The sequence below is a fragment of the Polypterus senegalus genome, chromosome 15 (assembly GCF_016835505.1).
Source record: "Polypterus senegalus isolate Bchr_013 chromosome 15, ASM1683550v1, whole genome shotgun sequence".
In the NCBI taxonomy this organism is placed as follows: Eukaryota; Metazoa; Chordata; class Cladistia; order Polypteriformes; family Polypteridae; genus Polypterus; species Polypterus senegalus.
The window spans coordinates 116,791,464-116,896,817 of NC_053168.1; the positions used below are offsets into that span (position 1 = coordinate 116,791,464).

The 105,354-nt window shown below is 42.7% G+C and overlaps 1 protein-coding gene across 1 annotated transcript; it reads left to right on the forward strand.

The window, feature by feature from the left end:
* The first annotated feature begins 26,538 nt into the window (after positions 1–26,538).
* Positions 26,539–79,869, forward strand: LOC120515897 (androgen-dependent TFPI-regulating protein-like). The gene is made up of 6 exons (XM_039737257.1): positions 26,539–26,976; positions 43,591–43,725; positions 52,867–52,968; positions 61,895–62,010; positions 66,092–66,243; positions 78,987–79,869. The coding sequence occupies exons 1-6, from the start codon at positions 26,821–26,823 to the stop codon at positions 79,016–79,018; spliced, it is 693 nt and encodes a 230-aa protein (XP_039593191.1). The 5' UTR covers positions 26,539–26,820; the 3' UTR covers positions 79,019–79,869.
* The last annotated feature ends 25,485 nt before the right edge of the window (positions 79,870–105,354 follow it).

Genomic DNA, 105,354 nt, shown 5'->3' on the forward strand with positions numbered 1-105,354 from the left:
CAGAGTACCTGACATCTCTACATTTCATTTTTTTTCTGACAATTTCAATATATTTTAGGACCCCAGACTTCATTGAGGCAGAGGCTTATGCAGCCAGTAGGATATAAAAGACTCCACACAGCCAGCTACTGGATGACACTCTGTTTATGTCTCCCACCAGGGACATCATCTTTGAGACTGCTGAGAGTGTCTAGTATAGGAGGAACAATACTTGAGATGAGGCAATCTAAAGGCGGCCTGGTTCTTTCTGCTCAGATTATCCCATTATGGAAGCAGAGGAACAAAGGAATGAAAACAACAAGAGGAGGGGCTTTAGCAGTTGTCCACCTATGCTGAAGACATAGCGCTGAAGAGTGAGCGCAGCTAATTTTATCTTTCATTAATTGTAACAATTACTTAGCAAAGTGCCATTTGAATAGCTGTCACTCGACACGTGTTGGTAAATAATGGAGTTATTATTAATAGCATGAGCTTGTGTCAAGCAGCACTACAGCATCATTCAGAGAACACTCTATTTATATCGCATGTCCACAAACGCTCAGAAGGAAGCTGAGCTACATAATGAATCAAGCGGAAGTGACCTTCACAGTCTGAGCACCGCCACAGCCATAACAGGCACTTTGCTAAACATGCTGAAAGGGGCTTGTTGGGGAATCACAGTGTGGCAGACGGCTAGGGATCTTGCCCCACAAGGACTCCTGGAACACGGAAGGACCGGGAGAGGGGCAATACCTCTCCCCTGGACTCCATCAGGGCCATGGAGCTGGGTCCATGTGTGGGTCCACGGCCTCAGCTAGGGGGCGCCTGGACGATTCTAGAGTCCTGGAGGACAGCACTTCTGCCTCACCCGGACTTGATCAAGGAGCACCTGGAGCACTCCCAGATGCGGTATAAAAGATGCCACCTCACTCCACTCGGGAGGCCGGAGTCAGGTGGAAGAGGTCGGAGCTTGCGAGAGAGGAGTGAAGGCGGCTGAAGAGAAAAGAGGACAGAACTGAGCCTTGTGATTTGTGGTGGTATAGTGTGTGTGCAACTGTTCTAATAAACAGTGTGTGTTTTTAGGACATCTGGAGTCTGTATCTGTCTGTTGCTGGGAGGATCTTTCACAACAGGTAGGCCAGGAATTCATTGAGGGGGATTGGAACAGTCATAAAGTATGCAGTATTTCAGGGGGCTCTTGCCCAAAATCCTTCCCTCAGCTATACCCAAGTCGTGGAGAATATCACAACATAGACAGAGTGGTGAGAAATCTTAATTCATCACAGAAGTTCATGAAATTTGTTATTTTGGTGAAATGTTCATCTGATCGGAACCTTGTTTAATATTATGGCTAAAGAAAATGTTTGGATGGGAGACCATTGAGGTTAATTGCCATTAATTGCAGCATTTCTTCCATCCATCCATCCATTATCCAACCCGCTATAGCTGCATTTCTTTTCACTTAAAAATCCATTTTAATAATCTATACTTTTTCATATGGTCTTGTATTAACTATTGAATATCCAAGTGTTAAACATTTTCTTGCAGGATCTCTTTCTTGATAGTATTAATGTATGTCCATCAAGGTCAGCCTTATCTGTGAAGGGGAAACTATTGCCAATATAGCGCCTCACATTATTTCATTTCTCAAGTCACTAGTGGGGATGATGGGAGAGCACAAAAATATTCAAAAATCGCATGAAACCTGACAGGTCTCAATGTGCTCCCACTTTGATTGTATGGGTTTCACCTGACCTCAAGCTACGTTAAGGATTAAAATTCTGTGTACCCTCAATTCAGGGTCATGGAATGGCTGTGCCTATCGCAGGGACACTCACCCAAGCTCAACTGTCTTTGGGACCCCATACCCAAAGCCATTACTAATCACCTAGGAGAGTCAGTCCAACACAACGGAATAAAGTCAGTTGTGTAGAGTTCTAAATCAAAATTACGAGAACCATAGCTGCCATACCAGAAGATCGCGTAACCTGAGTCTGCACTTTCAGTGTTTTGTGACGTCTCAATAATTGTTCTTTGCAGCTTCTGGTTTCATGATTGGTAGATATTTATCATTTTTGTTCCTCCTTTGCTTTGGGTTCTTGTGTGTATTTTTTTTCTTTTAAAAGTGTCTAATGGTGTGGGAGTCTGTTTAGAACTTAGTAGCTGTTTTTAGAAATGTTTACTCACATATTTTTTGACCCCAATTTTTTGGGTCTGTGGTCACTGCGTTTTTGTGTACTGTAGTCTTAGCATAGATAGACAGTTCTCCAGCATTGCAAGGCATTAAAGGAATATTCCACCCAAATAATTATATTTTTTATTGTGTAAAGCAGGGGTGTCCAACTCCGGTCCTGGTGGGCTGCCGTGGCTGCAGGTTTTCATTCTAACCCTTTTCCTAATCAGTGACCAGTTTTCACTGCTAATTAACTCATCTTCCCTTTGTTTTAATATCCCTGTTTTTAAGGATTCAGTCCTCTGAATTGATTAGTTTCTTCATTAAATGGCAGCCAAACAGAAATGAGATGTGAAACCAGCCAACAGATGACCAGCTAAATTGGAACGTCAAACTCCAGCCAGTTTCACTCCAACCAGTTTCTTAATGAGTCTAATTCTTGCTGTTAATTAAAGCCGTTATTGGATATCATGACTTGTTGCTGCTCTCATTCTCATTCATTGGTTTTCTGTTTTTTCTAAGACCACCGTCAAGATGTTTTGATGACCTGAGCAGACCAACATGAGCAAGCAATATTTACCCTGTCCTGGAAGGAATAAGGACTTGTGGACTGTTGGGCAGGAACACCTCTGGGTCAGGGAGCATAAAGGACTGTGGGAGCTCCTAGACGGCGAGCTGAGATGGGTGGTAGGAGGGCAACGCATCTGGGAGTGGAGGATTGTGATTTATTATTGTAGTTATTGGTTTATTTATGAGTAGTGTGGAGTGGAGGGTACTTAGTGCACGTAATTCTTATAATAAAAAGAATAATTGTAGCACTTTTACCTGGTGTTTGGCGTGGTACCTGAGGATTCAAGGGTGCGATAGCGCCCCCTACTGCTACAATCTGTAACCTCAGGCAATTAGACAGAGTAAAAGAACACGCAGGAGTTAAGCATTTAATTATGTATTACTGAAAAATTGCCCAAAAACATTAAGCAAGGAGACCAATTGGTAAACCATTACCTTTGCAGTCTAATTAGAAGGGCATCCTGCATCCATAGGTGGCTCTCAGCTTTTGTTCAGTCTTACATTCTTTGGTACCACATGGCCATTGAATGGAGCTTTAAAACACACCACATGCCTGTCTCAGTATGGCTGTCGAGATAAAATTGTCTTCATCATAGTCTTCTCTTCATGGCCAGATGGTGAGAGTGAGAGGTAAAGGCAAGATGGCCAACATCAAAGCATTCTTACCACAAAACACAAACCAATGGGGCATCAAAGTGCAGAATGGTCTCCAATTCAAAACCCATTATAAACAGCCATGCTTTAGTCCGATAGAATTCATTTTCCAGTCCCTTCCTGACCAGTTACCAATTAAAGTGCTCAGGTACAACTCATCCACTTGCTGCATGGTTTAGTCAGTTTATGGCCTTCCTGTGAGAAATGGCTTATAGGCTCTAAGTCCAAACATAGTTACCCTTGCCAAACTGGTCTGACACTTCATCCTCCTCACCATAAATTCATCATCCTCAGGATGTTCTAAAGACTGGGAGATGATTAGGAGGTAAACATCAAAGCACCGCTGCTCTCATCAACGTAAGTAAGACATGCCTCCAGAAACATGCTGATATTACATTTGCTTTATCTAGCTTACAAATAAAGACACACAAAATGTTTATCATATTTACATACTGCAAACCACACTTACTACCACACCTCACATTCACCACACTTACCCTATGCAGTTTGTAGCGATGGCCAAGAAAATGTTTTCTCATGTTTTCATGCAGAACGGAGATAACTAATTTTCTGATATAATAAAAGTCTGTGCTGACCAGTGTTAGACAACAGCAAAGAATCTGAAAACATATATGGTGTCACACACATATGCTTAGGAGACAGCCAACAAGCCCTAAGGTGAATGATATACCATGAAATGAACGGTTGATTTTGGTTACTGATGCCTCTCTCTCTCTTCCAACACAGCGAAAGAAGAAAAATAATGATCTCATATACTTGTCTCCAATACTTCCGGTTTCACAAAATGGCTACTCAACAACTATCCCACTTCCGTTACCCAAGGATGACATCACATTTCTGGTTCCATCGTGATGACGTCACATCCGGCTCTGCCATGATAACGGCAATTCCGGCTCCCATGGATGACGTCACCTCCAGTCACACCATGATGATGTCTCTTCCGGTTTCCTACTGATGACCTCACTTCCGGTTCCACCATAATGACATCACTTCTGTCTCCCTGTATTGATGTCTATTCCTGCCAACTCATTTCCTGTAGCCATTTTGTATGTAAACCCTCATGTCAACTCTGTATTTTGTCAAATGCTTTGGTTTTTTGATTATTTTTCATTCAAATCTTCACAACGTCTGACGGAAATTATACAGGGCAATTCCCCAACTCTTTGTGAGTTTTTTCGAGTGAATGTATTTCATTACAATGGAAAAAGTCCCGTAATCTAATACGCTAATATTCTCACAAACACACGAACATATGTATTTTTAATAAAATATTGTTAAATAAGCCACCTCCAGAAAGAATTCTCATGAATGAAAATGGAATGCAACCAAACACAGCCAAGCGACTGAATTGTAGACTCACTTCCTGTTGTTACGTTTATAATCATTCCCACCACTGGAGTACCTCGGAGTTATTTAGCAGCAGGCTGTGAAACTGCTCGGGTGAAGTGACCTTCTGCTTGTTGGAGCATCTCAGATATGCACAAGTCGGAGGGGTATTCTCCACCTCATAATGTTTTCACTTGCTTCTCTTTAAGTATTAACCTTTAGTTGAACTTTGTACTGTTGATCTCATGTGGAATGCAATGGTAGCCAATGAATAAGCTATTATTGGACTGGAAACGTGACAGTGAATGGAGGTTTTGTGGGGAGCTGTGTCTTCAGTTCAAATCCTTGGTGTTAATGAGGTGTTGAATAATTAGACTCAACTTGTGACCTCACTGATTCTTTAGATGAAGTTCTTTACGGCAAGTGCAGTTACCACAGTTTGGTCAGTACGAACAGTCAGAAAAAGGAGATGTCCAAATAATGATTTATTAAAATACAAATCCATGTACCTCATATCTTCAAAAGTTGTTTACACCAGGGTTAGATAAAGCTGATTATATAAATGATATGAATGTGTTTGTGTGTGGTTTCCGTGTCTACCAGCGAAGAGGCCTGGTGCCTTGTGAGTCTGTTGTTCTCAATCACCTCGTCTTCCTCCCTGTCATTCAGGACTTTTAGGTCCAGCATGTCATCCACAATGTCTTTAATCAAAGAGACATTGGCACCTTCTATGAATTGTACTCGTATGTCCATCTTCTTCTGAGCTGCCATTTGTCCCCCTCTGGACACTTAACTGGAAACAAATTGCTGACCTCAGGCTAGTGACTCTTTAACAAAACAGAGAGAAAAAACCCAAAATGTTCAATCAAAACTACAATAATATATGTAAATAATAGCTAAGAACTTGACTGAACTAAATAATGTATGATAATAATGTGTAGAACAAACTGCAATGAACACTGTGATACTGTCAGTTCAGGTCGGGTTGGGGAGCATACACTGGTACATCGCGCTGCCGCTCCCACCCCACAACAAAACAGCTTAGGATCCTGGTTGGCATGCGGTCCACTCCCACACCCTGGAAATTACCCTCTATCTGCCACAGCCAAATGTTACATGGGCATCCCCTTGGTCTGGTCCAGCCACTCGAGTCCTCAACTAAGAGGATCCTGCGAGCCAGATCACCCTCTCTCGGGGATTAGTGCCACATGGCCGTAGTGCCGTAACTGATGCTCCCTCACAATGCAGGTAAAGTGCCTCATTCGAGACTTTGTGAGCAACATCATTCGACACAAAGTCAAACCAGCAGTACCCAAGAATTGTCTGAAGAGACACAGTACCATTGGAATCCAGTCTTCATCTCAGGTCACTGGATAGTGTCCATATTTCTCAAACCATATAGCAAAACAGTGAGCGCCAGGACTCTAAAGACTTTGACCTTTGTCATTTTGCAAATATATTGGGAGCACCTCAAACCTTTTTCCAACGACTTCATGACACCCCAGGGTTCTCATGGAGCACAACTGCAAATATCAGCAGAGTTTCTTTGTAGTCTTTGTCGATTTTTGTAAAGCGTTAGACTCAGTTGATTGAGCTGCCCTGGATATCATAGCTGGCCTGTACACTGGTACTGTGAGGGCTGTGCAGAGTGGAGGCAGAATCTTTGTGTTTTTCCCAGTTGATTTTGGGGTTCGTCAGGGGTGTGTTCTTGCTCCTACTTTATTTAGTGCTTGCATGAGCTGAGTGTTGGGCAGGGTCATGGGGATCCAGCAGCTGTAAAGCATCTGTTGATAAAGAAATATTCAGTGATCTTGACTTTGCCAACGATGCTGTGATCTTTGTGGAGTCAATGGAGCTTCTGATTGGGGGGACTATCAAGAGACTGAGCGAGGAGTTTGAGTTTCTGGGCTTACGAATGTCCTGGATAAAATCCAAAACCCAGACCTTTGACCTCTTGGACACGATCATCAGCAGTGTGTCTGTCTGTGGAGAAAGTGTTGACCTCGTGAGGTTTACTTACCTTGGCAGTGATGTTCTGGTGATTCTTCCTACAGTATGAAGTCTGCATGATACTGTAAAGGATGATGAGTAAAATACTATTTGGTACTTAAAACATTATGCACGGGGCGCTCTCATTAAACGAGCTTGAAAGCATTGATGCAGTTTTGACAACCTTTAAAACTATATAACTAGCAAAATACTGGCGCTTTGCATCGGAGAAGTAGTGTGTTAAAGAAGTTATGAAAAAGAAAAGGAAACATTTTAAAAATAACGTAACATGATTGTCAATGTAATTGTCGTAGGCTTATTTTAGTATTGAGAGTGAATTTGATGATTGTAAAAAGTTGAATTTATGATTGTAAATGTTGTGTATGAGAAATGCACATTTTTAGGATGTAAGGATCTCTTTGTAAATGACGTTTGCAGTTCTGCCCTCGGGCTGTAAAATGACCAAGCTGTCTGCTGAGCTTACTCTTGAGCATGCAACCTACAGTTGGCCATGTGAGAAGCAATCTTGTGTCAAGTCAATGGCGACCTTTTTTAGAGTCTGGCTCTGTGACTTATTTAGTGTCACAGCGAAGCAGGCTGTTACTTGAAATTGGAGGCATTTGAATTAAAATCAGTATGGGTGAGGTTTAGAGGTAGCCTGAAAGTAGAATGAGCAGTCCTTCCAGCCTTGAAGTCTTAGAGTGAAGAAGAAGGGAGCAGTGAGCCTGACGAACAACTGAGGAAAGTAAGGAAGCAAGTGAAGAGGCACATGAGCGCAGGATTTCATTAATGTATATAGTCAGGGAGCCAACCATGTGGTACGTGTGTGGAGAGCAGCCATGCAGAAAAAGGAAGGGGACCGGGGGTGGCCCTTGTGTGTCTCTGCTATGAAATAAATCCTTTGTTAACAGAAATAAGGAATGAAACTGCCAAAAGGAGAGGTCAGTTTCGAAAGTTCCTTATAGCATAATGGTGAAAACCACCAAAAATGAAGAAGTTATTTTCAAAAGTTCGTTACGGGGCACAGCGCGAAATGAAACATACAGTACTTAACATTCATAAGTACAGTGTAAAGGATGAGCATGGGAAATTTGGGCTTCTTACATATATTGGAAGCCGCAGAAATAGTGAGGAGGGGTCTCCCCTATCTATATATACAGTTTAGAAGTACAATCGTTTCCCCCCTTGGGTGTTGCAATAGGACATGAAACATACCTAACTTTTGTTAGTTCACTGCATAGAATGAGCATGCGAAATTTCAGCTTCCCACCTATATGGAAAGTGGGAGAATTAGTGATGAGTCAGTGAGGGCTTTGCCTTTTATATGTATAGATAAATGAATACGAAATAACATTCAGCTAAATTTCATAATATTTACAATATAAATACACAAATGTTACTTTTACATGATATTGAAGGTATATTATATGGACATAATACCTGTTTCTTATGGACACACACTGATTAAGTTTCGGAGATGTTTTTGGAGTGGAATACATATGATGTGATGAATCCTGCTGCAGTTGAGAATTTGTGTGAGAAGTCTCTCGTAATTATTAACTGGAGACAACAGGAGATGCTACAAGTTGGGCATTTCTCATGATATTCTATATGGTGTTCCACAAGGTTCTATCCTGGGTCCGCTGCTCTTCTCAATCTACATGCTTCCATTAGGTCAGATTATCTCAGGCTACAACGTAAGCTACCACAGCTATGCTGATGACACACAGCTGTACTTATCAATAGCACCTGATGACCCCGATTCTCTTGATTCACTAGCACAATGTCTGACTTGTATCTCAGATTGGATGAATAGTAACTTTCTCAAGTTAAATAAAGAGAAAACTGAAATCTTAGTGATTGGCAAAAATGGATACAATGAGGTTATTAGAAATAAACTTGATACATTAGGATTAAAAGTCAAGACGGAGGTAAAAAGCTTAGGGGTAACTGTTGACTGTAATCTGAATTTTAAATCTCATATTAATCAGATCACTAGGACAGCATTTTTTCACTTAAGAAACATAAGTAAAGTTAGACCTCTTATATCACTGAAAGATGCTGAGAAATTAGTTCACGCTTTTGTTTTCAGTCGACTAGATTACTGTAACGCACTCCTCTCAGGACTATCCAAAAAAGACATAAATCGTTTGCAACGAGTGCAGAATGCAGCTGCTAGAATCCTAACTAGGAAAAGAAAATCCGAACACATCTCTCCAGTTTTGATGTCACTACACTGGTTACCTGTGTCATTCAGGATTGACTTTAAAATACTGCTTATGGTTTATAAAGCCTTAAATAATCTCGCCCCATCTTATATATCAGAATGTCTGACACCTTATATTCCAAATCGTAACCTCAGATCCTCAAATGAGTGTCTCCTTAGAATTCCAAGAACTAAACTTAAAAGAAGTGGTGAGGCGGCCTTCTGCTGCTATGCACCTAAAATCTGGAATAGCCTGCCAAGTAGGAATTCGCCAGGCTAATACAGTAGAGCAGTTTAAAACACTGCTGAAAACACATTACTTTAACATGGCCTTCTCATAACTTCACTTTAACTTAATCCTGATACTCTGTATGTTCAATTCTTCATAATAACTATTCATGGTGGCTCTAAAATCGGTACTGACTCCTACTCTCTCTTCTGTTTCTTTTTCCGGCCTGCGCCACCACCACCTACTCAAAGCACCATGATGCTCCAACAATGATGGATGGATTAAAAGCCAGAAGTCTACGTGACCATCATCATCAAGTCCTTCCGTGAGAACCCTAAATCCAAAGAGGACTGTTTCATTTATGTTAGGTAGAATGCCCAGAGGGGACTGGGCAGTCTAATGGTCTGGAATCCCTACAGATTTTATTTTTTTCTCCAGCCGTCTGGAGTTTTTTTGTTTTTTCTGTCCACCCTGGCCATCGGACCTTACTCTTATTCTATGTTAATTAATGTTAACTTATTTTATTTTCTTACTGTGTCTTTTATTTTTCTATTCTTCATTATGTAAAGCACTTTGAGCTACTGTTTGTATGAAAATGTGCTATATAAATAAATGTTGTTGTTGTTGTTCTCAGGAGTTGGCTAATGCAATAACTCTGGGGCGGATATAAATTCCAGGGCAGGGCACAAAGTGCTGGGCCAATCTCTTCAGGACTTTAAGAACTGACATACTATGCTAAAAGATTATTGCCTGTGCAGTGAATAGCAACCTGTAGTGGACATTCAGGGTTAAAAACAATAAACAACCGCAGGTGAATAGCGAATGTTTTGTACGCTTGGGCGCGTCGGAGCTCTGTTCTGTTCTAGTTCACAAGAATGTTTTATGGAAATAATTTATTTCATAAATTAGTAAATACCGTATACAGATGTGGACAAATGTGTCTTTCCCCTTACAGCTCATTGAAAGAGTGCTGTATGAATCCTGAAATGTGGTTACATGAAAAGCAATTGTCCAATGTAAACCAGAATGGCTTTCATATGTCATCAAGTAAAGCAAAGCAAGTGTGAAAAGAGATCAGGTACTGCTTACTCAGTGGATGAAATGGGGGAGACTGGTTCTCAGTGACAGTTTATCCCCCAGGCTGAAAGGTGGCAGTGCTGCTCTAGAATGATCCCAGTTTGGATTCCCACAGGGCTCCATGGGACCTGTACCCCGAGTGCCAACAGAGGGCACTGCTAAGAAAAGGTCTGCCTATTTTAGGGAGCTTCTACATGAACCAGAAGAAGCTTCCTCCACGCTATGTTGTGACATTGGAAGTACTCCTGGGTCCAACATGAAAGAAGCCATTTTGCCTCACTCAAGGAGACAGAAAGGTGTTTGAATTACTGGATTATACAATGTGGACGGACCTAAAAGCCTGTCAAGGTATCATCATACAATGAGATAACATTGTTTTAACTTGGGACTGTGTCTATGGTAGTTGTGTCGGATGTTCTGGGCTCACTGGCACCCTCTAAAGCCCATAGCATATAAAGCACAATCTCTGTTTGATTGATCTTCATGCACAGCTTTGTTTGTAAGCCACTGGTCTGAAATTTGCCACATAGCTCCTTCTCATCATAAGTCAGGTTTTTGACATATCATTTCAACGTTCTCCCTGGCTCAGGGTCAGAATAAGTGGCACAACACATGATGTGATGGCGGTATGATAGTTAGAACTCTTGCCTTTCAAGCAATAAATCTGGGTTTGAGTTTCACTTTTATTAAAGTTTTTCTTTAATCAAGCACTTCACTCATTATTGTGTCATAGAACCAAGGTGCTGAACATGGGACGGTACCGGTATTGCACTTATCTTTTGCAATTTGGGGTTACAAGTAGAATCTCTCACCATTAATTCACACTTGCAGCCTGTCCCACATTTGAAGCTGTTCTCTACTAACCAGTACACTCCTAAAAATAAAGGCACCAGAGTGGTTTTTCAGAGTGATATCATACAGCAGGGGTCCCAAACCCCCGGTCCGCAGGCCGAGAGAACTGCTGGCAACGGAGACTCGCTCAGTGAAGGGCTACAGCAAAAAGGCTGCCACCTTCACTGAGGATACTTTTCAGAACGCTAGGCGGGCAGGGCTTTGCAGCGGCGCAGAGAGGGGAAGAGAGGCCGAGGTGAGAGAGTATTACAACGAAGTATTTTTATGTTTCTGACAGTTTCCCCATATAACACGAGTCTGTAGAAATCTCGTTACTACGAAGTACATTCACCATTCACCAGCAGATACTTCCATTACAACAAAGTGACCTTGAAATGCTTGAATGAATCATCCATAGAGCAGTTAGTTCTGTGGTCGCAGCTCAGTTGTGCACATTTGCACAACAATCCCCAAATAGAAACATTGTAAATTTGTTTTTCTTTCTTGAAACTTTCCTCGTACTGTTTTTTTTTTTTTGTTTTTTTTGTTTTTTTGTTTCCTATGGTTTTCACTGATGCCTTTTGCTTATTGCTCCTCAACATTTGAAAAACATCCATTGGAATTTAACTCATTGTCACCATTCTATAGAAACGGCAGACACGAAAAAACGATAACAGTGTTAATGTTTGTGATGTGCAATCTGTTGGAATAACAAATGCAATGCATATGTCTTTGTTATATGCAAAAAAGAAGAAAAATCTTGGGTTGCAAACGTATGCGAACTGCTTCATTTGAAGACACCGAAAAAGCTGTTTTTATGTGGTTCAGTGATGCTCGTTCAAGAAACATTGCTATTAATGCGGCACTCATTCAAGAAAATTTGAGTTTTTTAAACTCTCTTAGGACCTCTGTCAACGGGACAACACATTGTGAGCCTGCTGTTTCCCTGCCCCGGTAATGGACAAACAATCTTCCACAGATGCTGCAATTGCGCTTCAGCTTGTCGTTCCCGTTGGGTGGGCGGGGGTGGGATCCCAAAAGAGTTCAGAGACCTCACAATATGAAGAAGAAGAAAAGGATTATTTGACTTCTGATTGATAATTATGCTGCCAACAACATGCCTCCGCATTTAGATAATGTTCGTGTTGAATTCCTCCCAACCAATTGCACGGCAATGCTTCAGCCATTGGATTTGGGCATCATTCGCACCCTGAAAGTGTATTATCACAAGGAAATGCTGAGCAAAATTCTCGTCAGCATAACGTGTAGACAGGAGAAGATTAAAATAACGCGAAAGAAGCTATTGAAGCTGCTTCCATTTCCAACATCCTATCTTTGTGAGGCAGCGTTTTTTGCAGGGACAGTAACCAAAACGAGATTATGGAGTAGACTGAACATAAGCAACACACTTCGCGTGTCAGTCTTCCATCATTCCCAGATGGGATCGTCTGGTTGCAATAAAACAAGCTCAGGGCTCTCACAGATTCTGTATTATGACAAGCTGCATAATTTCCATTACTAAATTATAACTTAATAATAATAGAAATGTAATGTAAATTGTGTATAAAACTGCCCTACGAACCCATCCATAATCACCCCACAAACCCCAACCCTCCAATAACCCCAAACCACCACCGGTCCCTGAAAAAAATTGCTTCTAGTAAAGCGGTCCATAGTGTCAAAAATGTTGGAGACCACTGCCATACACAAACCATTTTTGGTCTGCAAAATGCCCATCCACATGAAGGTTCTAGAAAGAGCTTTTATTTATTGTGATTCATAACAGGGTCCGCGCAGTAAATAACCATAAATAGATTTGTGAAATACCAATAAGTTATGATTTGAAAAGGACTCTTGCTTACAATCTCACAGGCCAGGTCCAGGTTTACTTAATTTATTAGTGTCTTGCTACGTAGCATACTATACATTAAAGATTTCACTTTTTCCTGCATAAAAGAATTTTTTTCAAAGCACAAAGAGCCAACTTCATATGCAGAGAACTCTTCCCAGAATGAAATGGAGCCACACAACCCAGTAAAGGGCCATAACATGCCATTAAGCGAGTGTAGGTGTAACCCCACAGCTGATTCAAATCTCAGAATGAACTCGAATTAAGTTAAAGCATACTTTTTCCACACTTACATTTCTAGCAGACTTTTGAAATTATACCCATGTAAAGAGGAGAAACAGAATTATTTTCTACTGAAATGAAAATATACGGCAAGTCAGCCATAAGTATGTACGAGGGTAAATCAAAAAGTAATGGCAATTTGAAAATTTCGTAGTAACTGCAATGGATAAAAACTGACACAATATAACACATTTGCAATGGCTTATGGGTAGTTTGAACTGACACTGTGTAGCATTAGAGCAGTTGAAGGGAAGGTCAGATGAACATGGACGCTCCTCTGTGGGATTGCAACATTGTTGAGCAACGTGTTGTGGTCAAATTTCTTTGGGAAGAGGAAGTGAAACCTGCTGAAATTCGCCTCTCGCATCCCCAGTACATGTTAGTCAAGGCTCTGGGCGAGGAGCACTCAAGCCGCTTGTGCAAAGATGAACACATGCTGAAAAAGTCAACTATCTGGAAATAGATGAAAAAGGAAAGAGATTCTGCAAGGCCACTCAATAAGCATACACTGTTGTTTTGTATTGGTTGAGTCCAATGTGACTCTACTTTCCCATTTTGTACTCTATATTGTGTAGACCTTTATCAAAATGCCTCAAGTCCCCTAGATTTGTCCCTGTTTATCAGGTACTGCACTTTTGCACTTCTCCCCACCTTTCCTTCTACGTCTGTAAACTCAGGCAATTATCTAGAGTAATAAGACAAGCTGGAGTTAAATTACACATTTCAATAATGTATTACTGATAATATTCATAAAATAATCACAATAAGCAAAGTACATGTGAATATTGGCAGCCATACAACCTGATAAATACTAGATGTGCAGTTTCAGGCGGCACACACAGACCTGCAGTTATTAAAATGTCTCTGGTCAAATCACCTTTTCTAGTCAACTTTATTCAGGACAGGACACATGCCTGTCTCAATATGGCTGCCGAGCTCTGTTTTCTTCATGGCCGTGGTGTGTGTGTGAGAGAGAGAGAGAGAGAGAGAGAGAGAGAGAGAAAGATGAGGGGTGAAGTGACCCACTTTATACATTTCTGTCCAAATCTTTAGACCAATAGGGTGTTGTGGTACAGAATGGCCTCTGATTTAAAACCAATCCCAAACAGCCACACTTCAGGCCAATGGGTGCCTTTTCACACCTGTGGATACCATTTGTTTAGCTAAAGCTTGCCAGCTACTTTAACTAGTTTTATGGCTTTCCTGGAGGGATGTCTGATAGGCTCTAAGTACAAACACAGTCACCATTGCCAAGCTGGTCTGATGCAACCCCCCAACACTGCAATAAATTTCACATACTGAGTGAGTCCTAAAGATTAATGAGTTGGTTAGTTAGACATCAAGGCATTGCTGTTCTCATCAATGAAATACAACATTCCTCCTGAAACACTAATGTTACATTTACTTTGTCTGACTTACAAATAAAGACATACAAAATATTTATCAACTTATATACAAAATATCACTCCACAACAACTAAGCTAACGGCACGGCTGCATTATCTGCACATTAATGTTGCAAAAGTGTGTAGGTTATCATATGTTTTTTTTTCTCAATATACTTTATTAATCCCCTTTTCACTCGAGCTCAGACGTCATAGCGCAGGGTCAGCCATTGTACAGCGTCCCTGGAGTAATTTTCATGTTAAGGGCATTGCTCAAGGGCCCAACGGAGTAGGATCCCTTCTGGCATTTGAACTAATTAATCAGACATGATAAGTGATGTAAAGTGATATATAAGTGATATAGAGACAACATGGAGTTAGAAAGGCAGCTGACGTTTATGTACCCTCTTGAAAATCTTGGTTCTTTAATTGCCCTTTGTGGTTCTTGGCTGGGTTGAGTGGTTCCTCGTAGCAACATTGCTTGACCAGCCACCATTTCATTCTGGGATTGTTTCTTTGCATCTAACTTTGCATCTGTTTTTTTGTGCTTTTATTGGTATATAATGTATGGTAGGCTACCTAACAGAACAGAATAAGAAAACCTGGACTTAGCCTATGTTACTGTATGTATTAAACGAGAGTCCATTTAAAATTAGGACCCATTGGTATTTCACAAATCTAATGTGCTATATAAATAAATGTTGTTGTTATTTACTGTATAGAGCCTGTTACGGACCTAAATTAATAAAGGGTCTTTCCACAACTTTCACATGGATGGAGCTTTCAGGAACCAAAAATAGTTCCTCTATGGCATCACTCTGAAGAACAACTCTGGCACCTTTATTGTTAAGAGTGTATGGGCAGAAGATCTGAGCTGTGTGGCATATAACAAGCACCACAGACTCTTTAACAGTTTCTACGGTGCATGAAGAGGCTGAGTGCCGCAAATAGCAATGAGCGGAGAAGACCTCCAGCTTGTGCTGTGCTTAAACAGTCGCTTAGCGGTATAACATTTCACAGAAAGTTAGGATTACGGCCTGAAAAGCCACTTCTCCTGTGTATTTTAAGACTGAACTTAAAATCTTTAAGATGAGTGTCACCATTGGTACTTGCATTACAGTTCCTTTCTAAGTTCTTTGTTATTTAGATAGTTGTAATAAATGACTGCATTTTAACTAATATTAATAGCTACAATGGAAAGTCATTTCAGGTGCTTTTCTTCTTTCCTGGAGTACTATTGATTGCAAGTTTATGCTAGCATTGTTCATTTTCATTTTAAAGTTAGTTTTCTTTTGGTAGTTTCCCTTTATTGCTGGTACAGTATTGTTTGTCATTTAGTAATTAACTGAGTGGTGTTGTATTATTACTAAAGCTGAGAAAGAGAAGATGTCTTTTTAAGATCCCTTTGCATTTAAATTAGTCACAGATCTTCCTCACCAATTAATAACACAAAAATCAACGTCATTTTCACATCATTTCACTTGGAATCTTCTATGTAATAAGCTACTGAGCTACCATAAGCCTAAGCTCCGTTTCCAACTACATGACATTGTTAGGTTTAAGGCATATATTTAATGTAATTTTTATTAGCATTGTTATTTTTGAAACGTGACTAATTGTTACACAAATGCCACATATGGGGTTTTCAGGTTTGTATAGTATGTCCTGTTTGGTGATTGTTTAATGTTAGTAACAGCACTAGTAGTTCAGATAGCTGGTTTGTAATTATGGGGTCTGTGTCTTTAAACAGGTTGGCATAGATGCAAAGGGGCTTGTGGGAGTTGTAGTTTGTAGTTGTGGGCACTGTACACATAAAAGTGATGGATGTGACGGGACTGTTTAACTTTTCCATTTTCCACCAGCTTCACCATTGAAAAACCCTTTATGAACTGGGTGTTCTGCGGCATTAGAGCATTTCGCATGGCCATCGAATACAGGGATGGCGGTGGGTACTTTTTCTTTCCCAATTCTGTCTGTAGTTGCTTTTTGTGCAAGAGGCAACTACAGACAGAATTGGAGAAGAGAAAGTACCCACCGCCATCAGAGGATTGTTCACCTTCTGGTCTCTGGTGGTAGGACCGTGCTCAAGTTTTATTCACTAAATTCTTCTTTCTGTTAAGCATTGTTTGCACTTCAGGATCCTCATCCATTACTTACATTAAAGACTTTTTCGGAATAAGTATCGTCGGGGTGGGGAGTTGTTTGTGCTGTTCGTTTTGTATCATTGTCATTACCTTTCTTTGTTGTGTTTGTAAACAGTTTATATTTGTTGCTTAATATATTTATTTGGACATTTTTTGATGTGTGTTGTTAATATCTGGGTTTTGGGGTAAGGTGTGGGCCTGCTCCCATCCGTACCTCATTTTACAAGCGTAGAGGCTTCACCACTACACAAATCTGTTGGCAACCTTGGCACCCTCCCAGAAGTCGGGGTTCACTTCAACTTAATAAGCAGCAATGTGATAACTGGCTCTTTGATGAAGTAACTCAAACAAAATTTATTGGCTAACTAAAAAGACTACAATATACAAGCTTTCAAGGCAGCTCAGGCCCATTCTTCAGGCAAGATGTATTACAAAGCAGCATAAACATGAATAACTTAATTACCATGTCAAGCTGCCATAACACTTCGATTCAGCCCTTTTCTTCCTAGACCTTAAATAAGACTTTACTAAATATTAGAGCATTAACCAGAAATACATTTTACCTTAATGAATTCATCAGTGATAGGAAAATCGACTTCTCTCATTAAGTGAAACATGGCTCAGCTCTGATGGTGCGGCAGTGTTAACTGAAGCAGCATCTCCAAATTACAGCTTGTTCATTTAGTTCGCCAAGGCAAAAAGGCTTCAGGTTGGCCGAGTATTTACACGAGCCATTTAAACTATAAATAATGGCACTTTTGGTCCTTTTGTGTCTTTCGAGTATCTTGCCTTGGTTATTTAAGGAATCTCACAGACTCTCGTATTGACAATTTATAGACTTCTTTTATTGATGAATTCTCAGACTTAGTATCAATAATAATAACTAACTATGACAGGTTCCTAATTGTAGGCAACTTTAATTTTCATGTGGACAACCAATGTGACCGGAAAGCAAGATAATTCATGAACTTACTGCACTCTTTTGATCTTATCCAGCACATCATCCAGTCCAGACATAAGTGAAGACACACTCTAGATTTACTTATTTCAAAAGGATTAAAAGTTGTTGTGAGACAGGCCATGGATATCGGTATATCTGACCAATTTTTGCTTACTATTTAATGTAGAAATACTGATAACTACAAATAACACTATTTTTTTTTATATCTGCAGCTTCGATGTTTGCTAATATTCTAAACACTCAGTCTGGTTGTAGTGCTTACCTCAATAAAGCTAATAGTGTAAACCGTAAGGTGGAAAATTTTAATGCTAAGGTGATCGCTGCAGCTGGCAATAGTGGCCCTGAAAAGACAGTTAAGAAATCTAATACGACTGCAACCTGGAACACCCAAAGAGTGTCTGGTTTAAAGAGAAAATGCCAGAGAGCTGAGCATAAATGGAGAAAAACTAAATTGATTATCCACTTTGAAATACTGAAGGCAAAAATAACTGAATATAACAATGCATTCCACCTTGAGAGGCAGTCCTATTTCCTTAAAATTATAATGCTGGTAATCCAGGAGTTTTATTCTCAACTATTGATTGTCTTCTAAACCCACTGACTCAATTGAATGCCTCCTACTAGTGAAACTTCTGAGGCTTTTGCTATATTTTTTAAGCCCTAAATATTAGATATAATATTTTAGATCTCTCTAAAGTTAATCCTATCAAACCCCAGCACACCCTTTTAACCAAATTCTGTTTCTTCACTGAACTAGATCTACCTGAACTACACTAGCTGAAACCCTCCACCTGCATCCTTGACCCAGTTACCAACAGGCTTTCTAAAGAAGTCTCCGAAGTGCTAATTGATAATGTACTGTACTTCCCAGACTGTCTAAAGACTGCAGTTGTTAAACCCCTGCTCAAGAAAGATAATCGCAACTCCTCTGTCTTTGACAACTTTAGACCAATTTCTAACCTACCTTTCTTAAGTAAAAGTCTAAACAAGTCTGTTTTTAAGCAGCTAAATGATTACTTGAATAAGCATGCTATTCTCGACAAGTTTCAGTCAAGTTTTAGAACAAACCAAAATACAGAAACTGACCTGCTTAAAGTAGTAAATGATTTGAGGATTAATGTAGACAGAGGCCATATATCTGTTCATATTCTGTAAGACTTCAGCGTCTAATACCATAGACCACGGTATTCTTATAAATCACCTTAGACAATGGGTGGGCCTCTCCTAAATTGATTTCAGGTTTACTTAGGTAGGAAATTCTTTGTTAGCTGTGGTGATTGTACTTCGGAGATCCATGGTATTGTATGTGGTGTACCACAAAGATCTATTCTGGGTCTGCTGCTTTTTCTCAATCTATTTGCTTCCATTAGGTCAGATCATCTCATAACACAAGGTGAGCTACAGCAGCTTTATTTAATCAGTAGCACCTGATGACCCTAATGCTGTTCTCTCCCTGATCCAATGTCTTGGCAGTATGTCTGAATGGATCAGTAGTAACTTTCTCAAAGTAAATAAGGAAAAAAAACAGAAATCTTAATCTTGGCAAATATGAAATTAGTAAGGGAATTAGAAATCACTTAGGTTCAAAAATCAAGGCAGAGGTGAAGAATTTAGGGGTAGTCACAGACTTTGACCAGTTCTTTAAATCACATATTAACCAGATTACTAGGACTGCATTTTTTCACTTAAAGAATATAGCAAAAGTTAGACCTCTTATAACTTTACAAGACATTAAAAAAATAGTTCACAATTTTGTTTTTAGTTGACTAGATTATCAAAATGCACTCCTAAGTCCTAAATGGACTACCTAAGAAAGACATCAATCACTTGCAATTAGTACAGAATGGAACGATCAGTATCTTAACTCAAAAAAGTTATGAATGTCCCTGACTCTATAAATAAAATCTGATAGACAAACTCACCTCATTACTTTTCAATGTAATCCTGCTTAACTTGAACACACTTGGTCCATTTTTTGGTCCAGTGATTTAATCCCTTCAGAACAGAAGCATTTGTTTTGGTCCTCCAGCCAACACACAGTGAATACTCCACACAGATAGTGATGGAATTTAAATTCACTCTTCAGGAACAGTGAAGTGCAGCACTAATCCGTGTGCCAACAAGGAATCCACGTTTGAATCAATATACTGTATTTGAATTTAGCCTAGTGCCTTTTATAGAGGGGGTGGCACAGTGGAGCTGATTACTCGTAGCAAGAAGACCAATGTTCTTGTCCTGAGTCCTCCCTGTGTGGAGTTTGCATGTTCTTCTTGTGTCCACCAGGGTTCCCCCCGAGTGCTCCAGTTCCTTCCTACCATCCAAAGCCACGCAAGTTAGGTGGATTGGCAATGGCTTTAGTGTGTGTGTGTGTGTGCGGGTGTGCGTGTGTGTGTGTGTCTGTGTCTGTTGCTGAATATGCCCTATGCTTGCTAAGACAGACTCCAGTTCTCACACAACCCTCTTCAGGATGAAGTGGTCTTGAAGATGACATGACCTTTTGTAGATGTACACTAACAAAAAGGGCTTTGCAGAATACACAAGAATGCAACTCAAACTAAAAAAAGATTGAAAGGGAAATGCATCATCTTCCAAATACATTAGAACAATGTGGATGAGAACAAGCCATTCAGCCCAACAAAGCTTGCCAGTCCGTTCAACTTAATTCCTCCAAAATAACATCAAGTCCAGTTTTGAAAGTCCACAAAGTCCTATTGTCTACTACACTACTTGGTAGCTTATTCCATATGTCTTTGGTTCTCCAAACCTCCCAAGGATTATGGGGAATTTACTCTTAACTTTCAAACTGTGTCCTTGTGTTCTTGATGAATTAATTTTAAAGTAACAGTATTGATCCAGTCTACTAATCCCCTTCATAATTTTAAACACTTCACTCGTGTCTCCTCTTAATCTCCTTTTGCTTAAGGGATAAGGTTGGTATTTTTCAAGTTATTACTTCACATTTGCATTAAAACTGTGTTCTATATTTTATCACTTTCTAAAAAAATATATATACAGTGTATATATATATATATATATATATATAGGGCGGCACGGTGGCGCAGTGGGTAGCGCTGCTGCCTCACAATAAGGAGACCTGGGTTTGCTTCCTGGGTCGTCCCTGCGTGGAGTTTGCATGTTCTCCTCATGTCTGCGTGGGTTTCCTCCGGGTACTCCAGTTTCCTCCCACAGTCCAAAGACATGCAGGTTAGGTGCATTGGCGATTCTAAATTGTGCTTGGTGTGTGTGTGTGTGCCCTGCGGTGGGCTGGCAACCTGCCTGGGGTTTGTTTCTTGTGTTGGCTGGGATTGGCACCAGATCCCGTGATCCTGTAGTTAGTATATAGTGGGTTGGATAATGGATGGATATATATATATATATATATATATATATATATATATATATATATATATATATATATATATATATATATAATCCTAAGCCTAAAAGTGCAATGATTTTAAGTCACGTTTTTTCTTATGCTTTAAATCAAGCTTACTTTAAAACCTACATATATATGTTTGGTATCATTCTTTTCAGACTTTATTGAACTTTAATGTGATGTTGTTAGATTGTAAGATTCTTATTCCATTTTTAAATTATAAACTAGAAAATTTCAAGAATTCACATCCCGTGAGATGAGATTTTGTGTCAAGAGGCTTAACCATGCCCGGGGACAGAAATAAAAGACAAAGAGTAGATGACAAAGACAGCTGCTGTACAGGCTTTTAAATGTTGAAAGCACTGCGCTTGATGCAGATCACGTGGCACGGCAGCAGCAGCAAGCCAGCAGCTGATCAAGCAAAGAGAAGGTAAAAAAGACCTGTATTTTTTTCCCATTTATCACCGTTTAAGAGGGGGTTTCGAAGGAGCGACCGCGTCTTCTTTACAATGCGAGCAGCAAAGATACAAAGTGACTGACGCATAGCGCAGGCTGGGTGGGTTGACGAGTGAAGCGAGCAGGGGGAGAAACCCTAGCATATATATATATATATATATATATATATATATATATATGTATATGTATATGTATATATATATATTGTGAACGGTACCCGGGCACAGACAGGCGGACATGTTGTTTTGACACCACCACACGTTTATTTACAATAATATTTACAAGAATAGGTCACCAAGACCCCAAACAATGGTCACAAAGACCTAGTCACGTGCACAAACCCCCAAATACCCAATGTCCTGGCCACAATGCCTTTCTTCGGGCCGCCTCCACTCTTCACAGCTTCGTCCTACCTCCACCCGACTCCAGCTCTGAATGACGGGAGCGGCCCCCTTTTATGAAGGACCCGGATGAGCCCCAGGTGCTCCCGGCAATCTTCTGGCCACGCCCCAGCATGGCGGAAGTGTCGGCTGTCCTCCCGGCTGCTCCCCGGGCACCGTCCAAAGTCTTCCCCCCAGCACTTCCTGGTGTGGCAGGAGTGCTGGGGAAACAAATCCCAAGGCATTGGGCGCCTCCTGGCGGTGGCCACGGGCCCCTACAGGGAAGAGCTTCCAAGCCCTTGACCCGTGGCTCCCAAAACAACCCGGAAGGCGCACCCCACGTGATCCAGGCGGGCTCTGACCCTCTTCCGGTCCCTCCTGGCGTCCCGGCGGGTCATAGCCCCTGGCATCCCTGACAGTGCCCCACAGCCAGCGAAGACCACTCGTGGGTAAGAGCGACCCGTCCCGAGGGCAGCAGAGCTCAAGCGGGTCCCACTCGAGGATAGCCGGGGTCCGGCCCCGCACTCCTAGCAGGGACAGGGGCGGAGACACAATCCCGACACCAACCCATGGTGCATCCCTGTGCCTCGCACAGGTTGTGCTCCCCCCTTTTACCGGCACCCCGGGGCCTCCTCGGTAGGCACCCCCTCCGGGACCTCCACGCCCCTTTGTTCTGAGCCACTCGTTCCCCCGTTGGCTCCTCCAGCTGCGAGCGCACCTGCGCACCGACAGAGAGATCCTTCAGCAGACGGCCCGACACCAGAGGGCTGCTCCGCCACGAAGGGGTTCCTTCAACTCGCCGGGGTCCGTCCCTACAAAGAGAACACAGGGCAGAACCGCTGCCAAAGCACCAAGCTCGTGCCCGCACACGGGCAGCGTTCCCCTCCAACCGGCACCCGGCACTTGCCTGATCGGCACCCTCTCGCGGCTTCCGTGTCCTCTCGGCGATGGAGTCGTCGGCACCGCCCGCTCTCTCTCCGCCCGGCCTCAGGGATTCCCTCTGCTCTCCCAGAGGGCAGCCAGCCACAGCGTGCACCCAGCAGCAGCGTCTCACCTTATCGGAGGAATCGGCACCCAGCCCTTTATTCCTCCCTTCGCTCTGGGGCGCCCTGGCGGTTTGAGACTCCTTATGGAATAAAAGGCGCCTCTGTCCCGTCTGCGTCCCTATAGTCGGCGCAAGACCGCAGCCAACTTCGGGGCGGAGGGCGCTAGGCCCGGGGGCACTTAGCAGCCCGTGCCCCTTCAGCGTCCTCACGGACTCCCCCCTCGCCGCGCATGCAGTCCGCGGCGCCGCACCTCCTGTCGGAGGGCTGCTTACTCGGAACTGATCATTGTCTTCACAGCCTTTTCAGCAGCCCCTCCCATATGCTTTACGGAGTCGGCTGTACTCACCGTCTCCGCTGTACCTCTCCGGCTGGAGATTCCAGCGTCGCGCCGTCCCGTTGTCGAAAAGCGTTCTCAGCGCCCGGCGCCTTCCTCTCCAGTACCAGCACCTCAGCCCGGAGGCACATAGCACCTGTAATACACGCTGCCCGGCGGGCTGAAGGGGCGCCTCCAGCTCCGCCAAAGCAGCCGGCAAAGACAGGAAGTTAACCGACGCGAGCCTACCTGACTGTCGGCCTCCGAGGCCGGCCACTTCCTGTGGGCCTTCTCCTCCGGCCCAATCGGGTCTCCCCCCTGCCCGTGATGGACATTCCCTGGTCCCGCCTCCCTACAGTCATCGGCGGGCACGCAAGACACACCGTCCAATCGCGTGCCTGTCAGGGGGAGGGACTTCCGTCCGGCCATCTTGGCTCCCTTTCTGCGGCGGCGGCGTGCTTGCCGGCAGCCTTGCTGTTGCCAGCGCCTCGAGCTGCAGCGTCTCCTCCTTCGCAGCCCTCGCGGCTGCGCTGTGCTGCCGGAGCCCGCAAACCAGCATCGCCCGCCACTGGCGCGGATCCTGGAGGTCCCTGCCTGGAAAACAAAACACACGCCCGGCCCCAAGGGCGGCTGCGATAGGCAGGGAACTCACCTCCCAGGTCCCGTCATACCGAGGAAAGCGTCCTGGCGTGGCCTCTCCGGACGCCATGCCGTCCCGGGCGCCTCCAGCAACGGCGCGCTCGTTGGAGACCGCTGCACTCTTCCAATGCACGCCGCCCGCCCGCTTCAGGGAATAACGGCCCTCCTGCGGACCCCTGGCGGTCCGTGGGGTTCCTTTACCCCGCGGGGCTGTGTGCACGCAGCCCCCGCTGCGTGGGTGGGGTCCCCTGCTGCAGGGCCGTCCACAACAATATTTTTTTGTACAGGTCTCCGCCTTGTAACAGGCGGAGCATCCTGCCGACTCGCCAGATGTGAGCGGTACCGGGCACAGACAGGCGGACATGTTGTTTTGACACCACCACACGTTTATTTACAATAATATTTACAAGAATAGGTCACCAAGACCCCAAACAATGGTCACAAAGACCTAGTCACGTGCACAAACCCCCAAATACCCAATGTCCTGGCCACAATGCCTTTCTTCGGGCCGCCTCCACTCTTCACAGCCGTCCTACCTCCACCCGACTCCAGCTCTGAATGGCGGAGGCGGCCCCTTTATGAAGGACCGGATGAGCCCCAGGTGCTCCCGGCAATCTTCTGGCCACGCCCCAGCGTGGCGGAAGTGTCGGCTGTCCTCCCGGCTGCTCCCGGGCACCGCCAAGTCTTCCCCAGCACTTCCTGGTGTGGCAGGAGTGCTGGGGAAACAAATCCCAAGGCATTGGGCGCCTCCTGGCGGTGGCCACGGGCCCCTACAGGGAAGAGCTTCCAAGCCCTTGACCCGTGGCTCCCAAAACAACCCGGGCGCACCCCACGTGATCAGGCGGGCTCTGACCCTCTTCCGGTCCCTCCTGGCGCCCCGGCGGGTCATAGCCCCTGGCATCCCTGACAATATATATGTATATACCTATGTATATATATATATATATATATATTGCCTGCACTGCTGCTTTGCAATCTATGAGGCACAGAAGAAAAGCTTACATAATATGTCCACTTGTCAAGCCAAGCCAGTTGCAGATTATTGATCCATATCTTGCAATTGCACACACATTGTAAAATAGCTTATAATAAATTAAAAAACACAAATATTATGAGATTTGCCCATTGTAAAAGACCAACACTTAGTCTTCCGAAGCAACAGTCTTTCAAGGTCTCTTGCCAACATACCAAATCACAGTAAACTTTTCGTGCTAAGTGGTTGGTTTTGTGTTGATTCACTTCTTTATTTATCTGAGAATTTGCACAAGTGAACAGAAAACATAGCCTTACCATGAGAAAAATAGTACCAGAAATATGCTGTAAAATGAGTATTCCAAGATCCCTTTTGTTGTCACAAACATGCATCAGACGCATGACTTGAAAAATGGACGTATTTGCTTATTTTTTAAAGCTTTTCCTCCATGGCTCATCTCTTCCATTGTAAAGCACCAGTTTGGGCATTGCATCTTTTTTTTTTATTGTTTTTAAAAGATGGATAGAAAGCACTTAACCATAAAAGTTAATTTTGTGTGGCAAATCCGTATGTACCAAGTTTAGGAAGAAATAATTTAGACTTCAAAAATATTGAACTGCAAAGGTTCAGCTCTTTTAATCTTTCCTCATAACTCATCCCCTGTAGCCCTGGAATCCACCCAGCACTGCTATTGTTATGGGGTGTGGTGGGGTGGTACTTGGTACATTGTATTAATCCTTGAGGGGGAATCGTCTTTTTGTATGAACTTTGAGTGTCAGAGTGCCAGGTCAGCCATGGTACAGCATTCCTGGAGCAATTTTCAGGTTAAAGGTCTTGCTCAAGGGCCCAACGAAGTAGGATCCCTTCTGGCATTTGGATTAATTAATCAGACAGGAATGTGTTATATAAAGACAGCCTAGGGTTAGAGAGGGGGCTGCAGTTTATGTACCCTCCTGAAAATCCTGGTTCTTTAATGGTACTTTTTGGTTCTCGGCTGGGTTGTGTGGTTCCTCGTAGCACCATTGCTTGACCAGTCACCATTTCATTCTGGGATTGTTTCTTTGCGTTTGACATAGTTTTTTTGTGCTGTGAAAAACTTTCTAATTTGTAAAAAAACTGAAATCTTTAATGTATGGTAGTCTACTTCGTAGAACGCTAACAGATTAAGTAAACCAACAGAGATCTTTCGCCTCAGAGCCTCCACGCTGCCTTAAATGCTATGTCCTTTGTGTAGCCTGGAGACCAAAACTGCACCCAGCACTTAGATGAGGCCTCACCAGTGTGTTATAAAGCTGGAGCACAACCTCCTTGGTCTTGTACTCCACACATCATTCTGTTGGCCTTATTGATGGTGTCAGAACACTCTCTGAAACGTATGAAATTCTGATCTCTATAAGTTTTAGAGAGGAAAACTGCAGTCAGCATTCCAGGTGGTGCATTGCCACTGAAGCCCATCAGGGAAACCTACAACAATCCTTGCAGGGTCCTATTTTTGGCACACCGTTCATTCAGTCCCTGCAGGAGTAAAATCTACTACGATTTGTCAGCTTTGGGGAGAGAGTGTTGTTTTTAAGTGCATTCGCTCTGCTGTCCTCTTCCCTAGTTGGGAGGAGACCATCATCATCAGCAGCAGCAGCAGCCCTCCCTCCGTCTGGGTCAGGTTCCGGTCTCTTCGGAGCTCTCTGGGCACAGACTCAAGCTGAATTCTTTTTTTTTTTCTTCTCTCTCTCTCTCTCTCGTGCTTCACGTGGCCGCCTGCACAAATCCTCTGCTAAACTCCTTAGGCATTTCTTCCTCTAATTAGCCTGCCTGATCTGCTTTTCTCAAACAATGCAGCCCTTTCTTTCCTGGTGGTGCCTCTCAGCAGGCGCTCCTTGTATGTCACAGAGACAGTTCTGGATGGGCTCACCTTTGTGCTTTGGGCTTTAGTCAGGCACTAGGAATCTGTCAGCAAGCAACATGGGTGCCAAGATGGGAAGCATGGCTTATCACTTCCTTCTGTTTGCCTGGTATACATTTCTAGTGGTGCTAATGCTGCTAATCGACACTGATAAAGTACCCATGGGGATTTTTGCGTACGCTGGACTCTGGAAATATCTGACTTTCCTCAATTTGGTAAGTTACGCTTTGTCTTACTTTAGTTTCTACTCTTCTGCTGCTTGGCTGGTGACTGCAGACTACCATGGCAGTGTATTGTAGCATTTGTGTATCTCATCACAGGGCACTGACTATCATCCATTTTTTTGTCTCGCTTGTCCAGTTGTCACCACTTTTATGTACAGATTTATGGGGATGTTATTGTCACATGTACTGTACATTCTTACTTGATAATCAACATGAGTCACATCATGATCTGTGAGCATACTAGCCTCACCTCAAAACATCCGTCTTCTCTACCTGAAAAGTCTCAGAACATTTTTTGCTGTTACAAATACAAGACAGAAAAACGTGAGCTGTTAGCAGGTTGCATGGGCACAAACTGCATCAGCGGGTGATTAGATGTCACTCTTGCTTTCAACGGGACCCTTCCAAGACACCCGTGTAAAGCTGAATATTTTGAAATGGGCCACCTTCTGATGGATGCTCACTACATCAGCAGGCCAGCTAGGGTGTATGCATATCCACCTATAGATTTCTAGGTGGGCAAGAGTGCTTAAAATGAAAAAATGGAATGTATAGAGAAGAGAAGAGAGACATACGTTATGGTAGAAATACGCTGGCAGACATGAGAGAGAAGTTCAGATGACAGCAGGAAGCCGATGCTAATGAAGAAGAGGGCTGGCAAGCAGAAGCTTCAAAACTTGGTACCACGCAGAAGAGTCCAGGCATGAGTGACATTGAGAAGTAGATGAGGCGGGCACGATGTGTTCAATGGGGGAGCCCAAGTTCATTTAAAGCCATCTGACTCAGGGTCGCCTTAACGCATGGGCATGCCGGGCAGTTGATTGGGGGCCACACAAACATGCTAATCTATGTAATCTTATCAGAACTGGCCGATGTTAAGAGTGGTGTTCCACAGGGGTCAGTGCTAGGGCCGCTGCTATTTTTAATATATATAAATGATTTAGGAAGGAATATCAGTAACAAGCGGGTTAAGTTTGCAGATGATACCAAGATAGGTGGATTAGCAGATAATTTGGAATCCGTTATATCATCACAGAAGGACTTGGATAGCATACAGGCTTGGGCAGATGAAATTTAATGTCAGTAAATGTAAAGTATTACACATAGGAAGTAAAAATGTTAGGTTTGAATACACAATGGGTGGTCAGAAAAAGAGAGTACACCTTATGAGAAGGAATTAGGAGTCATAGTGGACTCTAAGCTATAGACTTCCCAACAGTGTTCAGAAGCCATTAAGAAGGCTCACAGAATGTTAGGTTACTGTATATAGCACAATCTGTGGAGTACAAGTCACAGGAGGTTCTGCTCAACCTTTATAATGTACTGGTGAGGCCTCATCTTGAGTACTGGTTTGCAGTTTTAGTCTCCAGGCTACAAAAGGACACAGCAGTGCTAGAAAAGGTCCAGAGAAGAGCGACTAGGCTGATTCCAGGGCTACAGGGGTTGAATTATGAGGAAAGATTAAAAGAGCTGAGCCTTTACAGTTTAAGCAAAAGATGATTAAGAGGTGAACTGATTGAAGTGTTTAAAATTATAAAAGGAATTAGTACAATGGATTGAGACTTGTATTTTAAAATGAGTTCATCAAGAACACATGGACACAGTTGGAAACTTGTTAACGGTAAATTTCACACAAACATTAGGGAGTTTTTCTTTACACAAAGAATGATAGACACTTAGAATAAATTATCAAGTAGTGTGGTAGACAGTAAGACTTTCAAAACTCGACTTGATGTTTTCTTGGAGGAAACAAGTGGATAGGACTGGCGAGCTTTGTTGGGCTGAATGGCCTGTTCTCGTCCAGAGTGTTCTAATGTTCTAATGTATGTTGTGACTTGTTGATTCATCTTTGCTGTATAGAATGTTTTTTTAATGTTTAAACACTGATTTTGTTGGAAGTACCAATACAATAAATTTATGTTTAATTTTATCAACCATTTTTATTCCTGTGAGTGGTCGTGTAAGTAGTGGCCCCCAGTGCACTGCTTTGCCCGGGGGGCCTATATTGCTGTTAAGATGGCCCAGATCTGTCTGGCTGTACTTCCTCACAGTCTATCCTTGAAAAGCCCAATAAAGTAATATCCAGTGCTTGGTTGGGCATCCCTTTTGTTGCGGGGAAAATGATGGAAGGAGTAGCTGCACACTTGAGTACAAGAAACGGTGGGATTTGAAATTTACTTTATAATAATATGGCATCATACCGGGCATTGTAACAAACTTTGCTCAAGGAGGAATGCATTGAATTTCAGTAATGGCGTTCAAAAAGTTATGTGCTAGAATATATAAATACGTAGAATATAACACACAGCTAGCAAATAAAATACAAGAAACTCGCCTGTGTGTGCCCCTTTAGACCACTCGTGTCTTTTATGCATTTATTTGTGCACAGCAACTTCAAAAGTTCTCTTACAGTATAATGATTATTAATTAGATTTATATAAATCTTTTGTAAATACTCAAAGTGCTTCACATATTCAGTGGTGAGTTACTTTAACCACAACCAATGTGTATCATCCACCTGGATGAAGTGATGGCAGCCATTCTTGTGCCAATGCGCTCACTATACATTAGCGATTAGGAGGCGAATGGCCGAACAATAGCTAGCCAATAAGTGACAGGGGAAAATTATTGGGCTGGAATGGACAAGGACATCAAGGTATGCCCTCCTCTTATCGAAAGATACCCAGGGATCTTTAATGACTTCAGAGTCAGGACTTTGGTTTAGGTCTTATCAAATGATGGCACCAATTTTTACAGCACTGGGATCTGCAATACATACAGACCACCGGGTAGGCACCCCCTGCTGACCTCACCAACACTTCAAGCTTTTTCTTGGGTGGCCTCTCATCCAAATACTTGCTGGCCACAAAAATGCTTAATTGGAGGGGATTGGGGTTAGTGGTGGCTGTCAAAAAGCAGAACCTTGTTAAAGCCATTTGAGCCATTCCTTGTGTGATTTCTGGGCTTACAAGAAAGACATTGTTGCTGGATTACCGGGTTCTGAAGTGCAGATGGTATGGCTGCTCTGTCTAGCAATCTACCCATTTTAGAACCTTCAGTCTGTCCTGGAGCCAACTCTGAGCCGGTGGCAGAGCACCACAGGATGCATCCGTACAGACACCCACATTCAATTTAGAATTACCATTTAACTTAATATAGCAACTCTATAACAAGAGTGTCCAGAAAAACAAACCAACAGCCAATCTTGAAATCTCCAGCGCCCAGGACTACAAAGCTGTGAAGCAGTACTGCTGAACCACTGTACGACTCAAAAGCGGCTTCCTTTATGTTTAATTCCTGCAATGTCAGGGACAAAATCCATTCATTATCCAACCCGCTATATCCTAACTACAGGGTCACGGGGGTCTGCTAGAGCCAATCCCAGCCAACACAGGGCGCAAGGCAGGAAACCAACCCCGGGCAGGGCACCAGCCCACCGCAGGACACACACCCACACACCAAACACACATTAGGGACAATTTAGAATCGCCAATGCACCTAACCTGCATGTCTTTGGACTGTGGGAGGAAACCGGAGTACCCGGAGGAAACCCACACGGACACGGGGAGAACATGCAAACTCCACACAGGGAGAACCGGGAAGTGGACCCGGGTCTTCTAACTGCGAGGTGGCAGTTCTACCCACTGTGCCACCGTGCCGCCGTCAGGGACAAAATGTTTTCCATTTCTCAGTTTTCTGTCCAAAGATCATCTTTATCTGATTTTTCTAGTTGTCAAAAAGCAAAACCCAGAGCTGTTGGATTTACTACATTGGCAGCTTTACCTACTGGATCCATTCTGAGCTGTCTACAGCTTGAATAAATCCGCCCTCATTTTGGGAAGTCCCCCTCAGCACTGACTGGTGGATCTGTTCACTTTCTGGCCTTCAAGCTCATGCTGGTGGCTGCTGCTTTTCATTTTAACTAATGTCATAACAGGAGCCCAGTTCCGTTCCTTTAGTTGGCCATTCCACATTCTTGTTCTTTGCCAACAGCGCCATGTTTGGCACAGCTAATTGACAACGACGACGTCCATGGGAAAAGGCACGGAATGGCCAGCTGTCTGAGATCAGAGTAGTGGCTGTCTGTTTATTCTCTTGGAAATAAAATCTGTTTTAACTCTGAGGTCATTGCACTGGAGTACATTTTTTCTGTTTAGTCACATATACAGTATATGCAGCACTGTGCAAATGTCTTAGGCACTTCTGAAGAAAATGCTCAAAAGAGCGAACGCTTTCAAAATTAAAGCCATGAATAGTTTTCATTCATCAATAGACTTCCTAGAAAGTGTAGTAAGCAGAAAAAAACACATAAATGAAATCAATCTTTGGCATGAGCAGCCCAGCACTTCTCTTAGGTACACTGGCATGCACTTTCTGAAGATGTTCACACGCTCACTTGTTCCACAGCTACAAGCTCGCTCATGCTGACATCAGGGCTCTGTGAGGCCACACCATCACTTCCAGGAATTCCCTGTTCTTTTTTTCGCTGCTGATTGTTTTTTTGATGTTGGCCGCATGTTTGGGGTCATTGTCATGCTGCACAATGAAGATGGGACCCATGAGACGCCTCCCACCCACATGTACAGTGGACTCAGATTTTCTGCATACTTTATTGTGTTGTCCTGTAGATTTCATTTTGAATGGTGTGAGATATGCCCAGACATTCGTCCCGGCCAATACCCCCAGGCCTCCAGATGGAGCCCTTCTTGCAGCATAGAGGTGCCCCGAATGCCAGCAGGGAATTATGGACAGTGAAATTATAATGTACAGCCCTGCTGGATACCAAGGGGGCCGCCAGGAGTCACTGCAGGGAGGCCTAGGGATTTGTATTTCCTGTATAGCCCGGAAGTATTTCCAAGTCACGGGAATGGAAGAAATGATATACTTCTGGGCTGAAGAAAAAGAGAAGTTTTTACCTGACCCGGAAGTGTTGGATGATAACATGGACTGAGGGCTCAAACACTTCCGGGTCGAGGACTATAAAGGACTGTGGGAGATCCCAGACAGATGAGCTGAGTTGGGAGGCAGGGTGGCTAAGCGTCTGGGAGATTGGAGGATTGTTTATTGGATTATTATATTGTTATTGAGTATAGTGGAGTTGAGGGTGCTTTGTGCACATTATTATTATAATAAATAATGATTATTGGATTTTTACCTGGTGTCTGATGAATGGTCTGAGGGTTCAAGGGAGCGAGAGAGCCCTTAATCTATCACAATAGATACATTTGCTTACCAATCTACAGTACACTCAATTAACCCATAATGACAAAGGAAAACGTTTTTGGAAAATGAAAATGTATTAAAAATCAACAATGGAAATCTCTCCTGTCTATAAGTGTTCAGACCCTTTGCTGTGGCTCTCCAGGTTGTGCTCAGGTGTGTCCTGTTTGCTTTAACTTTCTTTGAGATGTGTGGAGAACGTGATTGGAGTCCACCTGTGGTAAACTGAACTGACTGGACACCATTTAGAAAGGTGGTCCCACAATTCAAACAGCATGTTGGGACAAGAAGCAAGCCATGAAGTCTAAGGAACTCCCTGTGGACCTCCATGGTAAAACTGTGGTGAGGCTGAGATCAGGACAAGGGGATAAAACCATCTCTAAAGATCTGAGTATCCCTAGAAGCACAGTGCCCTCAATAACTGTGAAATGGGAGAAGGTTGGAGCCACTAGGACCTATCCTAGAGTTGGTCATCCAGACAACACTTAATAACCGAGTCAAGAGGTCCTTGGTGAGGGAGGTGGCCAAAAACTTAATGGTCACTCTAACTGAGCTTCAGAAGTCATCTATGATAATGGCCACCCAATGCTTGCTTTCTGACTGACACAGGCAATGCCAGGCCTCTCTTTATCACCATCCCTTACAGTATACTGGTCTCTTTTCCAGGTAAGGGAACACCATGCTGGCCGGGATACCAGTCTATCCTTGAAAATATACACGGGTGGGCAAAAGTAGGTTTACAGTTGTGAGTATGCGGGGCCGACACATTTCAGCACTTACGAGGGTACCCAAGTGCACTGTGCCATTGGGAGATTCTTTTGAGTTAATAAAGTTAATAAAGCTATTATAATAGTCATAACCTGTATGTCTTTTTCCATATGAACAACTCTAACCCTTCTTTTGCCCACCCCTGTATATGTATGTATAAATACTGGTCTACACGGATTTATTTTATTGCCCGTTTTTTGGTCTTTACAATGGTCTTTACTGTGCTGTGGAGATCTTTTTAGCACCTTAGAAATGTTCTAATCCTTTTTCCCCTAATCAGTGCTTCTCAATAACGTAATCCGGGATTTGCTTTGAATGTTCCTTTGTCTTCATGGTAGAGTTTTTCTTTTTAGATTCTGAACTTCCCGTTTAAAGAACGTCACAGAGGCAGCCATTCAGTACACACTGTGAGGTGTTTTTTTAATTTTCTAAGATATGCGCACATAATCAGGATTTGATCTTCATTTAAACGGTATCTTTTGTTATAGAAGAAATAACAGAAAAAATGAAAAACAATGATCATTTTATTTAGCAATAATTTATTCAATGAAAAATCAATAGATATTCCAGCTTTGGAGAAAGTAAGCCGTTAACTAGAGCCATCCAGCACTCTCTGACATTGACTGGAAGAAAGAATTTCCCACTCCTCCATGTGGAATCTGTTCAGCTGTGCTGACATTTGAGGGGTGTCTTAAATACAAAACCCGTGACATCGTTTACTCCTGATTCCAATGTAAGTACTCGCGCTAGTCTATGCAAATCACGAAATATCGCCATCCAATCAATGCACAGCATCCGTTTTTTAAGCTCTGGGGAACTTCTCTAGCATGGCAGGGACCAACGTGAAGGGTATAATCATGAAGTCGCAGCAGAGGTTGATATTTGTGGAATTCTTTTCTTTTTAATTTTATTGATTTTATTGTAATCATTCCATACAAATAGATCAATTTTTACATAAAATAGGATTGAAAACAAATCAACCCCCACCCCTGAGAAAGAGAGGATGGCCAACGGAGTAAAACTTAAAGCTAGTAAAAATAAATAAATTGATGAGTTTAATAAGCGGATAAAGATAAATGGAGAAGAAAAATAAATGGGAAGAGAATCTGCTTCCTCAGTGCTTTAAAAGCTTATTCTAAAAAATTATTGATTAGATCCTGCCAGGGTTTGAAAAAGTTCTGCACAGATCCTCTAAGTGAGAATTTAATTTTTTCCAATTTCAAATAATATAAAATATCAGTTACCCACTGACTTACAAGGGGAGAGTTAGGGTTCTTCCAGTTTATCAAAATAAGTCTGCGTGCCAATAGTGTAGTAAAGGCAATGACAGTTTGTTTGTCCTTCTCCACTTTAAGCCCCCTCAGTGAGCCCACCACACACAGCTGTTAATGGGTTAGGAGGGATTGTGACACCAAGGCTGTCTGAAAGGCATTTAAACATTTTGGTCCAGAATGATGTTAATTTAGTGCAGGCCCAAAACATGTGACCTGTGAGGCTGGGACTTGACTGCAGTGTTCGCAGGTTGGATCTTTCCCTGGAAACATTTTGGAGAGTTTTAGGCGAGACAGATGTGCTCGATGATATAATTTTGAGTTGAATAATTGTATGCTTTGTGCATATGGAGCTCGAGTGAAGTCTCTACATTGCTATTTTCCACTCCTTTTTCTGATATATTGACTAAGAGATCTTTTTCCCATTGTCCTCTTGAAAGGGAGGGACTGTAAAATAATTTTATATATTGCAGAGATGGTGTCTGAATCCTCGAAACTGAGCAATATTTTTTCCAGCATAGAGGAAGGTGGGAGATGAGGAAAATCGGGCAGGTTCTGTTTAACAAAGTTTCTAATTTGAAGATAGAGAAAGAAATGTGTTGCTGGAAAGTTCAATTTGGAATGTAATTGTTCATAGGATGCAAAGATGTTGTCTATATAAAGATCCCTAAGCAATGTAATCCCAAATATTTTCCAGATATTAAAAACTGCATATGTTTGTGAGGGTTGAAAGAGGTGGTTCTCATGCAGAGGTGCCATACATAAAAGATTCTTCATCTTAAAATGCTTCCTACATTGGGTTCATATTCTGAGTGAGTGAAGTACAATTGGGTTATTAGTATATTGGCGATAACTTGCATTTATTGGGGCAAAAAGCAGGGAATATAAAGAACTAGTGCAGGATTTTATTTCTTTTGCACACCAAGCCTGTGTATGTTCATCTATTTGTGTCCAGGTTTTTATAGTTTGTATGTTTGCTGCCCAGTAATAAAACTGAAAGTTAGGTAGAGCCATGCCACCATCTGCCTTAGGTCTTGTAGGGTCGCTCTTTGGATACGTGGATTTTTTAAGTTCCAAATAAATGAGGTTATGGTTGAATCTAGTTGCTTAAAAAATGATTTGTTGATAATATTTATAAATAAATGTTGATTGATTGATTGATTGATTGATGTACAGTGCATCCGGAAAGTACTCACAGCGCATCACTTTTTCCACATTTTGTTAAGTTACAGCCTTATTCCAAAATGGATTAAATTCACAACACCCCATAATGACAATGTGAAAAAAGTTTACTTGAGGTTTTTGCAAATTTATTAAAAATAAAAAAATTGAGAAATCACCTGTACATAAGTATTCACAGCCTTTGCTCAATACTTTGTTGATGCACCTTTTGCAGCAATTACAGCCTCAAGTCTTTTTGAATATGATGCCACAAGCTTGGCACACCTATCCTTGGCCAGTTTCGCCCATTCCTCTTTGCAGCACCTCTCAAGCTCCATCAGGTTGGATTGGAAGCGTCGGTGCACAGCCATTTTAAGATCTCTCCAGAGATGTTCAATCACATTCAAGTCTGGGCTCTGGCTGAGCCATTCAAGCACATTCACAGAGTTGTCCTGAAGCCACTCCTTTGATATCTTGGCTGTGTGCTTATGGTCGTTGTCCTGCTGAAAGATGAACCATCGCCCCAGTCTGAGGTCAAGAGCGCTCTGGAGCAGGTTTTCATCCAGGATGTCTCTGTACATTGCTGCAGTCATCTTTCTCTTTATCCTGACTAGTCTCCCAGTTCCTGCCACTGCAAACCATCCCCACAGCATGAGGCTGCCACCACCATGTTTCACTGTAGGGATGGTATTGGCCTGGTGATGAGCGGTGCCTGGTTTCCTCCAAACGTGACGCCTGGCATTCACACCAAAGAGTTCAATCTTTGTCTCATCAGACCAGAGAATTTTGTTTCTCATGGTCTGAGAGTCCTTCAGGTGCCTTTTGGCAAACTCCAGGCGGGCTGCCATGTGCCTTTTACTAAGGAGTGGCTTTCGTCTGGCCACTCTACCATACAGGCCTGATTGGTGGATTGCTGCAGAGATGGTTGTCCTTCTGGAAGGTTCTCCTCTCTCCACAGAAGACCTCTGGAGCTCTGACAGAGTGACCATCAGGTTCTTGGTCACCTCCTTAAATAAGGCCCTTCTCCTACGATCACTCAGTTTAGATGGCCGGCCAGCTCTAGGAAGAGTCCTGGTGGTTTCGAACCTCTTCCACTTATGGATGATGGAGGCCACTGTGCTCATTGGGACCTTCAAAGCAGCAGAACATTTTCTGTAACCTTCCCCAGATTTGTGCCTCGAGACAATCCTGTCTCGGAGGTCTACAGACAATTCCTTTGACTTCATGCTTGGTTTGTGCTCTGACATGAACTGTCAACTGTGGGACCTTCTATAGACAGGTGTGTGCCTTTCCAAATCATGTCCAATCAACTGAATTTACCACAGGTGGACTCCAATTAAGCTGCAGAAACATCTCAAGGATGATCAGGGGAAACAGGATGCACCTGAGCTCAATTTTGAGCTTCATGTCAAAGGCTGTGAATACTTATGTACATGTGCTTTCTCAGTTTTTTTATTTTTACTAAATTTGCAAAAACCTCAAGTAAACTTTTTTCACATTGTCATTATGGGGTGTTGTGTATAGAATTCTGAGGAAAAAAATGAATTCAATCCATTTTGGAATAAGGCTGTAACATAACAAAATGTGGAAAAAGTGATGCGCTGTGAATACTTTCTGGATGCATTGTATATTGGGATGTTTTAAAATAAAAAGAGAAGCTTAGGGAGGATATTCATCTTAACAATGTTAATTCTTTCAGCTAGAGTGAGAAGAAGGGTTGACCATCTATGCAAGTCTTGCTTCATTTTTTCCATACAGACGGCGAAATTTTGTTGATAAAGAGCTTTATGTTTACTTGTGATATTTACTCCTAGGTATTTAAAATGATCTGTAATAATAAAAGGGAAGGTGTCCAATCTAATATTGTATGCTTGAGAATTCACTGGAAAGAGCACACTTTTATTCAAATTAATTCTGAGACCAGAAATCTTTTGAAATTACGTAAGTGCTTTTAGGACTGCAAGCACAGCATTTTGTGGGTCTGATGTATACAGTACCATATCATCTGCATGTACTGTAGATACATTTTTTGTTCAAGTCCTTCTCTAATCCCCTTTATCTGATAAGCAATTCGACATTGAACTGCCAGTGGTTCAATGGCGATTGCAAAAAGTAGTGGTAACAGGGAGCATCTTTGTTTGGTACCACATTCTAGTTTAAAGTAGTCTGAACAAATGTTGTTAATACAAACTGAAGCTTCTGGATTGGTATACAGTAGTTTTTCTCTAATGCAGTGAAAATTTATTTCCATTCAATCATGTCAAATGCTTTTTCTGCATCCAACAATAATAATATCTCCGGGATGTTTGACTTTGCAGGTGAATATATTACATTAAACAGGTGTTGAAGATTGGAAGCTAAGTGTCGGCCTTTAATAAATCCAGTTTGATCTTGTGATATTACCGAAAGCAGCAATTTCTTCATCCTTCTAGCTAGAACTTTGGAGAGTATTTTAACATCATTATTCAGAAGTGAAATTGGTCTGTATGATGTACATTGTAATAAGTCCTTATTTTGTTTAGGAAAGACAGTGATTAATGTTTAAATGGTAGAATTCGATTGTCTCTAGCTTCTGTAAATGTTGCTAATAAGAGGGGAGCTAGCCGAGTGCAGAATTTTTTTCTAAAATTCGACAGAGTAGCCATCAGGGCCTGCTGCTTTCCCACTCTGAAGTGACTTTATAGCATCAAGTAATTCTGATAGCGCCAGAGGTTTATCCAATTCCTCTGCACTAAGAGTATCTATTTGTGGTATCTGTAATGTATCCAGAAATGCATCAGATTGTGTCTTGTCTTCTTTAAACTCAGTAGAATATAAGGATTTATAGTAGTCTCTATATATGTGTGCATTTTATTTTTATGGTCATTGATTTTATCTCCGTTCGAGTTGGTGATTGCTGGGATTGCATTGCAAACGTCTTGCTTGTGGATTTGTTGAGCTAAGAGCTTATTAGCTTTCTCTCCGTGTTCATAATAGTGATGTCTGGATTTATAAATGAGTTGTTCACTTTCTTTGATTGCTAAGAGGTTGAGCTCTGAATGCAGAGCCTGCCGTTTCCTATGAAGAGCCTCACTTGGACACCTGGCATGTTCTAGTAATTTCGCTGGTTAGCTCTGATATCTTATTGGTTTCTAATTTATTTCTGATTTGTTATAAATTCTGTACAGTTCTCATCTGCTAATAGAAGTGGATTAAGACACCATCTGAGAGATGAGTATGTGGGGCATAATGATTTTAGCTCCAATGGTCGGAAATAACAATAGTGTTGTACTTGCAAGATTTAATCATGGGCAAGAAATTATTATCTATAAAGAAATAATCAATTCTTGAGTAGCAATGATGCACTTCTGAGTAGAAGGAATATGTTCTTGAGCTTGGGTTTAGAAACCTCCAGGGGTCTGATAAGTCACTTAAAAACCGTGTACTGTAATTGTCTTTGCAGTGTTAGATGTCATCACCCCTGTGACAGGAGACCTATTTATGAGTGGATTTAAAACACAATTAAAGTCCCCTGCCTTATAATTTTATGAGTGTTCACATTGGGAATGGATGCAAATACATTTTGCATGAATTTCCTATCATCGACATTGGGTGCATAAACATTTATCAAAATCACTTAACAATTAAATAAATTACCCATGACAATCACAAATCTCCCTTCAGGATCAGATACTACATCTGATGCTACAAAATGAGACTGTTCTATGTAGGAGAATTCCCACACCTCTAGTTTTCTTTGTAAAGCTGGAATGGAACATTTGGCCAGTCGAGTCATTTTGCAGCCAGAATTGATCCTTGCTTAGTAAGTGGGTGTCCTGTAAAAATACTATTTAAGCGTTTAGACTTGTTAGGTGAGAGAATACTTTCTTTCTCTTTAATTCGTAATTCAGGCCTTTAACATTCCAGCTCACAAGGTTAACTGTCCCATCATGGAGACATTGATTCTGAATTTTTTATGTCATTTTGTAGTCTTAACTGGAAGTGAGACAGCTTTAACCTTAATTTCCAATTTTCCCAGTCTATTGTTACGATGGTAATTATAATTATAGGAATTAAAAGGATAGATTAGATATAGCTTGCTCTCTTTCTCTCCCCCCCCCCTTAATTTTTGCCTCCCCATATGAGGCTGGACCCCAACTTCACAAAGTCCCAGTCCTCTAACATATCTAGAGACAGAGTACATCCAAGACAAAACAAGCCCCCCAGCAGCAGCATTTGAGGATTAAAAAGTAGAGATATCTATTGCCGATAAAGTCTAAATACTGTAAACATAAAATATAATCTTCAACAGTCTTGAAATATTAAGATAGTAAACCCAGGGAATACTGTTAAAAAGTGGCGCTGGATAAGCATAGTAAACCCTAATGCAATAATAACAATAACAATAAACCAAGGGTATGATGTTAAACAGTCTCCTTTAGAATAGTAAAAAAAAAAACTACTTAGTTTCTTCAAGACATATATGCGTATAAATGTCATTAAAACATAAACAGAAAGTGGCCAAGAAAAGAAAAGGATGTATAATTATGGCACCAGTATCATTGCAAGGGGATCAGACAGCAGGTAATATCTTCTTGCCATGCCATGACAGGATGCGACACTCACTATTGTATTTCAGAAAAGTGTTGGGATCAACTTTCTTAACTCCTTTTCTGCTTCCTCCGTGGTGGAGAAGATGTAATATTTGTCTTGAATATCCACTTTCAGTTTGGCAGGATACAAGAGGCTGTATCTGAAATCGGCTTTCCGTAACCGCTGTTTAATGCTGTAAAAAGCGGGACGTTTAGCAGCTGTTGAGGGTGAGAAATCAGGGAAAATACGAATGTGGTTATTTTCAAATACAGTGATCCCTCGCTAAATCGCGCTTCGACTTTTGCGGATTTTAAATGTAAGCATATCTAAATATATATCACGGATTTTTCGCTGGTTCGCAGATTTCTGCAGACAGTGGGTCTTTTAATTTATGGTCCATGCTTCCTCAGTTTGTTTGCCCAGTTGATTTCATACAAGGGACGCTATTGGCGGATGGCTTAGAACCCTACCCAATCGGAGCATGTATTACGTATTAACTAAATCTCCTCAATGATATACGATATGCTTCCTGCGCGGTGCTTGATTGTTTGCTTTTCTCTGTCTCTCTCACTCTCACTGCGCCTGATGGAGGGGGTGTGAGCAGAGGGGCTGTTTGCACAAAGGCTGTTTGCACAGAGGATACGGACGCTCCTCTAAAAAAATGCTGCTTTATCGCGGAGCTTCAGCATACTTAAAAGCCCAAAAGCACGTATTGATTTTTTGATTGTTTGTTTTTCTCTTTCTCTTTCTCTGACATTCTCTGCTCCTGACACGCATTCTTTGAAGAGGAAGATATGTTTGTATTCTTTTAATTGTGAGAAAGAACTGTCATTTCTGTTTGTCATGGAGCACAGTTTAAACTTTTGACTAAAGGGTGTTATTTCATGTCTAAAGGGCTCTAATAATGTTAACAGTGTGGGAGAGTTTATAAGGGCTTAAAATATATAAAAATAACCATACAAACATATGGTTTCTACTTCGCGGATTTTCACCTATCTGGAACGCAACCCCCGCGATTGAGGAGGGATTACTGTATAATCTCTTGTTTCTGTCTGAGAAGTGACATTACATTAATCTTAAATTGTAATCTCTCGAAGCGAACAGAGTCCTAGGTTTAAAGGTATTTGATCTGCGTATGCCATGAGCTGCTGCTATCTCGGTATCTGATTTAAAGTCCTCTCCAATTATTTTTGAGAATAGTTTAGCTACGAGTTTCACTGGGTTTAGACTTTCACGATTCTCAGGTAGACCTTCGATTTTAATATTATTCCTTCTGCATCTATCTTCCAGAGCCTTAAGTCTGTCTCAGAGTTTTTTGCATTTGGAATTTGCAGCTGTAGCTTTTCCATCAGCAGTAGATATTCAGCTGTTTCAATTTGAGTCGTGAAGGTCTGCTTAACGTCTTCCAGTTGATCAGCAAGTGCTCTCAGTTTGAACGCATTTTCCTGAATGTGTTCCCCCATTTTTCCCAGCATACCTTTAAAGGCTGCATCAAAGCTATTGTGACCTGCATCACTCACACCTTTGCTCCCATTTTCGCTCTCGACTAGAGATGATGCAGTGGAGTGGGGACCTGGGAAGTATGTGCTTTCACCTGCCTGTTCCAGGTCAGTCTCTGAAAGGCCATACCTTGCACTTGCACTTGAGCCTGATGCCTGTCTAGACTTGGGTGTAGCTTTAGGTTTCTTTTCCATTTCTTTCTGACCCCCTTTCTTGTTACTCATGTTTATATACTGTAGTAGAAACTCCTTGGGTTGGGTAAATACAGGATACCTTGGGATAGTAAGAAAGTTGAGATAAAGCCGCTGCTAACATCCATCTCCTTAAATGGACAAGACCATTTCCTTATTTGTGGAGTTCTGATTCTCGTTTTGATAATCTTTATTAATACCCAAAGGGAAATTATCTTTTCACATGATCTTTGAAGGTCAGAGTGCAGGGTCAGCCATTGTACAGCACCCCTGGTTAAGGGCCTGGCAGAGTCAGATCCCTCCTGGAAGTAACAGGATGTGAACCGGTGACGTTCAGAGCACCGACTCTGCCCATAATGCAAGTCAATTGGAGAGATGCTTATACTTCGAATTAAATCAGTAATTGTTCATTTTTACTTTGTGTGGTATGGCATGTCCGAAACTTGGTAATCAGGAGACCGGTTTTTAATAAATAAATAAATAAATAATGGATATTCTCTCACCGAGGAGTGGAGTATGTGCAAGGGATCTGCTGGTAAGACAGCTCATCTCCGGGTTGCTGTGAGGCGGTCTGCCATTCTTGTTTTGCCTTGCTGGCACATGCAGGTGGTCTGAATGTTGCATTATCGGCTCAGGGTGGCCATCAGGCTTGCTGGGATAAGCTCGCTCACGCCCCTACCATGGATTAGGAAGATGGATGAATGGAGTCCTGCCTTTCACTATCTATCTATCTATCTATCTATCTATCTATCTATCTATCTATCTATCTATCTATCTATCTGTCTCTTGCATGGGAGGCAGTGTGCCCCCCTACAGTGGCCTGCATAGCTCAAGGTTGGTGCGCCTGTTCCCACCACTGTATGATCGTGACAGAAACACATACTGTAGTCTAATAGGACTCACCTTAGATAAATATGGAAAGAATGGACCCACTGACATGAAGCTGAGTGGGATAACATCCATCCTTTTATCCATTTTCTTCCTCTTATCCAGAGGCAGCAGTCTAAGCAATATAATCTGTCCTGAGTCTACTCAAAGGTCTCCTTTGGTTTGGACAGGCCCCAAACACCCCCTCAGGGTGGCATCCTTATCAAATGCTCAAGCCACCTCAACTGGCCCCGTTCAACCCTAAGGAGTAGCAGCTCTACTCTGAGCTCCTCCTGATTGTCTGCACTTCTCACCTTATCCCTAAGCCTGAGCCCAGACTTATTTCTGCAGTCTTGCCTGTTCAGACTCTACCCAAAGCTCATGACCATACGCAAGGTTAGTAAGGTAGATTGATGAGTAAATCAAGAGCTTCTCCTTTAGACTCAGACCTGAAAGCTATAATTAAATGTAAATGCATGTTCCCATCCTGCCTCGTTTGTGTTCTGTGGTCATTTACATTTGCCCTCTTTCATTGGCTGTCTTAGTGGAACGGCATGAGTGCAAAGAGCATTAGGATGCTAGTGTGTCAATCCTCAGTGTTCCCAGCCTGCTCCCTAACTGCTCAGTATCTAATGTGACTCTTTCACTATGTGTAGTAAATTAATAATGTATATAGACACGCTTTTGATGGGAAGTTGGCCGGATAAAGGATGTGGGATGTTCTGAAGCCCCATGAGTTAGATTTATGCCAGAAATAATGCTAAATCTTAGTAAAATAAAATGAACTCACTAACCAAAATCCCAATGAGAGAAAAAAAAGAAAAAGAAACAACACGGCTATAGCCATGGAAAGCCAAAAGCTTTAATTCCAGTTCCTTCACATGAGGGATATTTCTGTTGGCTTTAGATTTGATGACAGAATGGCACTGCTTGTTTGAAGTTTCAGTTTCTAGTAAATTAAACTTCCCAAGGCTCTCATGGATGTCCTAGGAGAGCACAGATACTGTAGAAAGGCCGATGCATGTCGCTGAGTCCATTTTTAATTTGTCTTTTAGGTTTTGCAGATGCTCTATTTTGGAATCTCCCTTATCCTTGACATCTACACATCACTTCAGAAACATCCTAAGGCCGGAATGCTGACTTCAAGTAAAGACATTCTCTTTTCTGTCCTCGCCTTCCCCGTAGGCTCGGTAAGTACCAAGAAGTTCTACTCGTGTGACGTTGTGAACACAGATTTTGAAGAACGTGTCATCATCCTGAAAGGCATGGGTGAAGCATATCAGCACTTCCACCTGAACGCATGTAATTTATTCATTGATCCCTTAAAGCCATTTATACCCAAACAAGGTTATGGGACGTCAGAGACAATTTCAACCAAAAAGTAGGAATCAAACCTTTGATGGGGTGTCAGTGCACAATCGAGGCCAGCACATCGGCAAAAGAAAGAGTCACTCGCTTAGCTGCTAATACAGAAATGAGGTGAGCACGTCGGCAAAACAAATCCTAGGAGAGAGATACCCAGAGTAGTTCCTTTCAATTACCTGACATCTCTACATTTTTTTCTGACGATTTCAATAGATTCTAGGACCTCGGGCTTTTTACAGCACAAGCTTACACAGCTAGTATAATATATAAATGTCTACGCGTGGAAGTGTGTGTGTCTGTCTGTCTGCCCGGCCCAGAAGTGCGAGGCTACAGCTTGAAGCTCAAAGAGCTGGCAAGACGGCCCCAAGTTAACAAGTCAGAAGAAAAAAGAATTACGAGGCTACAGCATGAAGCTGAAAGAAAGCGACTTCGTCATCGGGGGGCGAACACGCCAGTTAAACGAAACCGCCGAGAAAAGAGAGCCTCGCTTAACTGCTAATACACAACCGATACGAATGATTGATTGAAGCGCCACAATCTATGGTTTCTAAGGGCCCGGGCTTTTTACAGCATGGGCTTACACAGCTAGTTATATTATATTATATTATGCAGTATGGCCCACGAAAAATGTCCCGCCTCCAAAGAGGCGACTTCAGTCTCATCTACCACCGGATAGGTGATTGCAGTCATGTCACCTGCCTTGTTTCCTTGCTGTCCGAGCCCTGGAAATCACTTTTGTGGTACAAACACGACCATTGTTACTTCAAGCAAGATGGTGCGACTTGCCATACTTCTACTGCTACTATTCGGGAGCATTTCCCTGATGAAAGGAATATTAGCAAGGGTATATGGCCACCACGATCGTCTGACTTAACAATGTGTGACCATTTTTGGTGGCGTCATTTAAACGACTGCGTGTATGAGACAAATCTATGGACTGTAAATGAACTGAAGTTCAACATTGAAAATGCGATACAGAGAATCGATCCCACGATGTTGCAAAGAGTGCATGTGACATGAGCATGCTGAAACAGGCAGAGATGTATTGCCGCACAAGGAGATCACTTTCAGCATCTTCTGTAAATGTGAGTACCAAATGTGATCATTTTTCTCTTCACCACGTAATGCAGTCGTTTTGGTGGAGGTGGGGCACTTTTTATATTATACTATTGTGGACCACCAGGGGGCGTACCGCACCCCAAACCCCGACACAGACAGGGCGAGACACAAGCTCAATACAGCGACCCGTTTTATTCAGGTTGGGAAGCATATTTCTTTTGCTTCCCACTTCACAGCGCAGTACAAAATCACCAACGGATATAACACACAGTCCTTTTCTTCCTCTCTCTTCTTCCTTTCTCTTCTTCGCCTCTACTCCTCCTCGCAAGCTTTGTCCTCCACCTCCTGACTCTGGTTCACTTCTTTGAGGTCAGTTGCGTCCTTTTATATTGGTTAACTGGGAAGTGCTTCTGCTCTTCCGCCCACGTGGTCTGCAAGCACTTCATGTGTCATGCCATATGTTTCTTCCACAGTGTGACGATGTGGGTTCTGGCTCCACACTCCCATTGCTATTTGGAAGCCTTAAACCCAACACCGTCGATAATGAAACCGAGTGAGCTAGTCAGTGGAGGCAAATAAACAATTCGAGCAAGGGGTGGTGCAAAAAGTGCAATAGTGCTTTTATTTAAAACTGTCCATCAAAACAAAACAGTGTTCCATAAATAGTGCAGTAGTTTCAAATTCAATAAATAATCCAATAAAAGAACGTGGAAGTAAAACCAATAAATAGAAAAAAAAAAACAATCCTTAAAAACCAGAGGTTAAAATCTTCTCATGAAAGCAGTCTTTAAAACAACCAACAAGCTCAGTGCTTCTTTTAACATGTGACTCCCCTGCATCTCCCTGTCCAGGCTTCTCAACAGGGGAGCCACTCTCTATGCAGCTGCCCTCCTACAACACACTCTCGAGACTGGAGACCTCCCGATCCCTGGCTCCGGTATGGCACTCATCCTAGCCTCGGAGACTTGATTACCCCAATGGCCAGGACGCACACATTGGGGACTCCAACCACCAAGCCTCCCGACTTCCGCTGCCTTTCCACGGCCTCTCTGCGGCCAGTCGCCTTCCCTTGGTCACTCCCGCTACATAATCGCTCAGCGGGAGCGACATCTAACTCACACGCCTGGGTGTAGGCCCAACACCCCAGGCCCTCGCAGCTGTCCGTGACTCGTCGCCGCTCTCTCCCTTTTCACCGACCTGCTTCCTCTCCTGCTCCCGGTAACCTCCGTCCTCTCTCCTTTCCTTTCTCTCTCTCTCATCTCGATTTTTTTTCCCCCTCCTCCACAACCGACTAGCGCTTCTTTTAAAAACAGCGAGGGGCCACAGCAGCCTATTAGCCACGGGAGCAATCACGGATGTGGGCAGTTCCTCACCTGTGCACTCGGTGAGAAACGCCCACATCGCCGACTACGCTTGCTACAACAACGCCCCCTCTCACGAAGTCGCCTCGGGTGCGGCGATTATTTATTTAAAAATGGCCTTTACTCAACGAGCTGTGGACCCATAACACCACACACAGCACCCCCTGATGGCACCCACGGTACCCAACAGGGCTGTGATATCAAACTCCAATTTACATGGTGTTCTGTGGGAATCCGGGGTACCGCTTTTAACCAGGGGAGTTGCCATGTAGCATTTTGGGGGAGGCAGTGCCCTAAAGCAGCCACCGGGTTGGCCTGCCAGCCGTCCCTTACAATTATCTGCCCGCGTAGTAGTGAAACAGAACAGTGAGGAGGGTCCTACCAGGCTCCCTACTCCTGACGTCATGCTTCCCCCTCCCCTCGGCCCACAGCCTCTCTCTCAGATTAGCACAAATATATCGGTTCTGCAAGTGAACTATGATTCTTAGCACGATGAGAGAAGTCGCAAAATTAACCAGAATGTTCAAGCAAATTATAGAAAAGAATCTGATCTAAATCTGTTAAATAGTTTGCTCGTGAAAAGTGGACAGACATACAGACAGACAGACGGATGTTGGATATTATATTAGATTATGAAATGTTTCCAGAAGTTTACAATGGATGAATACTTTAGGTGGCACGGTGGCGCAGTGGTAGTGCTGCCTCGCAGTTAGGATACCCGGGTTCGCTTCCGGGTCCTCCCTGCGTGGAGTTTGCATGTTCTCCCCGCGTCTGCGTGGGTTTCCTCCCACAGTCGAAAGACATGCAGGTTAGGTGCATTGCTGATCCTAAATTGTCCGTAGTGTGTGCTGTGTGTGTGTCTGCCCTGCGGTGAGCTGGCGCCCTGCTCGGGGTTTGTTCATTGCCTTGTGCCCTGTGTTGGCTGGGATTGGCTCCAGCAGACCCCCATGACCCTGTGTTATGATATAGCCGGTTGGATAATGGATGGATGAATGAATACTTTAGATTAGGTACAGCAAAAAGATCAAGTGGAGTATGTCAGATTGGCTGATTGTTCTCATTGCCTTTTATTCTGCTGGCACTTCCAGGCAGGTGGCACAAGTGCATTGAGAAGGGTGGAGACGACATTGAGAAATGACATAATCAGTTTTGTTAAGGTTCGTTCCATTTTCTATTAAATCCCATTTTCTAACTTTAACTTGACTCCCCCTCGTAGTAACATGTGGTCTGTATACCGTAAACACTACAGTAAGTGCTGGCATGGCATGTTTGCCACATCTAGACAGACAGTAATGTTATCTTTCTTGCGTCATTCATTTAGATGTACAGTGAGATGCTAGGTGCTGTGCAGTCTCGTCCAGGATTCGGCTGTACAGGTGTTGGTGTCGTTCGACACATTTTCTATTTTGGGTGTACTGAAAACTGAAAATGACATCTCATGTTGTCTTCTTTAATGACACTTATCACCTCCTTTTAACTGTATGATGGCAGACCATTTAGTCCATCCATCCATCTATTATCTTAACCCAGTAGTCCAGGACAGGGTCACGGGGTATCTGAAGCCTATCCCAGCAGTCACTGGGCACAAACTAGGAACAACACCTGGACTAGGCACCAGTCACACCATTTAGTTTGAATCCATATTTTAGAGTTAGTGTTTTCGTGGCCATAGCTGCCATTTCTTTCAATCTCACCTTGACTGCAGCGGTCCCGCTGTAACTGAGAGCGACAGACATCACGTACAGCCGGCAGCAGCGCGTCATCCACTTTTTACAACTAGCCCAGTGATGTCTTTGAACGCTAAAATATAATGTGGTTTTATAGAAAGGTGTTTCCTTTGCAACAAGTTATGTGCGCCTGACACATGTTTATGTGTTTAGCTGAGACCATTTCCGGAGATTCTTCAGCCATAGACAGTTTATTCATCGTGACCACAGGGTGCTGTCTGTTGGAGCAGATTAACAAATGCACTGTAACCCTTTGCTGTTTAAATGGCCGTTTCTACTCAGAGCTCCACTATCGTGAGGCATTGGATTGGTTTAGAAAATTTCAACCTGAGTAAACCATCTATTTGTTCCCACCCGCACTTAGGCCAAATTCACTCATGGGTGTCCCCAGACCATCTGGCTCTGCAAGATTAGGGTGTCGTAGTTTAGGGGCCAACTCCCTTCCTGTGCTCTGGCCATTGTGAAAAGATGCATGCAATGCAGGGGGCAGCTGCCCATATACTTGAAGCAGGCTGCCAAAGATGAGGGTTTGGTTCAATAAATGAAAAGGTCTTGACAGACATCAATCCAAAACAGAACAGTCCAAACAGAGAAAACATGGTGGTTTCAAAGTCGGGCAGGGGAAAGGACATCATTCTGGTAGGAACTGGACAGGATGTCTCCTGGGCCAGAACTGGAAGTGATGTCATCAAGTCCAGGCAGAATTTCCCGTGGTTGGTCTGGAGATGTGCTCTGCCACCCCCTGGACTGGCATGGAATTGTCCCTTTTTGAGCCCTTCAGCTGAATCCCATGTGTGAGACACCATATATGGTCTGATGTTCTCGAACCTTTAAACAATAAGCATTCCACTTGTGGTCGTGGGTTTGGGTAAAGTGTTTCTTTTGTCTTTTGTCCCCCAAAGCTGTGATTAATTAACTCAGATGACCCCAAGTTCCTCTTTTAACTTGTTCTGAATCGTTACACGGTGAGCAGAGATAGCAAGCAAATTCGCATTATACACCGACTAAAACGTTACTGGGCAAAGTTTTGTTTTAAACCTTAAAGTTTTTCTCCAATGCAAACTTTATCACGTATAAGAATACCAGCAACATAGCCTTTCAATATAAAGGCAAACACACCAAACAATTGTTCAAGTCAATCCCCATATCATTATTATGAAGTGTTACATATTATATTATCTATACATATAATGCCAGTAATGGCGCACTGCACAATAACATGCAGATGAATACACTTGACTTGAGCGTTCCTAGTTTTCATCAGAAGTTGATGCGCTTGCTGTTTCCTGAGCAGCTCTTCTTTTCTCCACCCAAGTGGCTCGCTTCATCTTTTCGTTCGTTGGCATCTTTTCGCGTTGAAACTGATTAAGTCAGTGTTTGTGTTGCAATTACTTAGCACATTTTCCTTACTTTTTCACTTAAGCTGGCACTTAAGTCTTCAATCTGCCTCAAGAACGATTTAAGATATGAAGCGGTAGGGGAAGTGATGGCGAAGGTGGTAGGGATAAGAACGGCGGCTCTGATGGCCAATGCCAAGAGTAGATTCAACAAACAAGAGGAATGACCTTGGAGTTCAATCAGAAGGCAGAGTGTGGACGTCACATAATATATGTAAATTTCAGGTCAATAGGTCAAGCAGTTTGTGAGCTACAAGTGATTTAAAATCCTGGACAGACAAACGAACACGGTAGCGTATTCTATTCTATTCTATTATATTACAGAGTTTTCCCAACTTTTGTGGTCTCACAACCCTGTTTTTGTCATACCAGTGTGTTTGCAACCCATCAGGAGGAGGGTCCACCTCCATGAATTTAGTGCGAGGGAGCAGAGCTGAGTGTCTGAGCAGAGGGAGTGAAGTGATCCCCCTTGGTGAGCTGAGCATGATCAGGGGGCTGACGATCCTCTGCGATCACCAGAGTGTCAAGAGTGTTAGATGAATCAAGCATGACCATCAGTGCTTTTTCTGATTGGTGAATCGGGGAGGTCGCACTGCATGATCCACCTGTGATACTGCCGTCGTGAATTGAGTGGGATAATCGGAACAATGTGGTAGTTTTGTCTGGGGTGGGCCGCCCGCCACCCACTTGCAACGCCACCATGGCCCACAGGTTGGGAAACGCTGTTGTGTTATATTGTATTACATCATACCATTCTCAAACCCGCTTCATCCATCTCATCATCATCCTGGGGACAGTGTACACAAGGCAGGAAATATCCCTAGATGAGAACCAGCTCAATGCCAGGCCCACTCACACACAGCCCCACATTCACACTCCCATAACCACCAAGTTAATCAGGGGCTGCAAGTCTTTGTGGATGTAGAAGGAAGACATAAGAACTCAATGGAAAACCCACAGTGAGAAAACATGCAGATTACAAACAGAAATAAAAACTGGGTGTGGGGTTCAAACCTGAGACGTGGGGTCTGTGAGACTGCAGTGGTAACACTAAATGCTGTGCCACTATGCCACCCTTACCTTTATATATTATATTATTCTATTCCATCCCCATCTAGTGCAAATTTAGCATTGCCAATTCACCTAACCTGCTATTATATTATATTATATTATATTATATTATATTATATTATATTATATTATATTATATTATATTATATTATATTATTATATTATATTATATTATATGCTACTGTGGTTATTCATTTGTCTGTCCATGGTTTTAAATCACCTGTAGCTCGCAAACTGTTTGACCTATTGACCTGAAATTTGGCACAAATATACTACGTGATGTCTACTATCTGCTTTCGGGGTGATGATTGACCTACAAGGTTATTCTGCTTTTTATTTTTATTTTATTTTATTCTAGAATCAACTCTCAGCAGCGGCCAGCAGGGCATACGTATGGCACCGTTCTCATCCCTACCACCTTCGCCGTCACTTCCTCTACCTCTTCATATTTTAAATCATTCTTGAGGCAGATTGAAGGCACTTAAGTGAAAAATTAAGGAAAACGTAAGTAACTAATTGCAACTGACTTAATCAGTTTTAACGAGAAAAGTTGACAACGAAAGAAGAGAAGCAGCGGGCCGCTAGGGTGGAGAAAAGAGGAGCTGCTCAGGAAACAGCAAGCGCATCAACCTCTGAGCAAACGAATGGTAAACGTACAGAGAAAGAGGATGAAAACTATAAGTTAAGTGTATTCACTGTATGTTATCGTGCAGTGTGCCATTACTGGTTATATTATATTATATCGCTATATATATATAAAATCCAATGTCTATCTGTCTGTCTGTAGGCTTAAAGGATTTAGATCTTTTTTTCCTATAATCTGCTTGAACATTCCGGTTGATATTGCGACTTCTCTCATCGCGCTAAGAATCACAGTTCACTTGCAGGAGTGATATAGACGCACTAACCTGAGAGAGAGGTTGTGGGCCGAGGGGAGGAGGAAGCGTGACGTCAGGAGTAGGGAGCCAGGCAGGGCCCTCCTCGCTGTCCTAATTCACTTCTACATGGGTGAAGCTGCGGGAGATGGCTAGTTATATTATAATAATGTATATATTATATTATATTCGCTGTTCCCTGCAGCTCCACCCACATAGTAGTGAACAAACTTTAATAATCAATAAACAAACAGGTATACAGAGGCGAGGTACGCTCCAAAACGTGTCGACAAGTAGACCAACTTGAATGGAGGCTGGCATGTGAGTGAGGAGGGCCCCACCGCCTCTCTCTCAGATTAGCGTGGACATATCGCTCCTGCAAGCGAACTATGATACATAGCACAATGAGAGAAGTCACAAAATCAACCAGAACATTCAAATTACAGAAAAAACCCAATCTAAATCTGTTAAGTAGATCTCTTGTGAAAAGCGAACAGACATACAGATGTTGGATTTTATATACTGTATATAGAGATTATATTATATTTTATTATATTACATTCAAGCCCAGTCTCTGTCAACATTTGAAAGCCCATAATCCCGCATTACCCAAAGGCCTCTCTGGGCTTTTCTTGGGGCTCTCTGGTAAAGACATGCATGTTAGATTGCCGGTGATCTCTGAATTTTACCGCTATGTTATGTTTAATGTAGTGTATCACATTCACTAAATCCCCAGATTTTTCGCTTGCTGTTAATATTACCAGCTACTCGATTTATAGACTCTCTTCCAAACCCCATTGTCTCATCTCCTAAGCAGACGATAAGACTTAACAAGATAACGACACAAGTAAATCTTCTTTGGGCCTTGTAGGTTTCTCTCGCTCAGTATAAATCAGTGCAGCTTTTGTTTCATTTATGAGATTCCCAGGCCTCTCCTCCTGCTTTTCCAAGGTCATCTGGCTAAAATTGGAGTAAATAAGTTTCAGTAACCTGAAGATTATTTTACATTATTCCTTATTGTAGTTTAATTGTAGTTTTATTCAATAATACGAAAGCTCCACTTTATGTAGGTGAGTATTTTTACAGCTATATCAGATGTTTTAGGTTTATATTCAGCTCACTTGATTCCCTTAGATAAGTCATTTTCTTAATGTTAAGAATGAAAAAGGCTTAGCAAACTGCTCTGTGCTTCCACCTGAAGAAGTCGGCCTCCTCAGTTTCTAATGCCAGCCTGCTGTGGACTGAGTGGAGATTACACCTTATATGCTTAGGTGGGGATTTCTCCAATTTTCCATTTTTCCTTCCACATCCCAAAGGTGGACACACAAAGCAAACTGGGGATCCTAAATGGGTCTCATTGGGTGTGTGTGAGTGGGCTCTGCAGTGGGCTTCTTCCTCATCTAAGGCTGGTGCTGCTTTGCAGAAAAGGACAAAGGTGATATGTTCAGAAATTCATATTTCATTCTTTTATTTCAGTTTGTGGTTACAATCTTTTGGATGATATTCCTCTATGACAGAGAACTCGTTTATACAAAGGAAATGGACCGAATCATTCCATCATGGCTGAACCACTCTCTGGTAAGTACATGTAGCTGTTTATGGAAAGTCCTGGAAAGAAAAAGAAGCACAACTGAGCATAAAATTACAGAAAATTCACATGCATTGATAGATGCAATGTAGTCAGGTTTTTGGCAATACTCAGTTTACCTCTGAGACCTGATTAAATGTTTGTGTGTCACTGAGCCTCCAATGCATGTGGCTTTGCTGTGAAGCTGTTTTTGGTAAAGTTTAAAATGCTCTTAAAACAGTTCTTTAAAAACTATGTTTGCTAGGCTGTGTTTCTTAGTGGTGACACAGATAGATAGAAAAGGCACTATATATTACATAGATAGATAGATAGATATGAAAGGCACTATATAATAGATAGATATGAAAGGCACTATATAATAGATAGATATGAAAGGCACTATATAATAGATAGATAGATAGATAGATAGATAGATAGATAGATAGATATGAAAGGCACTATATAATAGATAGATAGATAGATAGATAGATAGATAGATAGATAGATAGATAGATAGATATGAAAGGCACTATATAATAGATAGATAGATAGATAGATAGATAGATAGATAGATAGATAGATAGATAGATAGATAGATAGATATGAAAGGCACTATATAATAGATAGATAGATAGATAGATAGATAGATAGATAGATAGATATGAAAGGCACTATATAATAGATAGATAGATAGATAGATATGAAAGGCACTATATGATAGATAGATAGATAGATAGATAGATAGATAGATAGATAGATAGATAGATATGAAAGGCACTATATAATAGATAGATAGATATATATGAAAGGCACTATATAATAGATAGATAGATATGAAAGGCACTATATAATAGATAGATAGATAGATATGAAAGGGACTATATAACAGATAGATAGATAGATAGATAGATATGAAAGGCACTATATAACAGACTAGCTGCATGTGGTCGTCAGGACCAAAACAAACCCAGAGACTCCTTGGCAGCTTTATTATATTTGTGAACTTGGAGAGGCGTCCTCTAACTCTTAAGAATTAATCAGGGCAGAGGACGTGGACTCACCTTTTGCCCCACTGGCTTTTGTAAGAAGACACTGGTAATGCCATATCTTAGCCGTATCGCTGGCATATCAGTCCTATTAATCTCGGTCTCGAGAAAATCCCTCCAGATAGACAATGTTTTTAGGGAAATCTTCAAGCCTTGCCCTCCGTTTCTGAGGTGTTTCACTTGCATGTTGTTGAGCCACTGTGTTTCCTCCTTTCGATGTTGCGTCTCTTCATCTGTGACATTAGCACGACGTCGTTGTCGCACGGCGGCGTTTCCCACACACGGGTCTTTCATAGTGACAAGTGAGGCGTGTGCATGCGCCATCTAGTGGCTGTGGTTGAGCGTGAGCAGAGCGGACTGCTCCCCCCTCCACACACACACACACAAGTCTTTCGTTTATAAGTCTAATAGCTAGCTAGACAAATAGCACTCTATTAGTTTCAGGGGAAAATTTGGCTTAATAAATAAATACTGAGTTTAAAAAATTAAAAGCAGTAGTAAGCGGCTGAGAATAGTTTCAGAACGTACATTAATTTATTTATCTCTTCAATTTGTACTTATCTCATATAGCTCTTCTCAAGCTATTGATCCATGCATTTATTCTTTGGTTCATGTTTTTTCAAAGCGATTCAATGTATTGCTCTCATCCTTATTACCCGATGATCCTTCTAAAAGACAAATCTCATTCTCAATCGGAGTCGCTTCAGGACTGCAGGCCGGCCAATGGCGTACCCGCTTACTCAGCCAACTCGACAGGTGTGCACCTGTGGCTATGATGTTTATTGCAAAACTCTACCGACCCATAAATTATTTGCCTTTTGTGCTTTTATGCAGCATTCACGCTTTCTAAAATGTCATTTAGATGCATGCAACAAGCGCCATGGAAAGCAACTCCTCTATGTCCGCTATCATGAAATATGACTTTTAATCAGGCAGTGAGCAGGATCCAATCAGGGAAGGGCGGTGTTATAAGTAGGAACAAATCAGAGCACCAATAGAGTCTGCGTTTTCAAAAGGCAATGATTTGATTTTAGTTTTGTTAAGTTTGACTTGATTGTATGGAATGTTATATGCTTTTAATAAATTCAAAAACAAAAACAAGTCAATGTTTTTACTCGTCCACATCACAAAGCCGAGCTGGCGTCTTCAGAATTCAGCGGCTCTGGTGAGCTTTTTCAAATGTCGGTGTTCTGACGAAACATCCTACGAAACATCCTACCCATCGAAATGAGCTACTCACTAATACTACGCATGCGCAGACCAAATTTTTTACAGTTTTCTGCATAGGTATTTACTGTCAACATTTTATAAGTTGTATATTTTGCATGCGTGACTTTTAATCTTGTACAGGCCATTGTATCCTTGCAAGGCTGTGTCTCTTTCGGGCATTAAATGATGCATATAGAATAAATTGAGAAATGTTAGCATTTCCATAAATTTGATAGACGACTTCTAAATACAACATGTTAAATGATGATATGGTATAACGTTATAAGTTTAATGTTACAACTTACATTAAACGGATGGGTGTAACATATACGGTGTATATACCGTATCTGCCATTTAAATAAACTACGGTAGGATACTTCGACAGGTAAGACAAATCGTCAGAACACCGGCATTTTTAGAAGAACACAATTCAGGACAGCATTGCTAAAAATGTACACTTTTAGCCATCCACATCGCATTGCTGAGCTGGCATTTTCAGAAGTGTATGTCTCTGGAGAGCATTTTCAAATCTAAATGTTTGGAGGTTGAAAATACCGAACTATTGTAAATGAAAGCCTCGATGTTAGAATCGCTCCTAATAGCTCCATTAGTGGTGATAACTGGTGTACTCTCATTAAAGTGCGATTATAAGAGCCGATGCCACATTACCAGCACGCAGAGTTAGAAGAATCCCAGGCCACCTTCTATAATTCAGTGGGTAAGCGACGTTCTACTTGATCTCAAATTAGGGAAAAAAAAAAAGAAATTCTCTCTGAGAAGACATATCGGACTTTTTTACGACATGATTCAGTATTACTCTTATTATCGAATAAGCATATTGGGCGTGTAATTGGTCCCCTTTAAAACTAACACTAATATCTGAATTCTTAAACAAAAATGTGGTAGTGTGGACACGATTTTTGTTTGCCCATCTTGTAGTATTTGGGACGGGGGTCTCCAGCTGTCACTTTAAATACAAAAGCACGCGCAGTCCCAATGAGGCTCCACGGGGCAATTTCAAAATACTGCTCTCCACATAATGCAATGCCGACAAACGGACAGAAACAGATATATTGGCAAATATTTCGTTTCACTGAGAGCAAATGGTAATTGCTTTCATTTTTGCCAGTCAGTAATTGTGTTCTGTGTCTGTGAAAAGTGTAAAATGTAATTGATTTCTTATAGCGCTCCACTGCACGCGCTTGCCTCAATAATGCTTTTTTAATTACTTAGCCCAGAGTGCCATTCGCTAGCAGAAACGACTGAATATGCAAATCCTGACACATCCCAGAAAATAAAATCGGGAGTGGTCTCCCCTCGACTTTCTCCTATACTCAGATATGGGGATGGCTATTTGAGGAGTAAACCATAAGAAAATGATTATATTTTTATAATATGTACATTAAAGAGCCATCAATAACAAGTCAAATCAAATTAATACTACTGTATATTAAACAATTATTATAAAAGTAAAGTTGAATAAATCGCACTCTGCAACTGCATGAATAAAGGTAAAGTACCACTTCCGGTTAACGGAAATAGCCCAAAAGTTGACAAAAATCTACGTTTTGTACCAAATACGTGTATGCAAAATTTGGTTGACCTAAGTGACAGTGAACTCAAGTTATCGTGTTTATTCACACACACACACACAGACATAATTCCAAAAATGGCATTTTCGGTTTTATCAAATTCTTGATATCGAATTTTTGGAGAATTCCTTTACTTTCCCTATACTCAGTATAAGAGAAAGTAAAAAAGAAATGTAGAGTGTATTTAGGATAAGAGACCACAGGTGGCAGCACTGAGTCTCAAAAGGCAGCAAGCAAAGCCATCATGTCCTGTCATTTTCTAACCTGCCTGACAGAACCACCCAGCCTGACACAGACAGACACAGGAGGCACAAACCACAAGTTTTCATTTTTCTTCGTTCGTGGAGAACGTGTTCCCCGTTCCCACGAGCCCACAGCACAGTCCAAGCACAAACCAATGCTCTTTCTTTCCTCCTCCACTACTTCGGTCAAGCTTCGTCTTCCTCCTCCCGACTCTGGCTCCCCGAGTAGTGGCTGCTGGCTCCCTTTATAAGGCTCCTGGTGGACGAACTGCCCATAACGGCTCAACAGCTCCTGCTGCAGCACCCCCTTTTCAGCCTGCAGATCCCAACAGGGCTGCACCAAACTCCAACTACCATGAAGTGCTGTGAGGCACCGCTGCAAAACCCAAGGGGGTTGCCATCTAGTGTCCCGGGGGAGGTAACACTCAGGGCAAGAGCCCTGGCCGCATGCTACACCAGACAAGTGCTGCTTCTGTGCGGGGCTGCTGCCTATCCCAGGTAGCACGGGACACAAACCCTGGACAGGATGCCAGTCCATCTCAGGGCAAACACACACCCAACTAGGGCCCATTGAGTGTTGCCAGTCCACCTAAGCTGCATGTCTTTGGACTGTGAGAGGAAACCCACACAGATAAAGGGGAGAACATGCAAACTCCATGCAGAGAGGGCCCCGGGACGTGAACCCTAGTGTGTCGTTACTGCGAGGCAGCAGCTCTACCACCGCGCTACCATGCTGCCTCAAAGCCAACACAATTAAATAATGACAAATAAAGCTTAATAATACTTATACAGCTCTTTTCTAAATACTCTGAATGCTTTACATAGATGATGGGGAGCCACATCAGCACCACCAACGTGAAACCTTTTAAAAATGTTTAATCCTCCTGACTCAGTGGGACTTCATGTACAGCATAGCATCCACCTGGATGATGTTATGGCAGCCATTCCTGCGCCAGTACGCCCATTAGGTGGTGAATGACTGAGAGAGACAGTTAGTCAGTAAGAGACTGGGGATGATGAGGGGGCCAGAAAAATGGAGGAGGCTGTGATGGGCAAATTAGCCAGGACATTGGGGGGACATCCTACTCTTGTCTGAAACGTCACCAGGGATCTCTAATGGCCGCAGCGAGTCAGGGCTTTGGTTTTACACCCACATAGCATCTCTTTATGAAAAGCATGCGAGTTTGGAAGCGTGTTCCATACGTATCAGCAATGGGTTTAGCCGAAAAGAATTCACATCTTTGATGTGCTTAAGATTAGTGAGTTGCTGAAGCCTTTTAAAAATGTGTAATCCTCCTGAAGCCGTGGCACTTTGTGTACAGTGCCAAGTTTGGCATCTTTCAAGAGAAATGGTGGCGTGAGATGTCTTCTTGTCACTTTCACCTTCACGCAGTGGCCTGACCCCTTTGGTGAAAACGAGTGCTCCTCTAATTTGTAAAGGCACCAGACCAGCCATTAAAGTCCTCATTGTGACAAAATGATTTTGTCCGTCATCTAAATCCACTATTCGAGTTCAAGACGGTAGAAGCTCCTGACTTAGCAGCAAAGGGAGCGATGCAGGAACCATCATGCCAGCTCAGGGCACACATGAGCAACCACGCCTGGCCAGTTCACAGCTGCCATGCACAATACCGTAGGCTTTTTTTTTTTTTGTCATTTTCCATTTCTCCAAGTTGTAGGTTTAGTTCTTTGGTCCATCCTCCTTTTTCTGGACTCTTCCTCGAGGGCACTCTGTACCCACACCGTGATGAGAAGATCAGAGGCGGCCTTAGGGGTGGGCGGAGCCTAGAGTTGACCAGCCCAAACGCGGGCCCGGTTACGTCAAACGCTGTTACTGGTATGTGTGAACTGTATAAACTTGCACAATAATTTGATAAAAATAGCGTTAACATACACCGGATTTTCTCATTACAATATTCAGGTAAATTTTTGCAAGATAACTTTATCAAAATATAATGATATCTCTCTATTATATAAAAAAATCCCGAGACGAGACTCTTCAGGGAGATAATTTCAATTCCTGCGAGACGAGACTTTTTGCCAAGAGATTTTGACAAGTCCCGCCCTCTTTTCAACCATTTACAACCACGCCCACGGTCCGTCCCACTCATCTCTCATTCGTGTGAATGCTATGGTCAGGCAGTTCTTGTGCTCTCAGCTCTTATAAATTTTTTACGTTTTCCTCATTTTTATACAAGACATACAATCTATTCGTTTCCATTTATGTAGTCCTTTTCTGCACGATAATTTTATACGTTGTAGATGAAACGCCAACGACTAAGCAAAGAAGAAAGGGCAGCACATTGAAAAGTTGGAGAGAAAAGAATTCAAAAAAGAACAACAATAATAATCTAAGTGCAAATTCGGAAAATAAGGAAAGTAATAATCAGCCCGGACTAGGGAATCCATTCCTGGACGGGGTTATCCGTTCCCGGGAATTCAGGAATCCCTCATTTCATTCCCGGGAATCCTGGGCACCCGGGGATGACACAGTGCACGGGCATCTCACATGTGAACGGTTTTAGAACGACTGACACTTACTTTTAATAAAACTACTGCAATATGTTGACACAAATAAAAGACTAACCTTATCTACAAGCAGTTCATGCTGTCATATAAGTACAAGTATCTTTAGTTGCGGCAATAAGAGCGTAGAAAGCACAACGTCCTCACAGGTGGTGCAGTGGTGGTGCTGCTGCATTGCAGTAAGGAGATTGTGGAAGATTGTGGGTTTGCTTCCCAGTTCCTCCTTGTGTGGATAGCACTTTGAGTACTGAGAAAAGCGCTATATAAATGTAATTTATTATTATTATTATTATTATTAACGTGTCCAGCATGCGGTCGTCCAGGCAAGAGTGCACCTTCGTGCAGAAGTACGCCAGCCTCTGAGAAAGCACACTCTGCCTTCACTGAAGTAGGCGGCACAATCATCAGATACTGCTACACTTGTACTAAACAACGCCCGCGCTTGACGTTGCCGCCACTTCACCGCCATTTCAGCTTTTACTGATGCATCCAGTTTCTTGTCATCATTCTGTGATGGCAAGTTTCTTGGCACAGATAATGCGGATAATGCAATAGACTGACGCATTGCAATTTCAAGTTGCTGTTCAAAGCTGTTGACTGATGATGATGATGGCACCACCTTATTTATTTTCAACTATAACTCTGTTATTTCTTGATCGATTTTTACACTTTTACACTCTATATCTGCGAGCTTGGCCATTCCCGTTTTCCCATGAATTACAGCAGTTTCGATTACCGGGAGCCCGGGAAAGGATTCCCTAGCCTGGACCAAGTGGAATTGAAAACCTAGCAGGTCCAAGCGGGGTCGGAAATAAAAGACAAAGAGTAGAAGACAAAGTAGAACGTCGTAAAGAGGTTCAAAAATGTTGGCGTGATACACATGCAGAGCAGGTTAGAGATTATGAACGTACTAAAATTCAAAAGTCTCAAAAAACTGATAGTAAAGATCGCATTAGTGCTAACAGTCGGAAATTATTACTCAGTGAAATAACGGAACAGCGAAAAGAGATTGAATATATGGACATAGGTGATATGACAGAAGTATTTAGATATTGGTCGGCTTTAAAGTTTAAGCCGGAGACTTGTAGATCATCTAATTCATGTTGCCATCAGGGAAAGGTAGTGTTTCCTTCCAATGAAGAGGCGTATCTGCAAGAAATAAAAGATTCGTTGTTTGGTGAAAGTGAAATCCACAAACACTACAGGCAAAATATCCAAACCTACAATAATCTGTTCACGTTCGCATCATTCAATGCTCAAAACGTAGATTTACACGATTCAGGACCGTACACTATGAGAATCTGTGGTCCTGCAACAATTAAAGCTACTACAAGTTTAATTTCAAAGAAACCACAATTCGTTCAGGTTTATATTTATGATCATGGAGAAGCGATGCAACATAGAATCGAAAGAGTTAAACGATCGAACGTATTAGAAATTCTACAGCCAATAATGGATACAAATCCACACATCCAAAATTATCTTACTTTACATAAAAACACAGACAAAAAAGTTTTCTTAGATTTCTATATGAATGCGAAAGATCACACTCCCGTATATAATAAACCAACATGTGATGAATTGTCAGTGATAACAGTTTTGAAAGATGGAGATATAAAGACAGAGTTGATATTCGTGTTTATACAAATTGCGATTCATCACAAGTGACAGATCCAGGAAATGACTAGTGTGTAGGGCCCACACAGGGGTTGGTGAGCGAAGCAAGCAGGGGGCAGAGCCCCCTGGTAATCTGTTAAAAAAGTGCAAATCATAATTCATGACAATACCACCACGACACGTATGAAATGCGATGCAGTGTCATGTGGAAGTTAGCAGGGCCTCTTCTAGAAAACGTACCCAAATTGCAAGTATACTCACATATGTCACAGTCATAACTCACGTTGATGTCATGTCAGCCAGTTATGTTTTTGTGCATCAATATTCGGACATGCTTATGGCCTACAAATAAAATGTGAGTTTCAGTGTTTCGACAGGAAGTGTGAAATTAACCTCAAAAGTTGGGCCCCCTTAGACGTGGGGCCTAGGGTGGTCGCCCCACCTGCCACCCCCAAACACCGCTTTTGGATAAGATGGTCTGTGATTCTGAGCAGGCATTCTTCACATTGCAAAAGTACCATTCACAACCACAAGATTCTGCTGGGAAGACCATTAATCTACCACGAAGCAGAGCAGTGAAGGACTGGGGTCATGTCTTCTGTCCATCTTCATGTCCTCCACTGACTCTGTCCTGAGCACCAGAGGTCTACTTGGTCAATTGTGATTGCATGTATTTTAAAGTGTGCACCGTCTTTCTTCTTTCAGCATACGATTGTGCTGCCATTCCTGCTAATAGAAATCTTTCTGCAACCACATGTGTATCCAGAGAGGAAGCATGGGATGGCCCTTCTGGGACTGTGCTCTGCAGGCTACCTCAGCTGGTGAGACACCTCGCACTTTTATGGTTGACTTTATGGATGTGAACTTCTTGAACTTTGGTACAGTTTAGCAGCCATGGATAAATAAGCTCATTCCGCTTAAGTACATACTGTATGTTGTGTGGCTGATACATCAGACCGATACTTCTGTATCAACAACATTTATTCCTATAGCACGTTATCATAGAAATGAAAGTGCTTTACAAGATGAGGAAAGAAAAAAAGATATTATTATGTACCAGATAAATACTTTAGTTAGGGTATCTGTTGAGTATTCACACCCTTAGAACTTTTATTTTTAGACCACAGACCAACAGAAAAAGATTCCTTAATGTCAAAGTGAAAACTGATTTCTGCGCAGTGGTCTAAATTAATTACAAACACAGGGGGCAAGCTAAACTTGAAGAAAATGGGATTTATTAGATAATGGAACGAACCTTAGCAAAACTTGATAATGTCATTTCTCAATGTCGTTCCCACCCTTCTCAATGCACTTGCGTCACCTGCCTGGATTCCAGCAGAATGAAAGGTTGTGTCTTGTCCTCACAACCACTCGTGCACCGCTTTCTTCACATCGTCATCTGTCTTGAATCGATGACCACCCTGATGTTTTTTTTTTAGTGGTCCAAAAAGGTGGAAATCACCTTATGCCAAATCTGGTGAATAAGGAGGATGTGGCAACACCTCAAACTTCAGTTTCTCTAGACAAGCCTTGGTGTCCTTAGCAGTATGTGAGCAGGCGGGCATTGTCTTCCAGCAAAAGGACCCCTTGAGACAGCAGTCCCCACCGCTTGGATTGAATAGCAGGCTACACATTGGTCTACAGCAAGTCGCAGTAAGTAACACTAGTTTAGGTTTAGGTTTAGGTTTAGGTTTATTTGTCATATATAGGTTAACACAGGGTCAACATACAATGAAATGTGTATGATGAGAAAAACAAGTCACTCAGCCTAGATCCAATAAAGCTAAAAAATAACTTAAAAATAATTTTAAAAAAAATTACAAGTTAAAAATAGACTAGCTATATAAAATAAAATGTGTACATTTTAAAAGAAGTTATAGAGCAATATGAGTTGATGAGCAGCAAGTACAAATGACAGTTATTGCACAGATAATGTTTTATAAGTGCAGATGCATGTTCCAGTCAGTATTCAGAGTGTATGCAGGTACAGTTTGTGTGTGAGTAGTGCAATGTAGATGTAATGCAATGTAGGTGTAATGTAAGTGTTCAGGTGTTGCTGTTGAGGAGTCGAATGGCCTGGTGGTAAAAACTGTTCTTCAGTCTTATAGTCTGAGCAGCCAGACTCCTGTATCGTCTGCCAGACGGTAACAAGGAGAACAGCTGGCGTGCTGGATGGCTGTGGTCCTTTATGATGCTGCTTGTCTTACGCAAGCACCGATGGAGGTACATGTCTTCAATGGCAGGGAGACTCTTGCCTGTGATGTGCTCTGCTGCCTTCACCACTCTCTGTAGTGATTTTCGGCTGCTGGCAGAGCAGCTCCCATACCAGATGGTAATGCAGCCCTTCAGCAGACTCTTGACCACACTCCTGTAAAAGTTTGAGGTGATGTTGGCATTCATGCCAAACTTCCTCGGCCTCCTCAGGAAGTAGAGCCACTGGTGAGCTTTCTTAACCACAGTGTCTATGTGAAGGGTCCACGAGAGATCCTCGGTGATGTTTACTCCGAGGAACTTGATGCTGTTAACCCTTTCAACTTCTACGCCGCTGATGTAGATGGCCTGGTGTTCTCTGCCTTGCTGTTTCCAAGACCATCTCCTTGGTTTTGCTGACGTTACAAGACAAGTTGTTATCCAGGCACCAATTACTCAGTGCCAGCAGCTCCTCTCTGTAGGCTGTCTCATCGTTGTCAGTGATAAGGCCTATGATAGTTGTGTCGTCTTCAAACTTGATGATGGTGTTTGTGCCGTGTTTTGCAACACAGTCATGGGTGAACAAGGATTACAAGAGGGGGATAAGCACACAGCCCTGTGGCACTCCTGTGTTTAAAATGAGTGATGAGGACATGTGTTTGCCAACTCTCACCACCTGGGGCCTGTTTGTGAGGAAAGAGAAAATCCATCTGCAGATGGCCGTCCCCAACCCAAGGTCGTCAAGCTTGAAGACAAGTTTTGAGGGGATGATGGTTTTGAATGCCGAGACTGTAGTACCCCTCGGCATGGAGTGTTCGACAATAACTCGGGTCCAGGAGCAGTGGCAAGGACTAGACAAACCTTTTATTCTGCTGGGATTACAGGCAGGTGGCACAAGTGCATTGAGAAGGATGGAGACGACATTTGATCAGTTTTGTTAAAGTTCATTCCATTTTCTTACAAATCCCATTTTTCGAACTTTAGCTTGACTTCCTCTCATATAAAACACAAAATTAGTGTTCACTCCTTCCAGTCGATGTTTAGTAGGTGCACCTCTGCACATTTTGTGGGCACAGGTCTCTTGCTCTCAGTTTCCCGATTTTCTTCTTTGTAAAGCTGCTCTGGCTCTGTCAGATGCCATGTTGATCAAGAGTGAGCCACCATTGTCCAGTCCAGCCTCACAATCTCAATTATGAGAAGATTTGGACTTTGACTTGACTACTCTAGGATGTTCACGTTGCTTTTTTTAAATCCTTTCCTGCGTGGCTTTGACTTCATGTTTGATGTCTTTGGCACTGCCGAGGTAAGGGATACCACTTTGAGATGAGAGGGGGCACTCACGTTTACCGTCCCATCTTTTCCATCCACAACCCCGCAACCGTGAGAAGCCACCACGTGAAGGCAACTGACTTGGTGGCAACCCCCCTTCCAGTCTATAAAACCCACCAGGAGGATGTTGTCTGCTATTGGTCCCCCTAACCCAGAGGTAGGCAAAGTCGATCTTGGAGAGCCACAGTGGCTGCAGGTTTTTGTTCCAACCCAGTTATTTTATGAGAAGTCAATTATTGCTGATGAAGCACTTGCTGCTCAAGTGACATTTTCTGCTTCATTATAGTGGTCTCTCTTGTTAAGGTTCCCCACCCTTAATTGCTTATTTCAGTCTTAAACAGCTGCATTCACTGTTTTAATGGCTTCTTATTAGTAATTAGACGCAAATGGCAATGGATCATTTATGATTTGAAGCCTAAAACAGATTCATCTGTCACATTCTACTCTTAAGTGTTTGATTAAACCAAATAGTGCATGATGAATCCATACAGGTGTATATGGAAATAAGTTAGATGGAGAACTGCTGGCTCCATTGTCATTTGTATCTTATTGCTAATAAAACGTCATTAAAACTACTGAATGCAGCTGTTTAAGACTAAAATAAGCAATTAAGGGTGGGGAACCTTAATATGAAAAACCACTAAAATGAAGCAGAAAATGTCACTTGAGCAGCAAGTGCTTCATCAGCAATAATTGACTTCTCATTAAATAACTGGGTTGGAACAAAAACCTGCAGCCACTGTGGCTCTCCAGGATCGCCTTTGCCAACCTCTGCCCTAACCCGAACCGGAGCAAGCTCCCTTGTGTTGCCACAGCTGCCAGTCTATACTTTATTTGAGCAAGAAAAGCCATGTTTCCTTGGAGCCATCACGCCCAGTTTAGTTTGGTTTTATTTTATTCAACACAGACCCCCTGGTTGGTGCCCTCAACATTCTGAAGCGACTTGTGCACAACTCTCCTCCGGGCACACCATGTGATCCCTTTATGGCCACAATTTACACTTTCTAAGATGGATATTTTGCCAAGTCACAATACCAAGCTGAACATCACAGTGGCCTCTGGGCTCTTTACAGACCACTGGAGTAATCTGATCTCAGTCCAGCACAGACTCTGGAATGAAGTCGAGTGGGAGGCTCCCAGCATAAACGCATGGATAAAAACCTGCAGGAACCATATGACTGTTTAATCAGCGTGGGGCAGAATCAATAAGGAATATTTCCAGCACCTGCCTTGTAGGACTCACGCTGCTCCTTGACAGATAAGGGCGTCCCACTGAACCATCGAGCGTATTGAAACTGATTAGAGGCGGCTACAGCGGTGGATTTGTTTTAATACTTGGCTGTTTTGCTTCATGATAACTTTGTAACTCATTTTTTTTGGCAGGGTGGTGTGGATTTACATAACGGTTGGAGCCTGGGTGTACCCTCTGCTTGGGAAGCTCAGCCCTTTGGCGTTGGCAGTGTTCTTTGTGGTTAGCACTGGCCTTGCATTCTCATTGTACGTGCTGGGTGAAGTCCTGAATGCCTACACCTGGGGTAAGTACCAGAAAAACCCAAACTATTAGTATCTCATAGAGGCTGGGATCCCGTCCTGGCAATTTTCACATTTACAGGGGATTCACTGCGACAAGCAGGCCCAGTACAGACCGTGAACATCCTTCATGCATGAAAGTAGCTCGAGGTGCTTTACAGTAATGATAGCTGAAGAGAGTCACAAAGGAACTCTTATTTATGCCAGATCAGAGAATCAAAATGTCAGCTTCATCGCCAAACACTATGGCCAGATGGTCAGTAACAACAACAACATTTTTATAGCACATTTTCATACAAATGAAGTAGCACAAAGAGATTTACAGGATGAAGAAAGAGAAAAAAGACAAAATATATAAGAAAATAAAATTAGGCAATACTAATTAACATAGAATAAAAGTAAAGTCTGATGGCCAGGGAGGACAGGTAAAAAAACTCCAGACGGCTGGAGAAAAAAAAAACAAAATCTGCAGGGGTTCTGAGGCCACGAGACCACCCAGCTCCCTCTAGGCATTCTACCTGACATAAATGATCTCAATCAGTCCTCATGGTATTCAGGGTTCACATGGAAGAACTTGATGATGACGGTCATGTGGACTTCTGGCCTTTAATCCGTCAATGTAGGGACATCACGGTGCTTTGATCAGGTGGTGGAGATCACAGAAGAGAAAGTAGGGGTTAGTATGGATTTCGGAGCCACCATGTATGGTATTGATAATTAATTGATTTTATAGAACATCAGGATTAAACTAAGATGAAGCTATGAGAAGCCATGTTAAAGTAATGCGTTTTCAGCAGTGTTTTAAAGTGCTCTACTGTATCAGCCTGGCGAATTCCTACTGGCAGGCTATTCCAGATTTTAGGTGCATAACAGCAGAAGACCACCTCACCACTTCTTTTAAGTTTAGCTCTTGGAATTCTAAGCAGACGCTCATTTGAGGATCTAAGGTTACGATTTGGAGTGTAAGGTGTCAGACATTCAGAAATATAAGATGGAGCGAGATTATTTAAGGCTTTATAAACCATAAGCAGTATTTTAAAGTCAATTCTAAATGGCACAAGTAACCAGTGTAGTGACATCAAAACTGGAGAAATGTGCTCGGATTTTCTTTTCCTAGTTAGGACTCTAGCAGCTGCATTCTGAACTCATGTATAATCGATTGATGTCTTTTTTTCTTAGTCCAGAGAGGAGTGCGTTACAGTAATCTAGTCGACTGAAAGCAAAAGCGTGAACTAATTTTTCAGCACCTTGCTTTAAGTGAAAAAATGCTGTCCTAGTAATCTGATTAATATGCAATTTAAAATTCAGGTCAGAGTCAATAGTTACCCCTAAATTCTTTACCTCCGTCTTGACTTTTAAATCTAATTCATCAAGTTTATTTCTAATACCCTCATTATATCCATTTTGGCCAATCACCAGTAAGGAGAGAAGAACTGAAAAACTCCAGTTGGCAGAAAGTTGGAGAAAATAAACCTCCAGAGGTTCCAAGATCAAAAGACCACCAAGACCCACTCTGGACATTCCCTGAATGTCACGTCATTGTCTAACTTGCTTAATCCAGACCAGGGCTGTGGGGGGAGTGCTGGAGCCAATCCCAGATAGCATAGGGCACAAGGCAGGAACAAACCCTGGACAGGACGCCACTCCATCTCAGGCTGAACACACCAAACACACCTTTGGGCCATTACCAGTATATCTAATCTTCATGTCTTTGGATATTTAGAGGAAACCAGAGCACCCAGAGGAAATCCACACAGACATGGGAAGAACATGCAAACTCCATACTGGGGGGACACAAACCTGGTGTCCATACGGCGAGGCAGCAGCGCTACGACTGCACCAACATACCGCATTCCATGATTGTGTCACCATTAACAGGATACTCATATGGAGTCCTCTTCATCTTCCCAGCAACATCTCAAGTGGCTCTAGCCTACGTAGACCAGAATATATAAAACATACAAAAGTAGTGATTAGCGACTAGTCTGTCAAACTTCTTTAACTTCTTCTAAAGCTTCCTCCACATTCATGTGGGGTCGCTATATCTGACCAGCTTCCTCTGCTCTCATCTGTCGTACACTTCTTCACTTCCTTAGATCCCCTGTCACACCGTCCATTCACTCTCTCTTTGGTCGTCCTCTTCTCTTCTGTCCTGACACCTCCATGTCCATGATTCTCCTCCAGACCAGAGAAGATCGATTTGCAGGGATTGAGTTATGAGAGAAGATTAAGAGAGCTGAGCCTTTACAGTTTAAGCAAAAGAAGATGAAGAGTAGACATGTTTAAAATTATGAAGGGAATTGGAATTGAGGTTATGACTTTAAAAATGAGTTTAAAATGAGTAACTGGTACCGTCTACTATTTGAAATTTGAAACTCAGAGGACCTGTTGAAAACTTTTAAAAATATGATAGATAGATAGATAGATGGATATTTTATTAAATATTTTATTAATCCCAAGGGGAAATTCACATACTGCAGCAGCAGCATACTGATAAAAAACAATATTAAATTAAAGAGTGATAACAATGAAGGTATAACAGACAGACAATAACTTTGTATAATGTTAACATTTATCTCCCAGATGGAATTGAAGAGTCGCATAGTGTGGGGTCTCCTCAGTCTGTCAGTGGAGCAGGACGGTGACAGCAGTCTGTCGCTGAAGCTGCTCCTCTGTCTGGAGATGATCCTGTTCAGTGGATGCAGTGGATTCTCCATTATTGACAGGAGCCTGCTCAACGCCCGTCGCTCTGCCAAAGATGTCAAACGGTCCAGCTCTGTGCCTACAATAGAGCCTGCCTTCCTCACAAGTTTGTCCAGGCGTGAGGCATCCTTCTTCTTTATGCTGCCTCCCCAGCACACCACCGCATAGAAGAGGGCACTCGCCACAATTGTCTGATAGAACATCTGCAGCATCTTATTGGAGATGTTGAAGGACGCCAACTTTCTAAGGAAGTATAGTCGGCTCTGTCCTCTCTTGCACAGAGGATCTGATCAATGACATTTTAGAATAAGCTTCTATATCAGGGTGAACGATGCTCTTCCTTCCTTGCTGCTCCAAAGATTGGCTTTGTTGACTGGCAATACTCTCTATCTGTCGAGTTGGGCTTGAATTTGGGGTTTTGTTAAGTTTGATTTGATTTTATGGATTATTATTTGCTTTCAATAAAATTAAAAAAATGAGTTCAACAAGAAGGTTGGAAACGTTACAGGTGGAAATGTATTAAGGGTAAATTTCACATAAACATTAGGAATTTCTTTTTTTTTTATTTATTTATTTTTTATTAATTTTATTACAATCCATACAAAGCAATCAAGTTTTACAAAGAGTAAAATTAAGTTAAGAACAGATCGATCCCCACCCTGAGAGAGAGAGCAAGCCAAACGCGTAAAATTTAAGGCTTGTAAAATACCTAAATTAATTAATTCTCTGTGCTTTATGAACTTATTTTAAAATATTACTGATTAGATCCTGCCATGTTTTGAAAAAGTCTGTAGATCCTCTAACTGAGTATTTGATTTTTCCAATTTCAAATAATATAACACATCAGTTTCCCACTGACTTAAAAGAGGAGAGTTTGGGTTCTTCCAGTTTATCAGAATAAGTCTGCGTGCCAACAGTGTAGTGAATGCAATCACAATTTGTTTGTCTTTCTCCACTTTAAGACCCTCTGGAAGAACCCCAAACACAGCTGTTAATGGGTTAGGAGGGATTGTGAGTCCAAGGCTGTCTGAGAGGTAATTAAAAATTTTTGTCCAGAATAATGTTAATTTGGTGCAGGCCCAGAACATGTGACCTAGTGAGGCTGGGACTTGGTTGCAACGTTCGCAGGTTGGATCATGCCCTGGAAACATTTTGGAGAGTTTTAGTCGAGACAGATGTGCTCGATAAATAATTTTGAGTTGTATAATTGTATGCTTTGCGCATATGGAGCTTGAGTGAATTCTCTGCATTGCTACTTTCCACTCCTTTTCTGATATATTAATTGAGAGTCATTTTCCCAGTGTCCTCTTGGATCTTTGAAAGGAAGGGATTGTAAAATGATTTTATATATTGTAGAGATGGAGTCTAACTCCTTGAGATTGAGCAATATTTTTCCAGCATGGATGAGGGTGCAAGATGAGGAAAATCTGGAAGGTTCTGTTTAACAAAGTTCCTGATTTGAAGATAGTGAAAGAAATTGTAGCTGGAATGTTAAATTTGGAATGTAATTGTTCATAGGATGCAAAGACGTTGTCTATATAAAGATCTCTAAGCAAGTTAATTCCAAATTTTTCCAGATATTAAAACTGCATATGTTTGTGAAGGTTGAAAGAGGTGGTTCTCTTGCAGGGTGCCACAGATAGAAGCTTCTCCGTCTTAAAATGCTTTCTACATTGGTTCCAGATTCTAAGTGAGTGGAGCACAATTGGGTTATTAGTGTATTGCCGATAGCGTGTGTTTATTGGAGCACAGAGCAAGGAATACAAAGAAGTACTGCAGGATTTTACTTCTATTGCGGTCCAAGCCTGTGTATGTTCTTCTATTTGTGTCCAGGTTCTTATCGCCTGTATATTTGCTGCCCAGTAATAAAACTGGAAGTTAGGTAGAGCCATGCCGCCTTCTGCCTTTTGTCTTTGTAGGGTCGCTCTTTTGATGCGTGGATGTTTTGAATTCCAAATAAATGAGGTTATTGTTGAATCTAATTGCTTAAAAATGATTTATTAATGTATATTGGGATGTTTTGAAATAAAAAGGAGCTTAGGAAGAATATTCATCTTAACAGTGTTAATTCTTCCAGCTAGTGTGAGATGAAGGGTTGACCATCTATGCAAGTCTTGTTTAATTTTTTCCATGCAGACGCTAAATTTTGTTGATAAAGAGCTTTATGTTTACTTGTGATGTTTACCCCGAGGTATTTAAACTGTTCTGCAATGATAAAAGGAAGGGTGTCTAATCTAATATTATATGCTTGAGAATTCACGGAAAGAGTACACTTTTATTCAGATTAATTCTGAGACCAGAGATCTTTTGAAATTCTGTGAGTGCTGCTAAGACTGCAGGCACAGAATTTTCTGGGTCGATATATACAGTACCATGTCATCTGCATATAATGAGATTTTCTGTTCCAGTCCTTCTCTGCTAATCCCCTTTATCTGATCAGTATTTCGACAATGTATTGCCAGTGGTTCAATGGCAATGCAAACAGCAGTGGTGACAAGGGCATCCTTGTCTAGTGCCACGCTCTAGTTTAAAGTAGTCTGAGCAAATGTTGTTGATGCAAACTGAAGCTTCTGGGTTAGTATACAGTAATTTAATCCATGCACAAATGTTCGGGCCAAACCCAAACTTCTCCAATGTAGTAAAAGGTATTTCCATTCAATCATGTCAATGCTTTTTCTGCATCCAATGATAATAATATTTCTGGGGTGTTTGATTTAGTTGGTGAGTATATTACATTAAACAGTCGAAGATTTGAAGATAAGTGCGGCCCCTAATAAATCCAGTTTGGTCTTGTGATATTACCGAGAGGAGCACTTTCTCCATCCTTCTAGCTATGATTTTAGAGAGTATTTTAACGTCGTTATTCAGAAGTGAAATTGGTCTGTATGATGCACATTGTAATAAGTCCTTATTTTGTTTTGGAAAGACAGTGATTAGTGCTTGGCGAAAGGTTTGTGGAAGAGATTGGTTATCTCTGGCTTCTGTAAATGTTGCTAATAGGAGGGAGCTAGCTGAGCGGAGAATTTCTTGTAAAACTCTGCAGGGTAGCCATCAGGGCCTGCTGCTTTCCACCTTGGAGTGACTTTATAGCATCTAGTAATTCTGATAATGCCAGAGGTTTATCAAGTTCCTCCACACTAAAGCGTCTATTTGTGGTATCTGTAATGTATCCAGAAATGCATTAGATTGTGTATTGTCTTCTTTAAACTCAGTAGTATATAGGGATTTATAGTAGTCTCTGAAAGTGTGCATTATATTTTTGTGTTCGATGATTTTATCTCCATTCGTGTTAGTGATTACCGAGATTGCGTTGCGCACTTCTTGCTTGTGAATTTGTTGAGCTAAAAGCTTATTAGCTTTCTCCATGTTCATAATAATGATGTCTGGATTTGTAAATTAGTTGTTCAGTTTCTTTAGTTGTCAAGAGGTTTAATTCTGAATGTAGAGCCTGCCTCCTCCTATGTAGAGTCTCGCTTGGTAGTCTGGCATGTTCTTCATCTATTTTAGTAATTTCGCTTTTTATCTCTGCTACTTTCTTGGCCTCGGATTTATTTCTGTGGGAAAGATATGAGATAATCTGTCCTCTTAAGAAGGCCTTAAGAGTTTCCCAGAGTATTCCTGCAGAGATCTCGGGGGATGTATTTGTCTCTAGAAAGAATTTGATTTGTTTGGATATAAATTCAGTACAATTCTCGTCAGCTAATAGAAGCGGTTGAGGCCATCTGGGTGAGTGTATGGGGCTTAGTAATTTCAGCTCCAAGATCATAGGTACATGGTCAGAAATAACAATAGCATCGTATTTACAAGATTTAATCTTAGGCAAGAAGTTATTGTCTATAAAGAAGTAATCAATCCTTGAGTAGCAATGATGTACTGGTGAGTAGAAAGAATATGTTCTTGAATTTGGGTTTAAAAACCTCCAGGGGTCTGATAAGTTGTGATCAGTTATAAACTTTGTAATTATTTTGCAGTGTTAGATGCGTTCCCCTGTGGAGGAAGTCCTATCTAAAAGTGGATTTAGAACACAATTAAAGTCCCCAGCCATTATAACTTTATGAGTGTTCAGATTGGGAATGGATGCAAATAAATTTTGTATAAATTCCTTATCATCAACATTAGGTGCATAAACATTTATCAAAATCATTTTACAGTTAGATAAGTCTCCCATGACCATTACATATCCCTTCAGGATCCAATACTACATCTGATGCTACAAATGGTACTGTTCTATGTATGAGAATTCCCACACCTCTAGTTTTCTTTGTAAAACTAGAATGGAACATTTGGCCAGTCCAGTCTTTTTGCAGCCGGAACTGATCCTTGCTTAGTAAGTGGGTTTCCTGTAAAAATACTATTTTAGCATTTAAACCTGTTAGGTGAGAAAATACTTTCTTTCTCTTTAATTCGTGATTCAGGCCTTTAACATTCCAGCTTACAAGTTAACTGTCCCATCATGGAGACACTGATTCTGAGTTTTTGATGTCATTTTATAGTCTTATTATAATTATAAAGATTGAGAGGATAGATTAGGTATAGATCAGGCCTGCTCTCTTTCTGTCCCCCCCTTAACCCCCCACCCTCCCCTTTTGCCTCCCAAGTGAGGCTAAAACCCACTTCACACAGTCCCAGTCCTCTGACATACCCAGAGACAGAGTACGTCCAAAGCAAAACAAACTCCAATGCAGCAATGCTTTAGGGTTAAAAGATAGAGATATATCTAAAAAAAAAAAAAAGGAGTTTTGCACTTAAAATATATATATATAGTGTTCAGCAATTTTAGTGCATTAAGATGATACACCCAGATAATAAACCCGGGTGATGGTGTTAAAAATGTGCCCAAAAGAAGCATAACAAGTCTTAATGCAGTAATAGCAATAACAGTAAACCAAGGGTATGATATTGAACAGTCTCGTTTAGGGTAAAGATAAAATAATTAGAAAAGAAAAAAGACAGAAAAAAAAAGATTAATTAAGCACAATAAAACATAAACAGATAGCGCCCTAGTAATACTAAGTAATAATGAGAATATATTAGAATATATGCTGATAAAAACCCGTATTTTAAAACGAATAGATCAGACAAAAGATTATTAATCTTTGTTTTATCATTAACCGCCATGATTCACTATTATGTATCAGAATAGTCCCGGGATCAGCTTTCTTAATTCCTTTTCTGCTGCTTCCTTGCTAGCGAAGACATAGAATTGACTCTGCCATTCCACTGTCAGTTTTGCCGGATACAGGAGGCTGTATTTGACACTGGCTTGCCATAGCCGCTGTTTAATATTATAGAAGGCTGCGCGTTAATAGCTGTTGCTGGAGAGAAGTCAGGGAAGATACGAATGTGGTTATTTTCATATATCATATCTTCTTTGTTTCTGAGGAGTGCCATCACCTCTAGCTTAAATGATAATCGTTCAAAACGAACTATAAAAGATCTTGGTCGGAATCTGACGGTGTTTGATCCGCGTACGCGGTAAGCCGCTGCTATCTCAGATTCTGCTTTAAAGTCGCCCGATTATTTTAGAAAAAAGTTCAGCTGCGAATTTCACAGGGTTTGAACTTTCTCGATTCTCAGGCAGACCTTCAATTCTGACATTATACCTTCTACTCCCATCTTCTAAAGCAGCCAGTCTGTCTCCAAGTTTTTCTCCGAGTTTTTTGCATTCGGAACTGACATTTACTGCTCTTTCCTCGGCACTGGCAGCTAAATGTTCGGCCATTTCAATCCGATTCGTGAATGTCTCCTTAAGATGCTCCAATTGATCAGCAAGCGTGCTCAGTTTAACCGAGTTTTCCTGAATGTGCTCTTCAATTTTACCCAGCACCTGTCGAAGCTCGAGTTGCACCTCTTGACGCAGCCTTTCAATTGCCTGTTGGAATTCATGTCGCAGCCATTCATTGGCCTGTTTCATGTCCTGTTTCAATTCCTGTTTCAGAAAATCCCAGATGCTTGGAATAAGTGACCAAGTAGTGTGGGAGGCAGTAGGGACATTCAAAACTCGACTTGATGTTATTTTAGAAGAATTAAGTAGACGGGACTGGCAAGGTTTGGTGGGCTGAATGGCCTGTTCTCGTCCACATTGTTCTAATGTTCTCATTCCATTTTAACACTATTTCCTGTGTTTTCTTAAAGATTTCCCCAACTTTAACTGTACCTCTGAGGCTCTCATTTATTAACAAACACAACTGCATTTTATAACAAGAACCAATTTCCACATCCGCCAAGTAAAACAGAATGCTAGTGATTTCCTAAGAGATTAAGAAAACTGGAAATTAAAAAGATGGTGTTTTTAAAAATGTTTGCTTTGCACCCTTACCCATCATAACCTACCATCTATGGCGGGAGGAGTGAAAGCTTCAGATTTGTCAAAAATTTCGATCTTCAGTTTTCGACGGATCTCAGCATTTTACATCTCCTGCTACTGAAAACATCAACACAGTTACTTGAGGACGGTTTAGAGCTAAAACCACTGGACAGAAAAATACCAAACTGGAAACTTAAGCCTGTTATCAGACGCCGATGTGCTGATTAGATTTTGAGCCAAATCGTGCAAGAGAAACAGGCGCTCTAGAGCAGGGGTGCCCACACTTTTTCAGCTTCTGAGCTACCTTTAAAATGACCAGGTCAAAATGATCTACCTACATTAAAAATTATATATATATATATATATATATACTGGGTATCAGAGGTGGGTAGTAACGAGTTACATTTACTCCATTACATTTACTTGAGTAACTTTTTAAAAAAAATTGTACTTCTAAGAGTACTGTACCATACTTTTTACTTTTACTTGAGTACATTTGTGAAGAAGAAACGCTACTCTTACTCCGCTACATTGGGCAACACTCGACTCGTTACTTTTTTTCCATTAGATAAAGTCTTACAGACAATTTTCAATCTGCTCTGTAGCATATGCTGTCAAGTTGCGCACAACTTGCTTGCTTTGACGCGAGGTTTTGGATGATCCCCAAATCAAGGCTCTGCAGCTCTGAGAACAGATGTTGCATTTTTCGCTTGAAAGCATTAACTGAGCTAATCACAATGACCATGGTTTTCTCTTTTCTTTGCAGCTGTAAATTAAGATCATTCAACATGTTGGTCAGATCTGAAAACAAAAAGCCAAGTCTAGTGGCCATTGGTCGTTATTAAGTTGATTGTATTCTGCATGTTTAATGACAAGGAGAGACTCCTTTTTCTCCTGCCAGGGGTCTTGAAATCTCAGCAGGAATTTCTCGTTAGCCATCTGCCTCAACGAAGGCATCTTTTATCATCTCTCCATCTTGGAAGGACTTCTTATGCTTAATGATCGAGTGACTCACCCGGAACGTTGCTTTGGTGTGTCTGCCTTTGCTTTTGAATTCAGCCAAGTGAAAAATGATGGCTGTCCGATTAACTGAGATTTTAGATCTCTCTCCTTTTTCTTTCTCAGATCGCTTTTCGGAAGGAAGTCAGTTTCGTAGTTTTTATGAACAGTTCAAAAGTGCCTTTCCACATTTTCCTTCTTTGGAATAGCAATGATAGATTGACAGATCAGGCAAACGCACTTCAATTTTGACATTGTGAGAGAAAAAAATCCTCTTCCAATTACACATCCAGCCCATAAACAACATTTTTTTTTAAAATCCCTTCTTTAGTCGATACAAATTGGAAGGCTAACTAGATAGCCTGAGTTCTGCAGTAGCTGGCACGTTTGATTGTGCGTGCGGGATGACTAGTGTGTTAGAAGAAAAGAGATTTCAGACTGGCCGCCCTGTATGTCAATCAAGTAGCAAATGCCATAGAGAGGATACTGTATATGATAGACTAACATTTAAAAACAAAATTTTTTGAATGCAACGCAATCTACCTGCACTACCTTTCCAATCTACCGGTCGATCACGATCGACACATTGGGCACCACTGCTCTAGAGGAACCGTCAAATACCGTAATTCTGCAATTAATTATGAAATCTTCTCGTTAATTGCTATCATAATGACCTATTTTATGATCAGAAAGATCAGCATCAGAGCGGTAAATAATTACTGAAATGTTAGAGAATAGTTCGGGTAACTTGGTTCCTAAGACACAAAACTTACTGACACTCACGTTCACAGTTGTACTGGGATGGCGTATCTTTAGCGATAAATACAGTATTCCATATTTTCAGGTGTACAGAAACAGAAAGCCACCTCACTTCTTCCTTCATGCTTCACTGAGAGTTTACAAACACAGATATTAGTGTCCCTTATTGTCTTCTGTCCGCACCACCCAGATGTTTTAAACTCCCAAAAATGGAGACGTGTGGAAGAACTCTCCACAGTCGTACATTTCCGAAATCACCAGGTCGACATTGCAATGTGGATGGATGAATAAAGAAGACTTTTGATTGCACGCTTATTTGTTTATGCCCTTCCCTGATTGGCTCCTCTTAATTACGACTTACTGTATTTCCTGAATGGTCACCCTTCAAAGAAGAACACCACGTCCCAACATAGCAGACATGGAGGAGTTGCTTTCCATGGTGTCGCTCGTTGTGTTGCTTACCTGTATGCATCTAAACTGCGTTTGGTTCAGTTTGAAAGCTATAAAAGTCAATTTACGAGTGTCAGAAGTCACTCAAAAAAGAAGGCAGCCACCTGTATATTGTTCCTGGCTGCAAATGGATAGATTCAAGGCATAGATTTGTACAGGTTGGAGTCCACAACTGAACCGATTTGCTGGCACAAAGATGCTGGCTTTAAGGGAGAGAGGAGGAAGTGACATCAATAGTGGGGCCAGAACCAGAAGTGGTATCATTGGGGCCGGGGCCAGAAATGATGTCATCAGTAGGGCTGGAACAGGAAGTGATGTCATTGGGCTCGGGGACCAGAAGTGACATAATCAGTGGGGGTTTTGGAGTTGGACAAAACCAGAAATGGAGTCATTGAAGCAGGGGTCGGAAATGAAAACATCAGTAGGGCTGGAACAGGAAGTGATGTCATTGGGCCCGGTGACCTTAAGTAACGTCATCAGTGTTTGGGGGTGGGTGGAACCAGAAGTGGCATCTTTGGGGCCAGAACCAGAAGTGACGTCTTCAAATCCAAGCGGAATTTCACATAAGCGGTCTGGAGAGAAGTGAGAGAAAGAGTTTGTGTACACCGCCACCCCCTGGTGTGGCAGGGAATTACCAGTCAACACACATCAGTATGGCCGGCGATGTTAATGCCCCTTGAAGGGTACACGTGTGCCCAGTGTTGATGATCATCAATGTCATATGCATTTTTGGTCATTTTAGTGAAGACGGAGTTACTTTTGTTAGCTTGAAAACGCTATTTGTTTAAAAATGCCATTTTGAAATGAAAATGCAGCAGTGTAGACAAATCCTAAGATTACGATTACAAATGGTGGGGGAACAAGCAGTCCAGAATATTAGGAAGTGCTAGATTGTGTACCGTAGAGCCTAATATACAATTCAAATTATTTTTAAATCAGCTCTAAAAGACACAGGTAGCCAGTGCAGTGATACTAGGGCTGGCGAGATATCCTCAGAAGTTCGTTTTTTAGTTACGATTCTTTCTCCTGCTTGTTGGACTAACTGCACCCGAGTTAGTTCTTCTTTAGGTATTCCTGATAGAAATGCATTACAATATTCAAGTCATTCGAGACACTTTAAGAACATGTCTGCCTTTGCATTTTTAACTTGTTTCAAGCAGCTACAAAAATATACTTTTAAATAAAAGATAGGTGTGAATATGTGAAGCTCTGTGAGGTCGAGATTGCCATGAAAGGCACTATAATTTGATCCAGATCAGTTGGTAACAGTGTAAAGCCTTTGTGGCATTGTAATATTCAGCTCCTTTGATTTAGTCGGGTTAAGATGGAGAGGAGGAGAGCAGAGCTGCCATGCTGAGAGGACTGAGCTAACAAGGAGAGGTGAGGCCATCACCACAGAGGCCTCTGGTCATCAGACATCCAACTTCAGGCTTTACTGCAAACTTTACCATCAAGGAAATGGAAAGAAGTGGGTCTGGAAATCTTGGGGGTAATCGAACCAGACACTGACAATGTGCTTCCTTTTTACAGGAGAAACACCAAAGAAGGCGAAGACGAAATGAGGAAGACGACAAGAAACATTAGAAAGTGGGCTGAGCTCGTGCCCACTAAATGATGATGGAGGTGGATGGGTTTAGTCGCTGTCCATCTTCTTACTTTTAATCTTCTGTATATGAAGGTCACTTCAGCCATAAGTAGTCTAAAATATTCTGTGAGCACCGGGGGACTCCTGAGGTGATTTATTTGGGTGATTGATTTACTTTGTGTTTTGGAGGGTCACCCACTCTGCCCACTCTTTGCATGACAGGTGAGAAGGATAAAGCGCTCTTGTCTCTTAAGGCTGATTTAACTTCTTCTAGCAAACAGATTTAGTCCACCCAAAATGTTACATATTTCATTATCTGTTACTTAGCCCCTCTTGTTTGTAGTGACGGCCAAGAAAAATGATTTATTCTCGTGTCTCATGGAGAACGGAGCTAACAGAATTCCTAATACACCCGATCTGAGGGAGAGCCACACTCAGGCTGCGTCCACACTGCTATGTCTTCATTTACAAACGCAGACATTACTCTCTGTTATCGCATTTCCTCCACATGGCCCCAGCAAGACTTTTCAAAATGCTCTCCAGCGCCTTATGCTTGGGAAAATGCCGTTGTAATTTGGACGGTGGGACAAAGGCACTATACGAGCGCCTGACACGACACAGACAGACACACTTATAAAACAAATAAATGTTTTATTTTTCTTCGTCTGTGGGCAACGCCTTCCCTGTTCCCACAGGCACAACACAGTCCCAATACGCACAATAGCACAATCACCACAATACTTCTTCTCTTTATCCTCCACTCCTCTCTGGCAAGCTTTGTCTCCCTCCTCCCGACTCTGGCTCCTTTTATAGCCCACCCGGAAGTGCTCCAGGTGTTTGATGACCCATTTCCGGCTGCACTTCCAGGTGTGGTGGAAGAACCACCCACATGGGCTCAGGAACCCCTGGTGGTGGCCATGGACCCCAACAAGCTTGACTTCCAAAATCCCATGCAGCCCATGGGGGCTGCCATCTAGCGTTCCGGGGGAGGAACAGTCCTGACCAGGCTTGTTCCCCTGGTCCATACAATGAAGAGGCATCCCGGCCAGACAAGGACCCCCGGCCATCTGTGACAATGGGTATTCTTTTGAAAATGCAAGCTCTAATTGTGCTCTGATAGGTCCGTGCTCATACCATAGCCCTTCCATGATTGGATCCTGCTCATTACAACATCTCATTCCCTAACTGGTGACCCTTCACAGAAGAAAAACCAGATTCTATCATAGCAAAAATCGGAGATGTTGTGTTGCTTACCTGTATGCCTCCAAATTGCGTTTTCTACTCTTTGAATGATGCATACATGTGCAAAAGGCATAAAATGTACAGATCGCTGCACTTTTGAGATAAATTCAGTGGTCGACGGTCATCAAGGACTTTTCTGCCAATGCACTTATGCCCAGTATAGGAGAACATCGTGTTTGTGTAGACGGAAATACCTTCACAAATGATGTGAAGACGCCAGTGTGGACGGAAATCATTTTCATTGAAAACTGAACATTTTAAACAAACACATGGTAGTGTAGCTGTAGCCTTGAATAACTCGCCTTATATAATAATCCACATACGACATCCAGTTGTACTCTCACAATGTCCCAAACACAGGTATTTTTGCTAACGTGTTGTGAAACCGTCCTCTTCTGGTAGATCCTCTTGTGAATAACTGAATTGACAATGGGCTCTCGAACCAAAGACCCACTGGTCTCCTTATTCACTGGTCACTAAGCCACAATGCTGTACAATGCTGTGTTTCTGTGGTTTTTGTCGACAGTTTTTGAACGTGCACCAGTGACCAGTAAATTGACCTTCTGAGATTTGAAACACTGCAGTTAAGTCAAGTGGTTTATTGCCAAGCGTACGTATAATGAAATGCATTTACAGATCTCCTCAGAAAAGTGACAAGAATACTACAAAAAAACTAATTAATAAATAAATAACCTGAGCGTTGTTCCTAGCTTGCACGCAATGCTTGCTGGGATAGGCTCCAGCTTCCAAACAACCCTGCTCAGGATAAGCAGGTTTGAAAATGAATGGATTGATAGATGTATACGTATACAATAAAATACAGGTAGGCACTGTGTGAGCCATTCTTTCTCTCTACAACATCAACATTTATTTATATAGCACATTTTCGCACAAACAGTAGCTCAAAGTGCTTTACATAATAAAGAATAGAAAAATAGAAGACACAGTATGAAAATAAAATAAGTCAACATTAATCAACATAGACTAAGAGTAAGGTCCGATGGCCAGGGGGGACAGAAAAAACAAAAAAACTCCAGACGGCTGGAGAAAAAAATAAAATCTGCAGGGATTCCAGACCATGAGACTGCCCAGTCTCCTCTCTAATGATATTCTCACTCATTTTTCTTTAATAATTTTTAATCTGTAATCGCTCACTTTTATTTAACTTTTCATCTTTAATTGTTCATTTTCTTTAACCTTTAATGCAATTGTTCGCTTTTCTTTGATGTCTAATCTGTAATTGTTCACTTTCTTTAATGTTTAATCTTTAATTGTTCACTTTTTTTAACTTCTAATGTAATAGTTTGCTTTTCTTCAACTTTTAATCTCTAATTGTTCTCTTTTATTTAACTTTTTATCTTTAATCGTTCACTTTTCTTTAACATTTAATCTTTAATTGTTCACTTCTCTCCGACTAGGCTTTGTAAAGTTGATTTCAAATGTTGTGCCACAGCAGCCAATGAGTGAGCTGAGAATGGGTGGGACTCCTGACCAATGAATGAGAGAGGAGGCGGTCCTTCAATTCAAAAGTTCAGACTCCATTTTTCTTCCTGAGAGGAGGTTTATTTAACAACATTTTAGCCAAAGTGTCTGTGTTTGTGACGTTGTGAGCATACGACTGGATGTCTAACATTCAGATTATGCAGTGTGCGCAAACAGATTTTATTTCCATGCTGTTGTAAGTATTCTTTGCAGTGAAATGCCCATTGAAGCTCATTGTATCAGGTACTTTTAACTTTATTCTCCACAAAACACAGATTATTATTTTTCCTCAACCATCACAACAAACATCACAGGGTAAGTAAAAAGCTAAAAAAAAATTAATAATTTTGGGATGGAGTATTCCTTTAAGGCACAGGAAGGCAGCACATTGTCAGAACGAGAGTCTCTGGTCCAGTAGTGACAACAGGAATATGGACAAGTCTCTGTTGCTGACTTCCTGGCTTTATGATCAGAGAAAAGGTCTAATTGCTGAACATTTTCATGATTTCTAACAAGATAGAAGAACTCAGATGTTAAACCACCATGACAGACAGACAGACAGACAGACAGAGGGGAGCAGGGTGGGTGGGTTAGCTGCTCTTTTTATTGTAGTCCAATAAATGACACAGTTGCTCTAAATGACTGTCCTGGCCCTCAGTTTCTGTCAGCTGCCCCACAATGGTAGCCTATAAAAGAATCTCGGGTCTAACCTTCAGCTCGTGTTTTTTTTTTTTTTTGGGTGGGTTTCACAATTGCTTTTCAACTCATTCAACATCAGCATTTGAAAAAGCTTTTTCACTTCCACTTGTGTGTGTGTATAAAACACAGGCTTAATCGACACTCAGGTCAGGCTGAGGAGCATGCACTGCTACAGCGTATTGCTTTACTCACCACACGATGAAACAGCTCAGGATCCTGGCTGGCAACCCCCCAGGCAGACACGCAATCCACACCCACCTTCCAGAAATGACCCTCTATACCCCTAAGCCAGGTGTTACATGGGCATCCCTTTGGCCTGGTCCAAAAACTCGTGTCTTTAACAACGAGGATCCTGCAAGCTGGATCACCCTCAGGGAAATCATGTCACATGGCCGTAGTGCTGTAACTGACGCTCCCTCACAATGCAGGTAACGTGCCTCATTCGGGACTCCGTGAACAACCGCTCATTCAATACAAAGTCAAACCAACAGTATCCAAGGATTCTCAGAAGAGACACAGTACCAAAGGAGTCCAGTCTTCATCTCAGGTCACTGGATAGTGTCCATGTCTCGCAACCATATAGCAAGACAGGAAGCACCAGGACTCCTAAGACTTGGACCTTCGTCCTTTTGCAGAGATATCAGGAGTGCCACACACCCCTTTCCAGGGACCTCATGACCCCCCATGCTCTCCCAATCCTTCTACTGACTTCCTACGAAGCGTCACCAGAGACATTAATTATCACTGCCAAGGTAAGTAAACCTCTCAACAAGGTCGACACTCTCTCCGTAGACAGACACACTGCTGATGGCCGTGCCCAAGAGGTCATTAAAGGCTTGCATCTTGGTTATTATCACAAGCCAGACACTCTGACTCCTCGCTGTGGTATCCGGGGTGATCTTCTCCAGGCAGGCGGTAAAGCTGGTTCTCCTGACATTGCAAACAATCTTTGCTTCCATTTGGGAGACTGCCGTCATCCCAACTGATTAGAAAATGGATCTGGAAAGGGAAGGGTGGTCGCCGAAATCGACACGGCTGGCCACTAAAAGTGCAAAACTGTGAAAAAGACATTGTGTTGGCCCAAAATTTGCAGGATGGGTGTGTCATGGTAGAGTGGGCACAGCACATACACAAGTCATTTGTGCGAGTTAAGGGAACCTCACTGAGCAACTCTTAGGATCCAAACAGGCCCTGGCATCCAGCTCTTGGGGTCCGAATAAGGGAGGATTATGGGAATGTGGGAAGGTTAGGGTTATTCTTCTGGGAAGTCTAGAGCTCACCTGGACAGAATGTACACATAGTGAGTCAGACCCACTGAAGTGAGAGGGCTGGACCACCCAGACACACAAACAAACGGGAGGACAGACATTTTGTATGCATGGCAGTGATGGACCAGACAACAACATCACAGACCTGTGCCTAACTGTTGGGGTCATTAACACGTCAACGGATGCCATGTGCAGCAGCAACCCTCCCACCTATTGTTTTTGATGTCCTTGACCCTCAACCACAGGACTTAATACCAGAATAATGCCACTTCCTGCCACATATGCATTGCAGGTACCTTGACCAGCCAGTGTTCGCTCCGGTGGCACCCTATCCTCAGAGTTTCCCTGGAGCCATTTACCAACGGGACAATGCTCAACCGCAGCAATGGGCATGAAAGATCCTACAGTCCTGGATGACCACCACATGCCACTTTTTCCCTGGCCCACAAGTTCACCAGATCGCTCCCTCAGTGGGCATATCTGAAGCATGGTTGGACGAAAACTGGCATACCTGAGACAAACATCAGTTACCATGGATGAACTTTGGGCAGCTGTAGATGCTGCAGGACATGCCATTCCACATGAACACCATTTTACGTCTCTTCCTGTCTGTCCATGTTTTTGGAACAGGACACAAATTTTAACAAGACCAGGCCACTCAGCCCAACAGAACTCGCCAATACACACAACTCATCCAAAATAACTTCAAGCCGAGTTTTAAATGTCTCCAGGGTCCTACCGTCTACGCCAGGCCATTCAAAAACGGTTATTTCTACCATGCTGGATACACCAAATGATTATTTTACATTCCACATGAATAACTGAGCAGTACGCCATGTAACATAAGTAGTCTGCCATGTAAAAATGTCTCATGTCAGTTTTAATGGACAGTAATAATAATAATAATAATTCATTACATTTATATAGCACTTTGCTCTGTACTCAAAGCGCTATCCACACAGGGAGGACAGTAGTCAGTCAGTCATTATCCAACCCGCCATATCCTAACACAGGGTCACGGGGGTCTGCTGGAGCCAATCCCAGCCAGCACAGAGCGCAAGGCAGGAACAAACCCCAGGCAGGGCACCAGTACATCGCAGGGCGCACACACACACACGAACCATGGACAATTTAGGATCACCAATGCACCTAACCTGCATGTCATTGGACTGTGAGAGGAAACCCACGCAGACACGGGGAGAACATGCAAACTCCACGCAGGGAGGACCCGGGAAGCGAACCCATGTCTCCTTACTGTGACGTTTTAGATTATTGATTATATTTCCTGGACACTGCAGTTTCACAGACACTTTTATTCTTTTCCATTTTATATGGTACATCCGTCAGTCCGTTTACTTAACCCGCTTATCCAGTTTTGGGGGCAAAGCTTACTTGTATAGACAAATAGGAAAGGAGATCACCATGGTGGTCTTAACTTTCACTCTTGTGTGTGTCTCTAAGTCTCAGCACATTATAAAAGCATTAATTGGAACTTTACATTGTGGGTAAAATTACACGTACAGTGGACACGGAAAGAATTCAGACCCCTTCACTGTCTATGCACCTTATTATGTTGTAGATTAAATCTTAAATGAATATATTTGCCATATTTGCCCATCAACACACAAGTATTTAGACCCTTCATTCAGTACCTTGCAGAAGCCCCTTTTTGGCAACAATTCCAGCTTTGAGTCTTCAAGCTTTGCACACCTGGATTTGAGCAGTTTCTCTCATTCTTCCTGACAGATTCTCCGAAGCTCCGTTAGATTGGATAGCAAGCATCTATAAGGCGCCATCTTTAGATATCCCCACAGATATTCTATGCCGTTTAAGTCTGGACCACTAAAGGACAGTTTGAGCCCCTCCAGTGTCGTCTTGGCTGTAGGCTTCCGGTCACTGCTGTGCTGAACTGTCATCCCATTTTAAGGTCATGTGCACTCTGGTGCAGGTTTTCTCCAAGCACCTATATATTTTTTAAATGTTTTATTTATATATTTGGCTGCATTCATCCCTTTCTCAATTCTCACCAGTCTCCCTGTCCCTGCAGGGTTGGTGTTAGGTGTTTAGCAGATATAGTGCTTGAGGTTCTGCCCAAATGTTTGTCTCATCAGACCAGAGAACCTTTTCCCTCAGGCTTCCAAAGTCGATTAAATTTCCATTTGGTAAACTCCAAGTAAGCTGTCGTACTCCTTTTACTTAAGAGTGGCTTCTGCTCGATCAATAAACGGAGTGCGACTAAGATGGTCTTCCATCGGAGTGGTTCTCTTATCTTAGCAGAGGACTTCTGAAGCTCTAGAGTGACCATTGACCACAGACATTTAGCGTGCATGGCAGTGATGGACCAGCCAACCCCATGTCAGACCAACAGTTGGGTCTGCCACACTTCAGCAGCTGTGCAGCGATGAGTCTTCTAGTTTCCTAAATTGCCTCCCAATGTGTTGTGTGTTCACCCTGCACTGTCTATGGACTGATTCTGCCTTGCACCCAATGCTTACTGGGATAGCTGCCCCTCGACCCCATAGACATATATAGATAGACGGCGCATTCACTGTGTTGCCCAGTCGACACGATACGTCAGCGCGTCCGCCATATTGCGAGTGGCAAAAGTGCCATTTAAACTAACGCAGGTAGATGTGGAAATTTTTCTGATGAAAAACAATAACATTTAAAACAGTATCGTTTACATGCAACAGATTTTGGCGAATCATCTAAATGCAATTATTTATATCCATTTATAAACTAATAATTGCAATTATTAAATAATAATACTAATTATTATTATTAAATAATTCCTCAAATATAAGTATCATTTCTCGGACTGCCTTCTTCCATCTCCGAAACATCTCTAGACTTCGTCCGGTTCTTACGCAACACAGTACTGAAGTATTAGTTAATGCCCGAGTCACCTCAAGTATAGATTACTGTAATGCTATTCTATCTGTCATCCCACAAAAACGTATCCATCGCTTACAACTTCTTCAAAATTCTGCTGCCAGGATAATAACCTGCTGTTCTAAATTCACTGAACATACTACACCTACTCTCTCTCAACTTCACTGGCTCCCTGTTAACTACAGAATACAATACTAAATACCGCTCTTAACATTTAAAGCCTACAGACATGCACTCCTCTCGCTCACTCAGATCCTCATCTGCAGCTCGACTTTCTGTACCACACATCAGACTCACTGCTATGGAAGCTCGAACGTCTCGCCTAGTGCTCCTCAACTCGGGAATTCTCTTCCCTCTCATATACGTAAGTTTAATTCAATAACACATTTTAAAACTGCCCTCAATTTTTTCTTTTCAAACTGGCATACCAATTGTGAATTTTGCACTGTCACTGCCAGTTATCTTTGTCTGTTTGCTAATTATTGCTTTTTGATTTATCATTCTCTTGTTTTAATTTTACTAATGTTGTTTAATTTTATTGTAAGATGACCTTGAGTGCTAAGATTATAAAATGAGATTTTCTAATGGCCAAATATAACCAAAACAATTGTTCAGCCTTACCTATGAAATGTAACCCCCCGAGATCTGGTTTGGAGTGTACAGCGGTTTGTACAATCCAAGGCAGCACATTATTCATTACTTCACTCCACGGCAGTGCCACTCGCAATATGGCGGCGACGTTGACGTACGATGCTGCTGGTCATGCGGCGTCTAGTGATTCTATGTCTATGCTCGACCCTGCTTAAGATACTCAGGTTTGAAAGTAAATGGATGGACTAAGGGCCATACTCACTAGCTTGATCGGGCTACACGACAATTGATCAGACTTATTTGACCCCCGGGAAACGTTTGGAAGTCGCTTGTTTTGGATGTCTTTGCAACACGAAGGCGCTACAGAAAATACGTAAAATGTACTTCACCATCAGGAACTCTGCGTGGTACTTCCTACCTCGTTTGACTCGAAGCCGCCTCATCTGGCTCGACTGAGATGGTCGTTATAACGGCGCGCCGGCTCTGTTCTCGAATTCCATTCTAAGCACTCTTTCGCCATCTTGTGGCGGACAAGTCACTTGCACTCAGCCTGTCCAAGGCAGCAGGTACCGCGGTCTTCCTTAAGGACGGCCGCTGTATAGTTGACAGACGAGACGCTGGAATCCTCCAGCCGTATACATGCACGAGTATTACAGTTATAATTTTATTTAAAAAAAAAACTCTCCTTTATTGGAACTCCTTGATCTTTACTCTTCAGTGATGGCAGCACAAGTAGAGTCGACTGAGCAGAGAGCGGGCAGGACAGCAGGCGTCGAAGGGATGAGCGTACGCGGAGCGCCCTTAAACACCGAAGAGCGATCATTAGGAGCGATGGCGCAGAGTGCCGTGCAGGTGTCGGATCAAATCAAATTTTATCTGTAGGAGGCCCCGGGGAAGACCCAGGACACGCTGGAGGGACTCCCCCGGAAGAGCTAGAAGTGGCCGAGGAGAGGAAAGTCTGGGCATCTCTGCTCAAGCTGCTGCCCCCGCGACCCGATCTCGGATAAGCGGAAGAGGATGGATGGACATACAGTTATACACATAATGCAAATTATAGTGAAATACTTAGTTACAACAGCTCAGGAAAAATACACATATAAAAAACACCAAAACACACATCAGAACCTCTGACTTTACGGATGTCCTCTAAATCCGACACGACATCTCGCCCAATTTGCGTTATATTGAGTTTGTGGCCTACTGTGGAGTTGCACTGCGATGTCACATTCTTTATGAATATTGTCTCACTTGGCACCTTTTACGCATCGATGACTGTTGGATTAATTTGATTATTAGGAAACGCTGGGCGTCTAAGGAATGACAAGTGTCATCTCTTCTGTCACTGTAAGTATCTGCGTAATTAGGACACAAGATACGAGAAGAGAAATAAACTTCAGATGCGATTCTACTGACGTGTACCCTTAGTCGCCATTACTTATACTTTCCGTTGATTTCAGGGCCTTTTCATACACTCGAAGTGAGTAAAATGTACGGCCTTAGAACAATCTGGACGAGAACTGGCCATTGAGTCCAACAAAGCTCGCCAGTCCCGTCCACTTAATTCTTCCAAAATAACATGAAGCCGAGTTTTGACAGTCCCTTAAAGTCCTACTGACTACCACACCACTTGCTAACTTATTCCATGTTTCTGTGGTTCTCTGCCTGATGTTTGTGTGAAATTTCCCTTAACAAGTTTCCAACTGTGTCCCTGTGTTCTTGTTGCGCTCATTTTAAAGTCACAGTCTCGATCCACTAGACTAATTCCCTTCATAATTTGAATCACTTCAGTCACATCACCTCTTAGTCTTCTTTTCCTTAAACTATAAAGACTCAGCTCTTTCAATCTTTCTTCATAATTCATCCCCTGTAACCCTGGAATCAGCCTAGTCCCTGTTTTCTGGACTTTTTCTAGCACTGCTATGTCTATTTTCTAATAAGGAGACCAAAACTACACACAGTACTCCAGATGAAGCCTAACCAGTGTGTTCCAAAGCTAGAGCAGAACCTCTTTGGACTTGTACTGCACACGTCAGGGCGCTATATAACCTGACATTCAGCTCCTTCAGATTCTCCTTGTAGCTCACACCTCTTAATCCTGGAAGTCGTTCTTGTGTGGACCTTCTCTAGCACTGCTATGTCTATTTTCTAATAAGAAGACCAAAACTACACACAGTACTCCAGATGAAGCCTCACCAGTGTGTTACAAAGCTAGAGCAGAACCTCTTTGGACTTGTACTGCAAGGCGCTATATAACCTGACATTCAGCTCCTTCAGATTCTCCTTGTAGCTCACACCTCTTAATCCTGGAAGTCGTTCTTGTGTGGACCTTCTCTAGCACTGCTATGTCTATTTTCTAATAAGAAGACCAAAACTACACACAGTACTCCAGATGAAGCCTCACCAGTGTGTTACAAAGCTAGAGCAGAACCTCTTTGGACTTGTACTGCAAGGCGCTACATAACCTGACATTTAGCTCATTCAGATTCTCCTTGTAGCTCACACCTCTTAATCCTGGAAGTCGTTCTTGTGTGGACCTTCTCTAGCACTGTTATGTCTATTTTGGGGTGAGGAGACCAAAACTGAACACAGTACTCCAGGTGAGACCCCATTAATGTGTTAGATAACGTCAGAAGATCCTCCTGGGACTTGTACTACACACGTCAGGGCGCTATATAACCTCACATTCTGTTGGCCTTCTTAATGGATTCTCAACACAGTCTGACAGTTAATAGTCCACTGTGACTCCTAAATTCCTCTCATAAGGTCTACCTCCCATTGTGTATTCAAACCTCACATTTTTACTTCCTATGTGTAATACTTTTACATTTACGGACATTCAATTTCATCTGCCACAAATCAGCCCAAGCCTGTCTGCTGTCCAAGCCCCTCTGCGATGATTCAACAGATCTGAGATGTTCTGCCAATCCACCTTTCTTGGTATCATCTGCAAACTTAACCAGCTGGTTTCTTATATTCCTATCCAAATCATTTCTATGCATATATTAAAACTAACTGTGGCCCTAACGCTGCCCCCTGCTGGACACCCCTCTGAATGTTACCCAATTCTGAGAGGTTCCTCGCACCATCGCGCCCATCCACACTGCACACCCTGAACTCCACTTCTTTTAGTTTGATGGCCAGCCTCTCGTGTGGCACCTTATCACATCACCTGACGGTAACAACAGCGACACTCGGTTTGATCGAGTTTAGCGAATGCCATCTTTTATTAAGATTACCTGTGCTGTTGTTCCCTTTTAATAAATTTGAATCAGTAACTGCATATCGGAGGGCGAGGACGATAACTGCCGCCATAGCTTGCTTGTTGGATTATTATTTAGGCAGCTATGGAGGCAAACTGGGCAGCAGGGGTCCTCAGTGGTCTTCTTTCAGCTACTCCCATTTAGGGGTCACCACTGCGATCATCTCTCCCTGTCTTTAACATCATTTTCTGCCTTCATGTCCTCCCTCACCGTACCCATAAACCTCCTCGTGGCTGGCGGTCCCAACCTTAACATTCTTTTCCCGGTGTACCCCTCATCTCTCCTCCACCCTCGTTGAAATCATCTCAGTCGAACGCCAAACTGTCTTACCTGTGTTATCCCCCAAATATTCTCACAGCCGTCGTTACTCTGAGTGAACATCGTAGCGTCTTCTACTCCGCCACCTCCGGCTCTGCCTCCTGTCTTCTCGTCGGTGCCCCCGTCTCCAAACCGTACAGCACAGCTGGTCTCCCTCTGCCGTTTCATAGACCCTGCCTTTCACTCTTGCAGGTGCCCGTCTATCACAGATCACTCCTGACACTCCTGCCCACCCTGCCTGGACTCTCTTCCTCACCTCTCTGCCGCACTTTCCGTTGCTTTGGACTGTTGAACCCAAGTATTTAAATTTGTCTGCCTTCACTGCCTCTTCTCCTTGCAGTCGCAACCTTCCAGCACCTTCCCTCTCATGTACCCCATCTTACTCCTGTGACAGTAGAGGACGCTGTCGCTCCTCCAAACCCGCAGACGACACGTCCAGGCACCAGGTAAAATATCAGAAATGAATTTAATTTCTGTAATAATGTGCACAAGCACCTCCACCTCCACGATACACAATAATAATCAATAATAATCACAATAAATCAATAATAAATCCTCCTCTCCACCCAGCAGCTCTGTCACACTCCCTCCCAACTCCGGCTCAGTCTGCTGGGTTTCCCATAGTCCTTTTATAGTCTTTGACCCGGAAGTGCTTCTGTCCCTCAGCCCATGTGTTTCCATAGCACTTCCTGGTCAGATGAAAACTCTACTTTTCCTTCAGCCCGGAAGTACTCAGTTTCTTCAGTCCCCGTTACTAAGGAGTACTTCCAGGCTATAATAGAAACAGTCATGCCTCCCTGCAGCGGCCCTGGCGGCCCCCATGATATCCAGCAGGGCTGAGAAGCCGAACTCCATTAGTCCATGATGCCCTGCGGGAATTTGGGGTACCTCCATGTTGCAGGGAGGACTCCATCTAGCAGCCTGGGGGTGTTGGCCGGCCATCTCTCACACTCCTCATGGCTCTCACTGCCCTTCTGTCCTGTGCATACCTTCACTTCTCCTCACCCCTCTCTCCCACTACAGACCACGATGTCATCTGTGAACACCACAGTCAGCGGAGACTTCTGTCTGACCTCACCTGTCATCGCATCCATCACCATTGCAAACAGGTGTCACCTTGATGTGTCCCCCTGAAGCAGGCTGTCATTCCAACGACATACGTCACTGCAGTCCCACTGTCCTTGTTCATATCCTGCACCACCCTCAGGGACTTCTCTACCACTCCTGACTCCCTCATACAGCAGCAGAACTCCCCTCTGGGCGCCTTGTCCTACGCGTCCTCTAAGTCCTCAAACACACAATGCAGTTCCTTCTGACCTTCTCTGTGCTTCTTAAATCAAACATCACACCTGTGGTGCTCTGTCCTGGCGTGAAGCCATAGCGCTGCTCACACATCACTTTACTGTGCACTCTGACAGCCACGTCAGGTAAGGTCCTTTACTGGGCTGTGTGGTTCCTCATAGAGCAGGGGTGTCCAAACGCTTTTCACTGGGGGCCACATACAGAGAAATATACGAAGGGCTGGGCCACCCACTACAGGCGAGCTCTATTGCCTCACCTCCTGTGTATTAAGATTAAAATCAATCAAATAGACAGTCGGTAAATGACGCTTCATAACTGAATATGCTTAAAGAAAAAACGGCATCACAGCTCTCCATTAATGGGTCTTCATTTATTGTATTTCAAAGTGTTCTCATAGATAGATAGATAGATAGATAGATAGATAGATAGATAGATAGATAGATAGATAGATAGATAGATAGATAGATAGATAAAGGCAGTATTTAATACAAGATAGATAGATAGATAGATAGATAGATAGATAGATAGATAGATAGATAAAGGCAGTATTTAATACAAGATAGATAGATAGATAGATAGATAGATAGATAGATAGATAGATAGATAGATAGATAGATAGATAAGGCAGTATTTAATACAAGATAGATAGATAGATAGATAGATAGATAGATAGATAGATAGATAGATAGATAAGGCAGTATTTAATACAAGATAGATAGATAGATAGATAGATAGATAGATAGATAGATAGATAGATAGATAGATAGATAGATAGATAGATAGATAGATAGATAGATAGATAGATAGATAGATACTTTATTAATTCCAAGGGGAAATTCACATACAGTAGTCCAGCAGGTAAAAACAGACAATATCTTTGTATAATGTTAACGTTTAACCGACGTGGAACTGAAGAGTTGCATAGTGTTGGGGAGGAACGATCTCCTCAGTCTGTCAGTGGAGACAGTGACTTCCTCACAAGTTTGTCCAGGCTTGAGGCGTCGCTCTTCTTTATGCTGCCTCCCCAGCACACCACCACATAGAAGAGGGTGCTCGCCACAACCGTCTGATAGAACATCTGCAGCATCTTATTGCAGATGTTGAAGGACGCCAGCCTTCTAAGGAAGTCTAGTTGGCTCTGTCCTCTCTTGCACAGAACATCAGTATTGGCAGTCCAGTCCAATTTATCATCCAGCTGCACTCCCAGATATTTATAGGTCTGTACCCTCTGCACAGTCACTTCTGATGATCACGGGGTCCATGAGGGGCCTGGGTCTCCTAAATTCCACCACTAGCTCCTTGGTTTTGCTGGTGTTCAGGTGTAGGTGGTTTGAGTCGCACCATTTAACAAAGTCCTTGATTAGGGTCCTATACTCCTCCTATACTCATCACATGGGCATCACGGTGGCACAGTGTTAGCACTGCTGCCTCACAGTAAGGAGACCTGAGTTTGCTTCCTGGGTTCTCCCCGTGCCTGTGTGGGTTTCCTCCCACAGTCCAAAGACATGTAGGTTAGGTGCATTGACGATCCTAAATTGTCCTTGGTGGGTGTGTGTGTGTGCCCTGCGGTGGGCTGGCGCCCTGCCCGGGTTTGTTCCTGCCTTGCGCCCTGTGCTGGCTGGGATTGGCTCCAGCAGACCCCCGTGACACTGTGTTAGGATATATGACTGACAAGCTTTATCTGACGCTTGATGTTTGAAGTTAGCTGACAAATCTTCAATTCGCCTGCCATGTTGTATTCCTGCATTTTCTCCGGGCACATGTGGTCACATTTACCCTGTGGTTTGAATGTGGACCCCAATGCCCCAGTGCGGTGACGGGGGACACTGTGGTGTAAAAATGGCGCCATCGTTCTTTTCAGGACATAAAGCTGAGGTCCTGACTCTTTGTGGCCATTAAAGACCACTGGGCAGCCTTCATAAAGAGTACGGAGTATCCCAATGTCCTGACTAAATTGCCCACCATGGTCCCCTAATCATCCCCTGTGTCCACTTGTCTCTTTCTCACCAAACAGCTAGGGTGTGGTGCAAAAATGGCTGTCGTCACATCATCTAGGTGGATGCTGCACATTAGTGATGGTTGAAGTGGCTGCCAACTCTCTATGGAAAGTGCTTTGAATAGTGAGAAAGGTGCTATATAAATATAAAGAATTATATTATTAATATCTCTTATATATATTTCTCTTCTGGTTCATCCTGCTTCCGCTTCAAAACCGGTCCCACCCACACGCAGCCTACACAGCATTTTTCGATTCCTATTGGTTTGTCCTGCTTCCACTTCAAAACCGGTCCCGCCCACACGCAGCCAACATGGCATTTCTCGATTCCTATTGGTTTGTCCTGCTTCCACTTCAAAACCCGTCCCGCCCACACGTAGCCGACACGGCATTTCTCGATTCCTATTGGTTCGTCCTGCTTCCACTTCAAAACCAGTTCTGCCCACACGCAGCCGACATAACATTTCTCGATTCCTATTCGTTTGTCCTGCTTCCACTTCAAAACCGGTTCTGCCCACACGCAGCCAACATGCAATTTCTCGATTCTTATTGGTTTGTCCTGCTTTCACTTCAAAACCAGTCCCGCCCACACGTAGCTGACGGCAATTCTCGATTCCTATTGGTTCGTCCTGCTTCCACTTCAAATCCAGTCCCACCCACACACAGCCGACATGCAATTTCTCGATTCTTATTGGTTTGTCCTGCTTCCACTTCAAAACCGGTCCCGCCCACACGTAGCCGGCACGGCCTTTCTCGATTCCTATTCGTCCTCTTCCAAACCCTTCCCCACACTGCCTGCGGCCTCCCAAAGAACCTTGCTATTTTCGTTATACTGCGACAGTTGTTTCCTAAGCCTTTGTTATAAAATGAATGACAGTATCTTCTCTGTCAACGGGTTTTTGTATAACGTCATCTCTATTCCACGATCCGGCAACTGCCTGTTCCTATCAGTGGGTTATGTCTTGACACAAACGGTTGACGAAGGCAATGCACCATTTTCCGTTCCTATTCTTACAGCGATGTATGCTACGATGGGCATCGACTATCTAGTTATTATTATTATTATGACAACCCATTGGCACTTCACAAATCTGTTACCATCTCTTCCTGCTTATTCACTGTGTACCACTCCTCGAGTTGACACGATTATAATCTGCACTGCCATCCTAGAGTGGCAGCAAAGAAAAAAAAGAAATAATCCGGAGTGCGGGCGAACAACACCCCTTTCCTCCTACACCACCCCGAGTACAGAAGCACACCAGTGACTGCAGAGTTAAGTTCAAAAATGACTATTGGAAGAAATTACACACACTTAACAAAAACCCCTATACAGTATACATAATATCTATCGCACTACAGCGCTTCCCACCCCACACAAATCACGGCACAAAACACTCAACCACATACGCCACTAATACATGAGAAAGAGAAAAAGAAAAAATCAAGGTATTCGTCGTCCTTTAAATATTCTCTGTTGGGGATGACCATCTACAGTCTGTGGTGGGGAATGAGGCGCCGAACCACACGTCCCGTTCAGGGAAACGTACAGATCAACAGTCCCCTGTGCTGGCGGGTCGGGTCCTGTCCCGAATATCTTCACCTGTGTCATTCAGAATTGACTTTAAAATACTGCTTATGGGTTACAAAGCCTTAAATAATCTCACTCCATCCTATATTTCAGAATGTCTTACACCTTATACTTCAAATCGTAATCTTAGATCTTCAAATGAGGGTCTGCTTATTATTCTGACAGCTAAACTTAAAAGAAGTGGTGAGGCAGCCTTATGCACCTAAAATCTGGAATAGTTTACCGATAGAAATTCGCCAGGCTAATACAGTGGAGCACTTTAAAAAAATGCTAAAAACCAATTATTTTAACATGGTGTCACAAACTCGACCAAGAGCCATGGCAAGGTTTGGGGAAGTCACCCGTATATTGTTTCCTGGCTGCAAAGTTGCAAAAATGATAGCACTGAGGTGCATGATTCAGAGCCTAAAATAGAAATGAAGGGATAGGGGAAAAGACCAATACAGGAAATGACATCAGGGGGGTCGGAACCAGAAGGGTCTTCCTCCATAGGCTCAGACGCGGAAGTGACATCAAAAGCAGGCTTGACGTCATCAGGACCAGGCGGGATTTCCCATGAACGATCTGTAGACAAGCGAGAAAGAGAGTCAGTGCACTCTGCTCCATCCCGGTCTGGCTCGGAATTACCCTCATTCAAGCCCTTGAGCTGCCTCCCATGCGCACGTGTGTGACAATCGCTTTCTCATAGCTTCATTTTAGCTTAATCCTGATACTCTGTATATGCATTGAATTATTAATATCATTCATGGTAGCTCCAAAATCCGTACTAATCCCTACTTTCTCTGGTATTTATTTTCCGGTTTTCTGTGGTGTCGATCTGCGCCACCACCACCTGATCAAAGCACCGTGATGTCCCTACATTGATGGATTGAAGGCCAGAAGTCCATATGACCGTCATCATCAAGTTCATCCATGTGAACCCTGAATACCATGAGGACAGATTGAGGTCATTTATGGCAGGTAGAATGCCTAGAGGGGGCTTGGTGGTCTCGTGGCCTCAGAACCTGCAGATTTTGGTTTTTTTTCTCCAGCCATCTGAATTTTTTTTTTGTTTTTTCTGTCCTCCCTGGCCTTGACTGACTGAATTTTATTCTATGTTAATTAGTGTTGCCTAACTTTATATATTTCGTCTTTTCCCTCTTTCTTCATCCTGTCAAGCGCTTTGAGCTACATCATTTGTATGAAAGTGTGCTACAGAAATAAATATTGTTGTTGTTGTTCACCAGAAAGGGAAAATAATTTCTCCTGAAGTGAATTTGGGTTCACCTGACGTTTTCCATGCGGGGTCAATCTCTTTCCCTCTTGCCTTTTCCTTTTATGCCATCCGCTTCTCTCTTGGCTCTGCACTCCTCTCTCCTTGTTCCCGCCTTCCATTTACATACCACTGGCTCCTCCCCCATAGAGTCTGTTTGGCCCTCCCCCTCATGTGCCATTGGCCAGCCTTACTAATTAAGCCATTCCACCATTATCACCACACACACACACACATATTCCAGATGACTGTTACAACTGTATGGCGCTTGTTTCAGATGTAAATACATAAAGGGTCTTCCTGGAATGGTGTCATGTATGGGTCTTTTGGGAACCAAAAGTGGTTCTGCTGTGGCATCGCTCTGAAGAACAACTCTGGCCCCTTTATTTTGAAGAGTGTAATTTCATCCTTTTGGGTTTCATTTGTTTCAATTTATTAATTATGTGACTTTTTTAGTTTGTAGGTGGCATATAGGATGGATGGGCATCGTGGCCAGGAGATGGGAGGCTCTAGGAGGACCGACAAGCATCCTGGCCAAGGAAATGAAAGGCACCAGACCCAAAAAGGACTTCTCAGGAGGAGGGACAGACATCCCAACCAGGAATTATGTACCCGGGCGGAAGGCCTCAGGAAACTGGAAAGATGTCCCCACCTGACATTTTTCGAGGCCGAGATAAATGAAGAGGAAGGGGAAGGAATGTCTCTGAGGGGTGCTTATTCCCCCAGGCACTAGATGGCAGCAGCCATGGCATCATACAGAAGTCCAATATAGCAGGGAGCAGCTCTCCCCTCTCCTGATTGGGATGCCCATCCATCCCATATGCCACCTACAAGTTGTTGATTAAATCAAGTGTCTGACTTTGAGGTGCTCTGCTGGTCTCCCTTAATATTAAATAATTCATCTAATCGGCGGCGACACTGAAGGTGTGCTGAGGTGACCCGTCTCAGGTTGTTGCCGTTTGCAGATCTTTCACAATGCAATCAAATCAAACTCTGACCCCTGCAGAATTAGAATGAATTAAAGGTTAAACGTATTATTCTTTTAGAGAAAGCTTATCAGGTACAATGATTCATTTTCCAGGAAATCCCTTAAGAATGAGTTTGTGTTTCAGCCGGGACAGACGTTACTATGTTATTGTGTGTTCTTTATTTAGCAGACTTAAGGTGCCTAAGGTGACTATGCGTTTATGACAGACGGTATACAGCGACAAGCTGAAAACGCCGTCCACCCCGAGAACAAAGCGGCTTCTGTCGGCGGAGAATGAGGAGTGTCGGCGAAAGTAAAAGTGAAAGTCGCCCTCCGCTTCAGAACATAAAACACCTCCAGGCCGGCGGCTACCATGTCACCAGTCCGGGGCTTGAATCCTGCATGTCCTTCAGTGTTTGTGTGCAGTCTGCCTTTTCTTCCAGTGTCTGGGCGATGTGTTAATGGTCAGTTGTAAACTGGGTGTGTGTGTGTGTGTGTGTTTGTACAAATGTGGATGTCCTGTTCAGGGTCAGTTCCTGCCTTGTGCCTATCAGGATATCACAGACACAGTATGACCCCTGGTGAACGCAACCCAAATCCATAATTACAAAGCGCCAGCTCGTTTTTTTTCTCTCCGTCCGTCCAAGTGAGTGTTGCTCGCTGCCTCCGACTCTTTGAGGAGACGCGGTGGGCTTCTTTTAAACTGGACCTGGAAACACTTCCGGCGTCGCTGATACGGTCATATGGAGACCTGAGGACCCGGGTTCACTTCCTGGGTCCTACCTGCATGGAGTTTGCATGTTCTCCCCGTGTCTGTGTGGGTTTCCTCCGGGTGCTCCGGTTTCCTCTCACAGTCCAAAGACATGCAGGTTAGGTGTATTGGAGATCCTAAATTGTTCCTAGTGTGTGCTTGATGTGTGTGTATGTGTGCCCTGCCCACGGTTTGTTTCCTGCCTTGTGCCCTGTGTTGGCAGGGATTGGCTCCAGCAGACCCCTGTGACCCTGTAGTTAGGATATAGAGGGTTGGATAACGGATGGATGGATGGATGAATGGAAACTTGAGGAGTCTTTCCCCAACAGCGCCCTCTTGTGGCTCACAAGAACTCCGACAGGGCTGCTCTTCTTCTTTCGGCTGCTCCCATTAGGGGTTACCACAGCGGATCATCTTCTTCCATATCTTTCTGTCCTCATCATCTTGTTCTGTCACCCCCATCACCTGCATGTCCTCTCTCACCACATCCATAAACCTTCTCTTAGGCCTTCCTCTTGTCCTCTTCCCTGGCAGCTCTATCCTTAGCATCTTTCTCCCAGTATAGCCAGCATCTCTCCTCTGCACATATCCAAACCAGCGCAATCTGACCTCTCTGACTTTGTCTCCCAACCGCAAAATTCCCATGCTATCTTGCGGGAGTCCTAAGTGGGACCTGCCTGGAGGGACACTGCCACCTATCATGGGGGGTGGGGAAATGAACTCCATGCTTGCCCAGATCACCCATTAGTATTTTACCCCGACTGTGATAAAGATCACCAACCATCCCGACTGGGTTGCAGCTCCTTCTGTGCCATCCTTCCATTATCAAAAGTGAACTTTATTGTCATCTCAACCTTATGCAAGTACACAGACAGACGAAATTGCAAAGCTCAGGGTCCACAGTGTAACAACATAACGTGCAAATAATAAATTAAAAATAGAATTAAAATTAAAATTTAAAATTAGAACACAAACAAGACAAGACATTGCGCAAAGACAAGACAAAGAAGTAGCAGCAATATTGATGTGTAGTTAGCAATATGAACATTGATACATAAATATAGTCAATAGATATGTAATAGATAGATAGATAGATAGATAGATAGATAGATAGATAGATAGATACAATAATAAATAATAGATATAGATAATACAGAGATGATCAGTGTATGATAAGAGTTGTTTAAGATATTTGTTAACAATGACAGGTCAGAATGTTTCACAGCAGAAGGATATCAGGAGTATCAAAATCCTTCAAGGTCAGGATGAGATTTTCAGTTCTTTTTCTACCTGCACACTCGTCTTTGCAGGACAGTGGCCGGCGTGTATAAAAGTTGTGTTTTTAAAGGTGGTTGAGACCGTGTGGAAGAGCCCAGGGGGTCAGCCTGGTGTTAAGGAGTCTGACAGCTTGGGGGTAAAAACTGTCCTGCAGCCTGGCAGATGTGGCTCTGATGCTGCAGTATCTTCTCTTGGATGGCAGAAGTGTGAAAAGTCCATGTGAGGGGCGTAAGGGGTCCGGCACAATTCTGCAGGCCTTGCGGACACTGCGTTTGTAAAATATGTCCTGTAGTGAAGGGAAAGGCACCCCAATGATGTTCTCTGCTGTCTTCACTGTCCTTGTGGTTGAATATGTTGCAGTTGCCATACCAGACAGTGATGCAGCTGGTCAGGACACTCTCCATGGTGCCTCTGTAGAACATGGTGAGGATGGAAGGGGGAAGACGTGCTCGCTTCAGCCGCCTCAGGAAGTGTAGTCTCTGCTGGGCTTTCTTGATTAGTGATGAGGTGTTATGCGTCCACATAAGTTCATCAGTTATGTGCACACCGAGGAACTTTGTATTCCTAACAATGTCCACGTCTAAACCGTTGATGCGGAGTGCAATGTGAGCAGGATGCGATTATGGGCTCCCAGCCAGGTAATGGTTCACTCTCCATCCTAGTTGGGATTCCAGTCCATTAGCCTTGGCATCTACACCATAAATTCTTCCTTTTAAAAATTGTAATTTATTTAATTGCTTGTTATTTGTTACTTAACTTCTCCTGCTTCTTCTTTCAGCTGCTCCCGTTAGGAGTCGCCACAGCGGGTCATCTTCTTCCAATCTTTCTGTCCTTGTCATCTTATTCTGTCACACCCATCACCTGCATGTCCTCTCTCACCAAATCCATAAACCTTCTCTTAGGCCTTCCTCTTTTTCTCTTCCCTGGCAGCTCTATCCTTAGCATCCTTCTCCCAATATACCCAGCATCTCTCCTCTGCACATGTTCAAACCAACGCAATCTCGCCTCTCTGACCTTGTTTCCCAACCGTCCAACTTGAGCTGACCCTCTAATGTTCTCATTTCTAATCCTATCCATCCTCGTCACACCCAATGCAAATCTTAACATCTTTAGCTCTGCCACCTCCAGCTCTGTCTCTTGCTTTCTGGTCAGTGCCACCATCTCCAACCCATGTAACATAGCTAGTCTCACTAATGTCCTGTAGACCTTCCCTTTCGCTCTTGCTGGTACCCGTCTGTCACAAATCACTCTTCTCCACCCATTCCACCCTACCAACATACTAAATATAAAATAAAAATTAGAAAAAGCTTGAGGAGATCTGAAAACACCACCTACCTGTTACAGCATCCTCTGTGCTTCTGAGTCAAGTAACGCGGTGCATGCAGGGTTAATTATAACGTACTGTACGACCTTTATACTACTGCTTACGAGAACAATTAATTTTTAGGGAAGTTCATAACTAAAACAAAACAAAATTACAAATGACAGATGACACCAGGTTGTTACGCATACCTGACTGGATGATGGAGTTCGTGTGTGTGTGTGGATGATCAGAGTTTGGTTGGACGGACGGCTCAATGGTTGATGGGTTTTCATTTCATTTTCATTGTCAGTCATTCATTATCCAACCCGCTATATCCTAACACATGGTCTCGGGGGTCTGCTGGAGCCAATCCCAGCCAACACAGGGCGCAAAACTCAGACCGTCATATAAATCACAAATAAACTGTTTCAGTTTGGCGATTGTGCCCTGCAGTGGACTGGCATCCATTCAGGGCTCATTCCTGCCCTGTAGCCATGCTGTTTTAATGGCTTCAGTTCCTGTAACCCTGAACAGAGCAAGCAGGTTAGAAGTTAAAGGATTTATGAAGGAAATATCTGCCTGGTCCTCCCAGAAAGTAATTTTACATACAGTACTTCTTTCAAGATGGCACCAGATGTATTGCTTTGGCATCGAGATAACAAACTCCTTCATTCCATAAGAGGAAAGGCACACACAAAATGCACTTTGAAGAGTTTATTCCAGAAACAACAATGTTATCTTTCCAGAAACATCTGCAGAGTAACACAGGCAGGCAGGGCGCAAGATGCCCTGTGACCAGAGGAGGAAGATGCCACATTGTACTTGTGACAAATGGTTCAGATCCTAACCAAGCGAGTCCTCTGGGACTCTGTGCACAATGGGGTCCTATTCATTGTTTTGTAATCTTTCTGGCTAAATATAAAACAATAAATTTTAAAATAAAAAAAAAAAAATTGTAACAGGAGAACGAAAGAGCACAGGGGGGGCAGCTGATGGCCGCAGGTTACAGGATAAAAGGTGAAGCCTTAATGTTCTGCACCGAACATCACACTTTCAGCCTGACAATGGCGTCTCAGAGGTTTCACACTGCAGATCCCGAAAGCCGGGCTGGAATTTGTGAGCCCACTGACGACAGTGGAAAAGAAAAATGAGCTTTTACACCAGACTTGAGACGTCACACAAGTGGTGGAATGGGACCCTCCAAGTAAATGAAGGACACAAATCCGAGCTCAGGGGTCTGAGTGGATTCAAGATTGGCACTCCGGCCACTGTAAAACACCCCATCATGTTCCACTCCATTCGAAACAGCGTGGTGCTCAGGGGTCACCCGTTGCACGGCTGCACTCGGGTCCTAATTTAGGATCCTGAGGTGGTTTGATAGGTTGTTTAGGTCTGAGGTTGTTTGCGACATATCAGTGCAAACTCCCGACCTTCCTCCTCCTTTGCCCAGAGTGACTCCCAGAAGTTGGCTGGTGGAGGCAGCAGATTGAAAGGTTAAAGTCAGCCGAGAGGCAGAACCTCTGATGGAGTAGCAGGACTTGGGTAGGTCGTCTGGCGTTGGGTCAAGAGGGTGGAGAAGCAACCAAAAAAAAAAAACTGAAGTACTGGCACTCGAGGGCTGCCTGAGTCACAAACCCAAAATAGACGGCAACTTGTGGAAAGTTCAAACCACCACAAGGCCAACGGGTCTTCACAAAGCATCAACAACCCAGGAGGCTCACTGATGGTGCAGGAAGCCCCATTCAGAAGGGTGAGAGCAAGAAGAAAGGATGGGTGGCCTTCTCTAGTGTGCCTGGATGGAGACGCACGTCAAGAATAAATGTCTCAAGGAGGAAGAGGAGCAAAACGGCCCTGAAGGGAGCTACTCCATCAGAGATTCTGCCTCTCGGCTGACTTTAACCTTTCAATCTGCGGCCTGAACTGGCTGACTTCTGTAGGCCAAGGAGCAGTGCAAGCGGCCCATCAAGCAGACAGTGGTGGTCTTCCGAATGGGCTGCAGAGAAAACATGAATCAGGGATAAGACCTTGAGTGGCCTAATAAGTGATGAAGAAACAATAAGAAGCCTGCTTTGTTTTATATAGCACCTTTCTCTAGTCCACAGATGGCCAAGGTGCATTATAAGTCGAGTTTTTAAAAAATATTCTATTTGTACCCTTCAAGGAGTGAAATCAACCGCCGCCATATCAGAAGGTAGACTGCTGGCCGCTCTGTCGTTATTTTGGGTGATCAGGCTGACAGTGGAGTTGATGGATTTAATGAAAGAGATGGAGATGCATCTGGCTACACTGCCACAGAGGATCAAAACATACAAGATGGCACGGCAGGGTGCCCATGCTGAGGACGAGATCTGAGAACTTACCATACCATTATACAGCAGATAAACCCGCTTAATCCTAAGTAGGGCCAGGGGGGGCTGGAGCCCATCCCAGTAAGCATAGGGTGCAAGGCAGGAACAGCTCCCTGGACAGGGCACCCGTCAATCAGAGAGCAAACACACAGACACACACTAGGACCCAATTTAGCGATGCCAATTCACTCAACTGGCATGTCTTTGGACTGTGGGGGGAAAGCTGTGACGCCATGGGAAGAGGTGCAAACCCTGGCCATGAACCCTGGTGGCCAACCATGTCATTGAGAACATGATGCTGCCAACCCTCACATCCAGAAGTCCACAATCCACTTTTAAAGGGCAACACTAGAGACACGTTGATGGGACAGGAGTGTGAGATGCTGAGCTCTGATCTGTGAGCTGTTCTTTACCATTGGTGACTTCAGGTTGATATTTGGGGTTATTTGCTTAGCAGGCTCTCTTATCCAAAGCAACTTACAAAAACAGGTCAACATAAAGGAGTAAACATCCATCTGGGGGGAACAAGTGTGACAGGATAAGGGTGCCAAACTGATCACCACAGCCAGGTGTGCCAAGATGGTGCCAAGTGCCAGGGACAGGGCAGCTGATAATGAAACGGAGTGGAGTGGTGAGCTGGCACCATCCCTTGAAGCAGATGAATATGGGCACCAACTACTGCTGGCATCGGATTTTCTGTCACCGTTCATGCAGTTGGAGCAAAATATATACCCAAATATTTATATTTTTTACTTTCAAATTAAAGACTCTTTAGTGTCAAAGGGAAACGAAATCTCGGCAAAGTGATCAAAATTATTATAAATATAAAACACAAAATAATCGATCAGCTGTATTCACCCTCTTTCATGGGAGGCAGCTACATCTTCACTGGCACCGCCAATCAGTTTTAGAAGCCACAGAATCAGTTCACTGGAGACCACGTGATAAAAATCGCCCGAGGGTCCTACTTGTGGTGAGTCTACACAATGAAGACAAAAGAGAAGACCCCAAGGAACTCACTGAAAAGAGGACTGAAAAGCATGAGTCGGGGAATAGAGGCAAAAACATATCCCCGTCACTGAATATCCCGTGGAGTCCAATGAAATCAGCCATGAAGAAATGGAAAGAGTATAGCAGAGCTGTAAATCAGGCCATCCACAAAGATGGAGTTCTTGGCCAAGAAGAAGACAAGTGAGGGAGACGATCAAACCTGAAGGAGTTACAAGCTACAGTGGCTCAGACTGGAGAGCGCTGTTGTGTGGCAGCTTCACCCGTTGTAACTGATGTTACAAAATGACCTCTCAGCTAGAGAGAAACTCTGATGTTAGATGGAAGATGGTTCTGTGGTCAGATGAGAGCAAAATTCATCCCTCCACCTTCGCAACAGCATCAGAATGCAAATAATTTTTATTTTTAACATCTTCCTTCTGTCAACTCACAACACAGTGAAACAGGACGTTGTTTTCTCACCATGATAATTTCTCGCACTGCCACCTGGTGGAATCCTCCAGATTTACTTAAACTACATGTGCAAGTATAGACGGTACACTGCTTGTATAGCAGGAGCGTCCTCAAGCTTACGTGATGCATACAGTCATATGAAAAAGTTTGTGAACCCCTCTCAGGCTGCATAATAATTTACTCTCCTTTCAACAAAAAAGATAACAGTGGTATGTCTTTCATTTCCTAGGAACGTCTGAGTACTGGGGTGTTTTCCAAACAAAGATTTTTAGTGAAGCAGTATTTATTTGTATTATATTAAATCAAATGTGAAAA

Bases quoted from the DNA above. Each gene is read 5' to 3' on its own strand.
- LOC120515897 (XM_039737257.1), top strand. From the start codon at position 26,821: ATGGGTGCCAAGATGGGAAGCATGGCTTATCACTTCCTTCTGTTTGCC. The intron at 52,969-61,894 runs GTAAGTACATGT...TTCTTCTTTCAG, and splicing joins CATGGCTGAACCACTCTCTG to CATACGATTGTGCTGCCATT. The intron at 66,244-78,986 runs GTAAGTACCAGA...TCCTTTTTACAG, and splicing joins CCTGAATGCCTACACCTGGG to GAGAAACACCAAAGAAGGCG.